This window comes from Python bivittatus, unplaced genomic scaffold, assembly GCF_059951505.1.
Source record: "Python bivittatus isolate LINGU-HERP-01145 unplaced genomic scaffold, Pbiv_v1 ctg000480_np1212, whole genome shotgun sequence".
NCBI classification, from domain to species: Eukaryota; Metazoa; Chordata; class Lepidosauria; order Squamata; family Pythonidae; genus Python; species Python bivittatus.
Window position 1 is genome coordinate 10,208,482 of NW_028277075.1, and position 144,179 is coordinate 10,352,660.

Here is a 144,179-nt window from a genome sequence, read left to right on the forward strand (position 1 = left end):
GTATAGAAGTGGTTTGCCACTACCTTCTTCTGAGATGTGGTATTTATTTATTTCCCAATCTAGCCTACAGTCTTCTGATTTCCCACTGTTCTCCCATCACAGTACTCTCATCCAAATCTGAGCTTTTTTTCAAGATCAGCCAAGATTGGTTAGATGATACTATATTTTGGGGAAACTTCCAGAACTTTGTCCACAGTATAGTTTTCACAGAGGCAGGCCTATTTCCTCTGGCTTATGCATTCCTGATTTAGTTGTATGAAGCCTCTCCATACTGAGCCAGCACAACAAAACCCACAAGCTGAAGTCCTTCTTTAGTCTTGAAATCTGCTTAAATTAATTGCGAATCTGTGAGTTCAGATATTTTCTTGTTATTAGGATATATGTGACAGCCGGCCAGTTATGTTTGATTGTTAGCATTTGATTCCCTAATTGATATTTTGCACTATTTTACACTATTTTAATATATACATATATCTGTAATATACAGATACTATATTTTTCAGGTTTAATAATTAACATGCAATGATATATCAGAAGGGATACTTCATGTTCCAGCTTTTCATATTTACCAGTCCATCTTTCTGTAGAGGCCTGGTGTTACAGAACCAGTGCATCACTGCCACCAAACCTATCCTTACAGCAAAAACTTCTGGGCTATATTCCTGGATGTACATTAAATTTATATCGGCCAGTGTTGGGCATAACCATAACCCATGCCAAACAGAAATACTGAACGCTCCGCTAGGAAAATTATTGGTGCAGCCAAATGTCTTTCAGCTGTTCTTCTACCTGGAAAACAATTTGCAAGTTACTGATATCCAAATCTGTCAAGACATGCTAATTCACATTTAATCTTATAATGAATTATAGATAATAGTTACAATAGTTGACATGCAACATAGGAGGAATTGGTGGGGGAATATCTGGGACACATTCCATCTAATTCCCTTGGTCCTCCACCTCTCCAATTTTTAACTGGTACATTGTGATAGCTACTTCCAGGATCAAAACATTCTGCTAGTACACACTTGAAACTTTGCTTTTAAGCTGTACACCTTCTAAGTAGAGGACTGGAGTTCCATAAGGCATTCTCAGGGCTTCTCTCCTCTGCAGCCTTAAGCTGCCAGACATTAAACCAGTTTGAAGAAGTCCAATTTTCATCCTCTTCCTCTGCTTTGACCACAATGATGGCCTAGTGCTCTGTACAGACCTTGTTTACCACAGCCCTTGATTGGTGGATTCCCCTGCTTCTTAATTCCTCCTGCACCTTGAAGTCTCAGAAATGTTAGAACATTTAATCTTAGCATCGAGATTCTGGCACTTGTTGGGGGCATCATATTCTTAATTATATGCCCCACACATTAACCATGAAGTTGATTCACTCAGTGTACTGTATAACACATGATCTGAGAATAATAATAATTGAGGATGAGATGGAGGATTTATCAGCCCCTGTATATATGAGGGTTGTTAGCTCAACCATTTAAAACAGTACAAATATGACATATGCATGGCTGCACAGAAGTCAGTATGCACATACCATAGCCAACAAGAGTTCCTTTACTGTGATGCAATATATATCTGAACCGGTTCCTATACAACCATGCAGGGTCTACCTGAAATATATCCTGGGCAGTCATGCAGTAGGTATGTGAATTGGCTTCTATACAATCTTTGAGTATTTCTTTCATTCATTCATTCGCATATTCCAACATGTCTTAGCAGTTTACAATATACAAAATAAAATCAATAAAACACATACATAACACTAGTAAAACTACTAAAATAATCCACCCACTCAGGGTTTATTATCTGGTAGATATTGGAACTGATTTCTATATAGTGCCATGCCATTCTAAATTGAATATCATGCGCTCATGCAGTATATATCTGCATAGGCTCCTATACAGTCATCTATTCTAGATCTGGATTAAATATCAGGCCCCATACGTCTTTCATGTGTGTCCATTTTTCAGTAGTTGACTTGACTGCGTCCTTTCCTCCCAGGGACTGGCTAAATAATGGGGCCTGGAGGAGGTAACAAAGTGCTTTGGGGATTCAGAGGAGCTGCCTTAATAAAGAGACTGCCTGATAGTGACTGTGGATATCTGTAAAGTATACAATATGCATTTTATAAAGTGAGGGACCTGCTTCAGGGATATGCCTTGATCAGGTATGCAGACTTATTATTTCAGTGCCAAGCAAATGCTCTTCACTGCACTCAGATCAATGTGATATTTCCTTCCTTCGGAAGAACCTGATTCATCATTAGACCTTTCTATCATTGCACCTGTTCAATCCTTTAATAAGGACAGCTGTTAAGTTAAGCCTTAATAGAAGTTTCCACATTTTTCGTAAAACAATGCTTTCTCTCAAGGCCTGTTTTTGAATACAAGATACACATGTGTCCCTGCCATGCAAGGATCAAATGCGTTTTGTAGAAAATATCAATAGCAAATAGTTGCCTATTTATGAGAGTTCATATCTGAAACATATTTGAACTGAAACATTCAAGAAATACTGAGTTTTCAAATATGTGTCTATGATGTGAATTTGAACTTCATTTCAAGAAGCTACTGACAAAAACTAACGGATCTTCTAACACAGTTATTAATATTAATTTCAGCTTTTATCTTCTAGCCACACTGGCATTTCTGGAATGAGACAATCTGTTAGAGAGATTTCAATCAATCTCCCCTATCAAAGCCAGAAAGGAACATATATTGGATATAATGCATGGAAGGCTAGTCACATGTCTGTACATGTGACTATGTTGAGTACAAAATTCAACTCACTAAGCCAACCTGCTCTGAAGTAGCTCTAACATTGGACACCTGTAAATATGCGCAAATATCTAATGACATAAATTGTACCTATTCTTTCAATTTTTAAGAAAAGGAATCAAAGGTGATTTTTTTTTTTAATATATAAACCCTATTTTGAACTAGCAGGGAAAAAAAAAACTATTTTCCCTGGCATTCAAAGATCCTAGTATTTGAATGATAATTTATTTATTGCACCTGCCAGGCCTCTACACATCCCTGCTTTCCATATGTGGCTACCTCCAGGAGAAGTATTCTGGAGCATCATTTGATTTTGTTTTAAATATCTCACTGCAGTTTCCATTTTTAAATGGTGAGGTGATTATTCACTTCCCACAACCCAACCGAAAAGAAGTTGTACAACAGTTGAAAATGCTGATGGCTTAACTTTTCAATATTTTTCCACGGCAGCCCTGAGGGGGTTTAACTCTTTCCACTGTGCTGAGATCTTTCTTTTGGAGTTCAATGTTTAACTCAGGCTGGGAGACTCATAAATATTCGGAGTCACTCTCTCCCTCTCTGTTTGATTAGGAAATGAGCATTTAACTCAATGTAATCCCCAAGCCATTAACAAAAAAGCCCTCAACAGCTCCACTATTAGAATTTCACTTCTAACCCACTGAGGATTGAATTAGATTAACATAACTACCAGCAATCTGAGTTTATTTTCTGTGCCAGAAAGAAATGTATTTTCCAGAAAAAAAAAAATGTGCACAGCAGGGGAAGAGAAGCGATAGAAAGAATAAGCATAATGAAATGTAAAACTGAGATATGATAAAAAGACAGGCCGAGGTATAAGTGAAGAGATAGTAGAAGAAAGTGAAATAGATGGCTGCATAATCTTTTTAAAATGTGTGACTCTCAAGTCCTCCTATTTTTTAAAAGATAGAGGCCTTCATGATTTATAACTAAGCAGTTCTGTAGATGATCTTTCTTACGTTCCAGATGTCCATTTTATCATCTCAAGCTCACAAACAGAGAGGTAACCAACAGGTACATTTCACACACCTGTATGAGGTTCAGCTTTGCATGCAAGTATTGTAGAATATTCATGATTGGAAATTCAATAGAAAGAAGGTTACTAAAACAAGTCAAGTACCGTAACTCCTTATTCATGACTTTATAGACATAAAATGATAGAAAAGGGAATGTTTTCTTCTCAGAATCATGAACAGGCTCATTAAAAAAACTGTATTTGAGAAGAAAATTAAAATGTAATAGTGCTGGGGCAGGATTTGAGCCTGAAAACCATTGTTATAGAAGTGGCAATCAAATAATATCACTCTGCCAGGTACCCAACGAATATTTCAGAATGTTCTTAGCATTTATCTAAGTATCCACAAAGGCAAAGAGGAATGCCCTATATTCCCTTGAAGGACCTGATGTTTTTCAATGGCAAGGAAAGAATCTACTCACTGAACAGAAGGTGAAATGAGTAGCAGAGCACACATACATCCAGGGAGCTGAAATCCAAACGTACCCTTATGCCTGCCAAAAGATGTGCCAAAAATGCCCAAAGAAAATAGTTTAAAATGGTCCCCTCAATTATCTGAAGGCCAACATTTTTATTAATTGTGCATACTGAAATGCACGTCAGTAGGGATTTCTCCCTGTTTTGCCTATGTTTGCTAGTAAAGAAATGGGGGTTCCAATCCTGAACCTGCAAAGGGCATGGTATTCAGTTTTTAAAAGTAGTAAATGCAGTGGGGCCAAGCCTAAAGAAAGGGGTTCTTGAGCATAGTCTGTGTTTTTAAACTCATTGCAAAAACCTTCCTTTTAGCTACTAGGTAAGATTACATTTCTGCATTTGTTTTCATGGAAAAATTCAGGCCACTGCTCCTGAAAGTAAAGAACGAAACAGGAAAAAAGTATATGGCCGACTTAATGTAAAACCAATATACAGTGGCTTGACACAGAGTAATTAAATGCATTTAATTTTGAATTTAAATAGCAACAAGTACAAAGGAAACTTGACTAAATTGCTAGCTTTTTCAGGGTTCCAGATTAGCTTACTTTCTAATAGAAAGTGAGTTTCTACAGAAATATGAAGCATTCTCAATTATGTTAAATTACATTAAACCGAAACTTACTGTCCCTGTTTATATTATGCCAACACAGAGATTTATACTGGTTCCCATAAATTTTCTGAGAATAAATATGGCACAATAAAGTAAACTATAAAGTAAATGTGAAGGATATAACATATTATTAACTGTAAAATTTCAGTGCAACACAAATGAAGAATTGCTTACTGCAAACATTTGTTTATTTAAGAGATTTCTCAACTAGTCACATGTTAACTATCTCAGCTATTTCATAACATTTTCTTTAAATCTACTCTGTCCATAACATAAAAATATTTTTGTCAAACTTATGCAAAGGCTTTGTTTATTGTTGTTCCACTAAGTTCAATCACACACCTCTTCAGAAAGTGGATATATCAGATTAATTCTGAGATTACTTTAAAGCAAATGGAAAAGAATTTGAATATGAGAATTAAGAGGAAAGAAAGATTAACATTAGCAACTTTAAAAATGCATCCAATAAGAATTTATTTCCTATTCAATAAAATGTACTAAAAGCACATCCAATTAGAAAGTTACAAAGCTCTGAGCGACAGCTATTGAATTAAAATAAATTAGTCTCACTGGTTTGTCAAAAGAAAAAATATACACCACATATAAAATAAGCATTGATTACTGATTTTCTTTCCATTTACAGTTAGCAATTATCTGCAATTTTGCTTGTACAAGAGGCATATCACAAAATGGTATTTTTGTATATTCATTTTCTTAAAAAAAGCTACTACATCAACATAGATATCTCTAAACAGTTTCCATTCACAAGACTAATCAGGTGCATATACATACAGAGTTCAAAGTATTAAAAATATCCCCTTTTCACATGATTTCAGTACAGTATATTTGTACAACATTTGCAGTGATTAAAGTTGAGATGTGCATTTCTTGCAAGAGAAAGTCTGTATTGCTAAAGTTTTTTCCATTCTTAGACTTCACAGGGGTGCTGGAAAATTGATCACCTGTCCTTGATAAGCCCTTAAGCCTTTCCTTGTTGCCATGTGGAATGCTGGCAATCTAGTTGCATTTCCCAAACAATAGTGTGTGGCACAAACTTTCACTGGCTTAATTCAAGATAAAAAGAAACATAAAACTATTTTATAAACCGTCAAAAGTTCTGAAATGCCTGTCTGGGAGCTTCCTTTTAAAAGGAAAGGGGAGGGGGGGGATCACATCCTATCTCCTTCTTCAGTTCAGCATTTTAAAGTGTATGCACCCATAATTTCAAATCTAGATAAAAGGTCTGATACAGCTGGGGAAAAGTAGCTAGTTCCCCAAGGTACTTACATGCTTTGGGCTGAGAGATGAACCTCAGGATAGGGGAGACTTTCCTTTTCTCTCAGGTGTTGCTAAGTAAATCTCTTTCGGTTCTGCTTGCACGAGCCAAGAGTCCCTTCTGCGTCTCTGGCTCTCTTTGTAACTGAGGACACAGCACTCTGAGTCCCAACCTATAAATAGATCCCAGCTCCGTGATTGATATAACAGGCAGCTGACAAAGAAAAAAAAATAATAAGCGGGTCTTAGGCAAAGCAGCAAACGCTGAGTTTTTTGACTCCACGCTGCATCCAGGGAGGAGCCCCCCCCCCCATAGTCCTGGGTGGGCTCAGCAAAGGAAAAAGTGCAAAGCAATTACTTCCCTAGCAGCATAGCAGGGAACTTGAAGCAAAGAAAGCAAAATGAACAATATCTGATTCATAAAAAATGCAAACTGCTAGCCAGTCTCAGGCTGGTCTATGTCTTAAAGATCTGACTTGCCAAGGCCTCTGATATACTTGTCGTCCCAAAGCAGAACAGAAATTAATGCCTTGGTTGGCCCTGGCAGCTTTCTTTGACATAGGCTTGAAAGAAAAACAGCTAAGTTGTCTCTTATTAATGTACCTGTTGATCACTCCATGTCAGAGGTTTCTCCCAAAAAATATTGTCCTAACTCAAGGCATTTTCCAACAACTATTAACAGTTCCACAGCCTTTGCTTCTGGATATGGCAAATCTGTACACATTCAGCAATGTGTAGCAAATTTGGAAGGATGCAGATCTTTTTTTTTTTAAAGAATCTTCAAAGGTCTTTTAAACCCCCAAGAGGGGACCTCTTGCAACTAAAGGGCCATAGAATAGCGCCCAGGGTCATTTGGCATTACAGATAAGGTGAACTATATCCAAAGTCTGTAACTCTTGGTAATTTTGGAGTCAAGACAAAGTTCAATGAACTTTTGTCATTCCTGATTTTATTGATTGTATACAAGTTGGTTGCACACATAATGCAAAGAGGAAAAAAAGTTTAAAAATTTTAATGTATACATGTTCAACAATAACATGAGATCTCTGGATAATGTGTTGTGGACACACCCATATTATTGGCTTAAACTGATTTTAATTTGGGGTTTAATACTCAAACCTTCACTCATAAAACCAAAGTAAGTGTACCTTAGAAGGGCGCAAGGAATTCATGGCCATCCTGGCTAGAAATTCTAAGGTTTTCAGACCCAGCATATCTGGAGGATACCAAAGTACAGAAAGTTATAATAATGTAATGCTAAAAATTGGAAAGATATACAAAATGTAAGATATTTGTTCTTCCAGACTTCTAACTATGGCTGCGATGAAAGACTTGGTCATAGCCTTTCCCATGGGAGTCGGGGGAAGGGGGCAAGGAAAGGCAAATGATGAAACAACCATTGCAACATTGCAATAGAAGCTTTGCCCATTGTACACAAGTGTTGTGACGTTGCATAGGTACCTGGCTCCTCCCCATTCTATCATGGACACTGCATTTTTTCTTTAATGGATCTGCATCAGGACTAATAAAAGATGAAGGAATTCTTTTATATAAGATCTTGGGGAATTACAAATGGCATAGCTTGAAGTACATTTGGGAGAAGGAACAGAATACTGATAATTTCTTCTGTGGGAGGGAAAGTGTGTATTTATGGCAGAGATCCACTGACTAAACCCTTGGGACAATGTGCAGTCTGTGAAACTTTGGGATGAGTCCCCCAGAGCTTGTCCAGAACTTGTCCCCAAAGGGCAAAAATATTGACTGTATGGGGAGTTATTTTATGAATGTTATTAATTTTAATTTTAATTAAATTTGAATGTAAATGAAATGAAATTTTGTTTTTGTCCTGACCATGACTTTCCTTTCCCTGATCCTGATCTTTTTGTTGTAGAATCCTTGGCACACTACTCAAAGGCCACCTATAACCATTGACCCAGAAAAACTTGCACACTCCAGATTTAGGCTGCAAACATTGGGGGCTCTGCATCATATGGAAATTAAAATAGCAGTGGCAACCAATCAAACCATATGGGGCCTGTAGTCCTTTCAGCACTGCTGCAATCTGATAAACTTCACATCTGAGCAGACTGGCTATCATATTCCTCAGTCTCTACAATTTAATATATGGTCATGTGTGCTTGTACATGTGTGTGGGTAGGTCAGAATCTGATGCCCTCCAGATTTTTCCACTTTGGTTGTGAAATTCAGTGAAGCTTTGCACCTGTCAGAATAGTTTCTACCAGCAGAATTGGCAGGGAAGCTCAGGGAAAGAAGCTTCTGCTATCAATCCTTGTGAATTTGGCTTCACAGGCATGCCTCAAAACTACTTCTTCCTGAGAAACCTCTTTCCCTAAACCCCCAAAAATCCAGCTCCTTTATCATGAAAAACTGTCTTACTGTTCTGTTCCCTAAAATTCCAGCATTGAAACCATTAGTACTTTGCAAGGCATCTCAATATTCCCCTAGCAAAACAGCTTCTATTTAGACCAGTGTCTTAAAAGATCTCATTAAGCAAGGAAACAAAGCCAGCCATCAAAGGAAACCAAAACCCTACTTAATTTTCAGACACCAACTGCTGGGGGAGGGAGCTACATCCAAGCCTGCTTTGTCTGGCTTCCAGACCCCTGCCCTACTTGGAGCTCTCCAAGGTGCTAGTCATCGACTTGTCTAATTTCATCACGGTCTGGCTTTGTCAACAGAACCTGGATCTAGTGGTGCTCCAGCAATGCCTAATATTTTCTTTCAGGGCCTCATAATATAGAAAAAGCATTCCTCTTCAACCTACCATACACTCTCAAAATCTGCTGTGGAGAACTTGGAAACTGCTGGGGATTTAGGCTGAGATGGAAAACTGGTGGCAAGGAGAAGAGAAGAGGAGAAAATCTAATCTAAGTTCTGTGATGCTGCATTTCGTTTTTTAAAAAATCATTTTAGGTTGAGCCACAATTACCATGAGGAAAGAAGAACCAACGGTTGCATTTCCACACTCACTCACCTGTAAATTTGGGGAATTCTTGTAGTATTGAACAATGAACCAGTTTATCTGGTCTAAAAAAGGGTGGTGAGAGATAGTATGAACAATAAATTTTCATTAGCCTTTTCAAGGTAAATTGTAGAAAAATATGTAGTACCACCAACAAGAAATAGTTTTAATGGCAACCAGAAGTTAAATTAATGTTATTATTAAGATCATATTTTAACCTGAAAATGTTAATGAAATATGGAAACTTATTTCATGCCACATAACAGAATATCTTTTCTTCACAATGTTCCTCTTAAATATTTATGTATTTATATTTATTTTACAGCAAAGAAAAAAACACCTCAGAGACTTCTCAGGTATTAAAACATAAAATAAGAACAATAACGTTACTGAGTTGCAATGCAAACAGCTTATGACTTCTAATTATCATACAATAATGTAATTTCATGCAAGTTACGCTTGCACTCACCTTCAGTGAGGAAGATAATTTCCTAGCAAAGTATATGCAGGAGGATAGTAGATGTGGGAAAAGTGAGTTGGGATCATATCTAAGTTGTCATAATAGGACATTCTTTCATTATAAGACCACTGAAACCTGCAATAAAATTTGCATTGTGAACTGCTGCTGTTCAACATTCTAGCCATGCTTTTCCACCAACAAAATGTGTATCCTCCTTTTTTATCAAGAAAAGAAAGAAAGGAATGTAGTTAAATCTAGTTTATACCAACAGATTCACTATACCTCTCCACGCCTTTCTATTCTTGCAAACCACCCTTGTTTCTACCATGCCCATACACCGCTTCATATATTGCCTTCTGTTCTTTCTTTCTGAGGCTCTTATCAATCTCATTCAAGACTCAGTCTTCCCCCTCCCTCTTTATCCATTCACTTTTACTTCATATATTTGTTTTTTATTTGATATTCAGTAATTCTCTCTTATGTGATCAAACTACCTTCAATGCAATTCTTTCATACTGATTTCTCATTTTTGTATTCTACCCACATTGATTCCGCACCCATTGATTCTTGGCCCTACCTCTTTCTGCTTAATCACAAACACTCCTTACGTATGTCTTCTCATTTTGTTCAACTTAATTTTATATTTCTTCCAACATACCCAACTCTCACTCCCATCTAATAAAGTGGACAAACTTATACACAACTCTTATACACAGTTAGTTTCACTTTTCAACAAACGTAATTCCTCACAACAGTCTTCATATTATCCATTATTAGCATTACAAATCTTAAAATGTCCTCATCCGTTTACCCACATTCTATCAAGGTGCACTAAGCGATTTGCTCTAGTTTTTCACCACTTATGTACTGTATAACATGCAGTCACTCATTCCCTTTTTCCCATTACACACAACTACCTTAATCTTTGATTCATTAATTTTCAAATCCATACTCTTTGTTGCATCATGCAATCTAATATTTGCTACAAATCATTCTGATTCTCAGACAACAACATGGCATTGTCTGCATACAAAAGTACATTGACGTTCACATCCCCAACCAACACACCTCTGCTGTCACCACAAGCATTCCTTAAGATTTGTCCATAAATAAATACATTAAATAACCAAAGGGACATCATGTATCCTTGTCTTACTCCTAAATACATGTTCCACCATTTATTTCCCAAATTTTGCTCATTGTCACCTCTCATACAGTTTGATCAGAATTCTGCCAATCCCCCTCCAGGCATAATTAACAAGCTAACACCTCCCCCCTGCAGTTTTTGCATAGACCACTGCTACTTTTCCCTTTGTTTCGTGGAACAAAAACCACATCTTTCCAGGCACAGAGGCAGTGTTTACCCAAATGTTAAATAAGTCACATAGCTACTCTTTAAGCAAACCATATCCTTATTTGAAGATTTCTTCAGTTATATCATCTACACCTGCAGCATTACCTTTTGTCAACATTCTTACAGTATTTATGATTTCCATTAAATCCTTTTTTCTTGGTCATTAAAATCATACCATCTGTTTCAATTCCACAACTCAATAGGTCACTATCATTTATACACAGATCTCTAAAATAAACTCCAAGGATTCCCTCATTCCAGTTTCATCCCAAATCATTGCATCACTTTTATTTTAATGCCATTCAGTTGGCTGCTTATTTAGTCTTCTTCATCAGTTCCAAAACATTTTATTTATTTCCATCAAAATTGCTCTGCATTTTCTCTGCCTTTTTTAATCTTAACCATTCCTTGTTATGATAGCAGCTCAGTCTGTATTTCATTATTATTAAGATTGCTGTTGTTGGATGTTATTGTTAAATGTTATTGTTTTACTATTTTTACAGTAAGCATTGGAAGAGACCTTGAAGATCATCTGGTCTGACCCTTTGCCAAGTGCAGGAATCTATTACTAATCTACTACAACAGCCGCCCTGATAAATGGCAATCCAGCCTGTTTAAACAGCTCCAGTGAAGGAGGATCTACTACCCCCAAAGTATATTGTTTTGATACATAAATATTTTTATACATAAATATTTAATCAACATAGGAGGCTGGCAGTTCCAGTTTCATTCCATCACCCAGCTCTGCAGATTTTCTAATTCACAGCACTTCAGATTTGTCCAGAAATGTTTCCACTTCTTCACCCATCTCCAGTTCCAGTGTTATTGTGCGTTGTGGGGAACCTCCAGTATCACAGTAGATCTGAGAGTTGCCCATGCATATGGCCAAAAAAGAGGAAATGCATCATTGAAAAGTAAGCACAGATTTACATGTATATGTACCAATTTTACGATATACATTTTCAAATAAATACTGTAATAGAAATGGAAATTCAGTACCTTTTAGTCAGCAATGAACCCTGCAAGTAATAACCGATTTGCTTTCTGAGTTAAGTCTGCAGGTACTGAATACTGATGAGCAACTTCAACTTACCATCCTCCTTTAATTCTCTTTGGATTGGATTTGGATTGCACAGCCTTTCAGACAGGACCTCTTGTAGTCCAGAACTATCCCTTGCAAAGGATGGTATCAAACCATCCTAGTTCTGTCATAGACAAGCCATTTCTCTTAAAGCTTGCTATTATTTAACTTTCCAAAGCATATTCTGTTTCTGAGAGGAAGTTCAGTAATAACAAAATCTTATTTTGCATTTTGCCACTCTGCCCAAATGATCAACCTATAATCCAAGTTAGAAGAGAATGGCTTGGTCCTTTGGAAGGAGAAAGCATTTTTATCTTCATGAGTGAGATTTCATTTTACTTAAAACTATTCATCAGTTTCTATATTTATTTATGTGGTTATTTTATTGGATTATCAAACTATTCAAGGTGGGATACAAGATAAAACCACAATATAGAAGAAGAACCAAATAGTGAACATCTATCCAGGCAATACAAAATTAAAACAGTCATAGCATACTAGTGGGTTCACAAAACCCAATGTCCCTGGGCCTGCTAAGAGAGCTAGGGCTTTATTAAATATTAAAGAATGAAAAAAAAATCACTGTCGAGTATGCAGAACCAAGCAGAAAGATACTCAAAGTGCATGTATACCTGGAAGGAAAAGCTGAAACTTTCTTTTTAAGCAAGCTAAGGGAAATCAAGCCAGAAGCATTAGGAGGATTAATGCTCTCACTTTGCACCATTAAAATATTCAGGTCATAATTAGGGGCCTTCAAACATTCTCAATTTGAAATTTTCAGAATTTAAAACTACACCTTCATATTGGAAACAGGCTACTCTGACTCACTGGGAACATTCTACTATGGTTCTGACCATTCTGGAAGCATCTGAAAGGGATCGGGGTTTGCTTGCACAAGCAAAGCCAAAGGCCTGGCTTGACTGTGTTGTAGGCGTTCCAGACAGCCAACTTGTCCAGGCAGAGTGGGGGGAAATGTGAAGTGTAGATCTTAAGTGTATGGAAAATACAGGGGACTTAAATATCTAAAGAAGAATATAACTTCTGCTGATACCTGTAATGAATGGGCAGGCAAGCTCCCACTCCACATTCACTGACAGTCAATGGCATCCAAGTTTCAACATACATTCAGAATGTCTAAGGAATGAGTGAGGCATGGCTGGACATCACATACATGGGGGATAACTAGCAATTCCTCCCTTTCTGCTAGGGAGAAAAATAAGCTCATTAATGGTTTGTTTTATGCAACTGAGAACCTCTTTATTACCTCTAAATTAGGAGCAGACCAAGTATCATCCTATGGCCTGCCCAGAGCTTTATCTTTTCCTTCATATTTTTTCTATGGGAGAGCCTTTTATGCTGCAATCTATTATTTGTACAGCTATATATTTTTATCTCCTTTGCCTTTGAAAGTATTACTTGTGACTACATAAAGCCAGCAAAAGGATTTTACATTCTCTCTTTTCCTTTTTTTTTTTAAGTATTATTTTATTTATCTCTTGTGAGATTGGTCTATCTCCCAAAAGTGAAGTTGGCAAAGGGGCTGATTTCCCTAGCCACATTCCTCAAGTGCTACAGGGACAGAGATTGCATTGTAGATTTATTTTCTCTCTCTCTCTCTCTTTTTTTTTCTTCTACTTTGCAAGAAAATAACATAAAGTGTGGGAACCCTGTCTCTCCCACATACTGGAACTGTCAAGGAGGATGATATTCTAGAAGTGCTCTCTGAAGATAGATGGTGGCAGTAAGAACAAAGCATATGAAAGCAGCTAGGCGGAAGAAGGGTGTGTGGAGGAATTTGAGAAAGTTTGAACTTTACGTGGTCAGCCTTGCCAGCACTATTCCATTTTATATATAATTTGTATTAAGAATTTTGATTATAATAGTAAAATATAATACAAACTAAACTGAAAGAAAGAAAAGAGAGTAGAAAGAAAGGAGTAAAAGGTGGAAGGGAAAAAGAAAAAAGAAGAAAGACAAAAGTAAGAATATAACAAAGGCAAAAGAAATATATAAAGAAGTGACTTCCAACCTTCATCATAACAAGTATAAACAAATTTAGTGACTCTCACCTCCTCTAAGGTTAAAAACATTTATCTCTTCATCCCATATCCCATCTCTCATCTACAGACAAATTCATAAAACATCATATTTTCAGTCCTGGTGTCAGCGGAAAGTCCATAATTAGTTGCCAGGAGTAACAACATGTTTTGTTTTAATCTTGATCAAATAAACCAACTTTATATTCCTCTCTTTTACTTCTAATTCATTAATAAGCAACCGGAAACTCACATTCATATTCCCTTCTACATGGGAACCCCAATTATCGTGGCCCCAGGGCCCAAGGAAAAAGCCAAGTTTTTACTGCCTTTCTAAAGGCAAACAGGGTCAGAGTCAACCATATATCAAATACAACCCTAATTATAAAGTAGTAAACCAAAGTACATGACAACAACTGTAAATAATAAAATACACAGACAAATAATAAAACCCCATACATACATACATACAAGGGGAAAATGTTCTTACTGCTAGAAGGAAGGAAGGAAGGAAGGAAGGAAGGAAGGAAGGAAGGAAGGAAGGAAGGAAGGAAGGAAGGAAGGAAGGAAGGAGGGAGGGAGGGAGGGAGAGAAGGAAGGAAGGATTTACAATTTTATTTGGCATCTAAAAGTGCTGAGAGCCAACCCTACATAAAAGAGCTATCATCAAATCAGTCTTGAATACTGTTCTTTCTCTACTTCCACTTTATTTGCCTCTTTATCAGTCAAGAAGCCAACTACAGTGTAGGAAATAGCCAGAATCTCTGCTGTTGATTGCTTTCTTTCAGAGGATGCCAGCTCTGCAACTAACAAGCTACTAAAGTAGATAGTATCAATAACAGCATGGAAATCTTAGACATAAAAAGTGAAGAGTTTGCATCTCAGCCCATTAGCTTGATGACACTCTTGCAGACTTGCAGCAAATTACAACTGAAGAATCTAACTACAGAATTTGGTACAAGACGAATTTTGTCATAATCACTAATTAACTGTTAGCTAAAGATTTATTAACATAGTTTAACTTATAGCTGGTGAAGCCTGAAACATAATCTATTTTGATGGTGATGCCTACTGTACATTAAAAATCCAAGCCAGATTTCAGATTAGGAATTATAATTCAACTATAATTCTCATATGTGGGGTTTACATTTTACTCACTATTGAATATCAAGAATGTTATTTTCCAAGAATGAGTAACAGAAATGTTAATAATGAAGTCATTATTCTTTCTAAATACAACAGAAAGTTGATTATCAAGTTATGGCAATAACTAATAGCACATTTTTTGTTTACTGTGTACAAACTTCAGAGATTCAAGAGACAAGCCTCTGGCTCTGTACTTACCATAAATGCAACTAAACTGAATACAGGGCCCATATACCCACTGAATATTGTGTATATTCAGGGCTTTGAGAATATAGGCCTGATATACACAAAATACATCTGTGCCTTATGTCTGAAATTTTAATACGGTTCCCACACTTTGATGCATTCTCTAAATTCAGTATAGTGGCCCCATGTAAAAAGTCTACCTTTCACAGGAGACCTCGATATAAACACCTGCTGGAAAATGAAGGTGGAGAACATAGAGCTGTATAAGAATCAGTGATGAGACGAGAAACATTAGTAATCTTAGGCAAATGGCATTGCATTTGTATAATGTATTCTTCAACATACAACTCTTACATGCACTTTGGTTCTTCTTAGAATAAGAAGAAAAGGTATGTTGGTGGAGAAGTCCAGCACAGCATAATCAGTTAATACACTGACATGTAGCTCATAGTAGCTTGTGATGTAATTGTAATGGTATGTGGGAATGACTTTGGGAAACAGGAGGAAAAGCTGCAGACTGGACAAATGTCATATAAAAGATATCTCAGGCCACAGAAGGAGGGGATGTGGGAAGCATTCAGAAGGGGTTTTCCCTTGTTTTCCAGACAGTAAAAGGAAAGGAAGGGAGAAATGCTTTTAGACTTGCAAGATTCTGTTAATGTAACCTTATAATAAAGATGGAGCTGGTATTCATTGTTGTGCTTCTTGTCTGAACTATCCCTGAAGGGCTAACAATAATACTTGATGAGCAGATGGCCTAAAAAGACCTACCAAAATGGAAGAATTTTATCATACTTCTACAATCATATCAGAAATCTGGGGAACCAGAAGAATAAAAAATGTTCTCTTTGCTAGAGGATAAAATGCTGCCCACAACATCTTTCCAGGCATATGTCCAATAGACATGCTGGTATTAAGTGATCACTTGATAAACAGTCACCTCTTTTCACCTAGCATCAGATGGGTTCAGACATAAGCTTGCCCTTTTGCTCCAGCTGGACCTCTCCTTCTGCTTTCAGGTATAAGTTCAATCCTTCTCCTTTTGGAGGTGACTGTATTTTCAATCAGCCTTCTTCAACCTGATAAGAAACTCTGATGGGTGCAATCCGAAGCATTTGGAGGGCATCAGGTTGGGAAGATTGATTCATTCCATTCCATCTGAAGTTTTGGACAAGAAGAGGGTTCAATGGCTTCAGTAGACTATGACTCCAAGTATCACTGGAATTTTCCTATCTTCTGCCTGAATAAGTCCAGATGACTCATCTGGCAGCTTTTTTTCCCTGGCTCCTAACCAAATGAAACAGCCAGCTGCAAGAGGGGTGTGGCTTATGAGACCTTTCACAAAGGCAGAAAAAACTGCAGTAAGAGTGCAAAGTCGTTCAATGAAGTACATCTTTCTCTTCCTCCTAAAAAAATATAAGCTTCATCTATATGGATCAGAGTACATCACTTGTACTCTGGCCCCAGGGGCTGGGTGTGGCTCTTGAAGCCCCTTTCAGAGTAGCCAACAAATTGTACTTTTTAATGTGCTAGAATGGAAAAAAGATTAAATGCATGGAAAACATTTGAAATAAGCTGAAAGGCAAATTAAATCAAATTTAGTTTTAGGCTTGGTGCCTAAACTAAATCCACATCTTTCTCATAACTCCATATTTGTTTTGCAGGGCAGCATCTCATTTGAGTGAGGGTATGCCACTCAAAAGTCAACTGCCACTTTCAACCTAAAAATTGTTCTGAGCTTGATCTAATAAAATGGAAATAAAAGATTTCATGGACGTTGACCCACATTTCACTGGAATTCCTTAAAATGATTTCCCATAGCCACAACATATTTGAGGGGTGGCAGGCTGGGGAAGATTGCCCTGTGTTTACTTTCCAAAATGTATGTGTCACCCAAGAACTTTTCAAATTCAAATATGGTGCCATTCAAATTCCCACTGTGGTCAACAGTTACCTGCAATAATTAAAAACCCTAAGAACCACTATCTTTGGTCATCCTCAGTTTATTGTACTTTACAATAATTCATTCTGCAACCATCTTACTTGAACACATTCACTGTCTCTTGCTATTCCACACCAAAAGCATTCCAGCAGCAATTTTCCAACTAGTATGCCTAAGATGCATTTAAGGTCCGGCTCCAAATGGGGATCTGGCTTCATGTTCTTAAAGTCCTTAGAGATGTGGGGAAGGAGAAAAAGAGTATACCTCGGACAGCTTTTCTCTTTTTAACCAAAATTTATAACAGTGTGGTGCATGCAAACTCTACTAACACAAGAAAAGGCAGAAGAGATAAAGAAACCAAAGGGTAAACTAGACAACAACAAAAAAACGGACCTGCCAGCAACATTTTCCTGACAGATTTCCTAAATTCCATGTGGAAAAAAAATGAAACATTGAACATGGATTCAGCCAGAATATGGAACCACTTTATATCAAAAACCCAGATTTAACCCTAAAATGTCCTATTTTATTTTCTTCCCAAGTCATTTAAAGAAGTCCAGGGAATTACTGAAGCTAAATGGAGCTAGCTGACCCTGAAAGATCCTTGGATGGTCAACTGCTTAAGAAACACCCCAGAGAGAGACTGGAATGGTGCCATTACAGGTAGTTCTTGACTTACGGCCACAAAAGGGACTGGAAAATTTGTCATTAAGCAGTTCGGTCATTAAGCAAGGCATCACATGACTGCACCCGATTTTACGACCTTTTTTGCCACAGTTGTTAAGCAAATCATGTGGTCATAAGTGAATCATGCAGTTGTTAAGTAAATCACATGATTCCCCATTGATTTTGCTTGTCAGAAGCCAGCTGGGAAGATTGCAAATGGTGATTATATGACCCCGAGATATTGCAAACCATCATAAATACATGCTGGTTGCCAAGCACCTGAATTTTGATCATGTGACTATGGGGATGCTGCAACAGTCATAAGTGCGAGGATCAGCTGTAAGTCACTTTTTTCAGTGCCATCATAACTTCAAATGGTTGCTAAACAAATGGTCATAAATCGAGGACTGCCTATACAATATCCTGCATAGGACAAATCAAGGTGTATCAATTGACCAATAAATAGAAAAGGCAAGTATCCCAAGCTGGATTTAGCCCAGTTCCTCTTTTTTTCCATCCTTAAGCTCAGCTAATTGGATTTATGTGGTATTTTTAAAAGGTGTGTACAAATATTCATATTACTTTAATGGCTAGTTAATTTGTATTATTTGCAATAAAACAATTTTGCACACTTTTCCATAATCTAATCATTTTTGCAACCATTTCCCTGTAATGCAGTGTGATTTCTGTGCATGTTGTTCTAACACAGACATTTTTTACACAACTTGTGAACTGCTTAGTTAAATTTGAAAACCTGTGGACACTGGCTTAGAACTGTATTCTGGTTTGTATATAACTTTGGAAGTACAACTGATTTCCTCCTCATCCCTACTGAAATGTGAGATCTGTAATTGGAAAGCCATGGTCCCCCTTGCTTGTTGCAACATTCATAGCTGAATTTTGAGGAATATATTTCTTCCACACAAATGTCAGCAATGATCAAAAAGACATTATCCCCCTTTAACATATTTGTTCCAAAAATGAAAGTTCTATGCAATATGTTAAAATATTTCAAGAAACCAGATCTACGTAACTGGGCCACACTGAATATACTTGCTTCCTTTGGGAAATTCTGCATTAATATTTTTAGGTAACCCACTTGTTAAGTTGTTGCCTCTTTTCTGAAATTATTTCTGATTTAGACACACTTATTTTAAAAAAATATATTTTCCCCCTTTCTTCCTCTCTTTCATCAAGAATGTATAGATTACTAGTATTGGTATAAAACCCCATAGCCTTAGCTGTGTTCTCTGGTAATCCTTTTGTGCTGTTGACTCCAATGAAATGGAGAGGAGGCTCTCCACCAGGACCTCTGCCTCCTGCCAACTTCATCCATGATCTTCCTGACTCCTACATAGAGCTGGGGGAGGGGGGGTGACGGGCTGGAACTGGGAGGTTGTCAGTACCTCTCTTTGGGACAGGGTATCAGCTAGCGTGCTTGAAGGATGTTGTGGTATTCCCCCTTCTTATGAGGTTCTCCATGGAGCTGGCTAATTTTGACAATTATCCAGTCTCAGTGTTAAGCGAGTAATGGTTTTGCAGCTACAGAGAATCCTAGAAGAACAAGATTATATGGACCCTGTTCAATCAGGGTTCAGGTCTAGGCATGGGCTCCAAAAGGCACTGGGCACTTTGGTCAATGAACCAGAATGTGAGTTATACACCCCTCTGGATACGGTTTGATCTCTTGATAACCTGCTACCAATGAGGATTGAGGATGGAAGGAACAGGTTGGCAGTGGTTCCTCAGCAGGCAGGCAGTGGCAGTGGCAGTGGGGGGAAAGCAACTGGCCCTGAGGCTATTCCCATGTGGGGTGCCACAGGGTTCAGTTTTCTTTCTTCTGCTTTTAACATCATTTGTTCCTTTGGGAAAAGCTGCTAAATGACTAGCAGCCACTTACCACCAAGAAAGCTAAATTTCACAGTGTCTTATGAACCAGATTATTGAAAGGGAAAAAGGGATTAAGTTACAGAAATCTTGGCAACTGAATATTTGGCAACCCATTTATCTTTATGCTTGTTGTAGTGGAGATTCCTTGATCCTCTTACTAACCACTCATTGATGCAGTAAAAAGGTGGGCTACCCATTTTCCTGATAAGGGAAGAATATGCAGATGTGCCAAACCAGTCAAGTTTCACAAACTCATCCTTTTTCCCAGCTCTGAGAAGTTCATTACTTGAAGTATCATCAATATGCTGATGATACCCAGTTTTATATTAACACCCAAGGCCTGGCCAGGTTTTGCCCCAGTGACCCAGTGCCTGGAGGCTTGAAAGATTTTGTTATTACAGCCTGTCTCAATAATTCTGTTCTTCCAGTGGAGTCTGTTTCCTGATCTCAATCTTGCAAGCCTGCTTGTGTTTACCTCCCCTCCCTTCTCTATCCTGCTGCCTGAGTCTCTTCTCTATAATACTAACTGGTTGCCCAGGACTGAAGGAATGTTTCAGTCCTCCTTACTTATATAACAGTTCTTGCCTATTTCCCTCAAGGTCATCTCCAGGATTCTCGACACACAGCGACAAGGCTTCATAAAAAATCTTCCCTTGTCACACTTTTGGAGACTTCACAAAGAAAAAAAAAAGTGCAGCGTGGAGTACAGAGGGGCAAGCTCAGGTTGGCTGAAGCATTCCCAAAAGATGGCCTGAAGATTTGCCATCTCTGAATTGAAGAACACAAGCAAGACGGGGTCAAACTGAGCCTAAGCTGCACTGACTGGGACATCTGGGGATTGAAGTATAGAATATTTTTTTGTAAATCCAGGTAATTGTAGGGTTATCAGATTTAAGTTGCAAAAATCAAGATGGCAACGCAGAGATATAGAAAACTCTTTGCTGTCCTCCAGTGGCTGTTTGTATTTTACAGCCCAAATCTGGCAGCCTGCATTTGGAATGCAAAAAGAAAATTAAAAAATGTAGTTCCAAGAACAGATTCATTCTTGTTTATTCCCCCTCTATAAAGTACTTAGTTTTACTTCGAACATTAATATGTTCATGATCACATTAAAAAAAAAAGAGGTGAAAAAGCAGTGTATGTAGCTGATGCTGAATGTTATAATAACAGTTATATTTCTTTTATCCCTTGTGTGACTGGGAATGGCTGGGACTGCTTACATATAGTAAGGCAGGAACCAAGAATAGATTATTATTAGGGGTTTTTTTCCCCAGTCAAATCAATTTGTATGTCAAGATGTTAGTAATGTAGTCCTTAGGAACAGAAGTCAAAATAAACAACTATATTATTGAAATTAGCTATGAGTGTAGGGAAGTGCTCTGATGGATACTATTGTTAGTTCTACATGAGATTCATATTTCTAGATGGGTTTCCAGCTTCTTTCATCCCAAAATTCCCTGAGTTCTCATTAATGAGCGCAGATATATTTTCCTGACTGCAGGGCCAGACGCTGAATTGCTGGTGGGTCATCAAGGGACATCAAGGCTGGGAAGCTTATCAACTGATTATTAATTAGGTTATTTCCTTCTCTCTTCAACACACCAGTAGATTTGCTTATGGGTCAGAAGGACAGGAAGACAATAACAAGGAATAAAGAACAAGTGGGTGGATGATGGGAAGAAAGGAATGGGAGAAAAAAAGTGATGAACACTGATCTAGGAAATAAATGTTAGTCTATAAAGCAGATAAGCTGAAATAAAGTTTTCTCACTTCTTTTTGTGTTGAAACGCTTAATATGAGGAAAAGACAGATATCGGGAATGACTAAGGTTCACATTTCAAGAAAATAAGTTTTTTTTTAAGAATTCAAAGTGATTTAGGCTTAGAGCAGAAGTGATTTGCCTTCCATGATATCTACATATCAAATAGAATTCTGAAGGCTTTATAAAAAGAAATGCAAAACTTGGCAAATTTTATTACCAAAGGCAAACTAGGATGGGAAGGTATGCATCAGCCAAGGGAGGTCAAAATCCAAGCCCACACAATGATAATTGAGTGCCCAAATTTCACAAGATGTACCCCCAGCCTTTACACATGGAACCAATATTATTTTAATTAATTTGTTTTGATTGTCAAAAGCAGTGTTTGTTGAGATTGTTTAGATGTGATTTTTAACTAGTAAAATTCCTTTATCCTGATTTTGACCTAGGAATTCTATTCAGAAGATATTTGGCTCCTCATGGTATTTCCAGTTGATTAGGTTGTAGTGAGTGAGAAATTTACATGTAAGGCATCAGAATTCACTTGTTTTAACACTGCATGTGACATTCTTCTGTAACTGACCTCTATTTTTTTCTTTATACTTGCATTTCCTAGGATTTGGTAAAATCATGGGTTTACAGCAGCGTTCCTCAACCTTGGCCGCTTTAAGCTGTGTGGACTTCAACTCCTAGAGTTCCCCAGCCAGCCATGCTGGCTGCGGAATTCTGGGAGTTGAAGTCCACACAGCTTAAAGCGGCCAAGGTTGAGGAATGTTGGCTTACAGGATGCTTCTAGGAATAGAAGAGCAGAAAGAGATTAGATGCCACAACAATATCCAGGACCAGGTTAGAAACTGTACACTGCTACTGAGACAGCTAACTCACTGTCTGTATAAATGAACTGTAGAAGAACCATTTTGAACTCTACCAAGAAACACTGCTAGACAATTTCTGCCTTGAAGGAGGCAGGTTAATCTCCCAGATGATTAGAATCATTTAATGATTAGAATTATCTAATCGTCTGGGGAAAAAAGAATAAGCTTTGGTGGGAATAGATTTTGCTTTCCTTTGCTAGGGGAAACCTTGGACCATGAATGGAGGAGAACATTCCCATTTAACTAACCCTTCTCAAGGTTTTGGATTCTTCCTCTCTTTTCTGTCTTCCCTTTTGGGTCTCTTTCTTCTCTTTTCCATGAGGTCCATGTCATTTCAGCAGCCTTCTCTGTTCTTTCCATACCAGATATGCTCTGGAGCAGCTCCTAAGCATTTTTCCCTCCCTGCCTTATCAGCTATCTTCCTGATCTGCTTTCTCCTGCTCAGTTGCTGCTTCTCTCTTCCACTTCTTTGGAAATAGTTCTGGCAGGGAAACAGAGCTTCAGAACTGAGCTCCAGCATAGTCTAGCATGGCAAAAACACAATTGTAATGTTTTTGTTTTTCAGAGGAATGGCAAACCAAAATATTAAAAGTATTTAAAGCATGCCAAGTGTTATAAATAATACAGGAAAAACCATTCACCTTTATTACTACTTTTTGGGGGGAGGGGGAAGTGTTTGTAATGGGAGGGTGCCTTCAAATCAGTCTTGACTCCTGGTAACTGCCTGGACAAGTCCCTGCAGTTTTCTTGGCAAGATTTTCAGAAGTAGTTTACCTTTGCCACTTTCCTAGGGCTGAGAAAGAGAGTGATTGGTCCAAAGTCACCCAGCTGGCTTTGTGCCTGAGGCAGGACTAGAACTCAGAGTCTCCTGTTTCTAGCCTGATGCCTTAACCACTATACCAAACCGCCTTTTGTTTGTAATTTGGCACAATAGAATTAATGATTATTAAATATTGTGTTACAGATGGTTTAACCATTGTTATGGATATGGACTGCATCCTGCTTAGCAGCTTAGAAGTCTGACTAACAAATAAATAAGCAGACTTAGTTTTGGGGGTCAAACTGAAATTGAAACTGCAGTGACAGCAATCTCTGCAAAATTTCAAGTGTATGGGGAAGGCATTGCATACAAAGAAAGAGTATTCATTAGAAACTAAGATGCACCTTCGTGAATGGAATGGAGCTGAATGTTGGGGGTTGGGACAGAGCTTACTGGTCCTTTCTATAAAATATATTGGATGTTCAACCACACTAGCTAGCTAATAGTGCTTACAAAATATTGTCATGCAACCACGTAGAGTGAGAGAGAAGTCAACGATGAAATGGAACAAATGATAAACTTTAGAATCTCCCCACTGAGTGTAGTTTACTCAGTTAAACAAGTCTGAGTATGCAAGAGACACTGAAACATTGAACTAACATGACCTTATTACACCTGCTGGCTTTGCACAACATGTTAAACTAAATGTTGTAGGGGTCTGTGGTTCAGCATGTTGTGTGAATATGGCCATTGTGTCAGCCCTTCGAGGTAGTCCAGACAGGAAACCAAAACCATGAGTACTAATACTACCTTTACTGTAAGGTTACAGTAACAGAATCTTGCAAGTCTGAAAGCACTTTCCAGAGAACTAGGGAGGGTCCCTTTTGAGACACTTTCTCCACCCCCTTCCCTTCTTTGGACTCAGATTTCAATTATCATACCATTGCCTAGGCTGTGGCTCTTCCTCTTGTCTCCCAAGACTATTCTCACAGCCTTGTGAGAATCACACATCACAATCACACATTGTGATCAGAGTAACCACTGATATCCCAAACAGCAAGGATCATTGGGTTCAAGAGCAAACTCTGATTTGTCCACTGAATCTAATACTTCCTTTTTCTTCCCTCACCGCTATGAAGTTTAATCTAAACAATTATATTAGTTTTCTTTTTGGCATGGCTCCTATAATCTCACCCTTCAAAATACCATGGGAGGTAGGAGAAACAAATCAGTAGGGAAGCTTTAGTAGAAGACTGGAATTGGAATGGAGCTGGATCAGACTTGTATATTGCATCCCAATAAATCAAGCACTGTTGCAAGATAGCCCACTCTGTCTCATTAGCCAATACCAACGCACCTAAAGTAAGCAAATATTGCTACAACTCTAGGCACTGGGAACTGAGATCTTCTAAAGCCAGGTTATTTGAAAGCAGCACAAGTATACTGTTCCTTAGTTAATATCAGTACAGCTCTGGATCTAAATGCTCAAACATTTAGGTTTTGTATTTAAAAAATGTTGGCTTCTTTTTCTAAGTCAGAGAAAAGGCCCTCTCTCTCATTTCATCAGCATCTGCATCCCTAGTGCTCAAGAGCTCTGGTTCGGCATCATTCTTAGCCAGCTTGTCATCTGGAACTTCGGGCAAGGACCATTTCAGGAGAGACTTTAGAGCAGTGTTTCTCAACCTTGGGAATTTTAAGATGTGTGGACTTCAGCTCCCAGAATTCCCCAGCCAGCCATGCTGGCTGGGGAATTCTGGGAGCTGAAGTCCACACATCTTAAAATTCCCAAGGTTGAGAAACGCTGCTTTAGAGCATGTTACCTACAAAATACAGACAGACATAGAGACCCTTGATTCCCCCTTCCATCCATCTACTCACTCACATGTATACACACCATGATCCCATTTCATTGTCCATCAAACTTGGTCCTTTACTTTCTGGGCTCCCTTTTAGCACCTCCTTGCTTTCTTTTTCTTCTCTCATTGTCCTAGTTCCCTTTACCCACTACCCTGCTTTCTCCTCTCTCTTCTTTTTCCCATCCACCTGCCATGTTGTACCTCATCTCAGTACACAATGTATTTATCATAGGATGAAGTCTTTCATCTACCACATAAGGAATTCTCCACAATGAATAGAGAAAAGGCCAAGGAAAGGAATTAAGGGGGAATTTAAAGGAAGGTAAGAGAAAGATGGAGACAGAGGAGTAGGTAAAAGAAGGGGAGAGAGAGGGGCCATAAATTCCCTTCTAATTCCAAATAATTCCGATTACACGGATGAGTAGTTTTCAATCAGAAAGATAATCTCAAAGATAGATGGCAGGATAATTGCTCGTCGGCGCGACGTAAATATTGTGTCGTTTCTATTAATCTCAGCGAATCAGGTGTCAGAGTTGTCACTCATTCATCAAAACAAATTAAAAAAAAACATATTAAAAAGAGAGAGATGCCAGGAAGAGGGGGGGTTGTGTATCCAACCAACAGTGAGAGGGCCTAGTGCACAGTAATAAATGTTGCTTACATGCTATTTGTATTTTTTTTTTATTTTTAGAAAAGCCTGAGATAAACAGGCTGTAGGTCTTTATTAACCTTCTGGTTGGAATAGAAACAGCCCCTGCTACAGGCAGGAGAGAGGAAGAAGCCACCGCACAGGCACACAGAGACTGCCACAACTGGACAAAGAACAAGATGAGAACAAAACATAAGCAGACACAGCCAACAGCTTCCAGATCTGGTGGCAAGGGCTTTTGTGGGCCTTAGGAAAAATACTCTGAGCAGGAGATAGTGAAATACATTAAAGGTTAACAAGAATTCAGAAGCAAGGACAATCCATATTCCAACATGAAACAATCACTCTGAGCTACATTTTCCTGGGTGTGGTGTTTTCTCACTTTTTCCAACATCTGTCTCTCTACATTTTATGCAAATGAGTTCCAGTCCAAAGTAGGGATGGGTGTCCCAATAATTTGGGATTATTTTAAAATGAAAAATGGCCCAAAAATTAATGGATTCATAAAAGCAATATTGTGCCAAGCGCAAAATTGTCTAGGGAAGACCAACACAGAGGAAAAAGTACATATAAAGAGGAAAACAGAAGAATTATTTCATTTTTCCTTATAAATAGCATTTAAGAATGGATGTTGGATGTTGAGCTTGGAGATGTCCCATATGCAAGTAGAAATGGCCACAATGCTTTACTATCTGGAATAATTATGTTGCATGCATATTGATTCCTCATTGAAAAAGTAAAAGAAGAAGCCACGGCTTAGGAGAGGAAAAGAACGCTTAGAAAAATGGCAGCAGAAGTCTACTGGGACTTTGGAATATTGGAAATTCTAACTTTGAAGCCAGCCAAGGGGAATGATTTGTCTGAAGGGGAAATTGTAGCAAATATACATACTTGCACTGTTATCTAAGAGGTGATTAAGGCAGCAATCCTATACTTAAAAGTAAATCAGATTAAATTCATTAAGCTTTGTTTTTCAGTAGGCATGCCTAGGATTATGCCTACAATGGCTTATGGCTGCAATATCGCATACACATAGCATGGTAGTAAGACCACATGGGACTTGCTTAGCTGAGTAAACATGTAAAAGAATCAGTATAGTGTGTGGTTTAGGTATTAGACTAGGACAAGATAAACTCAAACTCAAGTTCAACTGCCACCATGGGGTTTGCTGGGTGACTTTGGGCCAATTTCTCTCTCTGTCTCTGTCTCTCACTCTGTCCAGCCCATCTCACAAGGCTGTGGATGTGGAGAAAAATTGGAAGAGGGGAAGCTATATAACTTGCTTTGGACTTCTAGACAAGAGGCAAGATACATATCTAACAAATAAATAAGTATAATGAATGTGATTGTGGTCTGTGACAATTATTCAGCATTAGCATAGGAATCACAAGATTTATTTGAAGTGACATCTATTTAATGTTGAAGACAGTGTCCTATCTAGTTAAACATCATGTTTAGTTTCTAAAGTATTTGGGATCAAGAGTGCAGAAAATTGAAGGGAGTATTTCATAGCATTTGTCACCATTCACATAAGAGATGCTAACTGTGTTTCTGAGTTCTGGTAGGTAGTAAAGTAAAGTAATTACTACAATTTTCTAAGTAAAAAAATGAACACTGTTCTGAATATTCAAAATGACAACTGACTCCCCCTCCCCCCACGCACAAATGTACTCAAAAATATTTCACTCCCTTTTTACTGGCAAATTGAAACAGGAAGTCAGTGACTCTGAGATGTTCCTGACATCGGCTTGGCTGATACAACTTCAAAACCCCAGTTGAGCCTTCACCAGTCTTCTGGGGATGTTGGATTCTAGCTCCCATTATCTCCATCCATTCTGGACAGCAGCCCTAGCTGAAGACAGCATGCATAGTTGAAGCTAAAGCTTGTCCCCTCACCCAAGTTCTGCCATCTGAATTCTCACTGCAAACTTTCTGGAAGGAATGAAACCTGTCTCAGATGTACTTCCAACTTATCAACCCTAAACAATGCAATATCCGCTGGGAGATTTCAGCTGTCACTGGGCCTTGGTCTTATCTCACAATCTGCTAGTAGGCCCACTGCTTGGTGAAATGCCATTTCTTTTTCCCTTTCTTTTCAGATGGAAGTGAACTTATGTACCTGGCATGGGGGGCTGACAGACATGAACTGAAGGGCTGTCAAGGATCTTCTGAAAAATAGCTAGGCTTCCCTGGGTCAGATTTCGGGGTCTAACACTGAGGCTTTCAGTCTGCTGAGCAGCCAGTCTATGGGGCCTTTGATGAGGAGCCAGGGAGCTGTCAGCAAAGGGTTGGCCTCCAAGGCTAAACTTTGTAGGCATAAACACCTGGAAAGGACGTACCAAGCAGCAGAGAATAGCAAGAGTACTGTAAAGCGAGATGCAGCACAAGACCCCTCCTTTACATCCAAAGGGTAATCAGAACATAAGTGCTGATAAATGAGGAGGAAGAAGTCTTTGGCACCCACATCTTCCTAAAATTCAAGTAAGGGAAGCAACCTCATGGGGGGAAAAAGCATGGATAATTCCAAAGAGGTGTGTAAAACACCCCAGAGAACTGTAGCCAAATCAATAGCAGACCAGTGCTGAATAAAGGGGATAAATACTAAAGGGTATGTGTGTCATTGTCTGACTATGTATGTGTGTATAAGAGACAGAGAGTGTGAGAGAGAGAGAACTCCCCAATTTTTATAAATATAAAATTCATGTTTTACTAGAACCTTCTACAACCAGCTCCAGCTGATATAAAATCTTCCTCTTCCAGTGTAACATTTTTCTGTGGAGCAACTCAATTCCAAGTTCAGCACTGGTATTTTATACCAGCTGGAGAGGATTTTACATTACCTGAAGAGCTGGGACTTTATTTTCTTAGGCTGGATTTTTTAAATAGAGAAAGTAATATCCAGAGGAGGTATGGGAACCTGTATTGTGTGCTGTGTACTGAGGCAGCTGAGTCAGTACTGACATACAGAATCTATGTTGATCCATTCTGGGTTAAATCCCTTCAGGCTGTAGCATGTTTGTTTAAAATGCAAACCTATCAACTTTAATGGTTTTCTTTAAACCAAGCATGCCACCTAAAATTATTGGTAGCTTTGTCAGTATAAACATTGTTTTATTTCTATTTCAGCTTCCTGCCTATTAAAAACTGTATTTTTGTCAAACATGGAGGCAGGACTTTATGTTTTCAAAAATGTGGGCACCCAAAAATTGATCTAATGTTAGCAGCTGCTAAAAAAAAATCTCCCCAGCCAGCAGAAATATTAAATCCTTGGTTCATTTGTATGTTCAAAGTATTGCTACAGAAAAATAGTAATATATCACTGATTTGGAAATGAGAAATAATACAAATTTATGTCCAGTCCAATGTTTACGTTTCTTCCACATTTTTAGCAGATGCATCATGGAGATTGGTCACTTATTTCAGCATCCACCAGGTCATAGGTCCCCAAATCATGCTAAACCAAAATATTGGGGAAGAGTTATTTTAATATAACCCACTGTGTGAACCCAGCCACTGTGGTTTGTGAAGCATGCTTTACAGCTTAGCATTATGTGTGAATCAGGCCACTATCACTTATTCAACAAATCATGGTTAAAATGATATAAGCAAATGAGTGAATCAGTCACAGAGTGTTATATAACCTTGGAGCCAGGTCCCATATCCATGTGGCTACACTGCACTATTGTACTAAAAATATGCTCTTAATATTTGATTCAAGTTGAAAGTGTCAGGCTAGAATTTTTTTTTCTCTGAATGGAGAATTTTGTGATTTTTTTTCCCAGGAAGGATCAGCTTAAATGTTATATTCCAGTAGTGAATCAACTGCCTCAGTCACAAAATACACAATGTATATTTCAATTCTTCCTTTGGACTGGATTTTCTCTTTTTGATATGACAGATCTCTTAGATAATTACAGGATTCATAAATCACCATGTATTATGTGCTTTGAAGTTGCTAATCTATCAGGTTTATTGGTGGGATTCTGGTATGTGAAGATAGGTTCAGTTGATTTGTACAGGGAAAATCAGGCCAGGCAGTCTTTGACCCGCATTGTGAAACTTTGTATAAAGGATTAAGATCAGGTTTGTTGATAAAATCAGTATATGGAAATTACCAAAGAGGAAGTTATTCTTCAAGGGTAGGGAAGGAGTGAGGAGAATGCCCTTGTTTCTGCTTCTCCTAAGGCATTAAGGATCAGGAAGGCATTGATTTCTTAAAAAAAAACAAAAAAAACTATATACAGAGAAGAAGGAAGATAATTTGAATCTGAAGGTGTCCGCAGAGAGAAAATTGGGAAGAAATGAAACATGCACAACAGCAACTGGACTTTGGAGGTGTGCTGCTACTGGTTGCTCAAAACAGAGTAAGGAACTCTCTAGCACCTCCTTCTCCAGAGGTTGCAAGATATGCGTCTCATATAGATGCTATAAATGCAGCCGATATTAAGAAATGTCCATCATGTGACATAATCCTGCATTAATTCTACCCTAAGGTCCTAATCCTTCACTTTACAGCCTCCTCCACTTCGTGATTGTATCAGATCTTTGCCATTTACATCCATCTTGGATTACTGCAATCAGAATAATGGTAATTTGGCCAGTTTACATAAAGATAGTCACTGAGTACAGTTTATTCAAAGAAGGTTGGATGTTTGACAAAAACACATAAACCTCTGTGACTGTTGGGTATGCTGTTGATTAGATCATCTTATGAGTTCTGCTGAAGTATCTGACTTGTGGTTGTTTCTCCCCCCAGCTAACCATTCTGAATACCTTTTCAATCTGTATTTCTTCCCTCCACTTCTCTTCATTAAACATGTTGGTTTGACAACAATGTTTACATTTTTTCTCCCCCATGGATTGTTGTTGTTTTGTCCAAACACAGTGCAATTTTATTTCTTCCTCATTTTTAATCTGCTCAAGGCCGTCTGCATTATTACTATTTCCTCACTCACTTGTGTTTGGAACACTCCCAATTAAGTATGTCTGCAGATTTAATTAATGGACTGTTTACCTCCTCTTCTAGAGCACTAATGAAGAGGATTAATCACACTAGACCTAACATGGCTGCCTTCTCCATCTTACTGGATCACACCCCCCCCCCCCCCAGCAGTCTCAATTATTATTTTATAACTAAGAGGACATCAGGAATCTTGCAAATATCCTTTCCATTACTTGTTTGAAGAATTATTTTTCAAGATTTGCTATCTTGGGCAAGTTTTCTATCTTCATAGCAATCCTTTCATTGAGAAACAACTTAATTCTTATGAAAACCAAACTTCCAAATACAGCACAGAAAAATATGACAGTGTTTCTTTCTGCTACTTCACATACACATTTAAAGGAATATTTTGATTTACTGTTTACACAAGAGTGTAGCATTTATACTGTGTGGTAGTGTCAAGTGTCCCTACTAATGACCATGACTTTTAGAGATTGAAAATATGTTCTTGATCAATATTATGGTAAATCACATGCTTTTTCTTCCCCCGAGTGATAGGGAAGGTATTATCTAAGACAACAGAGTTATGCATAGAAATCTGTAGTGCAAGCTTCTTGATGAAAATAAATCAATCATGTTTTTTAAAGTAATTTTTTATTAATAGATTTTACACATTCAAAGAAAGAAAAAAGAAAGAAAAAATATAGCAAGATAAGTGTGAAAAAAGAAAAAAGAAAAGAAAAAGAAAAGTAGAAAAAAGAAAAGACAGAAAGCATGAAAAAAATATTTCCCCTTTTTTTCATGCTTTCTGTCTTTTATTTTCGTCTTTTTTCTATCTCCTTTTCTCTCTGACAAAAATAAATAAACCATGGTTTATAGATGTTTGTTCTCTTTATTTTCTATCTTCTCAACAATCACTTTTACTGATTCCTAAGATTGTTTCTATTCCATAGTTCAGCAGCCTCTTGAGGCATAGCAAGAAATTTAACCCAAGTTTGTCCGTAATTTGTGAATTTCTGCAAAACATTGGTTTATGTTGGATTTTCAAGTCCTGGATTGTCAACAAACTCCAGGCATTAAACCAAACTTATTCATGTGTGTTTGCTGGGAGCAGATGACACAAAAGTGTCATACATGCAATAACACTGTAGTGCAAAAGCGATTCCATCTTTGCCTCCCAACTTCTGATGCAAATATATAAGCCACAGCATTTGCACAATGACCTTATTATGCACGTGTCCACATTAGGCTTCCATTGGCTGAAAGAGAAAAGTCTGTCCTGCATTTGAAGCTGGCTAAAAATGTTGCCAATATGTTTCTGAATAGAGAAGCAGTTCTTAAGATTTTGCAGGGCTGGACTGAAGCTGTTTTTGAAACACAGCCGCCTGCAGGCATGATCCTTGCTTCCCAAGAATAGTTCCAGAGTCAACAAATAAGGTGTGGTTCTGTCCCCCTTCTACAAGAGAGCTCCCCTGCTGCAATTGCAATGGTGATGTCTGTTTCTGGCACAAGATGGTTAAAAACAGACAAAACAAAAACAGTCCAGCATAACACTTATAGCAGCTGCCATGCTTTTTCAGGCAGCAGCCATGCTCGTGTTTTAGCTACGATGTGGAATTTCTAGCACTTGGAAGCTTCCATCTTTATTTTCATAAAAGACAATCACAGCTGCAAAACAGATCAGAAAAGGGGCTGATATAATAATGGACTTGTTACAGGTGTCACCAAGAGTATGGGTCCCACCATTTGCTGGGCCACCTATTCTTATTTACTCAGTCTATATAAGTATACATAATACATAATTCAAATACCACTCTTTTATACCAAGCCTTAACAAAGGAATGACCTTATAGGTTTGTCCCTACAATTCCTACTAAAATTGTGGCAACTGCATCGTAACCAATCCACAGATAAAGCCCCCCTTCCAAAGAAGCATGTCATTATGATATAAGCGCATATGTGCAATGCAAAACTCTCCATTGGTGCATACAACAGAGAATGCCCAAGACTGCTACTCAGACCAGCCACGCTTGAGGCCAGAGCACTTGGGTGTTGACAACTGAACTGACAAAACGAAGCAACATCTGACACCCACATGAAACCTACCTGACTTTACCCTCAGGCTAGTCCCAGAACAAAGAACTCTCCCATTAGCCCATTCTTCCTCCTGTCTCATCCTTATCAGGCCAATGATAGAATTCTCTCTCTGCACTTCTTACAAGAGGAAGTACCCTCAGATTGCTCTCAACATCCAGAGGAATCTGCAGCTTTGGTTGCAATTATTCTGCTTAAGCACCCGGTTGGTTGTAAAGCACAGTGCTAACATGTTCAGCAACAGAGCTGTGGGACTCATTGATGCCTGTGAGAGATCTAAGTTGTTGTTTTAGTCCAAGTGTGTTTCAAGGCACTTTCATACCATTCTGAAGTATAAAGATGACTGTGATCATCTTCACTTCTGCCACTGAGAACATGTGGGGCACACCATGAGCCAATCATTGCTCACCTCCAGCTGAACAATAGGAGTGTGCAAAAAAAAAAATCTAATAAGCATATAAAAAAATCTAATAAACATTCTAATAAAGTGCCTTGAAACACACTTGGCTCATGAGCTACTGTAGGGCAAACAAAACTAGGAGAAAGAACTAATTCCCTGTCTCATGAAAACTTTTCCAACAAGCTCATAGTTGTGTTATGAAAGTATTTGACAGTGGCTTCAGTAGCTAATCTTAGGCAATGCACTTGATGGTGTCGATGGATTTGTACTTCCTCCTAAAATGCAATTGCTGGCCCTGTTTGTTTTCCTGTAGTTTCATCTATAAACTATGTATAGTCTATGTATATAGTCAGCTACAGATGAAGACAATCTGTCTCAATCCTACTAAGACCGAGTGGCTGTGGATATTAGGATGACCCAGGTGTCCATTCAAGGGCAGTGTGCAATCTGGGCCTCTTGAACTCACAATTCCTACTTGATGAGCAGGTGGCAGGTGTGAACAGGAGGGCCTTAGCCCAACTCCAGCTGGTTGGATTGAACTGAATTGGACTGAATCTCACTACTCGTGTTTGGAAAGTGTCCAAAACCAAATAATGTATTTTAATTTTTACAGATTTTAACTTATTTGTGCAGCATTGTACAGAGGATATAGCACTCCAAGCTGCCTGCTTCTACTATCTGATTACAATGTGATCCCCCCTCCCTTTTCTCTCTGTCTCACCTCCAAATCCTAGAGGTTAAAGGTCACTACCTGATCTACAGAGCTACACTTGGCTGTAGATCGCAACGTTAACAAATCGCCATTTATCTTTGTTAGTATAGCAAGTGTTCTAGGGAAAATGTGCCCCAAAGATCACATCTGTTGGGATAACCTATTGATTTCTATCATATTCCACCCAATTCCTATTTTATTCTTGTTCAAGCAAGGGTCAAGAAGGGTTAAAAATAACTTTCATGGTCTGAGATGTCAGGATGGAGGAATGTTGAAGCCCGCCTAGTTTTTTTTCTTGATGGAGACTATACAACAGAGTCAATAGATGACTTGTATAAAAACACAAACCACCTGTTAAGAAGTACCACAACTCAGAATAACATAAGAAACGCTGGAGTGAGCGTTGTTGTATTTCTTATAATGTTTTACAATTATAGCACAATCCACAGAAAATATTTGTGTATATAAAGAGGCTCAGATTTTGCTACATGAATTGTTACCCTCTATCTATAAATCTTATTTATAATATTGTATCACTAATTACCTGAATGTTGTATCTTTATAGACTTTCAAGATAAATGAGACAGTAAAATCCTATACATGGGACTGCTCTTGAACATTATTCAGAAACCGCAGTTGTCCCTTATGTAGTGATGTGGGTCAATTGGCAAGAAATACAATAACTTATTTTCTGAAATAGTTCTGTTGATTATTAGCCCCTTTCCAGGTGCATGGTGTTCATGGTGTTGCTTTTGATTTTGTTACTTAATGTTAATTAAACATAAACCAACTAAGCCTATCTCTTTAGCTACATGATTTCTATGTTAATTTGCAATTTCCAAAGCAGCTTAAGCAAAGGGGCAAGTCACTTAAAAGGGCTTCTTGGACTTTGTGAGTAGACACACACCCCTTCCTCACAACCTGTTTTATTAGCAGGAAATCCAGTTCAAACCACCTTGGCTCCATACACTTGCTAAGCAATGTCACTGGGCCTGCATCTTGATGACCTCTCTTTTGCTATTGTTAAGGCTGTTAGGATTAATAAACCCATAATCTGCTCTTTGTTGGAACGCTGCCATTACAAAACATAACAAAAGAAATACAGGTAGTCCTCATTTAGCAACTGCCTCGGACAGTGACTGTTCGCAATTATGATGGACCAATGCCTGCATTTAGAACAACAAAAGCCTTCAGTGTGAACCTGACTAAGGTCTCATCAGTTTCAGGCAGCCTCTGCAAGCTGGCAGGAGGGTTCTAATCAACTAATTGCGTCACAGAGCTGAGCTTATTAATTTGTCTTAGCACTTTTTAGGGACCCACTGTGATGCAGAGAATTGCAGCTCAGGAACAGATAGCTTGTTTAAGCAATCTCTCCACCCTGCAAGGGGGCAAAAAAAAGGAAAACAAAACGGGTCAGACACAGGACACTGGACAAGAGAACTTTATCTGAATGAGACAGCAGCAACCAGTGATCTTTGCAGCATCTCTCTCTCTCTCTCTCAGCCATGTGGTTCGCTTTGTAACGGTGTTGCTTAGCGACCATTTTACTGGAACCAGTTGCAGTCACTGAATGAGGACTACCTGTATTCTTTTAGGTCCGCTTTTTTTCACAGGGACAGCAATGGCTTTTTTAGTAGCATGTCGACCTGGTGGGCCACTGCAGCCACAGTTAACTGACTTTATGGAAATGGCCATTTCCCATACAGCAGTGATCCCAGTATATCCTCCCATCCTGAAAACACAAAGTAATCAGATCCTCATCCAAGCATCTTTGGTAAAAATCAGTGATGTGGTCCCTTGCCATCTTGAGATAGGAAATGTACAACAATTGTCATGAAAGTCCTAAAAAAGAGTATCATTTCAGAAACAAAGATTCCTCCCACCTCTCTCAAAATGAGAGAAAGAAAAACAAATACAGACAACCTTGCCTCCAATTCCTGCATGAATACAACACACATCATCCACCCTTCCCCTTGCCATCCTAAAAGTGTTAAAGGCAGCTTCTGACCTTGCCACAGAGTAATTAAATACCGTTCCCAAGTATTTGTAAGAGTTTTTTTCAACCAGCATATCACTGTGGGTCTGCAATCTGAGCGTCAATTGTTTCTGTACTGCATTATTAATCACTATTTTAGTTCTGCATTTTTTAATTTATTATTTTAGAGTGTTATATACCCACTTGGGAAAACTCTATTTGAAGGGCAACACCCAAATATTTACACTAGACCAGTGTTTTTCAAACGTGGCAACTTTAAGATGTGTGAACTTCAACTCCCAGAATTCCCCAGCCAGCATGCCAAGTTGCCAAGTCTGAAAAACATTGTACTAGACAAATACAAAGAAACTGTGCTCTGCCCATGGTCTAGCTATGCTATGTCCTGAATTTCCCATTGTTCAACTTCATTGAATGATCCCAGTTTTGTATGTTGGAGGACAATTTGCAACCCACAATCTTTTTTTTTGTATACAGTCCCAGAACTCTTTGACTGCATTAACATTTGATAGTGCAGTTGATGGAAACTGGCAACATGGTCTTTACATTTTGAGGTAGGCATCCCATGGAATTATAATGTAAGCCTTAAGAGATATATTAAAAAGTTCATTTCTTATAAAATATGAAAAAAGAGAAGACCTCAGTCCTGCCCACATGTGTGATATGATCCTGCCTATTTTGCTTCCTCACTAGTACCACCACCACCACTCCAAACAAACATTGGGTTACTCTTGGTCAACAGTTATTGCTTATCACTATCCTAATATCAAGGGAGAGAAAGAAAAAATGTTTCTTATTCACTTCTTTTATAGCTTTCATCATTCTATCATGTCCTTCCCTCCCTTCCTTGCCTTTATTCTAAACTAAACGGTTCCTAATCCTTTCCTCCCAAAGGAGAAACTCCACACCCTTGAGAATACTGTTTGCTCATCTTTGCATTGCTTCCAAGTCTACAGCAACATTTTTAAGGCTTGCCATAAGTGTAGACCCAGTCGAGATGCATGTAGAAGCATCTGAAAGAAAAACGTAGTGCTGGAGCTCTTCCCAAACTTTCCTCTTTTCTTATGATTGAGAATCAGGAGACTTCAAATGGTGAAGATGGTGCCAAGAGTTAACTGGAGGCAGCTTCCAATGCTTATTTACAGGTGAGGAGAAAATGCTGAGAATATGCAGGAGGAAGGGTAGCTCTTTGGAGGAGGAGGCCGAGACCAATCACAGTGGAGGTGAAGTGCTTTAATTCTGCACTCCCTCCCCAACTCCCCTCCAGTGGTTCTGCGGGCGATTACTCTGAAGCACCCAGCCGTACCAAAATCAATAAACAATTTCAACGCAGCCCAGGGAACTTTGCCACACTTAATAAAAGTCTCCAGTCACAGTTATGGCTTCATTTCACCTTAACGTCTTCTTTAACTGTCCCTTCTTTTCAAGATCAATTAGAGACATGTGCAAAGAGAATTAAACAAAAACAAAGCGCAAGGTCAAATCAGCTTCTGGGATGCACTCTCTCCTCCCACAACAAAATACGTTGAAGAAGAAGTATGAAAATCCAACACCCCAGCGCCTAGCGCACATTTGCACTAAATACACCTTCAGTAAATGTACTGGTAGTAGATATGCAGTGATGAATAGATGTAAAGATTGCTACAGTGACTAGATACAAACATGGATGAGATCCTGGACGTTTGTTGTATAAAACCAGCTTGCCGGGTAGCTGTGTTGCAGCTTGGAAGTGCTGAGACATGGCAAACTCCACAAATCAAAATTCCCTTCTCAGTACACTCCAGTAAAAAGGAATAAGGTGCTTTTCTCCTTTGCTCCTGGTTGTCTTTAAAATCATTGTTTACAGATAAGGGGTTTGTCATGCAATCATCCTGCACCATTCATAGAATTTTATGGCAAAGTTTAAATGCTGATTTTTCCATTTATAACCCTCCAAAATTTTCCCACCACTTCATCTATCTTTCCCCCCACCCCCAAAAAAATCCATCAAAAATGGGGAAAGTGGAATTGCCACACAAATCCTTTTCAACTGTTAGGGCAGGAGTTCTCCCCTCCCAGAAGCAGAAACTTCAGAATGAAACTTATCCATGGTCAAACTAGTCCAGAGTTTTCTGAATAATTAAGCTAAGACAAATTCATTCGGGCTACATCATATTGATTTTTTAGTTTTTGAGATTGAGTTTTTCTCTGCTGTCCCCCTGAAGTTAACATCTTTTGTAATGAACTCACCCAGTCTGGTGTGTGGGGACCACAGTCCTGGGAATTCCCTCCCAGGTTTTAAAGTTGGGAGAGAGGTGACAGCCTTAAACTTTACACCTGGATGACTACTGACTTTTGATGTTCTGGGCATTGCAAGAGTCTCCAGCCAGCATGATAATCGTTGAGAATTGTAGAAGTGAATTTCTGCATATCCACTTCTGTTGTAGAAAGTTGGACTATGCATACTCCTATTCTCAATCCACATACATGTTGTAAGGTTTTGAAGTTGGTGAAGCAGGAATCTCTGATTGTCTCAGCAGAGAAAGACATTGTTTAAACAAGGGACAGAGAAGAGAAATCTTCAAGACCAGGAAACAAACATTTAAATGGCTTTTGACTTTAAAGATAGAAGGGCTGACATATACATAAGGCAGGCTTCTCAACTGCTGTTGGAACCAGTATGCCTCATCACAAGTCTTTGGCAAGAAAAAGGATGTTGACTTGTGGAGGCAAAGAATCTCACCAAAATGGAGGCCACCCACCTGTAATTTCTACTATAGCCCATCAAATTTGAGAAAAAAATGTGATTAAGAGTTGCAGATATTTCCCCAACTCCTACATAACTGCACACTGAGGCAATACATGGCTTAATGTATAAACACATAGAGTTCATACCTGTAGACAACTAGCTTTTCTAGATGGATTTTCAAGGTAGCTATTCACAGAGTCAGTGTGGTGGGGTGAACACAGCCAGAGAAACAGGGAGTCAAATGCACACACAAAAATGAGCAGCAGCCACTTTTTGACCAAAGAAACCCAACAGCAGTAAACTGAATGAGAGAATGTTGCATGTTGACTTGAGAAAATCCGTAAGAGTGGAATTAAAGTGCGATTAATAATTCTGATGGTGGAAAAATACCAATGTTTTATTATTATTTTCACCCTTTTTTAGGATGAAATTAAGCAAAGAACATGCAGTTCTCAACTTTATTTCACAACCCTTCTTCATCCATCTCCTGGCAAGAATGATCCCTCTTCTTCTGCCAGTGACACAGAAGAAGGCAGCAAGGAAAAGAGAAAGAAATAGTGGGTAACCCTGCCCACTGGCTCCATCTCCACTGGCATCAGTCCTCTGATGTTCCAAGAATATAGCCTGTGATGTAAAACAGTTTCTCGTCCTTGCTGTAATACAGTGTTTCTCACCCTCAGCAACTTTAAGGAGTCAGGACTTCAACTCCCAGAATTCTCCAGCCAGCATCCTGGCTGGGGAATTCTGTGAATTGAAATCCACACACCTTGCTGAGGGTGAGAAACACTGCTGTAATATGCTATATATATATAGGTCAACTAGATGTTGCCATCTGCTCTGACTTCTGATGGTTGAAAGAGTCCTTATTTTATTCAATGAGCTTGGTCATCATTATTTACATTTATTATTTTTAATGACACTTTTGTCTCACTTCTCTTCCCAGTAGCTGAGAACAACTTATACTGTAGGTCATTCATGGTATCCACACAAATTTGTAAGATAGGCTAGTTTAAGGAGAAGACTGGACATAGCATTAATGGGACATGGAATCTGAGACACAAAAGGCAAGGAGGGGGCATTTAATTCTTTCTTTTCCCCCACTACCAATGATCTCCTTCCCCAAAGCTGCTTTTTGCATTGAAGAAAAGCTGTTTGCGCATGTACTCGATTCTCCCTTCATTATTACTTACATTTTTAATATACATGTTAATTGCAAATATTTACTTACTTACTTACTTATTTACTTACCTACAGTCAGTAACTAAGGTTCTTTGGGTGCTTTATGGTAAAATGTAAAATAATTTAAAAAGAATAGTGAAATAAACATGGAATCAAAGGCACAGTGCACACAACATTGCTAAGCCATATAGGCTAGCTGGTAAAAATACATACATCACCATCTTACCTACAGTAACATGCAGCTCTTTAACCAGGATTGGAGGTTTCCTGATGTCATCCAAATCTAGAATGGCAACTGCTGCATACTGGGATTTGAAAGATTGTCTTCTCATTCCATGTAGTAAATGAACATGGTGGGCATTCCAGATTCAGAGAATAGAGTACCCATAAAGAACCTCTAAACTTGATTAAGAGCTGTATGGAACCAGGGCTAAGATGTTCCCACACATGTTCCCACTACTTTTCTGCATAGTTTAACATCAATCCACAGTTATATGAAGGATTAGGATGGGAGCCCAATCATTTGCCCTGAAGTTGGCTTATGCATATATTGCAGTGCACCTTCTCAGTGGCACTAATGAACTTCTGAGACAGAAGTGAGCTCAGTAATTATTCAGGCAGGTCCACAGTTCACTTCTACATCATCATAATAGAAGTATATCAGAGCAGGTTTTTACAAACTTCCGCCGCTGGTGAACTCCTCAACAGGTGGGCATAGTTCCTGGGATCATCAATATATTCCAGAAATGATCAGAGGTTAATAAAATATGAGGTATTTCCTTAAGGATAAATTTTTTAATTGTTCATAACTTTGCTTTACAAAGGAAAATTCAAGAGCAAAACCAAGAAAAACTTTACAAAAATGCATATTTTAATAAAGAACAGCTTTCTGAAATAAAGGACTGTGTTTTATAATAAGGAACACATGCCCACTGTAACCATATGCTGAAATCCCCTGGCAAAAGATCTTTTTTTTCCCAAATAACTTTATTAGACTTTAAAATAAGAACAATAAAAACTAACAAAAAGTAATATTAATGATAAAGAGTAAAGAAGGAAGAAAAGAATGAAAAAGAAGAGAGCGAACAAAGTCAAAAGTGCAAAAAGAAGGAAAAAGAAGAAAAAATACAAAAAAAGAATAACTTCCTTACAACAGATATATATATCAATTTACACTAACTCTTACTCTAAGTTTACAACATAACTTTCATTTTTTCTATTGTCTGCTATTATTTCTTGTCATCAAATCCATACATCATAATTTCATTTTTTTTGTTTCATGCAAAAAGTCCAAAAAGGCTTCCAGTTAGTATTACAATTACTCAGTGTCTTTTCTCTATCAAAGCCATCAGTTTCGCCATCTCGGCCAACTCCATCAACTTCACCATCCATTCTTCCATTGTAGGTAATGTCAAATCTTTCCATCTTTGTGCATATAAAAGCCTCATTACTGTTATCATATATAGAAACAAAGTTCCATGAGTTTTTTCCAGCTGTTTGTCCATCAATCCCAGAAAAAAAGTCTCTGGTTTCAGTTGTATATTAATCTTTAAAATCTTCTGAATTAAAACATGTATTTGATTCCAAAATTTTTTAGCTTTTCTACATGTCCACCAAACATGATAGAAAGTCCCCTCTTGTTCACATTTCCAGCATACATTCAAAGTACCTTTATACATTTTAGATAATTTTTATGATGACAAGTACCAACAATACAACATTTTATAAAAATTCTCATTAAGATTATACAGTGTAAATTTCAGTCCTTTTCACCCACATATTCTCCCATTGTTCCATTGGTATGTTATACCCAACATTTTTAGCCCATTTTATCATACATTCTTTGACTTGTTCATCTTCTGTTTCTAATTTCAATAACAGTTTGTAAATCCTAGCAATAGCATGTTCATCATTAGTACATAATTCTACTTCAAATTTAGTCTTACCATGTTCGAAACCAAAATATGAAGTATTTCCAACTGAAAAGAGCTGGCACAATTGAAAGAAGTTGGTACTTTCAGCAAAAGCAATGATTTTCTCATGTGTATTATTTTACAGACTGTTGAAAACATGGAAGAGGAAGAAAGAGAATTCAAGCTTTATTATTTCAGTAAAAATATTTTCAAGGCTAAATTCTACAATGCCTCTATACTTTTATGTGACCCAGTCTGATTTCTAGCAAGCTTATATGAATAAGAGTATAGAAAAAAGAAAGGCCCAAATATATTTTACACTTCAGCTAAATGCAAAGATTAAAACAAAACTCTTAATTTTTAAAAGTATTATTCTGTTGTGCTGGCTGCCAAATGATCTTTTTAAAGAGAAAACAGCATTGTTATTACTCCTGGAAAAGATTGTATAGATTTTCTTGAAAAAGCCATTTATATTGTTAATGTCCATTACCTTTTTTAAAACGATTAGATAAAACTGCTTTAAATTATATGTCTTCACATGATTTTTTAAAAATTCTAGGCTGCAAAATCATTTAAAAATATATAATGAAGATAAATTGCATACCCTATACTGGCTGAATTCACATGCAATGCTAAGCCATAATGAAGCTTGTATAGCTTTGGTTTAACATATTAACAAATCCTTAGTCAATAAACCACATTTAAGTATAACAGGCCTTAACAGGATGCATGAAGCAGTCACAGCAGCTCTATTTGCAGAATATGTTAAACCAAAAAAGTTTTATAAGTTAACAAATATGCTGACTGTGCTAGCTACCCACATCACACTTTAATCAAGGTTTGAGATGAATTATGACATACACAGCCAGAGAAGCCACTGTTTTGGGATCTACAAACTGGGCATTGTAATCTACAATAATCCCAGTTTACACAGACCCACAATGGCAGTCATCTGAGGCTAGATAATATAAGCATACAGCACATCTTGGTATAGGCATCCAATAGAAGCCACAATGATGTCATATGTATGATGATATCATGACCGACATAATGTTACTCCCTTCTCCCCCCCGCCCCCCCCCCGTACATTGGTAAATTAGATGACAGAGTGCAGATTCATTAATTAAGTCTTTCTTGGCTATATGTATTGAGTGATCCCAGTCAGTATAAATCTTCCTCTTACAGAACTAGGAAACAAGATATTCTGCATTTGATTTATTGGCCTTACCTTTCATCTCCTTAGTGTTCAACTTGACCTGTCAAAAGACATGCACAGCAGGAATAATTGTAAGCCATTTTAAAGAGTTTTTAGGTAAAGAAACTCTGAGAATGAGATTTTGGAAGAAATAAGGATTTGCAAAGTGCTCTTCCACTAGCGAGGGTGCACCTTTGCCTCTGGAAAAGCCCTGTTGTACCCACAGACAGCTCCAAGTATATACCTGCTGGATATTTTAATGCCAGGAGGTCCTAAAATACAGTGGGTCACAGAGGCTGTGAATCCTTTGGATCCAAAACCCTATGAATCTCTACATCCCTCATTAAATCACCTTGAAATGAGATAACTAGTTTCCTGAATCACTAACCCAAAAATCAAAGAATCATAGAATGAGTTGGAAGGTACCTGATAGGTGTTCTCCTAATCCAGTGTTTCTTAAAGTGTGGTCCTAGGACCCCTGGGGGTCCCCTAAGACCCTCTCAGGGGTCCTCAAAATCACAATTATTTACCTATGTTGAAAATAATACAACATTAAAATCCCATCAAACAATCATGAGAAGCGGTAGCAGCAGCAAATGTGTCAATTTTAATTTTTAATATGGTAGATATCAATAAATATAACTCATACAAATGTTTTTTTGGAGTCCTCCATAATTTTTTTAAGTGGGTAGGGATTTAGTTCAGCCTAAGTCAGGGCACAAGTCTACTAGCTAAACTTTTCACATTCAGCCCCATTTGAAAACTTCCAATGAGTCAGAGTCCATCACCATTCTAGGCAAATTATTCTATTGGTTAATAGGTATTACTGTCAGGAAGTTCTTCCTAATATTTAGCCTGACTGTCCTTTCTTTTCATTTCAACCTTAGTCCTTGTCCTACACTCAGTTTCAATAGAGAGCTAGCCTACCCTTTTTTGCATGTTACAACCTTTTAGATATTTGTAGATCAGTAACATTCAACTCCTTAATCTGCTCTTCTGCAAGCAAACTCATAGCTCTTTAAAGAGCTTGATTTTCAGATCCCCTTATCATCCACGTAGTTTTCTCCTAGACTCGTCCTAATTTGCCCATGTCCCTTTTATTTATTAAATTTATTTATTACATTTATAGCCATCCAACTCCAACCTAATTCTGGGTGGCATACAGAATAAGACAGTTAAAAATAAACTAATACAAATATCCTACAAAACAAATGTCTGGAAAAAGAATACTAACACCAGCAAAACAAGTGTGGTGTCTGGAACTGAACACTATTTCAAGAGTAATCTAACCAGCACAGAGTACAATGAAGCTGTCAACTCTTATATTCTGGATGCAATCCTTCTGTTAATGAAGCCCAAACTTGTGTTGGCCTTTTTAGCTGCCAAATGCTGTTCATGTTCAGCTGGTGATCCATTAGTACTTCTACATCTTTCTCACATGTTCTGCTGCTAGGTTTCTTTAGTTCTCTAACTGTGCTTTTTTTCCTACCCAGATGCAGGAACTCATGCTTATCACAGTTGAACATCAACTTGTTGGGCATGTACCAATATTCAAGCCTGTAGAGGTTATTTTGAATTGTGATTTTAGGCAATTCTCCTAGCTTGATGCCATATGGAAATTTGGTAAGATCCCCTTCAAAAGACTTCAAATCTGTTGGCAGTGCTACCAGTGAATGTTCTGGACCATTGATGGTATCAATTGTATGCAGTAGATGGCATCAATCAAAAGTGCCTCTGATTTCTTCTATACATAACATTTATCACCCTTAACCTCAAAAGTATGTGGGACAAGTTGCCTTGTTATTACTTCATTACTCCAACTTGTGTCATTAAACATCTCATTTTGTCACTGACACTCAGTTGTGGCAAAAGTGTTATTCATCTGTCATAACACATTTATTCTTACATGCCACTTCATATTTTTCCTTGTTCATTTTAACATGAGGTATAACATCACTAACTATAGATGATCTAGTATAAAATGTTCTGTTGAAAGATAGTTCTGCAGGAGGGCAACCTTGCTCCAAAAGTGATGTCCTCTTTCTGAGCTCTCTGGTAGTGCACTGTGTTTATCTGGTTGAATCCATTCTTAATTTTTGACACAAGATAGGGGAGACTGTTGACAACAGGTGAATGCTATATTTCAGGAAGGAAGGAATATATTGCAGGAAGGGAGAAATATACTGAAGGAAGGAGAGGGAGAAGTGCATTTTTCAAGAAATTAATGGACTTGTCCAACTTAGTCTGTGATGTCAGTCTGTCCTTCCTGCATATTTTCCACGTGGTTTTCCTGTAATTATTTTATCCTGTTATTTTAAATAAATTTCGTACATGTTTATTCAGTCATGTCTGAGGTCCAATGTGGCGATTTTTGAAGAGGAGATGTGAGAGAGAACAGGAGGATTCTAGAATGGACAATACCAATAAGTTTAATGATGATAGTGAATAATTTAAATCTTCTCAGGCATTTCCCTGCACTGGCACATCAACAGACTAAAAAAAGTCTGCCTTTACAATGAAAGCTATTTATCAATGGGTTTTACATGGACTGGTGATCCAAGTTGTCCTATTCTGTTGTGCCTCATCTGTGGCAAACTACTTACAAATGCAGCAATGGCTCCAGCAAAATTTTAAAAAAAACACTTAACTACAAATCACAGCCATATGACAAGTAAAAGTTCTCATTATTTTAAACGGCTATTGGAATCACAGAACAGAGTAAAGCTTTTATTAATAAAATGACAGTCAGTAAAAAAGCCCAAGAAAAAGTTATTTAGTAGCAGAATTTATTACACAGCAAAGGAAACGACACACTTTTGGTGAGAAAGTAATCATTAGTATTATTTTTTTAGGTAATTTAATATGGATATTTATTTTTACTGCCTTTAATGTTTGATTTTAATTGTGAGCTGCCCAGAGTCACCCTCTGGTGGAGATGGTGGCATATAAATTTAATAAATAAATAAATAATGTCGCCCTGTAAAATAATAGTGGGAAAAATGCTAGGACCAGATGCAGTACAAGAAATGAAAAGGTCCCATTGTCAAACAGTACAATAAGTCGGCGTAGTGATGACATGTCATGTGATGCTGAAGAGGTTTTGTGTGATAAACTGAAGAACAGCAGCTTTTCTATCCAAGTTGATGAGTCAACAGATTTCACCAATAAATGTCATGTTATGGCATTTGTAAGATTTGTAAATGATGGTGAAATTCAACAAAACTTTTTCTGCTGCAAAGGACTACATGAAACATGCAAAGACCAAGATGTATTTAATGTTTTGTCTTTATATCTGGAAACAAAAAGTCTGTCTTGGAAGAACTGTGTCAGCAACGGTATTGACGGTGCTCCATCAATGGTTGGCTCCATGAGAGGTTTTGTTTCTCTTGTAAGAAAATAAAATCCTGATGTTGTCACCACACATTGCTTTTTTCACAGAGAGGTGTTGGTGTCAAAAACTTGGTTCTGGATGATGGTACAAAAATGGTTAACTTTATTAAATAAAGACCAGTTCACTCAAGAATGTTTTAAAAACTGTGTGAAAACCTGGACAAAGAGCACGTAAGTCTCCTGTTACACACAGAAATACAGTGGCTCAGCTGAGGAAGAGTTCTCAACAAGGTGTTTGAGCTGAAGGCAGAATTGCAAGAGTATTTTTGAGAAAATAGTATTCCACATTTTGCTGAGTGCTTTGAAGATGGAGAATGGTTACAGAAACTAGAATACTTAGCAGACATCTTTCATCACATGAACCAGCTGAACAAGTCTCTGCAAGGGAGTGGAGAAAATGTTTTGACCACAAGTGATAAGATTCTTGGATTTAAAAGAAAACTGAATGTTTGGAAAAATCATGTTGCAAAAGGAAATATTGAAATGTACCAATAGAGGTGTTTCCACTACTGCTTAGGCTTGAGAGTGAGGAAGGATACCAAAAAGTCTCAAATCTAATTGAAAACCACCTGGAATATATTGCAGAACAAAATTGATCAGTACTTTCCCTCCCTTTCAACACAAGTGTACGACTGGTTCTGGGATCCTTTCTCTGCATCTTCTGCTCAGCCTGAGAACTTCATTCTGAAGAAAGAGGAAGAACTTTGTGAGCTGCAGTCTGATCGTACACTCAAGATGAGATTCACTGATCCGCCCATGGACAAGTTCTCGATTTCTGTGAAAGTAGAGTATTCTGCCATTCATAGGAAGACACTGAACTTTTTGTTGCAGTTTTCAACTTCTTACATATGTGAGGAACCTTTTCCTTATTTAACAAGCATCAAAAGCAAAGACGGAAATAATCTTATTTCAGTTGAAGATGAAATCTGTGTGTGTTTATCTCAAGTTCAGCCCAGAATTGAGTATTTGTGCAGCAAAAAACAAGCACAGATTTCACATTATAGAGGTAAATTTCATTCTTTATTTTCAGTTTAAGAACACTGTTAATTCACATATACAAGCCTACACATGAGACAAATATAATAAATTTGTAACTTCTGGGCTATATTTGAGCCTGAATGTGTAGAGGTTCCCCAAGGCCTGAAAAATATTTCAAGGGTTCCTCCAGGGCCAAAAGGTTCTGTGGAAGTTGTAGTCCAAAAGAATGTCTAGAAGGCACCAGATTGCTTACTTCTGCCATGGCAGAATGGACTATGCAAGTCCCAATGCTCTCTCATATATTCCCCTAGATGTTCATCAGGCTTCCTCCCCATCTGACTTTAAAAAAATATTATTAAAAAAGCTTTTAGCATCAAATTAGTTTCTAGCAACTTCTTTGGGAGACAGCATTCTGGTGTAACATTCACTTGAGAATGGTCAGGTCCACTATGACAGCCTTTTGTGAATAGGCAATTCTCCCATAGCAGCCATTTTTGTGAATATACCCATCAAATGTGCCCATTGAATTTCCAAATACATTCCTAGTACTTTCTATCCATACTCTAAAGCAACCTTCATCAATCTGCTGCCCTCCAGGTCTGTGGCACTTCAATTTTTAACACTCTTATTGTGCTTCTAGTCTAAGTCATGCACAAGCAGCAAGTTGGGGAAGCCATTCTAAGTATCCCATACATAAAGAAAAGTTGCCAGAGAAGAACAAAGCATGCACAGAAAATTCCAATCCAATATGCAGCTTTGTCATAAGTGAAGGGGCAACCTTGACCAGTCACTTCAGAGCCTAGTTATATCCATAATGATACTGTCTCCACCTTTCCCTTCTCCTTCAGCATGAAAGATGAGTGGTTGCATGGAACGAGTCTCTGAGCTGTGATGGGAATCAGTCTCGCTTGGCTGCAAAAAATATATATATCCTGGTATGCCTGTGATGAATCCTTTCATTATTCATCTGCAATTGCCTTGCTGTTGCCATTGCTTCCTGCTTTCTCTGCCATTCTCTTTTTTATATAAATAAAAATGAAAAAAAGGGTAATGATAAATGCTGACAATGATTGCCTTTAAAGAACCTGACCAGAACATAAGAAGATCACGGAAGGGAATGGGAACTGAAGACAGGAAGAATGAGAAAAAGAAAAAGCAAATTTATGAAAGGAGATACTTGATTCCCCCTAAGATACACAGGGGGAGATGGGTGCACGGAGAGGAAAAGGATATTTATCATGGAACCAGGATTTAGCTCACAGTCAATTGTGGATTTCCCTTCAAAGGCTGATACACTTGAACACCTAACTTTGGGTTGGTCACTCTCTCTCTGGGTTTTGGTTGTAGAGAATAATGGGGAGGGGGGCAGTGCTATGTATACTGCCTTGAGCTCCTGAACAAAGAAATCAGAGAAATCAAATAAAGAAATGTTTATCTCACATGCCTCTTCTGGGAGCTCAAAGCAACATATATGGGAGTCTTCCCTCATTTTGCCCTCACAATAACAATCCTGTGAAATAGGCCACAGTGAGAAAGTGATTGGCCCAAAGTCACAGAATGAGGTTTGGTTGGATGGAAACTTCCTTGGCCCCTGTCTAGTATCTTCATTGCAGTATCACACGGACTTTTCTCCTCTCCAATAGTTTCTTTAATCTCCACTGCTTTGGCTTCCTGTCTGCCTGTGAGCCCTGAAGAAGCTTTGCCTTAAACTTCTCCCTGGAATGGCTTATCCCTCTGCCTACCAGCCAGCTCTCTTATATCCCAGCCACTAGTTTTGCTAAGCTATATACACCCCCTGCAGCCATCCAAATCTCTTCTGCTTTCTGTTACAACTCTGCCTTTTACCCTTGTTGCTTCTTTTAACTGGCATTATCTCAGTTGCTTGCTACTGCTTCCATGATGTTCTTCAAATACCTCCTCAAATCTTTTTGGAAATTCCTGCAGAATCCAAGTACACTTCCCAGTCCAAACATCATGCCACTGAAATAATCGCATAATTTTTTGTTTATCCCTGTTCCATTCTCCTGCCCTTTCTGTTTTCTTGACGTTAATTTTTTAGACTAAGATTTTTAGGTTGGAAGCAGTTCTCCATAAACATTACATTCATGAAGAATGCTGATAATAATGCTGCCTCTTTCTGAATAAATAGAGTGACTGCTAAGTTTTATCAAACCTGTTTTTGCTTCATGTTGTGCTGAACTATTACCACCACAGCATGTTTTATTATTGTGTGGATCTGCAGCTTCTGAGTTCAGAATATGATTTCACTGCAAGACCTCCAAGTATCATGGGCAGATTGACAAGTTGGCCAACCATATTGCTGTTGTTTAGAAGAAGTGTAAAAGGCCCTTACATGTGAATAAATCTGCTTTTTATGTGTTACCTGGGAAGAAGACCAAAGAATGTTTCTAGGACACATGTTCAAGAAACTGTTTTAGGATCTTAGCATTCGTAGCAGCACTAATTCCTCTCAGCAGCTTTATTCCTGTATTCCAGAACTTGAAAAATTGGTGTGCTGATAGAATGTGACCAATCAGCCTGCAGAACACATTTTGTAAGTTGGAACATCCATCTGTAAGGGGACCAAGCCTAGCCTCCTGATACCAAGCCCCCATCTGTTCCACTAAATAAAGAAACATGACAGGCTTTTAACTCAAAGGGCTCTCCAGGAAGTTACATTGATTATTCCAAGTTAATGCTTCCCCAATTCATAACAGGAAAACGGGGAAAGGGAATAACAAGAGCAGTATCAGGCACCAGAGGAGGAAAACCCATTTGCTTTTGGCTCTTGTTTTGTCAAAATCATCTCTTCTCAGGATAAGCCCTCCCTCTAACTGTAAGCCAAACTTCTCCTATTTTTCAGTTGGAGGCCTGACTAAGGTGACAGTTATCAACTTTGAATATAACTGTAAATGTTGCAAGCCATTTCAATCACTATATATATTTCAGTACACATTTGTAAATGGGTTGTCTGAAACATCTTTTTGGGTTGGCCGAAACAAGGAAGTGATATGCATGTTAACATGAAAGGAAGGCTGCTTTGAAAACAGCTATGGTCCAAGCTGTGGAGTATTTTACTGCATTATTTGCAGTAATTGTGCTGATAACCTGCATCATCAGCTACTAGAAAATGAAGTTCTCTCCTGGTAAAGCACAGTCCATCTCATGGGCATGTTAGAAGGAGTTGCAAATACAGAAGGAAAAACAGGAGAAAGAGGCAGGTGGGTTTCAGTCAAATGTGGGATCCCCGAAGACAAGCTGTGTTTCAGCACCCCGGACAGAGCCCAAGCAATAACAAACAGTTTATACCAGCAACAGCTAAGTCACAAGGCTTTTATGTTCCCTGAAATGAAGGTAAGAAGGTAAGAAGTAACGACCTTAAAAGAGGAGACCTCATCCAAACACACTGCCATCTCTCCCTCTTGAATCTATGTAAGGTTTACTAATACAGTAGCCTTCCTGCTGGAGCTTGAAGATGCATAACAGGAATGCCTGGGTAGTTCCAAAGTAAATAACATTTCTAGACAGAGCAGCCTTTGTTTTCTGAGCATCTCCCTTCTTGTCTCGAGCCTTTGTTTCCCCATCAACAACAGAACAAATATTAAAATCCTTTCCCCTCCTCCTTTTTCCCCAGACAGCTGTCCCTGGCTGTCTACAGAGACAACCGCGTTATTGAGCAGTCAGAAGCAACAAGTTTTTCAGAGGACACGGTTGCTTTAAGGCTTTGAGGAAAGATGCTTTGCTCATGCTAAGATACTTATGTCACTTAGTTTTCACTTAGTAAAAACATTTTTTTCAAATGCTTTGCACAACCCTACATTTTTAAGAGTATACTTTTTTAAAAAAAATACAGAACAGAGATGGCTTTGGAGAAAATACGCAGTGACCATTGTAAAACCTGAGCTCAGTCCAGGAAAACAAGAAAGTGCAAGAAAGAAACTAAAGATTGTCTCACCTTGACTCTCTTTACTGGGAGAAAAGAGGAAACACTGTCAGGCTTTCAAGATGGTTATTACAGACTGTGTCAATAGAGTTATAATATTTCTTGGTGCGGTCTGTTTCCTAACCTGGCCTACCTTGAAAGGATGACAGCTAATGAGGTGGATTTTAACTAGATGGCTTCTATTTCTTTTTATTTGTATATTTGTGGTTTAATTGCTGTGTTTAATTTGTGTATTTTTAATTTTTCCATTATTGTCTTCATGCATCCATTTAGTGAGTAAACATGACATGAAGTTCTATCAAAGGATATATCTCTCATTTGCATATTATTCCATTGCCATATTACCACACATGAATCAAAATAATCTCAAGGGGAAAAATTAGCAATAATTAATTATCTGTACTAGAGTATTACTATGGAGCAGAAGCTATATAAACCTTCCTGTCTTTTTATGTCTATCATATATGAGAATGCTCTCAAATGATTAACATATACCATTTTAGGAAATAGGAGTGTGCAAATTTTTAAAGTGCGATCAGGAACTCAATTCACACATAATGAGCCATTTTCTACCAATATACACTTCCTTTCCCAATATACACTTTAATCCAAAGGTTTGCTATTTGCTAATCAAATTAATATCCAGATTATGTAACTGCATTGTAACATAATATTTTAATGTGTTATTTTCCCAATTCGTGCATTGTAGGAAACTGCAGTGTAACAATCCAGGAAACATCAACAACAGGGAGCATGTACAGAACTTGCTAGTTCTAATATAGTTGGAATTATAGTGTCTGAACTGTAAATTTACAGAGGAAGGACTGTTTCACCTTAGTTGATTGCTAAGGAATCAAAAATGTTGTGAGCAGTGTATTATTTTAATCTAAAGTTGACAGATATTGGTTTATTGCATTTTTATAAGCTCCTGGAATACAAACAGACTCTTGGTGGTTATTTGAACACTTGAGGACTGATATAAGCATAATTCATTTTTTCCATTCCATCTGTCAGAAGCTTACTAATTTCACTTCTTGACAGACCAATCATGTACCCTTATATCAAAACATAAATTATTGCCTCATATTAAAAAGTTATGTCTAGAACCAGGAATGTTGAAAAAAGCATTCAAGATAGTTAAGCAGGGATTATGAAAATGCACACACCTGTACAAGAGAGGCCAGCTCCACACAGTTCAATGTACACCCACTGTCTTGATCCCTGCTCACTCTGAATGCTTGAACAGGACAACACCTACTGATTGCTTCATACATAACATTAAGCCATACATTTTTAATTAGTTTGTTGAACTAGCTTCAAGTTGCCTGATACACACAGTGCTAAATTACAACAGATGGGATCTGCGCATCAATTTTTTTGTACCAATCCTACTTTTAAGAGATCTAAGTCTGAAATGCCTCTTTTAATAAAATGTATTTCACCCTGCTCAAATTTAATACTACAGTTGGGAGGGGAAGCTGAAACCCAAGTATAGTAATAAATGAAATAAACCCTTGTCACGGTTAGCAGGAAACTTTTATTCAACATACTAAGCACACTGCTATTTAAAAAAGTATTTTCTAAAATAAAATTCCAGAACCACAACATAGCATATTTTTACAGCATTTGTCCTAAACAAAGCTTGTAAAGGCCTTAAGAATCCAGGACCTGCTCAAAACAAAATGCACATGCAAGCAATTTCTATGTAGAATATAAGTAGAAGCTTAGCAAAGATTACAGTGAACGACCAAACTCCTATGGAAGTATCTATTTCATTAATGAACTGGGCAAGAATCTCCACTCATTTAAATCCACAAAGTCCCTGCTCAAAATAAATGTGTTACCAAGCTTCCACAGAAATTACTCACGAGTAGTTCCATGGATTCTTAGTTCTCATCAAGGGGGTAAGCTATCTCTAGGCTTCAGACAGACTTAAAAAGGAGCCTAAATATCTGCTCAGTGGAAAAAAAAAATCCCTCTATGCTTACAATTAACATACCAGTGGGTTTAGTTTCCTACCTCCATGATGCTAGTTTTCTATATGAAAATATAGAAATAGGGGATAGACTAGATAAATAGATCTGATAGACAAAGTGAGCCCTCCATTTTGTAGTTTGAAGTGCTAGCAGGGAAGACACAGATTTGCTCCTTTTGTGCATAGATCTTCGTTTGAGGGTTTAATCCCATTCTCTCTGAACCTCACATAATGACTAACTTGATGCATAGCACTGCGTATCACCAACTCCAACAGGATTTCAAAAATAATTGGATAATTACAAAGTAAACATTGGTGGATAAAATACTTCCATAAATCATGTAAAAATCACAAAGCTTGACCATAGTACCTGCAGAAGAGTGTTCCCATGAGAAAAGGTATTTTGGCACCATGAATCCATTTGTCTGAGCAAAATAGATGGAAGTATCATTAGTATTCTGCTGGGAGAGGCAGATGAGAAAAATCAGATGGGCAGCAAATTAAACTGGTCATCTTCTTTAAAAAGTAATGAATCAAGAAAGGGCTCCCTCTGTCTTCTACACACATACTTCTCTATCCAATAAATGTTGCTCACTGAGTGTCTCTCCTGGGTAGGTTGCTATTTACAAAACATTTGACAGCATTATACATGCAGAGGATGGGACAAAAGCAAGAAGCAAGCCTCAACTGAGATTTGTATGGAGATTATTAGGATAATCAGCACAAACATTCAGTGCATCTAATCCTAATGCTCTGAACACTCCAGAGATATCCAGCACAGGCTAGTCCCTCAGTGACTCATATATGGAGGCAACAAGCATCAACAGCCTGCATGGCAAAAATCTAAACATTCCTCCAGAAGAAAAGTGTCTGTCTGTTCCATTTCCTTTTTAAGATTAAAAAGCCAAAACCAGGAGCCAGACAATTGCAATTGGAAATAATCTGTGTACATTTAACTGGTAGATCTCCAATACCAAGCTGCATCCTTCGGGGGTAGAAAACACTAGAAACAGCTTCTGAGCTATTTCCTTTAATGGTGACTCACTTTCAATCATGTCCACATGGCTCTGCCCAGGGAACAAGGTATTTCATAGGTGTTGATTTTCCATGTGGGCTTGTTCATATGCCATCAGCATATAATTAGGCAACTAAAATAGGCCATACAGTGAAAGCCAGCGCCTTAGCAAGCATATACAGTACTTCTTCCCTCATATACCAGCTACCACATGCAGTTTTGAGCAGTTTTTAATGTGACAGTTTTATGACGGCCTACTAAGAACCAATCTGATTTTCAGAATTTTCCTCAGATTTTTTTTTTGTTTAGCATATAGTAGATAGGACCACTGTAGCAAGGTACCTGTAGAATCAGGTACCTCGTTCGTCATGCCCTAGACTAATGGAGTGACAAAAAGAAACAAGCCAAATTTAAAAACTAACAAAAGCTCTGCTGGATCTAACAATTTCTCCATTCCACACAATGGCCAGTTTGGTGTCTTTACAAGCAAGACATGAAGAAAATGGCTTTCTCTTATAGTTGCTCCCCAATAAGAAGCATTCAGTGCATCTTGCTAAAGCTGAAGGCTCCATAGAGCACATTTGGGTACAAATAATACCCAGTAACCGATTTTTGCCTAGCTGGTTTGTCTAATTGAAGCCATTTAAGTTAATGGTCGGCACTGTATCTTCTGGCAGCACATCCCATAAATTGTGCATTATGTTAAGTACTTCCACTGTTTCTTGGGATGACCTTGTGTTCTAGTATTACATGAAAGTGAAAAAAATATCCATTTTTTCCACACCATGCATAATTTTGTAAATCTCCATCATGAAATATATCATGTGTGTTTAAATTCCTATATCTTAATCTAGAAAGAGACATCTGTGTACAGTACCAGATTTGCACATGCAACTCTGGAGAGATTCCTCCATTCATTATCTGTTTCCAGACCTCATTTAAGTTGTTATATACAACTATTAATGGAAGTCCTCTTATATTGTAATTACTAATAATTAGAATTGGCACAAGATCTAGTTTAAAACTCATTTATTCCACCACTGAAGTGTCACATTGTTATTATTATTTAATTACATTTGTATCCCACCCAATTCCCAACAACCTAACAAGCAGCTATGCTCTACTGATAATAGGATTTTTGGATCACAATAGTTGTTATAAAATTTAAAATAAAAAACACTGAAATAGGTATAGAAACTCTAACTTGGAAGATCAGTGAATATGACATCTGAATGCAGCCACAGCATAATACAGAAAATCTAAAGTTTGCAAGTTTCAAGGTCCTGTGGGCTGTGCAATTGTATGATAGTGGGGAGTTTCAAGCCCCACTGCTTTCTCTTTGTTGTACTGTATACCATTTTATGTATTATAAAGAATGCCATAATACTGTAATCAGAAGTAAAGCTGACAGTTTGTTTTTATTCCAGTTACAGAACTGTAACTTTCTCTTGTTAAAAGGATGTGTGTTTTTTTCTTATCCAATATTTGAAATATATTCTGCATGGAATTCATAGGACCCTATTTACATAGTACATGCTAAATAATTATCTGACTACAAATATAATAGCAACTATGAATGACAGTAAGTATCAAACATCCTTAGGAAAAACTGTTTTTCCAAAGGCAAATGGAAATAATACTTTCAGAAAAATTGTTAAGTTAATTAAAGCATAATATAGACACAAATCAACAGATTTAGGCTTCTTTCTATATTCCTTGACTTACTCAGCTATAAGTGTTTTGTCATTTTTTACAACTATTACATGCAGAAGGAAGTTCTTTTAAAAGAACAGGGCAATCATAATAAGAAACTAATGAAACAGCAAACAGTACCATTTTATCACACTGCATTGGAATATTTAATATAAATCCCATTCTAACCTTGTTTAAGAAATATAGGCTCTAGATCTGGGAACACAGAAAAACTAGGAAGAGTTTTACAAGATCTTCAGCATGTCTAAATGTGTAATGTATATTATGCAGCATAGGATCTGAGGCACAGTAGAGCTTCCATTCAGCATAAATGAGAATTTATGCTGGAGACAATAAAATGACTAATCTGGAAACAACAGTTATGATAGTGATTTCCCCAAGGCCTCTCAAATCTTCACAAAGCATTCAAATAAATTGACTTGTGCATCCTTTATACACGATTAAAAGGGGCTTTACTTGACAATCAATTTCCGAGTGTATTAAGAGAATATAAGGAGTCTACTAATGAAGATCTGAGTCTGTGCCTGGGTTACATGGTTAGCATTAATGGCTTAGACACAGGCACAGCATCACTAACTATCTTAGTAAGGCATGCATGAGCTGCACTATGTTACCTGATAAACCCATATCACCACACCTGGCAAAATCTATCAACAAAACCAGTGCTAGTTTGCATTTAAATATTTGTATAGAATTAGTACTCATTCTTATGTCTGTATGGTATTCCTCAATTTTATCAGTTAAACAAAGAGACTGAAGCATTATAAAAGCACATGAAACATACTAATCCTTTCTCTGTTCCTAAGCATCATTTCAACTGCTAGACGAGTACACTAAATGCTACAAGGGAGAACTGCTGCCTACTTGCATTTCAAGATCTACCCAACCTGCAGCCCCATTCACTCTGACTTTGTACCCTAATATACAACATGGCCAAATCAAATATATAACTGTTGTGTCCTAATCAACACTCAGTCATTTTCAACTTGTCAACATTAAATCCAGCATAAGATTTCAAACCAAGAAGGGGGGGGGGATGGTTAAAAAAAACACAAAAAGGCATAATGTATAGCAAACTGTGCTAGAATGATTACATGGGTACCCAGTTGTCAGGCTCCTAAATCTGAATGGTGGTACCTAAAAATGTGGACTATTTTGCAGTCCTGCTCACAATCTTTAGCAAGATATGAGTAACAGGGAAAAATATATGAAAGAAAAAAATGTAAACAGTCAAACAATGCTTCCAAAAAAAAAAAAAAAAATTAGCCACTCACATACGTACTCTACATACACATAGAGTGATTATCAAGATAGATAACAATTAAAAGCAAAATATTGACTTCTCCCATATTCAACTGATCTGAAAAATACTACAATTCTACTGCATTCTAGTTCAGAAAAGCTGAATAATGGGAAACCATAATGCTTTCCTTTTAAACTTTTATATCCATGCTATTAATTGCACTAATAGATATCTAGTTTAAATGAACAAGTGCATCCTTCTGAGATCTACAACGAAGATGACCAAAATACTGAACACTTTAAAAATGGGGGAACTCTCAATGCAGGCTGCTTTTGCTATGGTTGATTATGTTAGTTTTACATTTGAGTTCCTGGAAGCAAAGCAGTATTCAGCTGTGATTAGGAGTATGTCAAGAGAAGTGGACTGTTTTTTATATTCTATGCTGGACAGAGATTGTAGAAGATGAAAAGCCATGGTCATCAAGATAAGCTCTAAGTGAAGAGCATGAAGGAGCAAGGAGTCAGAGGGGTAGAAATCACACAGATGGAACAGGAAAAGGAGATCTATGGAGCAATGACTGAGCCTCTGTGAAAAGATTCTGGAGATTTTCACTGCACCTCTGGAACAGAATAGCTTTGTAAAACCCCTTCTGTGGAATTGCCACTGGGCTACTATGGAACCAATTTTGTTAGTGGGCTTCTGGCTTAACCCTGACCCCAACCTTTTGGAGCAGCTGGAGTGGAATGGGAGTATCACCAGACTCACTTACAATGGGCTCCCATAGCTGATTTCTGAGGAACAAAGTAGCATGAAAGATGAGAAAAAATAAAAAGTAGAGAAAAGGACAAGGTCATAGGAGCCTTGGTGACTGCACTAAGGGCAATATTCTTTGCTGAGACAGGTACTGGGCACATCTAAATTTGCAAATATGTAGCATCTTTCCTGCCTTGAACAGGGTTTAAGGGAAGGCAACTGCTTTTCTTGCTGCTTGGGAACTTCTTAGTGGCTTCCTTACCAATCATGGAGTTAAGAAATTTGCCTACACTTCCTATAGCTTCACCCCTCAGCCACAGCCAGGTTATCTCCTGCTCTACTTCTGCTATGCTGCTCAGACATTTGTTGCAGATTAGAGTACTGTGGTACGACTGGAGAAGGGCAAGGAACTGGCCACAAAATACAAGAGGCTAAGGGGTTGAGGGCAAAGACTGGGCTTGAAATAAAGATAGAAGTTGGTTAGCTGGCAGTGAGGTTTAGGGCAAACATAGCTACTATGTTCCACAATGACCCAAATGCATCCAGCTACTTTTTATTTAAAAACAAACATGTGCACGGGGTCCCAAAAATGGAAGACTCCAAACTGCATTATCTAAAAGGCTGTAATACAGCAACATATAGACATCAGGGTAATATAGCAGATGTCTTTTAAAATAATTTACAGAGTATATCTGCTGGTTGCCCATTTCGCTGTCAATCATTTTAAAAGATTATATATTGCAAAGCTTCCTGACATAACAATTCAGTCCATACATTATCATTCTGTTGGTTGTTCATGGGGGATACAGGAAAGTGAGCTCAAAGGGGAAATGCATCTAATTTAAATCAACTTTAGGATATTCCAGTGAAACTGGAAGAAAAATCAGAAAGGATAAAGAATATATATAGAGCAACCTAAAGGGGATGCAACCAACTTACAGGTAGTCTTTGGGTAATGATGGCAATTGGGACTGGGATTGCCGTCACTAAGCGACGCAGTCATAAAGCGTGACATCATGTAATCATATTGCTTAGTGACAGCATTCCTGGGCAGTCCTGGTTGCTTTTGTAACCCCAAGACGTGCGGATCATTAAGCAGGAAGAGGTGGGATTCCCATGTAAGGAGTGTGGGGGTGCCGTGGGGAGGAGACCAGGGGAGGGCCTAGGAGGGCCGGAGGAGACTGAGCATAGGCAGGGGGTGCTGCGGGCAAAAGAAAAAGCGAAAGCAACTTACCAGAGCGACTTGCAACCTTCTCTGCTGCTTCCCCATTGCTTTTCCTTGTGGGAAGCTGGCAGGGAAGGTCACAAATGGTGATCATGTGACTGCAGTTCCCTGCAATGTCATAATCATGAACTGGGCACCCAAGAGTCCAGATCACGATCATGTGACGAGGATGCTGTGATGGCCAGAACTTTGAAGACCGGTTGTACAACCATTTTTTCAGCACTGCTGGAACTCTGAACAGTCACTGAACAAATGGATGTAAGTCAAGGATTACCTGTATTATGCTCAAATCTTTTCTAACAAGTAACTGTTGGGAAAATGTTCCTTCTACAGCAGTCAAGTTGCCCAGTCCATACAAAACATCCATCGTCTGTTAATCTCCATTCAAATCATCCATGCTGGAGAGACAGAGTTTGCTTCTTCAAAGTACTGCAATTAAAATGTTTCCCTGTTTAATACAGAAATTCTACTATAATTGATACTTCCAACTATGAAGAGGTTGGTAACAAAAGTAAGCATTTTCAATAAACAATAACATTTTGCACATATCCACAGTATTTGTTGGCTTTGAAAGCAAGAGTGTGCAATAACACACCAATAGGAACATTACTAGTATAGAAATCTCAACACTGATTACATTTGTATTTTTATATAAACATGATTTGCAGGATACGTTGAATAACCAGATAATATTGACATGTCACATACTAATACTGAGAGACATTTATTGCCAGTCAAGGCATCTGATAAAAATTGTGATATACTCTGAAGTCCAACAGATAAAAAACAGAACCAGTTGCTAACAGAAGAATTGCCTGCTTTTAGTACCGTGGTATGGCATTTTTTAAAAAGCTGTTGGGAGTGGTAGTGATGATGCTTTCTGACGATGGATGGATTCTGCCTCCACAGTCAGTTCTGGTGGGTCACAGGCGGATCAGGGTCTGATGCATCTATGTGGATAGATAAAGCTGCTAGAACACAACAATAAAGATGGAAGAAAATACAATGAAAAGTAAGGCCAAACCAGATTGAAAACTACCATTTTTAATACCAAGATTTATATGCCAAACCCCACCATATATCCATTCCTGTTGTTACTAATTAATTTCCTTTCAACCATTAATTTGCTTTCAACCAGTCTGGGGTGGGAGTGGAGGTAAAATACTAAAATAGTTGAAGTTTCTAGAATAGTATTTCATTGTTTGCTTGATTTTTTTCAAATGTGAACTTGCAAGCCATCCTTTGCTGATAGATGTTCTGTTCTCTGACCAATATATTTTGTCCAGTCAGACTACACAAACATCATTAAAACATCATTTTGACAGACCACAAAGTGCAAGAAGAAGAAAAAAAATCAAATCAGTCCCAGTGTATATGAATTAGCTCATTCTAAACAGTGTTTCTCAATCTCTGCATGCTGGCTGGGGAATTCTGGGAGTTGAAGTCCATACATCTTAAACTTGCAGAGGTTGAGAAACACTGCTCTAGAGCTTTTGAAAATCACTTCTGATCTCAGCACTAATGAGCTCTGGTAGTTACAGCAAGTCTTCCTGTCATTGTACATTGTGGAAGTGAAACACACTAGTCAATCTGTTATTTCTGCTTTATGTATTAATATATCCAGGGTTGTGTTTGTTTTGTGCCAAGTTGGAAAAACATAATGTTGTACCCAGAGAGGAACTATCTATAGTTTTCTCTGCTCCAAAGGTCAATCAAAAAACATCTAATTCATGTAAAGAAACAGGGTAAGTTCCTTGTTGAATCTACTTTAAGAATAGTAATAGGATTCAGTTTAAAACACCATAAGTATCTTCTAGACAGTGCAGAGGAATTTGCCTGCCAAGAGAATGAGACAAGATGGAATAAACTCTCCAGGCTGTTAGTGGGACAGCTTAAACTTCAGTGCCTATCTAATATTACAGGAAAGGGATCAAGGAAAGAACTAGCAATGTATTTTTTAATCTTCTGAGAAGGTAGTTGAAGAAAACTGAACAGGTCAAAAGCATACAGATAGAGGTAAGGGACCACTTATGAGTTCAGTTCCTTCAAAATCACATCACTGAACAATGAACAAATACAAGCTCAACTGCAACAGGGGTCTAATGTTGCCAAGCACTTAGATAAAAAGAACCATTCCTAGTATAAAGAAAATACATAAGCTGATTTTCAGGAAGATTGGGCATGGCAGGTCTGGCCCAGTATCAAATTCTTTACATATTTCTGATTCTTTCAACACAGGATTATGAATAGGAATCATAAGACATCCCAATGTGCTTCAGAAACATGTGGAATTGGTCAGGAAGCACATTTCTCAATCAATGCCTTCCTGACATCAATCAGGTAGTTTAGAAAAGCAGATGCTGGGAGACAGCATGGTTGGGCTGCGCTGGAGACCAGGCTGCTGAGGCACTGCCAACCAAGCTGCAATCTCCTCTGGATCTGGTCCTATCTGTGACTCTGTGGATTTTTGTGGACTTGGACAGAAGGACTAGTGATTTTCCTATGGTATTTTTGCCTCTCACCAACCAACAGAAGGCAGTGTAGGACATCCTTCATTCTTGTTGGAACTCATCAGATACACATCGCCAAATTCCACCCTGCCCCTCCCTCCAGGATAAGGGAGGGGAAGAATCATAGATTCTAGCCTGAGGGCATGACATGAAATATCTCTCTGATTGCTTAAAAACAAGAAAGCCATGCATTCATTGTTTAGTTCATACCTCTCTTCCTACAAGCTTGCTGACAGCCAGGCCACTATAGCTCAAAAATAGTCAACAAAGTGCCACGGCTTGAGAGTTCACTTCCCAGTAAAGGAAGTTTGATATATAAGATCTAACTTTAATACAATGGCTACTTGTATCGAATGAATTCCAGCAAGAATGAAACTAGACATACACTACCTCCTGTTGATCAGTAAGTAGCAAAAATACCACAGGAATATATTTATACTATAAAATCCTCCCCCTACCCCCCACCAGATTACTGCCAATAAAGGAGTGGGGGGTGGAGGCCACTGGCACCAACCCGCCTGGCTGGGAGTTTCAGGAACTTTAAAGTCCACACTATCAGAATTGGTAAGGCTGTGTTAATAGTACCCCCACCCCCTGCCCAGAGTGCACCAGCTCAAATCACTTCTGCCATTGATTGCTGGGGTTTTCCTGGGTGAGAGACAAGGCAGGGGATCAGGGAACTCTGTCAGTGGTGAGAAGCAGACTAGGAGTGAACTACAGCCCACCTGACATTATTGAGAGTATCTGAGGAACAGGGGCTCTAGTTTTATGACATACAAAGGATATATAAGTTGTATACGTATGTGGTTATGTAGTACTGGATGGACAGGGCCTAGTGGAATGGCATTTTAATGGTGGGCCTATATGACTGGTTGGGGGTATGGGGTTGGGGGCTCCCTTCTGCCTGGGGGAAGGCTGATCAACCCTGGCAGAGGGAGGCAGGGATAGTCATATCCCTGTAGTACTGGGCCAAGGGAGATTTGGGGGGGGGGGCATGGGTTAGGTTACAGGGGAAAGGAGACCTCCAATGTACAAACAGCACTGTATCTTGTTTGGGTTTTTATTTATTTATTTATTTATTTATTTATTTATTTATTTAATGTATTTAATTTATTTATTTAATGTAGCTGCCCATCCCGCTTTTACGTGACTCTGGGTGGCTTAAAATAAAACAAATAAAATACATAAAACATACAATATAAAAAAGAAATCAAAATAAAACACATAGCAGCTGGGCATAATCTAACTCATCATCCACACAACCAGGAGGTGGGCTCTAACCCACTCCTAGGGCCCCAGACTTGGGCACAAAACCAAGTTTTCAAGGCCTTCAAAAGGGCAACAGAAACAGGGTCAATCTAATTTCAGGGCAGGGGGGATGATTCAAAGGCCAGGTGCCACGGTAGAAAAAGCTATCATTCTGGGCCCCACCTGCTGACACTCCCTAGCTGATGGTATCCAGAGCATGCCCTTCCTGCTCCATCAGGTAGGATGGGTAGAAAAAATTGGGGAGAGACAGTCCCATAAATAAACTGCTCCTAAGCTTAGCCTGTCTCTCCTGTCCAGATCCTTACAGCCCTTCCAACCTGATGGCTCCATTCTAGGGTCTCAGTAGCTGGATTTCTGGGGATCTTGGCCTCAAGGTGCTGATGGTTAAATCAGGTCTGTTTGCAATAAATCCACCTTCATCCACAACTTGATGGTGGATGAAACAGCAGGCCTTTAGGGCATACACCTTATCTGAAATCTGTTCAGCTGGGTAACAGATCCTTTAGCAGGTTTGAAGTCAAAATCGGGGGAGTGGGGGATACCATTGATTATCTGTAGCCAAAGATTCTGCTCCTGAGATACTGAGTACCTATCTGTTAGGCTGGGGTGCAGAGACAAGCTCAGGATCCTACTGATTATCCTGCTGTCCAGTAAGTTCCCTCTCCAGACTGCTGGAATTGGTCTCTGGGCTGGTGTGGAGAAGCCCTATTTTCTACTGAGGGACTTCAGTGTCCTGCCCTGGAAACTGGGTCCAGTAAGGTCTGGGAGTTCATGGCCTCCATGGCAATCATGAGGTTCTCTCAAGTAACCTCAGAGCCAACACAGATGGGCAGTCATACATTAGACCTCATCTTTGTCTCAGAGCAGATGTTGTGTGATCTGGAGATGGAGGAGTTTTCTACCTCCCTGTTGCTATAGCCAGATCATGTTCCATTTACAACTAAGATCCATGTGGGGCCCCAGTGGGGTGGTGGGACCAATTTGGATAGTCTACCCCTAATGAATCCCACTGGTTTCCAGAGGGTACCTGGGGAGTTTTCCAGCTCTCTGGCAAGTGATTTGATTCAGTGCTTGGTAACGTACTGGCAAAAGGAGGCGTGCTCCTTGAACAGCAGGTATAAGCCATGGCTAAAGTGGCCTTTGCCCAGCTGCAGCTGGTCTGCCATCTACAACTTTATTGGGTGCAGGAGGGCCTGGCATTGTAACTCATAACCTCATCACCACCCAGACAGACTACTGCAATGCACTTTACATGGGGCTGCTTTTTAAGGCTACTCTAAAATTACAACTGGTCTAGCACAAGTGGCCTGTGTGTTAAAGGACTCCCAACATTGGGTGCATGTAACACTGATACTGCAGGTCCTGTACTAATTACCGATTCAATTCCAGATACAATTTAAATTGCTGGTTTTAACCTATAAAGTCCTTTATGGCTTGACAGTTGGATATCTCTACCCTGTATAGGCCACCCTACTAGAGCATCAAGGGCAAAACTCTTTGGGGTCCCACATTTCTGGGAGATGAGGATAGCCAATGTTTTTCATTGGCAGTGCTGGCGCTGTGGAATGGTCTCCTCAAGGAGATTAGGCTAGCTCCCTGATAATGGCCTTTAGACAGTTGTTAAAAACTAAATTTTTTTGGAGAACATTCCAGGGATGCTCATCTATTGGGCCATCCTTTATGTTATGTTAACCATGATTGTTAACTCTGTGATATTTAATTTTGTTTTCTTTTAAACATACCAAGGATGTTTTATTTAATTTTTTGCATGTTTTATAAACCAAGAGTTGTGAGATTACAGCAGGGCATCAATTCAATAAACAAACAAATAAATAAAATGCATTGATTTATTACTTGATCAGATTAAGCTATCTGGTTTGATTTGAACGATAAAAATAGGTATTTAACAAATGTGCAGATCTCTTTGTCTGAATCAGACTTTTAATTCAGCCAGCCCAAATCATACATTTGAATCATTCAGATATTAAATCTGATGATGCAGACTTACCCAAGACATTAAAAAAAAAACCAGACAAGCCCTGTATAAATGGTATACTATTACATTTAGTTAATGTTTTAAAAGAGAGAGAACTGTAGATTGAGGCTCCCCTTTCCACCACAGAATGAGGGCAGCATCTTCAGTGGCCAGACTATCACTATCTAAATTCAGCCAAAATTCAGCAAAACTTTCTGCAGTTGGGGGAGGGAAAGGTCTATGACAGAGGAAGATTTGTTGCTGCATGTTTAAGAAAGAAGCTAAATTCATCACAATGACAGGGGAGAGTGTTGGCAGAGATTTGAGCTATTTATTCTTTTAGGAAAATCCCATAAAGAATGACATGAGGAAGCCTCTATCTGCAGTCTTGTTCATCACGTTGGTGAGGAGTCTGATAACAGATGTATGCAGGAGCATGATTTAGTGCCGGGAGCTGGCCCCTGATGTGTATTAATACAGCAGCAAAGCGGAACGAGCTTCTCTTCATCACTCATCTCTATAAAAGAGGTGGAATCCGAGATGGCCTGATGTTAGGCAGAGCAAGCCCATTTGTTCTGCTGACTGATGGAGCCAGCTCAGGCTGTGTCCTTCACCTCTGTGGGGCACTCGGGTTGCATAAAGGAGTTCACTGAAGCAGGACCTGGCCAACAAGTGAGTTGAGAGCAATCGGGCTCAACCAGAGATCTATTCTGAAGGAACAGCTTTGTCTATATAGCCTCCCAAACTGAAACCTGGGCCTGAATTCTGATTCATGACAATCTTTTACTGAAGACACAAGAATTCATCAAAAGAAAACTATATCTACAGTGAAAGAAAGTTGCTGTTCACAAGCTAGTCAGAGAACAGCTATCCAAGGAATGATGATTGAAACCAAGCTGTGTAGAGGGAAAAAAAGAAAAGAAAAGGAAGTCCAATGACCAGGGATGCTCATCCCACAAAATACAGAAAAATATTTTGCTTTCTTGGAATAGCAAAGCATTCAGTTACACTTTTTTTTAAAGAGAGAGGAATCACTTATGACCATAGAAAATGCCCCAACAGACCCAGAAACCAAAAGAGATCCACAAGTTGGTTTTCCAGGCAGAGTTTATACATTCTGTCTTGGCTGCTTTCTTCACTTGTACTCTGTTCCAATGATCTGTAACCATGACCCTTTGCAGAGATTTAATACTGGTTGCATCTTGTCCCAGAAGACATGCTTTTGGTGGACTAAGCTAAATGTGAGGATGATAGCCCTATTTACTGTCCATCCGTCTCTCTTGCTCATACACGCTACTAACAAAATATAGCGGTTATCAGTAAAAACAAAACAAAAAAGCAGAGTTTGCTGGTAGAAGTCTATATGGAGATCAAAGGGATTCACTACATGTGAGGGGAAAAAAACTTTAGTAAAATTTACAAACAATATACTTTTTAGCCAAATGTGGATTTCCTAAAGAATGTATAAAGTGACTCCAGATTCTCTATGAGGCCCCTACATTCCAAGTGAAAATGGTTTTTTTAAATCTACTTTTACACTCTATAAAAGCACTATACAAGGATCTCCACTTTCCCCTTTGAACTTTGTCTAGAACCCCTAGCTTCTGCTACTAGACTAAGATTATAATGGTCATGGATTTTTCCATAATTCAGTTAGTATTACTGATATTTTATTATTTATCTCTGAACCTCATACTTCTATTCCAGCTTTGATGCATCTGATTAATGTCTTTAGCCAAATTGTGGAATATACTGTTAACAGGGCTACACTGGAATTGATGCCAGTAGGTAAAGACTTTTTTGATATGTTAATTGATTATCATTTTTCGTATACGTACTGAATTTATAAATAATTTAGGTATTCTTATTCCAAGCAATATTTCTCAAATAATTATACTGAATATGAGTACGATACCTAAAAAGGTTTCTCTGGACATTGATAGATGAGAGTCATTAAACCTGGTCCTCTAGGGTAGGATATATACTCTTAAAATGAATGTAATTCCCAGGATACTTTATATCTTGTGCGGAATTTCTTATACACATATTCAGAAAATATTTTCACAAACTCAGTAGAATGTTTTGTAAATTTCTATGGGATTCCATAATTCTGAAAACAACTTTGAAAAAGACGCAATTGTCAGGTGAATGTGGAAGTTTAATTTTAGAGCCTATTTCAGAATATTCCAATATCACACTTTTAGTCCATTCCAGTTATATTGTTGTATAACCCAGCCCATACTGTTGGGTTATACAACAATATAAAAGATTGCTGTAACTCCTGTCAGTATATTGATTTGAAAACTGTGACATATTATTTCTGGAAAAATATGTTTTGATCATATTTCTTCTGCTAAATTGACTATGAGGTAATCCATATCTCAAAATTGATTATGGTTTTATGGACGACCTGGATGGATGCTGGGATCTTTTTATTTGATCAGATAGTGAATGATAACGATGAGCTTTTATAATTTCCTATGTTAAAAGATAAACACCATCTGTCAGTTGACACTGGCTAGCATTACTTACAACATTTACTGACAACTTGATTTGTACCAGCAGAATTTTTAGCCTCAGAGACACCTTAGTTAGTAGATGGGATCATTAAATCCTATGACACCAAAAAGCCCAAAATCTGTATAAATATCTATTATCAATAAGTCAGTTTGATATACAAACTTTAAAGACTGAATGGAATAAGAAACTAGGGACCCCATTTTACCTAAACAATGAGAAATAGTTTTTACCCCAATACCAAAAACCTCATTAGATCTTAGAGTATAGCTTATACAACCTCCCAAAATATTTTGCTCATTGGAACCTATTACACTTGTAGAGAAAAGGAATGAGTACATCATCTTGTTGTTAGAGATGCAATCTGAACTAAAGTTACTATGTTCTGAGAAGTAATTACCTATAATAATTTAATTTCAAATCAAGTTTAGTATTTTCAGATACATGCATCCTTTTGAACTATATACCTAGCTGGAACTTAACAGCCAGACAATGGAAATGGATTCTCTGTACCCTTACTATTGCTAAGAGATTAGTTCTTCAACATTGGAAGGACAAATTTATGAATTGAAGATCTAATGTTACTTGCATCGTATGAAAAAGTTGCCTATATAGATTATGCATGGAATAAAATATTGCACTAAAATATGTTTATCTTTTATTGAAATTATGTAAAATAATTCCTAGATATACATCTATATACACATAAGAAGCCCTTATATATACACTTCATCTTGTAATTACATTTTCTCTTTTTCCTTTTCTTGCTATTTAAAATTTTATTAAATAAAGCAAAAAACAAAACAAACAAACAAAACCCAAGATCTTGCTCATCCCAAGGGGGTACTTAGAATCCCCATCTTATAGGAACTCAACTGTATAGGTGCTGGTAGTGACCTCAACACTGTAGAATAAATTACCACCTTTGGTTATTTGCCCCCCTCCCGTTGGTACTTCAGAAAGTTGTAAAAAAGGGACCATTTTGATAGGCATTTGGGCGCTAGGGATAGTGACAGATTGCTTTTTTTATTGAGGAGGGTTTTCATTGTGGTTGGGGTAGATTTAATTTATAAGGTGTTGGTTTTATGGGGAGTGACAGGATGTTTGGATTTTATGTTATGCATGATACAGTAAGCCATCTAGAGTAATTGTGATTGAATGATATATAAATCTAAGTAATATATGAATCAAATAAATTGCAGCAGGAAGGGTTTTAGTTCATCTTACCACAAACGTCTTCCTTTTATGTAAGCTATACCCTTCAGATGTAGTTTGACATGATCAAAATATAATACCCTCTGTATCATCAATTTTTGCCTTTAAAAGAAGAAATCTTCAATTTACACGTTAGACGTCTGTACTTCTCTTGGACTCCTTCTGACTCTCTTCCCTTCTCCACTCCCTAGCTGTTTTTGATGGTGATCTGAATTTCACCAGCAGAATGACAAAATTGGATACAACAGAGATACAAGTTCAAATCTATCCTTAGCCATTCAAACTCTTGGGCCAATCACTCTTTCTCAGCTCATCGTCCAATTTCAGTACTATTACATGTGGAAGCTGTTTCCATTCTTTCTATTACTCCAGTGGGTTTGTGAAGATGCCTCCAAGACTTATCACTCTACTGTTTCAAAGAATTCCTCAAAACTAATTACTGTACTCAAAAACAAAGGTTCTAGTGGTCTTGAGGAAATCTTTTAATGTGGAACATTAATGGGAAATCTATACAGCAGGTCAAAACCTTTAAATATCTGGATATCATTTGAATCATCCACTCACTGGGTTAACCAAATGTGAGAGCTTAATAAAAAAAAATCTCATAGAGCATTCCTTGCTATCATTAAGTATGCACATTCTAATGCTCATAACTACATTCCAACAGCAATCAAACTTTATAAGGCCAAAGTTCTGAGTCAGTTATTATATAGCGTGCAGTTGTCTACATAAAAAGGTATCTTGCCTGGAGACAATTCAAACAAAATCCTTGAAATTCCTGATAAGGGTCCCACATGCCTTGATATGGTTGGAACTAAGCTGCATTTCCTTAGAGGCTCACTTGAGTATATGCTACTTCAGATTCTGACTAAAGCAAACCATGTGGGAATCCTCCCTGGTCCACCTTGCATGCCTGATGGGTACAACTCATCTTTGAGGAGTCAAATCAGTAAGGACCTTGCGTGTTGTGGCTTTCCATCCCAGAATTACCTACCTTCAGTCTTGATAAACCCTTAGCTGAATGTAAACTGAAGATTGGGGATCAAGACATATATACAGATACAAGTAGTTCCCAGGTTAAGAATGCCCAGTTTAAGGATGACTCATAGTTAAGAACAGAGCCTATTTGAGTTAAATACACAATGATTCAAAATTTGAGTTAAATACACAATGATTCAAGTTAAATATACAATGGTTTGAGTTAAATACACAATACTACTTATACAGTATTATACAATAATACAGTTCCGGCTTACATATAAATTCAACTTAAGGACAGAACTTGGGAACGGAACTCATTCTTAAACTGGGGACTACCTATAGCTAGCATCTCCCATCTCTGTTATAGCACCATTGTTCATCCTCCTTATGGAATCCCAGATAATTTTATAATATTTTGTACGATCCACAGTGGTGCAGATCAATATGCTACATATCAGGATGGCAACAGGCAGATATTCCAAGCTCCCACATGAATGTCATATCAACTTATGTTCAGACTTGGAAATCAAATCTGTCTTACACATACAACTTCACTATAAATTATATATCCAATGGCGTATGCAATTAATAGCAGTCATCATTAGACCCTTTATCTGGTTGCAGGACCAAGAAGTCATGGCTATATTGCTTAATGAACAATCCACTAATGCCTCTAAGACAGTGGCAAAATGTTTGTAATTTGCAATGGCTTAGAAGCCATCTAGTTCACACTTAATGTAAATTATTATTTGGCTTAGTTCTATAGCACATTTTTTAAGTTTGTGAATTGTAGTTTGGTCTTGGATCATAAGGATAATAATAAACTATAAGCTCTTTTTCAGCCAACCTACTTCACCAGGTTCTTGTTATGGGAAATAATGGAGAAAGGAGTGAAAGGCAGGGGAAATATCTAATAGATAAATAAACTCAAAGTATTTATGGCCGCTGAAAATACTTTTTTTTTCTTAAAAAATTTGTCAGACTCAAATCCCTATCTGGATTAGAAACCCACATCAAAGTATACTACCAAATGCTGATTTGATACCTCAGTTACTGACAAACATTCTACTACACCATTGCAAAACAAAGTGAACCTCACACATACAGTGCTATGCAAAAGTTTTAGGCAGATGTGAAAAAATGCTGTGAAGTAAGAATGCTTTCAAAAATATATATTGTAATTGTTTATGTTTATCAATTTACAAAATGCAAAGTGAGCGAACAGAAGAAAAATCTAAAACAAATCAATATTTGGTGTGACTACCCTTTGGCTTCAAAACAGCATCAATTCTTACACTTGCACACTTTGTACACTTGCACAAAGTCAGGGATCTTGTAGGATTAGAGTCAGGTGTATGATTAACCAATTATACCAAGCAGGTGCTCATGATCTTCAGTTTCACATGTAGGTTGAAACACAGTCATTAACTGAAACACAAACAGCTGTGTAGGAGGCTTAAAACTGGGTGAGGAACAGCCAAACTCTACTACTAAGGTGAGGTTGTGGAAGAGAGTTTTGTTTTGTTTTGTTTTGTTTTGTTTTGTTTCGTTTCAGGTCATACACCATGGAAAAACTGAGCACAGCAACAAGACACCAGGTAGTTATACTGCATCAGCAAGATCTCTCCCAGGTAAAAATTTCAAAGCAGACTGGGGTTTCAAGATGTGCTGTTCAAGCAATTTTGAAGAAGCACAAAGAAACAGGCAGCATTGAGGACTGTAGATGCAGTGGTCGGCCAAGGAAACTTAATGCAGCAGATAGAAGACACATCATGCTTACTTCTCTTTGACATCGGAAGATGTCCAGCAGTGCCATCAGTACAGAACTGGTGGAAACCAGTGTGACTGAGGTACACCCATCTACTGTCCAGAGAAGTCTGGCCAGAAGTTGTCTTCATGGAAGAATTGTGGCCAAAAAGCCATACCTCCAATGTGGAAACAAGGCTAAGCCACTCAACTATGCATGAAAACATAGGAAACTGGGGTGCAGAAAAATGGCAGCAGGTGCTCTGGACTGATGAGTCAAAATTTGAAATATTTGGCTGTAGCAGGAGGCAGTTTGTTCGCCGAAGGGCTGAAGAGTGGTACAATAATGAGTGTCTGCAGGCAACAGTGAAGCATGGTGGAGATTCCTTGCAAGTTTGGGGCTGCATTTCTGCAAATGGAGTTGGAGATTTGGTCAGGATCAATGGTGTCCTCAATGCTGAGAAATACAGGCAGATACCTATCCATCATGCCATGCCATCAGGGAGGTGTGTGATTGGCCCCAAATTTATTCTGCAGCAGTACAACAACCCCAAACATACAGCCAATGTCATTAAGAACTATCTTCAGCATAAAGAAGAACCCACAGAGCCCTGATCTCAACATCATCAAGTCTGTCTGGGATTACATGAAGAGGCAGAAGGATTTGAGGCAGCCTACATCCACAGGAGATCTGTGGTTAGTTCTTCAAGATATTTGGAACAACCTACCTGCCGAGTTCTTTCAAAAACTGTGTGCAAGTGTATCTAGAAGAATTGATGCTGTTTTGAAGCCAAAGGGTGGTCACATCAAATATTGATTTGATTTGGGTTTTTCTTCTGTTCACTCACTTTGCATTTTGTAAACTGAAAATATAAATAGTTACAATATATATTTTTGAAAGCATTCTTACTTTACAACATTTTTTCACACCTTCCTAAAACATTTGCACAGTACTGTACACTGATCTAGTGTCAGTCTCCTGACCTAGTGTCTGGAGTTTGTGCAGGTCTGGATGAGGAGGAAGTGACTGGGAACTGGCCTAGACTCAATCCTGAGAAGACCAAGTGGCTGTGGTTGTCTGCCCTCCCCAGGATCTGGAGACTTGGTCCTAGATGGGCTTGCAGTGTTCCATTCAAGACCTGTGAGCAATCTGGAGGTTGTCCTGGACTCATAGGTTCTGCTTGAAGAGCAGGGGGCAGCTGTGACCAGGAGGGCCTTTGCACAGGTCCATCTAGTGCTCCGGCTACACCCTTTGTAGAGCAGGAGGCCCTTCAGACAGTCACCCATGCCTTAGTGATTTCATGAATGCTCTACTGCAATGCACTGTACATGGGGCTGCCCTAGAAGCCACTCAGAAGCTACAGCTGGTCCAGAATGCAATGGCACGGGCAATGATGGGAGTGCCACCATATGCCCATGTGTCACCACTGCTTAGTGAGTTGCCCTGGTTGCAATTCATGATGCTGATTATCACCTATACAGTCCTACATGGCTTAAGGCATGGTTATTTGAGAGACTGTTTATCTCCTAGCAATTACCATTTCAAGGTATAACATTCTTCCAGTCTGCCAAAACAGCTAGCAACGTGATGGATGTTTTTCCTTTGCTATAGCAAAAAAGATATCTGTCCTTTTCCACTGAAGCAGAAAGAGACTATGCAAACCAGGATCAAGCTAACTAGCACTGGTTATCATTCCAATACAAAGGGCATACATCTATCTGATCTCAGCAGACAGGGATGAGAGATTAAGTCACCAATTCTTTTATGCTGAGATGTGGGTGGATGCAAATAAGAATAGTGCCTGCATATGCACACATATATTAATTTATTTAGCAAATATATATGTTATCTCAATCTGATTACTATGTCTATATGGCACCCAGTGCATCTATCACTGCTATCAATGGATGCATCCATCCAGAACAAAAAGATCACCCTCTTCTAATGCATAAGGTTATAGAAAAACTCCCTCCAAACATTTCCCTACTGCAGTATATTTTGCTTGTTTGCAATAATTATCAGAAGTTATTTAGTTCTAATAGATAAGACTAAGGCAACATCCTGGGGGTACTTGTAAATAATTGCTAATTATTTGATTAATATGTGAGTAATTGTAAATAATTGTACTGTAGTTGATTAACAAGGAAAAATATGCATAATAGTGACATTATTTGAGCAGATTCCCACAAATCCACTCCAATTGTTTCCAACAATTTTGGCTGTTTCCAATTGCTTTATTATGATTGGGTATAATTTATATTTTAAGTCAATGTGTATTTTCTTGAAACAAAAAAACACTATGAAATTTAATCCAATCCACTTCCCTGGGAACATGTACTTGGCCTTTGCACCTGCCTAGCAAAATATGGCATGAAAGCCACCACTTAGCCCTGATGCTGGAGAGAGAAAAAAAGAGCTCTCACTGAATTGAGTTTTGGAGCAGGCAAAAGCAGCAGGGACTTCTTGGACCTGCTTCAAAGCTCAGCAGTGTAAGATGCATAGGCTGAAATCACATCATACAATAAGCACAGTCCATGACTGACAAACTACAAAGGCTGGTATTATACAGTGCAATTAACCAAAGTGAAATAGATCGCATAACTGTGTACAATGTGTGAACCCAGTCACAGATTTCTTGGCATGAACAGTATATTTTGTGAGCAGAAAAGCAGTAAAATCTAGCCAAAGTTTAAGAACCCCTATATTAAACTAGTTCTCAAAAAGTGCATCTTCACTGGGAACAGATCTCTGCATTATATAAATGTTTATTAATTTTTTATTGCTATCCAAGTCATAGGGGTGGCTCTGCTGTCTGCAAATGTATTTAATGAACAAAATCTAAGCTTGCCCTAAGCACAGGAAGGACATTAACAAATATTATGGCTGGCAATGCAGACTCCTTGGTACTGTCACACAAAGGAACTTTGGCACCATCTTTCTTATAAATGTATTAATTTCTACCTCAGTTCTTTCCAAATATTTGCTCATGGATAGCAATATATTTCATAATTTGTGCTTAAACAAGAAATGCTTTTTATTATTAATTTTTTTTAATGGGCATCTTCCAAAATAAATTACAGAAGTCTAAAATATCTGGAGGATACCAGATTGGGAAAGGCTTGCCTAGATTCCCTTGGGATATTACCATACTTCTGCCTGTCCCAAGCACGTAAGAACTAGTACTGTACTCTCAAACCTAATATAATTTTTCCTACTCAGTGAGATGCCCTTCAGCCAAAATGCCCAGATACTGACACAAAAAAGGCATAAATATCCTACTTTTCTTTATCAAAAGCTTTCTAAGGAGCCCACAACTGGTAGCTGGACAGGTTAATAATGCAATTTTAAAATAAAATAAATTTTGTAAGAAGCAGGGCCACATTGTGCAGTCTGGCTGAATTATGTAAAAGGAGTCAGGTTTGCATATATACAACATACGCATCTTTTAGCATACAAAATAGTCTGCTTCTGTGAGCTACAAAACACAACATGCTGTGAAGGCTCCAATTGCTGCTGACTTCTGCTTTTTCATCAGGCACTGCTCAAACATTTGCAGACCAACAGTTACTACCAAAAGGGCAGTAACTTCAATATCCAGTATTAAATTTGGCATTTGTGTACAGCAAATGAAAAATTCATATAATGCTGCCATAAGATGCCTGCTTTTTAGTATCTTCAAAAACAGTTGAAAGGGTAGATCTCTTAAACTGCGGATCTTCTCATGAATCTCAAATAACTTCTCCTCCAAACTGCCGCATTCCATATCATTAACTGCTGAAGCACAGTTTTAGCCATTTACCTGAGGTGGGGCTGGAAAGTGAGGCTGTTGCCACGATTGGTTTGCGTTTTCTCTTGATGTCCCTTGAGCACGGCGGTCCCAGATGTATATTAGTCTGCCTAAAGAATGAATAAACTATACTGATTAGAAAAAAAAGCCAACAGGTATCACACTAATGGTCCTTTAACAGGAAATAAATCAGCCAAGTAATTTTTAATTAGCACTTACCATGCACTATTTTTAGAATATAAGAACAATACTTTTTATTGATTGATTAAATTTATACCCTGGTTCTCTACTCTGCTGAGCAATGAAGGCAACTAACAAAATTTAAAAAGATAAAAGATAAAATGTCAAAAACCTAGATGAAAATTAACAATATAATACATTCTAAAATTATATAGTAAAACCCTGCAAAAGGAAGGGGACTTGATAAATATTCTGTTGAGGAGGGACCAATATTCTACTGGGTGAACGGGAACCAAAAGCAACCCCAGAGGGAATGTGTTCCATAGCATTCCTCCAAAGAGAAGAGATGTTGTACATTTCATATCCTATCTAGAAACCATTAATGAATATCGTGAGAGAAGAAAAACAGAAATTATCTGGCTTGGAAAACATTCTTCAACATTTATGGACAACTTTACTTAGGAGGACAAGGTACTTAGGAGGAAAATGCATATAATCAAAGAATACAGAAGAGTCACATGTGTTTAACCATAGATAACGGGCTGGAGTGAGGGCTTCAGAAAGGAAAGATGATGAAATTACTAATCTATCTGTTATGATCAAACAATAAGTAAATGATTGGCAGAATTACAAAGTAGTTAGACCACTTATGTCCCTCTCCTGATGTAGTTGCCTGACACACAGCAGCTGCTATAGGGAAAACTCATAGACCAGTCCACAGCAACACACAGATTTTAAAAATGTTTAGGGCACAATAAAGCAGCACACTCACGCCCTTTCACTTCAACACGCCGAAGTACCTATTACCTGGTGTTACAGCTGTGCCCTCCTCTTTAAGTGCATTGTACTTAATGTACTTGAGGGTTCAATGAAACAGCCAGATAGAAATCAATTTGTTTCACAAGTGGCTCCCTTACTCCCAAACAGATATTAAGTTCTGTGATGCAAAAGGCAATGTTGCTGAAGTTTTTAATTGTGCTACTTCATGGTAGTATAGAGGCATCTGGCCTATATATTTTCATTGTTAGACCAAATAATTATTATTCATGCCTGGCTTAGTCCTGGCATGAAAAAATACACAGTACTTCTGTGAGTGATAGACATATATATCCCTCTTAAACAAGACATTGATTTTGATCGAACTTATAGATTTATAGTAGACCTATTAAAAGCAATGAAAAAATAGTCATAAGGTTAGTACATCTACTTTGAATATGGTCATTCCATGCACAGTATTTTGCCTCCATTTTTAGGTGGCAAAACGATGATACTTAGGAAATCCTGAGAATATTAACAAATAGTTATAACAATTATCAACAAGGGAGAGAGAAGTATAAATGTGGTAAGATGAGACAGTGCTAAAAATACTTTGCTGAAAAGAAAGAGAGGTATCTAGTGAAGTAAAAGATTTCCACCAGTTCACACACAGGTACAGCAGCTCATAAATTTTTGTAGCACACAATAAAGTTTATCCTTTATTGATTGTCTTCCTTCTGGTTAATAAATCAGGAGTCTATTGATCTCTCACTGTCTTGGACCAACAAGGTGTTAAGTGTCTTTTCAAGCCCTCATTGCACTACTAATTCCATATATATTGGGGTGGGGGGGTTCAAACACCCATGGAAAAGTTGGAGGCAGGAAATACATATATCCCTACCAAGTACATCATTCAAGCACAGAAGTCAAAATAGAGGGTATCCTTCTGTTAAGATCTCACCACCACATAGTAATAAAAAACAGCACACATTAAGAGATATTAAGAGATCTGCAACATAAGTTTGCAAAAAGATATACATACAGGTTTGAATTGTTTAAATATATACAGGTGAAACTCGAAAAATTAGAATATCGTGCAGATGTTCATTTATGTCAGTACGGCAACTCAAAAGGTGAAACCAATATATGAGATAGACGCATTACATGCAAAGCGAGATATGTCAAGCCTTACTTTGGTATAATTGTGATGTTTATGGCGTACAGCTTATGAAAACCCCAAATTCACAATCTCAGAAAATTAGAATAGTGTGAAAAGGTTCAATATTCTAGGCTCAAAGTGTCCCACTCTAATCAGCTAATGAATCCAGAACACCTGCAAAGGGTTCCTGAGCCTTTAAATGGTCTCTCAGGCTGGTTCAGTAGGAATCACAAGCATGGGAAAGACTGCTGACCTGACAGTTGTGCAGAAAACCATCACTGACACCCTCCATAAGGAGGGAAAGCCCCCAAAGGTAATTGCAAAGGAAGTTGGATGTTCCCAAAGTGCTGTATCAAAGCACATCAATAGAAGGTTGTGTGGAAGGGAAAAGTGTGGTAGAAAAAGGTGCACAAGCAGCAGGGATGACCGCAGCCTGGAGAGGATGGTCAGGAAAAGGCCATTCAAAAGTGTTGGGGACTTTCACAAGGAGTGGACTGAGGCTGGAGTCAGTGCATCAAGAGCCACCACACACAGACGGATCCTGGACACGGGCTTCAAATGTTGTATTCCTCTTGTCAAGCCGCTCCTGAACAACAAACAACGTCAGAAGCGTCTTACCTGGGCTACAGACAAAAAGAACTGGTCTGTTGCTCAGTGGTCCAAAGTCCTCTTTTCGGATGAGAGCAACTTTTGCATCTCATTTGGGAACCAAGGACCCAGAGTCTGGAGGAAGAATGGAGAGGCACACAATGCACAATGCTTGAAGTCCAGTGTGAAGTTTCCACAGTCTGTGTTGATTTGGGGAGCCATGTCATCTGCTGGTGTTGGTCCACTGTGCTTCATTAAGTCCAGGGTCAACACAGCCGTCTACCAGGAGGTTTTGGAGCACTTCATGCTTCCTTCCGCAGACGAGCTTTATGGGGACGCTGGCTTCATTTTCCAGCAGGACTTGGCACCTGCCCACACTGCCAAAAGTACCAAAACCTGGTTCAGTGACCATGGGATGACTGCTTGATTGGCCAGCAAACTCGCCTGACCTGAACCCCATAGAGAATCGATGGGGCATTGCCAAGAGAAAGATGAGGGACATGAGACCGAACAATGCAGCGGAGCTGAAGGCCGCTATTGAAGCATCCTGGTCTTCCATAACACCTCAGCAGTGCCACAGGCTGATAGCATCCATGCCACGCCGCATTGCGGCAGTCATTGCTGCAAAAGGGGCCCAAACCAAGTACTGAGTACATATGCATGCTTATACTTTGCAGAGGTCCGATATTGTTCTATTTCCAATCCTTGTGTTATTGATGTCATGTAATATTCTAATTTTCTGAGATTGTGAATTTGGGGTTTTCATAAGCTGTACACCATAATCATCCCAATTATACCAAAGTAAGGCTTGACATATCTCGCTTTGCATGTAATGCGTCTATCTCATATATTGGTTTCACCTTTTGAGTTGCCTTACTGACATAAATGAACATTTGCACGATATTCTAATTTTTCGAGTTTCACCTGTACACAGTAGTCTGAACTTGAAACTATATAAAATGTCTATTTCTATTGCTTCTGCAAAAGCACAATAATAGTTTTATTTATTTTGTACTTATACCAAAGTAATCCACATTGTCTCTCATGTGCAATATAAAATTATTCCTGAAAATAACAATTCTATAACCAAATTTAATTCCGTATCTAAAATCCAACTGGAACATAAACTTTTGTTGGTTGTTAGATCTTATTTGTATATGTATTATATGGTATCTAATTCATATACAAATAAAAAATAACCAATAAAATACAGAAAAGGTTATTTGAGGTGACAGGAACAAAATGACAGTAAAACATTTTTCTTTGTTCATATACTATCTATCCTGCCAAGTTTCCAAGAAACACTGTGATGCAATGAGTAATCACTTAGAATTCAGCACTGTACACTCAAGATGACCAACTTACAGCCAGTTGTCAACAACCCCCATTCTAAGCATCTCGTATGTCTCCAAATGCAATAAATAGGTTATGCTGGCAGGTTCTTTTCTCATGTAAAATAAGAGCATATCCCAGACATCAATGCATTGGGGCCCTGTGCTATTTTATGAGGTGTGCCAGCCAGGCTAGACACAGAACACAAGGCTTATACCACTTCTGGCCTGCATCCCACGTGGTCCTCAGTATGACAGATTGCATCTCAAGCTTACACTGTGTGAAAAATTAATGCACAGCCTCCAGCCTACACTCTCTCACCTACTTCTGCTATCCACAAAGTAACAACAGCAGCAATGGCTGTTGACTACAAGCTTTATTCTTAATTCAGATGTCCTGCTTTTAACTGTAAAGAAGGAACCTGATTGTTTAGCATAGTAAGAATTGGACATTCCTATAATAAAGTACTTCTATTAAATTTAAGCATATTTGGTATATCAATGGATAGGTTAAAGAGCAATGGAAATATGCAAGGGGGAGTTTATTTACTTTTCTGATAATTAATTAGCATTCTTACACTATTGTAGAGAACTAGCACACTTGTAGAGAACTAGCACACTTGTAGAGAACTAGCACACTGCCAACTGTAAGGTAGAACAATGCTCCAGCATTGGGCCAGAACATCAACAACATCTCTGAACAATGAGTAAGAGTCCCTTTCTTAGAAGTTATGTTTAGTTGCAACTAACACTCAGAATAATAATCATACAAGTATTCCATTGGAAGTGAGAAATAAGTCCTTTCTTAATGTAATACTGAACCTGAGCTACAACAATAACATTTTTCAAAAGATCCAAGATATACATCTTTTAAATCTACATACAAATGCAGTTGAAGGGTCTTTAATTATCTCACAATCAGAAAGCAGAATGACAGACATTACAAAAATAATTCTATCTTAATTTTTTACCAGAAAGCACCAATTGAAATATTTTAAAGAACATGAACAAATTATATGAACTATACTAATGGAATTGCACTACAAAAGGGTGTAATAGAGGATAACTAGTTGTCTTTTAAACAAATCATTCAGCTATCTTCATGGGAAGGGACCATTAAGAAGAAATTCTTCCTATCAAGGGTATTGGACTGACACTGAGACAGTATTCAGCTCAGCTATTGCTGTTGTACACACTGCATCCACAGCAGGCAGCATAAAAGATACCTTTTCTAAGCCTTGAGGTACCACCTGGGGCTATTTCTGATGCCTTCAAAGGTCAAAGTTAATAGTGAGAACAGAGATCTTCTACCTCTTTGAAATGACACCAGGTAGCTGAGCAACCATGTCTGATCTGCACACTGCAGATAGAAACCAGTGCAAGTTCTTCATCCAATCAATTCAATAATCACATATTTGTATAGAAGAAATAGCTCATTATACAGCATGGACAAGTGCCCAGGTATAAAATTACATGCAATTCAAAAGCTTGTCTACTCCTGAATGGCAAATCAAATGGTCTAGTGAAACAAAAATGCTACCTTTTTCTCCCTGCCCTTTAACTCAGCCATACAAAGCTAATAATCAAAATGTATGGGTAATTAACCAACAATTACCCATGTGATTAATTCCCTCCAACTTTGCAGCATGTATTACAGTACCAGTATCTAACAGACCCATCTGCAGGGACAAGTAAAGATTTTTTTTCTCTGAGTGGCTAAACAATTAATATCTTCCTTAAGATCGGAAGCATTTTCTAGGGGTACTGAAAAATACTTAACACCTGACTCAGTACAACAGTATCTGTCCAACGGATTCATTTCATTATCTCTGACAGAGCCAAATGCTCATATTACCTTCACCTATCTTGGATCCAACTGATCATCCAGTGAGCCCAAATTCTTACTTTTCTCTGTTCTTTGTGTTAAGGGTCTCAACAGACACTGACTCTGCTTGGGAAACTTACCAACTATTAAGCACTATATAAGCCAAAGCTTAAGCTATGGCTCACCAGTTATGTAAAGGAAAGTCGGAATCATCCTAGCAAAAGGGGGCATTATATTATGAGATAATACTCATATCATGGGGGAAAAAATAAAGTCTGCTATTGCAATGCAGTTCATATACTTGAAACTGAAAAATAATGCAGAGTAGAGTTCTCAGTGCCAACTTCTTCATCTTTTCCACTACAGAGCACAGTCAAAACAGAAGCTATGATAGGCAAGCATGATTAGTAAATGCTTTATGCCCTTAAAGAGCAGCAATTACAGGCATGTGAAGAGAAGGAAAAGAAGCCCCTGAGATGCTCTTCATCACATGCCTCCCGAGAGGCAGCAGGCCATTAAAATTCCATGATGTAGAATCAAAAACAGCCTGGGAACAGCCAGGAGGCAATACAGCAAATTAATATACCAACCATCTCCAGGGAAGGAAACAAAAAATGCAGAAAACTCTCTTCACTTTGCAAAATAAAATTATACTACTAATGATAACAGTCACCAAACACACAGACACAGACTACTTCTAATGATGGGTGTGGAATTCCCAGTGCTGCTTCTGATGCTTTGAGAGAAGTCTCAACACATCACAGACAGAAATCTAGAAAAGAAATCTTGCTATAGTACAATTTATACAGTCTTTTAACTGCATCTTCCAAGGAAACCTCAACACAGCCATCTCCTTGACACTAAAGAGCTCCTCCTTGCACACTCGTAACTCCACACTCAACAATCTGGCTGGCGGCTCTGTTTAAATGAAGCAGTGGGCTACCAGTTAGTCACTATACTACCAAAATGAACTGAATCATAAACCATTTGAGAGGCAAAGAAAATATGGGCCATGATACATAGCTCCCGCCCTCCAGAATCTGCTTGACAGTAGTATTTCCAGCAGCATAACACATCTGCAAAGGCAGAAACAGAACTAGGAAAAAAATGGCAGTCTGAAGAAATAGGGAAATAATTTGGTAATTACTAATTGCAGTTTCTGAACGTTGTCTGTTCATGTTTCTTTCACTTAGTGAAAGTAGAAAATCATTTATTTATTTAACTGAGAAAGGCTATGCTAACTATAAAGAGAGTTCTTTGGGGGGAAAAGTGATTTTATCTAAAATTGAATAATCTGCACTTTGAATTGAAAATTCAGATTCTTACAGAAGAGATTAATGGAAATAAAATATGGTAGATGAACAACTATGGGTAAGATGCAACAAATTTGGAGACTGAAATTTGGTTAACAGAAGAGGATTAGTGCTACATATAAGCAGCAAGTATAACAAAGTGACAAATACATAAAGATGTATCTGTCTCCAATTCTTTGAAGGCAAGTGCAAGGCTATCTAGAGTAGGTTGTTTACCCAATTTCCAGTATGGAAATCAGGACTTCACCGAAGCGAGGGATGTGCATGATTTATCAATTGGAAAAGGAGAGCTCTGGAATGTTCAAACCATCCTGAACCTCCTCTGGACCATACAGTTCTCTTTTGGGAGGAAATTATATTATGGCTGCTTATGGGTCAGACCCTCAGTTGCCTGTAAAGCAATATATAAAATCCAATTTCTCTAACAGATTTTAGTGGAAGTCCAAATGGTTTGCCCTCTCTATCAGCTAAATGCTGGATATCATCCAGAAAAGAGGGAAAGATGATGCAGACTGCTATCCAAGCTTGGGAAACCATGTCTTGTCCTTGACTACCATGCCACGAAATTGTTATTCTTCATAGACTCACAGAGTTGAAAGGGTCCATTTGGATTATCAAGTCCAATCCCTCCTTGATGCAGGAATCCAAATTAAAGCATCCCTTACAGATGGTTGTCTAGTTTCTTTTTTTTTAATAGTAATGTTATTAAAAATTATAATTAAAAAGATAAAAACTAATCCAAACTAAAAAAAATAAAAGAATAAAAAGAAAAAATAGAAAGAAAAATAGAAAAGAAAAAATAAGAATATAGCAAAGAAAAAGAAAATATACAAAGAAATGACTTTCCCCTTCATCACAACAAGTATAAACAATTTTAGTAACTTATCACCTTCTCTTAAAATACAACATGATCTCTTTTTCCCCTTTCCCAACTTTTATCTATAAGCAAATCCTTAAAGCCTCATCATTCAGTCCTGGTCAGCAAAAGTCCATTAAGGCTTACCAGAGATAACAGATAGATAGATAATATCTATTTTAACCTTGATCAAATAAACCAACTTTGTATTCCTTCCTTTTACTTTTAACAATCTTGATCTTTAATCCCTTCAAATAATGTCCTAGAACTTGATTTCTTTTCATTTTTTATTTGTGCCTTCTCACAAAATTCTTCAAAGCTCTAACAAGTCTCTTCTGTAAATCCAAGATAGGAAAGTTATCCAGGTCACTCTCTTGGTTTGTTATTTGTATATCCCTTTTAATTATTAATACATCAGCTGATTTCATTTGTATGTCCAGTATAGCACATTTTTCCATATTATTCTTGTAGCATGTCACTTTTAAATTCACTTTCAGATCAGTCTCAGTCTTGTCCAGTAAAACTTGTTCCTATTCTATAACATCTTTTAAACACAGTCTATTTATAGAGGCAGACACTCTTAAAATTAACTTCTGAGTCCATTGTTCAAAAATATCCTTCAATATATCCAATGTTAAAATATTTTGCTCCATTCTGTTATTAATAAGTCAAATTTAAGTGTTCTCCTTTAATTGTGATCTTTAGTTTCTTCTAGTTCCCTCTAGTGTCCAATTTTTAAAGTCTTATTATGTTTTTTTAAAAAGAATTCAAAACAACAGCATTTTCCCACGGGAAGAATTCTTATAATTAATTCCAAAATCTTATTTCAAATTTATCTGGACCCAGATGAACATTCTAAAATCAAAATTTCAATCACCCTTTTGCTGTTATTCCCAACGTTTTTAAAGTCCTTAAACTTGTATTTAAAACTTTGTTTGCTAAGGATTAAAGGAAACTCACTCAGTACCATAAAACTTGTTGATCCAAAGGTCCATAATAGCTGAAAAGCAGTTAATAAGCAATTTCTGAAAGTGATTAGAAAAGGAAGTATGCGAATATAGTGTCCTTTTAAAGGCGCCGACTGTTGTTTGAGCAAGATGGTTATTCCCATGTCTCCCAGAGCTCTAAGCCCACCTTGTGGTCTCCTTGCAAGGAGCAACTGTCTTGTGGTCTCCTTGTGGTCTCCTTGCAAGGAGCAACTGTCTGGAGCAGTTGTGAGCAATCTCAAGTCCTCTTCTTGCCCAGAGAGGAATTAGGAAAAGCTAGTCCACTAGCCAGGTCTTCATTCCACCGCAGTCGTTGGCTCCACTTTTCATGGAGCCATCTTCAGTCCACCGTTTCTTCCTCAGAAGTCGTACTGTGGGCTTATAGATTAAAACATCTAACCTCATTCTTGGATGTTATTGCTTCTTCCCTATCCCTTGGTTTTTGTAACATCTTGTCAGCTGAACAGTTCTTTAAAATTGTATGCTTTTTGGTCAAATAGTCATTATGAATATTTGATTGGTCCCAATAAAGGTATTCCCCAGGTAGACTTTTCTCCCCATGGAGTAACGGCCGTAAGTATGATTGTGTTTCATTATAGTGGGTACTTTTAATGCTTTCTTATACAATGCTTTCACTTTTGTAGCTGTTGTTAATCATGTATTTACTTTCATGATTATTGTCCATCTTGGATATCCATCTAAGACTCTCTTTAGAGATGGTAGAAATGAAATGTTTTGGACAAATATATGTTTTCAAACATATACAGTATATCCCAAAGCCAACAAAGAAAAATATCATTCCCTATGACGCAAAAGCAGAACATGTGATTACCTGGCTGAGCAGCGTGCCGGTGAGCACCTTCGGTGCGAAGCATCAGCAAGAACATCCAAGGAATACAGTGGAGATAATGGATTGAACTATAAATTTAAAAGAGAATCAGTTAACAGCATGCCAAGTTATAATCTGAATAAAGATGCTTGAATTACCTTAATACAATCCTACACAGTATATGACCATTTATGGTATCATCCAGCAGCAGGGCAACTCTGAACCCATCCCGTATCCACCAACTGTACTTCTAACATGCCATCCCATGTTGAGAGGGAAATATTTTTCTCCTGTTTTAAGATAAGGAATAATACATCTAGAATTGGAATATATCTTCACCAACCCAGATTTCCAAGACATTTGTTTGGATATTAAGCATATTTTCATTTGTACATAGTTTCTTACATATCAGTTGACAACCTTATCATGAACCCTGACAGCTTGAAAACCAATTGCATAAATGCCGTTTTAATATTACAGACAGGACACTGACATAACATAACAACAGAAACTGTTATTAAGAATGACATAAGGAACTAGATGTATTAGCTTTACCAGCAGAATAAATTATTTATAAAAAAAACAATTTAAAAGGCATACTCCTTTAATTATTTATTTACATGAACTACTGGAATACCAAAACTAATTCACAGATAGATTTCCTCCTAGAATACAATAGGGCAGGAACTGAAATTCTTTTAAAAGCTGTGAGCTGTTCAAACCTTAAGCAAAGCATGTGGCACAGCCCTCCTGGATTGGAGTCCACAGAATGGCACATTCTTGTACATTAAAAACTACTTCTGCATGCATATATTAGAAGCAATTTATCTTAGATATTTCTATCTGATAAATCAACTTTGTATATTTATATGAAGATTTCATGATAGGAAATCATTCAAATACGCAATTCCTAACTGCCTTGCTTAATTTTTGGATCAACTCAATCTTCAGAAATGTTTTTTGACAAAAGACAATGATGAAAAACATAAACTGCAATAAAACAAGAACGTATTATGAAGTCTCTCTTCATTAATGTCTGCAAAATTTAATGTTAAAGCCTCTTACTATCTCCTTCCAAATTAACTTTGTAAACATTTTTCAAGTTTCCTTCAAAAAAATCCTTGCTTTAACTTTGAATACAACATTCTTCAATTGCTACAGGATCTTTCTGTAAAAGCCAAAGAACTGAAAATAGTAACACAAACAACTAGTAAACAAAATGTTCAGGATTATTGTAATTAAATAATTCCATTAAATTAGATTATTTGCTGACAGATTCTAATATCTAAACATATGGTAAAGAGGATGTTTCCCTCAGATTCACAAAGGAACTCTCCTTTCATTTGCATCCGTCTATCTCTCTGTCTAAAAAGTACAAATTCACCAAAAAAAAAAGGGCCGATAGTAGTAGCTGAGTTTCAACAGTTCTAGACTGGTAAAACAAAAATAAGTCCTGAAAAAGAGTGGTTGGTGAAATTTCAACATTATTCAGAGTGAAACAAAACAAGGGATTGGTATTGAACAAAGACAAGCACTGCTGATTTAAAGTTGAAAAGGAGAGTTGCTTTTCCATTAAAAGAGGAAATATGATTTCATTTTACTAACATCAATGGTCAGTGAACTAAACTATTCTGCACACTCAGAAGTTAATTAACACTTACACAGGTATAATTTAGTTGAGATTTCAAAACTGGTGGGTAGTACTCTAATGTAAATACTCTGTCTATAAAACAATATCTGAACTAAAATTCAAGTCCTCTGTTTCCCTGCTTTACAATTGCGTATAAGAAGGTACTAGCATGACTGAAGATGTAGCTATAAAATATGGTAAGAGAAAGAAAAAATAGAAGATTGCACAGAGGCTGAAAAGTCATAAATACAGGAGAACTGACAGAAACATGCAAATAACATTTGCAGCTAAAAAGAAAATTGCAGAAAGCTAACATTTTGGGGTACTATTTGGTACAAGGAGCCATAGAGGTCTGCTGGACCAAAAAATGGGGCTGCCTTACCTCTTGCACCCAGGCTGCAATGTGGAAGAAATTGGAAGCCAGCACTTTGTTCTTTCTAGAGAGATAGAAATCAAATGAGAGAATATACAAAGTAGAGCCAGCTTACCTGGTTGCGATCTCTCATTCCCATTGATGGCAACCAGAAACTAGAGAGAGATGGTAGGAGAGATGAAGTTGAAGAGAGCAGGAGAATAGAGTTGGAAGAAAAGAAGAAACAAAGAAAAATTGATGCATAAAGAAGAAAAGAAGAAGATTAAACATCCATGTAAGATAGATTTGCCAATGTTAATTATAAGACAATAGGAATTAATCTAGATATTAATGGATGACAGGAAATTCAATCCAATGAAGCACATCCAAGGGAAGCCACATTATCTTTAACACTCACCCTAAATTACAAATATGCTTTCTTTTAGAAAGAGAAATTTCAGTATTTCACACATTAGTCAACCCAGATCTGTGATTAGGATGATCTAATGCCAGGAAAAATTTTATTTCAGAAATGTTGAACATCTGCTAGCAAAATAAAATTGTTACTACTAGAGTATCCTTTCTATTGTAACTAAGTGGCTATGCTCTTTATTCAAGCATTGACATTTCTTTTATTAGTTTGTGTTGGACTTTTGCGCATTTAATAAATGCACATTACAAAAGACTACGGTATATGATTCAATTAATGGAGAGCAATCCAACAGCCATTTTTAAAGGGAGTGGAAAAAGGAGAGCACATGCAGTATCAATACTGAAGGGCAAACACATTATTGCTTCTTCAGGTGGCAGCTCCCTATTATTTATTCATTTAAATTTCAAGGTTGCCCAATTCCACAATGACTCTGGGTGGCTTACACTCAAAACGAAAACAACATAGATCAAAGAAAAAGAATACAACTGACTAGAAGACAGAATCAAAAACCATAGGGGCTCAACCACCATCCAAACCCAAGGCCTGGGAGGACAATCAGATTTTTAACAATTTGCAGAAAATCAAAAGGATTGGAGCAATATGGATGTCCAGAGGGATGTTATTCTACAGGGCAGGAGCTGTCACCAAGAAGGCATGCTTCCTAGGTCCTGCAAGGTGACACCCCTTAATTGATAGGACCCAGAGTGTGCCCTCTCTAGCTGACCTCACTGCATGGGCAGAAACACAGGGAGACAAGTGGTCCCTCAAGTATCCAGTCTCTATGACCTGAAGAGGTGATAACCAGCACCCTGAATTGTCAACTGACAGCCAGTGCAGCTCAAAAGCAGCAGGGACAGGTGTGTGGACTGGAACACACATATCACTGCCCACACCACTGCATTCTACACCATTGTAGCTTCTGAGTGGTTTTCAAGGGCAGTCCCATGTACCACACATTACAGTAGCCCAATCTAGAGGTAACCAAAGTATGAGCGACTGTCTGAAGGACCTCCCGGTCCAAGAACAGGCACAGCTGGTGCACCAGGTGAACCTGCGTAAAGGCCATCTTGGCTACAGCTGCCACCTTCTTTTTGAGCAGAAGTGGGTCCAAAAAGAACCCAGATTGCACACTAGTCTTGCACAGAAGTGCAACCCCATTAAAAACTAAAGATGGAATGTCCCCGGAATTGGGGTGGGTGGGTAGTCAAACAAACAGAGCCATTATTTGCTGAAATATGCTGAAAGGATTCCCTTCCAGCAATCCTATAAAATGAAGAACAAATCTTATTCTATATTATGAGAAGCATCCACAGGATCTGATGCTTTCATATATGCAGGCAATGCTATGATACAGAAACAAAAGGGCTGGAGCTTGCATTGTGATACTGCTTTCATCATTTGCCCCCCTTCCCCAAAACTCCCTATGGATGCCTCCGTAGATGAACTCTTATATTTAATCTATGACCATATATCATAATAAACTTATGAACATTTGCTTCCTGCCCATCCCCGAAGTTCTAGACCTTTATCTACTGTGCCCAGATGCTTACTCTTTTTGGCAGGAATCACCAATGATGTGGCTAATCCTCTCAGTACCCATTGCACTCATGATGGTCTCCTGAAACACAAAGTAAGAGGGGGAAAGACTAAGGCTGAAACTACACTGACTCATTTACTGAAGCCTAAGTCAGCCTCAACTAAATATAAGTAGACTGGGGTAGAAGAACTGTTTTAACCCAAAAAGAGCATGTAAGAAGGCATGGGGGGTGGAGGGAGAGAAGGATGGAGGGAGGACAAGTGTGCTTTAAGCTCTATAGTCTTTTGTGGGGCAGGAAATCATTTTCAGCTTTTTCAGTATCAGAGCACAGTTTCAAAATGGCTGCCATAAAAATGGGGTTAGTCATATAAAACAGTTCCCATAAAAATGTGGACATTTTAAAAATGAATTAAATTGACACAACATCATTGTTTTCCTCCAATTCATTCCCACATATACATACAAAAAAATAACTGTACACACATAGCAAAACTAAGCTTCTGTGATTCCTTTCTGGGAGGAAAGCGAAGGCCAAAACACTTGCTTCAGCACTGCCCACCCACCTCCAAGGAGGAATAGCAAAATTGCCCCATAGTGAAACTAGGCAACTGCAGTAGCAAGAATGAGAGTGTGAGAGTAGAAGAGCTAAAAGAGAGTAGAAGAGCTGAACCTTCCTTTGTCAAACCCTGAGAGGCTGGCAAACTCAAGAAACAAGAACCACTTGGATTTCTGGAAAAATCAGTACTGCTAGTAGGCTAGTATAACAGAACCATGAAAGCCTATCAGAGAAATTCTCCTGCTCAATTTATGCCTAGCATAACTAAAGCAGAGTTGCTTTGAATCTCTTTCTCAAACTTCTCCACTCCCCAGATTTGAGGTGTCTCTTTTGCAACGGTCCTGTTTCCTCCTTCACTTCCCCAGGGTCTGTTGGACATTCCATCACATTCTCCTCCAAACAAATGTGCTAAATTGGCCAGCAGATTGAGGCTGCAGCCATAATGCACAGTTTTAAGCTATAGTTTACTTCCTGAACCAACCAAGGCATGGTAGATTAGGGAAGTAAAATCTAGTTTAAAATAATATTCAGCCACAGCAATTTTTTAGAGTTTTAGTTTGTCGTAGGGAGGTACTTCAGAACAAAACTGCTAGCACCACATTGACTGGGTATATTCAAGCAAGATCTAATACAAAACTGAGTCTAACAAGAAGGGGGGTTCAAAATGCAAACTGCATTCATCCATGTGTCCTCTTTTGCATATAACATGGACCTCAACCCCCACATTAAATATGATTGTGGCTGACTCAATTTTATCCTCTCTAGGATGCTTTCACTTGAATTCTGCTTTGAGAATGAAATCAGAATTGATGGTAAAACAGCCTCTTCCTACTCTATGATTCCGTGTAGTCTGAACCTCAGACAGTCCTACTCCCCAAGTCACAGTCTTCCTTTACAAACCTGTTCTAAGTTCATGCTTACATGGTGTGAAATTAACCTGATAAATTAAAGAATACAGGTGCAACAGCCTTACAAATTAACTTTCATCCTCATTGGAACACAACTTTCATTCTACCTATAGCATACAGAGACAGCCAGTTTGATATAGCAATTAGGGTACCAGGCTAGAAACCAGGAGAACAGGAATTCTAGTCCTGCCTTAGGCCTGAAGCCAGCTGGGTAACTTTGGGCCGGTCACTCTCTTTCAGCCTTAGAAAGAAGGTGGCAATGGCAAACTACTTCAGAAAATCTTGCCAAGAAAATTGCAGACAGTAAAACAGCAAAAAACAACAACAACAACAACAACAACAACAACAACAGCAACAACACAATCACTGCTTTGTTCCCTTTGACAGAGTTATTCAGTAGACTGTATACTCTTTAAGTAGGAGTAAGTAGCAACATCTTGATGATATCAAAAAACTAAGGACACTGGATCCTGGCTAGTATTAAACCATAGCAAATCCCAGGACTGAAGGCTAGCCTGGGAAGATGGGGAAAAAACCAGAAGTCAGGAGAAAACCACTTCTATATTTCTGCCAAGAAAATTACATAGACATATCCATATAGTCATCAAGATTCAAGCTCAACTCAATGGTGTCTTTGTTACTATTACTCTGCTTATAGCTAACAATCCCAAGATAATAATAAGGCCTCAGCTTGAATTTGATTCACTTTCTTTGAGTGCTCTAAGAAAAGGCAGTCTTACTGCTATACAAAAGCTCAACCATAAGTATGAACATGGTTGAAAAACGTAGCCTATGAACTTTCTCCTGGAAGTCTGAACCGCTGAACTCAATGGAACTTACTTTCAAACAGACATGTATAGGATTGTACTACAACATTGTACAAATTATCTAGATTGCAAGGAAGATATTACTCCATACATGGACTTAGTCTCCGACTTTGATAAAAAACAGAATGAGGCAGCAAGCATCTTAGAATATCTGAACTGTAATTTACTTCTACTGAGGTTGGTATAAGCTATATTATTCTATGTATTTCATATAAGATGAGCCAAATTCTGCCATGTTTGTCTGGCTGCTTGTCCTGTGTTCCAAGCTAAAATTAAATCTCACTATCAAATCAAATGTGTTAGATTTAACTATAACTGAAATATTCTGACAGACTGTAAATCATATGTTTTTTCATATTCCACCTTGAAACTCAGCCTTTCTGTTCTATGAAGAGGCATGCCTCTAGCTATCTTTGACCCTCAGTCTTACACATATATCAAAATCCTTGTAGAGTAAAATAAACATGTTATGCTGTCTGACAAAATAAAGCATCCTTAAAATACTTAAAGTGTTGTTTTTTTACTGATATCCAAGAACCTAAGTTCTATTCATTAGTTTTCAACAGATAACTGATATACGATATGTGAGTGGCAATTTCATTTCCTTCATTGGCTTATATTACAGGTAGTCCTCATTTAGTGACGACAATGGGGACCAGCACCTCTTTTGTTAAGCGAAAAAGTCACTAAGTGGGAAATCACATGACCATGACTGTGCTTTCCTTTTCCCCACCCTCCTGACATTTGGAATGCTCACCCCTGTGCTGGGATAATTAGCAAGAGGGGAATTATTTGTATTTACATTCATTGGAGAGGAAGGGATTACAGATAGTCCTCAACCTACGGCCATTCATTCAGTGACTGTTCAAAGTTATGATGGCACTGAATGAATGGTAGTTACAACCAGTTCCCAGAGTTCTGGCCATCCCAGCACCCCCGCAGACATATGATCACAAACTGGGCACTTGGCAACTGGTTTGCATTTACAACCAGTTGCAACACGTGATCACCATTTGCAACCTTCCCCGTCAATGGGGAATCCAGCAGGGAAGGTTGCAAGTCACTGGGGTAAGTCTCCCCCAGCCCCTCTGAGCTCGAGCTGCATCAGGCACTCGCACATCTCTACATGCCCTTCCCAACCTGTGCCATACCCTCATGTACCCTCCCCTGCATCCTCCCCGCGCCATGCCTCTCACACACCTCCCTGCACCCTCATGTACTCTCCCCAACCCATACCCTGCCTCTCACACACCTCCTTACTCCCTCCCCCACCCAGCAGCTGCCACTTGCCTGCCGCCCTTCCCGCAAGCAGGAAGTTACCTCACCTAACGATTGTGGGATTTGATTGTGGGATTTGGTTAATGACGGCAACTGGGACTACAGGGATTGCTGTCACTAAGCAATGCAGTCCCCTTTATGACTGCATTGCTTAGCGACAGAAATTCTGGTCCCAATTGCTGTTGTAAGTTGAGGACTATCTGTACAAGAGAGTAAGCAGGCACACCACAGGGAATACACATGGAAAGGAATGTGGTGGCACTGAGAGCCCCAAGCGCACCACACAAACAGCCTGGTTTATTCCCCATGGTGTGCCTGTTTACTCTCTTGTAATCCCTTCCTCTCCAATCTCTACACTTGTTTTTCTGTAAGCAGTCTCTCCTGTGCCTGACCCATTTTTTTCTCTTTCACTCTCACAGAGAGATTGTAGAGGAAGAGATTACAAGAGAGTAAGAAGGCACACCATGAGGAATACACCGGGCTGTTTGTGTAGTGCACTTGCAGCTCCCAGCCCTGAGCATGCTCGAGGCTACTGGCACCACTGCATTCCTTTCAATGTGTATTCCCCATCATATGCCTGTTTACTTTCTTGTAATCACTTCCTCTCCAATCTCTCGGCTCTGCAAAGAGAGACAAAAAGAAAAACAACAGGTCAGGCACAAGACAACGCGTACTGACTGTAATGGTGATCACGTGACTGAGGAACATTGCAAAGGTCATAAATGTAGGTATTGGTTGTAAAGTTATTTTTTCAGCACCTTTGTAACTTTGAATGGTCACTGAACGAGGCAGTCAGTAAGTGAGGAATTCCTGTGTTTTCTATCCCATTCAAGAAATCAAGAAAGGAACATTTATGATAATTATTGGGCTATGAAAGTTAGGGGGAGGAGGTTACCATCAATTATATACCTTTAGTTTCTACTCATCGTACAGCTAAAGTACACATAAATTGAATACATCATTTAAAATGGTATTATCTGCCCTCTAATTTTATATGTAGTATTAGAAACGAATTGAACCCTTCCTTCTTTAGTCATGCTCCAATAAAAATTACCCCTCCATATGTATTAGCCTTAGAAAATGTTCTCATTGGCACATGTTATCAAATTAAGAACTGACGTTGATTCTAATGATTTTTTTTTTCTTCCTAGCATTTTTCCCGCAGGTACAAGGTCTACTTTTTTTTCGGATCAACCAAATGTTGATCCATTGGTTGCGACGGGAACTGGCTGACCAGCTTGTCACCCAAGCCTCACGTCATGAGCTGAGAGTGAGTGACTGGCCCAAAGTCACCCAGTCAGCTTTCAGACCTAAGGCAGGACTAGAACTCACAGTCTCCTGGTTTCTCATTCTAATGACATATTTAGCATCACATTAATTCACTAAGGAAATGATGAAAACTGAAAAGCTCGAGTCACATTTGTTTTTTAAAAGAAGGTGCATATACATGGCTATTCATATTCTACCCTTGTTATTTACAATCCATTAAGTACCTTGAGTTAACTGCAGAACCCTCATGTGAAAGCTGATTAGTTTATTCTTATTTGTACGTATTAAATAACATTATCAAAGACTAGGTCCAAGTCTAAGAAACAAAGTCTGTCACCCATCCAAATATGCCTCTTTAATTGTAACACAATCCCTAAACAATTAATTATCAGCCATTTCTGTTGCAAGGCTATTCTACTTTGAGCAATTTCTTACAACCCAACAGTTCCACAAAAGTTATTCTTTCATATGAATCAGTCTTAGAAGAAAAGGTATGTAATATGGTGTGCTCCTACAGCAGTGGTCCTTAAACTGGGGTTAATTATTCCCAAGGTGGTAGTTTGGGCATATCCTGGGAATAATGGAGCAATTTGTAATTGCTTGTTTGTGAGTCAAGAATCTAGTTTGGGACTGCCACTGCCAAGACACTCATGTAAAACTATGGATTCTGTTTTTTTGTGTGGGTAATGACATTATTCAAGACCAGGAAAAGGGGTAATTGGGTCAAACAGTTTAAGAACCATTGCCCTAGGAAATAAAGTCACATTTAGAAATTCACATTCATATACTGTAGTGTGTATTACTGGGTTCTATATAGAGAAACTGCCAGAAAACTAGGATTAGGATTTCATTATCAATAAAAATATAAGTGAGTTGGCGTCCAGAGAACACCATAGAACACCATCAAATGCAAGGCTTGTGAGAAAGCACAGCAGGGGTGAAAGATGAGCTATTTGTTACAGCAGAGAAATTATTAACCTAAAGTGCCGTAATGTTTAAATTTACAGTTTATTACTGTGTAAATTACAAGCCATACTTTGGGTAATTAGCAGCTTGCTGGCAGGGAGCTCTGAATGAAACTCATTATTTATTATTACAATTTAGAAGAGAAGAGAGGAGGGGAAGCAGTGACCTCCACTGCGAATGACATAGATCCCTTTAAGGTGATGAAGATGAATTAAACAAGTAAATATTATTTTTCTCATTAGAGGAACCTTTAAAAAGCTTAGGACCCTAGGCCTTTACCAGTGGCCTAATAGTCCTTGCCCAAGACATAATATTCACCATCACTGAAGACATATTTCAACTCTTTAACTTGATAAGATAAGTAGAGAGAAAGGGCTTGAAGAATTGGTTGAAGATGGAAGGGGCACATTAAAGTAAAGAAGTAGCTGTTCTCCTATACATCAGGCTAATTAAGTGATGAGACAAACCTTTTTCACACACAGGATTCTTCTTTCTAGACTCAAATGAAATTCCTAAAATAAAAACAAACTGCATAGAGTCTAACTACTCGTTATACATGCTTGCAAATTAAACTTCCCCACAACTTTTCTGCTTAATATGTGGGAGACTGAGATTGCAGAATTCCAGCTTCACAAAAGGATTCCAAGGGTGGCAAGAAATGCTTGGATGTATAGCTCTAAAGAATGAAATACCTTGCAGATGCCAGGCATAACTCTCAGCATTTAAATATAATACAAGCACCACACTAATATGTCAATCTATATTTATTTCCTCCATCCCAGCTGTTAAAATAGCTTTCCTCATCTCAGGAGGCCTTTCCTTTCTGCTTTGCACCAATAGTCCTGCTTCTGTTTGCAGATTTTCTATACTGCACACATTCAAATTCAGTCAGCCTCCTTTCCATAACAACTGATTGTTTTCCAACAGAATCTTATTGCCATTAAAAAAAAATGACCAAGATAGCTTATACATAACTAGAGTTTTTATATGAATACGCATTTGAAACTGCTAGAATGAACTACACAGAACATTTCATCAACAGGTATATTTCTTGACATTATGAGCTAAACAAATTATCATCCCCTGTAAAGCAATACCTTGCTAACCAGCCTTCTACGGCCCTTCCTAAGACAGCGGGTAGCAACACTGGGAAGACGGTTCAAGCGGGGGTGAAATCCTGAAAAGAAAGAAGAGTATAATGAAGAAACCATGAAAAACACAAACAGAATCAGTTAGAAGAAAGAACAAGAATCTAGATCAACTCCTGATTTCCAGGTTCTATTTCATGGAGCTTAGGCATATTTTCCAGTATATTTACACAGCTAGACCAAAGAACTAGGGTAACCGCAAGACAGGAATGCACTGTATATTGCAGCACCTTCTTTTGACAAGAGTGTGCTGTAGATTATAGGGTCTATTTTATAAATGTTAAGCAAGCAGTTTCCTTACAGTAAAAGAATTGAAATTAATTCATGTGCACAGGACAAAATTAGCATGTTAGAATATATCTCTATTATATCAATGAGAATGTATGCAAACAAATTCATATTGCTTTCTCAGGTATATACTGTGACCTCTAGTTTCTACATTACACTATAATCCAAACTACTATTTTATACTCACCAATATATACTCTGAAAGTTGCACGTGCCCATTACAAATGTGATTACAGTATATTCACAATCCACAAGGATTCTGTAAGAATCTCACCTCTTGTAACAGGCCGAGAGGGCAGAAGGAATGTTGGCTCTGAGATTTTTTCAAGGCTCGAGTCCATTCGTTCCATATCAGACTGGCGGTCAGGTCCCCACTTGGGCAAAAGGTTGGGGACTGTGAATCCTGAGACACATTCGCCCTCATAGAACCAATCACTCTGCTCATCATCACCTATGAAGGAAACAAAAAGCTATTCAAATATCCCAATATATTCATACTGTGAATCCCCTTATACACTAAAAATGAGAACCACTGAACAGGCAGAAGTTCTCAAACTGTGGGTAGGGGACAATTTAGAACAGGTCACAACTTAAAAAAAATCTTAATCAGGCTTGCACAGGCAAAGTGGGACTATGGTCAAAACTCACTCAGGGATTTACCAGCTGCAGTTTGCCCAGACAATCTGGGAGCATGTTTTGACAGTGCTTCTTTTAATGTAAACAGGCAAAGCCTCAGTGCTGCCAAAACTTACCCTGGGCTTTGCTGCTCATTTTGCCTGAAGTTATATTCCACAAATCTTGAGAATTTTTGTGATATATCAATTAAAATGTAATTCTTAAAAACCGTATATTTATTTCTCACCCAGACCTAACACCAATGAAATCATTAGATTTATTCATGAAGGGTTCACACAAATTCATTTATCATTTTAGGGGGCCTGGCTTATCACAAAGTTTGACAACCACTCTTCTAAGATAAATTTGTCCCTTATGCCTAAATTTACAGTATATATGACCATTAAATCTTAAATTATGATAACAGGTACCATACCATGATGTCTCTATAATTATCTGTGGACACCTCCATCTGCCACCGAAATGAACCCTTAGGTATCCTTACACAACTCATTGCCATCTTTAGAAGAGACAATCATGTTTAATTATGTGTCACTGCCTTTTTAGGTCATTTTAAATCTATTTACATTATTACAGGGATAGTAAAACTACAACGCCCCAGATATTACTGAACTGGAACTCCCAGCAACCCTCCCATTTTAGTTGGGCTGCTGAGACTTAAAGTTCAGCAAAACATGAATGGCCACAGCACTTTCACCTTTGCTTTAATAAATGGCATGGAATGAAAAATGATCACTGTAATCCAGATTATTTTTTAAGGTATAATGCTAAAGAGCCACGACACAGGCTAAAAAGCAAAGTGTCATATCATCTGGCCCTTAAAGAACAGCAAAAAACGAAACCAAAAAACCCCCCAAACCCTACAGAGCAATCAGGAATCAAAGACTTTTTTAAAGATGAGGGGAGAATCAGAGCCCAGACTCCAAACAATACTTTAAACTTTCCTTCTTTTTTTTTTCTGCTATAGTGATTGATTACAATTACCTGTGCCTGATTTATAATTCAAAGCACTAAATTAAAGAAGAAATAGGGACATGGCCTATTCTTACCTTGGCGACCTTCGTCATTGGTAAAAAGGCCAGTGTCACTGCTGCTGCAGACACTGCTGGTTTCACTAGAAAGAGAATACAGAGAATTAAATATACATGCATTTCATATATACCTTTTTTCCTAAGAATAAATCCTTCACCACAAGGAAGATTCTCACAAACTTTCAATATAACATATAATACTGGTATTACTTTATTCATCTCTACAGTTTGATTAATCCTGACATGAGATTAATCAATGAGCAGTACTAAAGTGCCCAAACAAGCCAGGTGAATATAAAATATATGGAATGAAAAATAGGTTATGAAAATATGCAATAATCTGAAACAGGGATTAGGGAGAAAATACAGGAGTTAATGTCGATGCAGATACCATTTCCCCTAGGAACAAAAAAAAGCAATAAACAAATATGTTTTGTCTGAGTTAAATAAATATGGAAGTTAAATATGTATATATAGTGAGGAACCCACTATTTCTTTTCTGCCCCAGTCATGATTAAAAGCAACGTATATTGGGCAATTCTTTACTCTGTGACTGACAAGGCAGCGCCCACAGGCGTAACAGTATCCTTAGTTACCTCTTGCCCCTTCAGGTTTTTATACACCTTACATGGTTGGAAAGCAGAAATACACTGGTTTCCAGGCTTTTTCTCCTCTCCCAGCATACCAGTACAATTTTCTGGAAAATGAAATGTTGGAAGCTCTGCAATATGTCACTCGAGTCTGCCCTCTCTCCCATACTAAAAGAGATCCCCCAAATAAGTTAAGATGCTGGTAAAGTAATTTTGCAGGGAAAAAGGACACCCTACAGATTAGCAGGGGAAAATCCAGCAAGCAGGAGTGAAGTGGGTGGGGAGAGCAAGCATTTGGAGACATCAAGGGAGAGCAACATTAACAGCTACTTTTCATGATGCTATGTGCTTATATGACATCTGATATAATATTTATATACTGGCCTCTTCCCCTCAAAGGGCAGTTCACATAAAATGAAGCATTAAAAATATAAGGAACAACATATTAAAAGGAGAATCAATATAACATAGAATGATGCCATGCTGGGAAGCCTGGGTGAGGAAAGATTGCCTGACTATAGAAGAACACAGCTGGTCCCAAGACAGCCTTCAAGTGAGCATTCTAGAGACACAGCAAAGCCGCTGAACATCCTGCCTCTCACTGCTGCTCACCTAACATTAGTGTTTATGAGGAGCAGAGGAGTGATAAAGAATATAAGGTTTGGGCAGTCATGTGGGAGGATAAAGAAACAGAGAGATCTAAGCTATTTAAATACACTAAAACTTTGGCGCTGCCTTTCAGAACATGTGAAACAAACAACCTTTAGTGATTTTGGGGTGTGTACATATGCCTCCGAGTCAGTCGACTCGTGGCCACTGCCTGGACAAATCCCTGCAGTTTTCTTGGCGAGATTTTTGAAGTGGCTTGCCATTGCTTTCTTCCAAGGGCTGAGAGAGTGGGACTGGCCCAGTCACCCAGCTGACTTTGTGCCTAAGGCAGAACTAGAATCACAGAATCACAGCCTCCCAGTTTCTAACATGGTATCTTAACCACTACGTCAAACTGTCTCTCTTTAGTAAATTATGCCCAGTTAATAACTATAGCTTCCATGAAATCTCCAAGACAGTTCCAGTTATAGTAAGTTACAACAAGGAGTAAGCAACAACTCTTTAAGTTGCTCAGCATTGTACAATTAACACATAGAGAATGTGTCTAAAGAAAAATAATTGTAGAGAATAAAACATATTCTCAGTAGAAAATGACAGAGATCTATTAGTGGATAATGAGAGAAAATGAGCACAGCTGATTGGGCATCTCAAACATTATAGATTTTCTCAACCTCACAGCTATTTTGTCACTCTTACTGATTAAACATTGGCAACTTTAAGATGTGTGGACTTCAACTCCCAGAATTCCCCAGCCAGTTGAAGCCCACACATCCTAAAGTTGCCAAGGTTGAGAAACACTGCTTTATCTAACAGCTAGACATCAGACTGTTAACTAGAATAAAGGGTCACAAATATTATACACTTACGAACAGATATTTTGAAAAATATTCTTTTATTTGGAAGGATAGAAAACAAAACTATTTGCAGGATAACAGTGTGTTTATATTACATGTAAATGTCTTCTCTATTACTTTCACAGAAAGGAAGCTAAATTTTGTTTCTGCATAAAATGATAGATCTCCCTGGATACCTCATATACCGCAAGTCAACTGCCAGCATTCCAAATACTTAGGTAACCATTTCTTTACTAACTATTCTATGTGGTCATCTTCATATTTTATAAATTAAAAACTAAGCAAGAATAATTAGGTGCCCTTGTATTTCTTTAAACAAAAGAACACACTACAGTGTTCCTTCTGTTTACATGCTGTAGTTACAAATGCTAAGTATATGTTGTAATTACCTGAAAATCAGGTAAGTATGATAGGATATGTGATTTATATTAACTTCTGTGGGGTATCTTTGTCAGTGTCATTAAAAAGGCACTAAAAAGTCCCATAATAATCAGCTCTTGCAACCATCTATATCTGAGTTTTAAATGGTTATGTTAAAAAATAAAAAGCATAGGATATCCCTTTTGTATTAACTTGAAAAATACACATATTAATATTAATAAGGATGGGAGACTTAATGCTTATCATTTGCTCAATACTACTCTCTTGTTAAAGAAACATTTAGTGCAGTTTTAGAAAGTAAAATCACAGAATACATTATATGGCAGCAGACACCAGTAGCTGCTGTAAATCTGGCAAAGGCCTTCTTGCTTCAAATGGCAATCATACTTTTCTCTTTTGTTTATATCAAGGTTGTGCAACTTGGGGTGCAGTTGGAGTTACGAGGATCACCTCCATCTTTAAATGGCATGCCAGGCACAGCACTACAAAGGGGAATAAAGCTATATAAAAATGTCTGAAAAATGACTGAAGGACAACAACCAAACAATAATATTATAGTATATAATTTGTGCAATTATTTAACTGTTAAATGTAAACTCACAGTGATTCTTGTTCTCATTTCTTAATGCTAACATATACAAAGATGTGAGCAAAACAAAATGGCAACCTATTCTCTTATACTAAATTCTACCATACATCTACTTACAAGTCTTAAGTACAGTGGAACCTCGGTTTACGAACTGAATTCGTTCCGTGACTCTGGCCGCAATCCGAATTGGTCGCAACCCGAAGCAAATTTCCCCATAAGGTTCAATGTAATTACTGTTAATCCGTTCTGGCGTGGAGGACAGGGAGGCGGCTATTGCTTGGAGGGAGAGTCCCCCTCCCTACGACCATGTGTCAGGGGTGGAAAATGGCCGCGGACCACGTGTCAGGGGCGGAAAAATGGCCGCGGACCACGTGTCAGGGGCGGAAAATGGCTGCGGACCACGTGTCAGGGGTGGAAAAATGGCCATGGACCATGTGTCAGGGGCGGAAAAATGGCCACAGACCACGTGTCAGGGGTGGAAAATGGCCGCAGACCACGTGTCAGGGGCGGAAAAATGGCCACGGACCGTGTCACGGGAGGGAAAATGGCCGCGTATCCTGTTCGTACCCCAAGGCGGAGTTCGCAAACCGAGGTAAATTTTTGTGGCCGGAGCTGGTCGTAACCCAAAAAGTTCGTTAACAGAGGCGTTCGTAACCTGAGGTACCACTGTACATAGGAGGTAGGAGGACAAGACGGTGGTGTAGGGATTTGTTGGTAATTCGCAACAGAATCTGGGGATATAAGGGTCTGCAGTTTTGACATGTATGGTTTATATAGATTAGTTTTGGAAGTACTTCAAATCCTCAAATAGGATGAAACAAAAATAACAGAAAGTCACTAAGTCTCACTTCTCCCACCCAAAGGATCACAACCCAGGCTCTGGATTTTCTTTACATTAGATACTTACTGGAAAGTTCACAGTCCCTTAGTCCAGGCCATACAGTCCAGTAAACACTGATTAATGACCTCCAGTTACAAAGGAGGCCACTTGCCTTAACCAGGAAATAATGAATGCTATTGATCCAACAAGCTACTGCTATAGAGTGTTATTGATCACACAATCTTTGGTTAAAATGGTCCTCATTTAGCAATTGCACCGTTGCCAACACCTGGAGCAAAGCATGCCTATAATTAAATAGTTCAGAAGAGTTAAAGTGAGAGGTGATGGACAGATCTCAGCTCTCTCCCATTTAGTTCTGCTTCTGAGCTATTGTTTGTGTCAAGAACAGTATTGATTTTCTATAAAAATAAGAAAACAAGAGGCACAGAGGGGGTGCAGAAGGTCAGGCTGGGCTGAAGAAGGAGGGGGAAGCTAAACACTCCATCTCTGTCACTTGCTCTGTCACCAAACAGGCACGCACTCATTCCTCTTTACCCAAGTTCTCAACTGCCTTCACTTCAGGCTATCGGCTTCAGGCTATCGGCTAATACTCTCTATATCAGAGGGAAAAGAAAATACGCTTAAAAACCCAAGAAACAAAAAGATGGTTTATGGTTCTGACATCCTACAAAACACATAAACAAATAAGGACACTCAGCATTACATTTTACTTGCAATCAAGCACCACAGAATAAAGCAAATTAATTGTGCTAAAGGAAGTTTTATTTGATCAGTAACTTCCTAAAATCTGAAAAAGCTACACCAATTTGGTCAACCCACAGGAATAAAATTAATATGTAATAAAATATTATTCATATGAACTAATCTTGAATATACTTTTCCTATTGGTCCCTCCAAAGTATAACTGACAACTTTATAAACTTTATAAGTACAAATGTTTTAGACACCATGTCTGCATTGCTAAAGTACTATAGAGTGAGTCCTCTTGAATGCTGTGGACTTACTCATTTTGATCAAGGGTGCAGAGGAATCAAGATGGATATTGCTGCTCATCTAAGAGAATTCATAAAAAGCCATGCTTCAACTAATCTCTTCCTAGCTGCATGGAAGATACTATGCTAAAATGGAAGGTTATTTAGAATGCTAAATCTAGCATTCTTCTGAATATAGAAAATACTAACATGTAATTCACGACTGAATCAGTAGGTATGCTGCCCACCCAGTGCTCTCCACCTTATTTGACCTCTCACTGTTAGAACTGAAAGCTTCTGTCTTCCTGACAGTTCCCTGAACAGGAAAAAGAAAAGAAACAATATACTATAGTCCATACAGGACAGAGAAAAATGAAAAGGACATAAGAAGGGAGAAGATGGATAAATGGAATGGACTTACATTACAGTTAAGATGATGAAGGAAAATATAAACCAATCCTTGGACTGTTTATTTGTATAAAGGATTAAAAGTGAATTTAAGTTCCTTTACAGGATGTAATGAGTAGATTATTTTCTTCACTCAGAAGCTGTTTAAACATGGTACTGGTATGTGTATCCTGAACTATTTCTAACACAAGGTGCATATTGAAATCAATCATTTAAAAAATTCAATTCAAAGATCAAGTTCGAGGATATACAACCCATTTTGTAGAGTTTGTAGAGTTCTGTCAAATAATTAAAAAATACAATATGTTCTGTAAACCATGGAAAACACTTCTACTTCATCAGTATCCTAATGACCAGCCTTGTTTTAGTTCTATCAAAAATTCTTCCACTATTTAAATATTAAATATATAGATTATTCATAAGGAACGGTATTTTACTCATCATCATATCTGACATACAACTCCATACCATTAACATATTCAATCAAAATGCAATAAAATATTTTTGAAATAGATCAGCATTCATCTATATCTGAAGTCCCAATAAAATTAAAGCCAAATAAATTTTCTTGAGCATGAATCTACACTCAGATGCCACTACCAAGATGGCTCCAGAATCTACAATATCTTCCAACATCTTAGGCAGTAAGGACATAACAGAGGAACCAATGGAGGGACCTCTTCTTCTAAACAGCTTTGCTTAGAAAGCAAAGACACAGTCAATTGCTCACATCTTTTACAACTGATGATAGAAAACTCTTTGGTTAAAAATAGCATGTTCTTGGAGGTAAATGGTTGCAGGGAGTGCATGCAGGACAATTTCTTCTCTCAATCTCCCTGCAAGTGAATCTATATTGATCACCTGCAATGGTTTTTGAAATGGGCCAATAATTACATGAACCTTGACTTAATATTACAGGTTGCTAAACTCCATCTAGAGCATATTATTCAGAAACAAATGCAATTCATCTTAAATGAAGGTGAAAGTTATATGTCTATAGAATTACCAGCAATGGAAAGCATGATGTACTCTCATTCAACATCCTTTATTGCACCTGGGATGCTTAAAATTCTACCCAACCATCAGCATGAATTATACAGCTATAACTGACCCTTTTTTCACAGAAATCAAAATAGTAGCATTCTTCTTGGAATATCTCCATTTCAACATCAGCAAATCAGTTTCAAACATCTAGAATTCTTCTAGATGATCATTTTAAAACACACAATAAAAACATATTTGCTTATTTTTGGTTAAGAACAAAATGGCAATAATGTTGACTAAAGACTAAACAATCACACTTTATTTTCTTCTAGCAAACGCTGGAAATTAGTCTCACACAAAATACTGGTCTATACAAATATATCCTGCAAAACAAGTTTTCAGCAAATTATCAGAAAAGACTGGATCAAGTTAATCTAGTTAAAAAGGGAACTACCTAAAGGAAAGAGCCACTACTTGCAAAGAAATAAAGTAAAATATTAGAGCCTCAGGTAAGAGAAGAAAGGCCTAGACATCTCACCATTCTGACATGTTTTCATCAGAACCCTGTTTCTGTTCATCTGCTTCACACTCCATCCTTTCATTCCTTCCCCCCTTGCTGAGGAAGGCCCTGGTCTCTGCTGACTCACAGAGTCCCCGGCCAGTTGATGTCCAGGGAGCGTTCTCCTTCCAACGGGACAGCCGTTGCTTTTTAGCAGATTTGAATCTGCAACCCTTCTCATAAGTCCATTCTGATACTCTGAGTTTCTGCTGAAGACTAGCTGCCACCTCTGACGTCACACGCTTAACTTTTCGACGGCGCCTCAGGGGTCGGCAAGGTGCATTCTCAGTGAAGGAGTCTGATTCATGCCATGAGTGCTGTTTATTCTTGAGAGCTGTGCTGAGAGTTGGATGATGTTTGGCTACTGCCATGTCATCAGAGTCACTAAAGTAAGCAGTTAGCACTTCCCGGCAGTCTTCCACAACTTCTTCCAGGCTGGATTCTGAGGCCCCACTATAACAGCAAGCATGTTCCGCTTGATGTGTGAGGTCGGAGCGCCGTTTGCGTCCCCGTCTCTTACGAAGCTGCCGCCGCTGGTGTCTTGGGCTCAGAGTCATTTCTTCCCATAATTCATCCAGTTTGTTCTGTTCAGAAGTCTGCTCAAGGGCTGAGGCCAAATCATGTACTAGCTCATCCATCAGCAATGTCTACCAACATAAAAGTAAGCAATTAAATCAGCCATTTTGCTAGGTAATCACAGTGATATAATTTATATTCAAGTGACATATTTTCAAAAAATTACTTTTGGTTAACTTTACTTTTTAAAGAAGGAAAGAATAAAAGGAAGGAGATATAGTTCGCTTTGTCAGGTAAGTGCTAATATGGCCTCTGTACCATATACCTCAATGACTTCTTTTTATAGAGAAAAGAAACCTAAAGAAAAACAAGTGTTGAACCTGAAGATAACTCTTAAGAAAGTCTTCTGCTTAGTCCTTCCAAGGTGATGGAGAAGTGTGAGAATGACTATGATCTAATGTAGCCTAATAACTCAAACACTGTGTTCCATTTCTGCAGGAAGTCACTTAGATATATAACATTATACAACAATAATACCTACTTGTTTATAAGCATCTCTCAGGCTAAACTATTTTACAGAGTTGAAGAAGGAGACCCAATGCACCATCCTGAAATCCATGGTATAATCATGGGAAGATAACAACAGTACAGTAATGTAAGGGACCACGTATAAAACAGGCCATGCAGATAAAGGGAAGAAGATTGGCAAAATCATTGCAAGGGGTGGTGCAAGAATACAATAGCATCTACCTTCTCTAAGAACAAGCATCTTCCTGTTCTACATCCATCCTAGTCAACTGACACTTTGCCTTACCAAATGGAGAGAGAGTAGTTATAGGGTGGTAGGGTATTCTATTCCCTTTCTATAACCTAATTCTTATCACAACTGGTGTTTGAACTAGCTACCTTATTAAAAGGTCGTGGCTCTGTGATAAAAGCTATTCTCCAAATTCTATTTACATCACCAGAGAATGCTGGAAAACAGGCAACCTTGCCCGAAATTGTGGGAAACTGGTGCTAGTTAGTACAGACAGCACCGAGAGAATAAACAAATGCGGATCTAGTCTACCCACCCACCCTCGCTCTCCTCCCCTCTCCAAACACACTGGCGGAGGCTCTAGCCGTCACCTGCTGCTGGAGAGCAACAGTCAAAAGCATCGAGCTGTCTTCTGGAACTGGACAAGGATCTTTCAGCGGGGCGCCTGTTCTATTCCGCCCCCGACTCTCTTGCCCAAATCTCTCCCCGTCCCCGCGCCACCGCTGTTTTCCTGAGCTGCCGACCCTCCCAAAACATCGGTCCCTCCACTCCCCGCTTCCCTGGAGTGCGAAAGGCCTCTTCGACCCACCCTGGCAGCCCCCCTCCGCTTCCGCGGCTAGGCCACCGACGCTCGACCCGGGCGCTCCCCCTTCCCCACTCACCCGACTCCCGCAACAACCTTCCCAACTCCCTCACCACAGCCACCTCTCTAGGCCTTCCCGGCTCGGCACAGAGTCAGCTCCAAAAAACCGCTTCCGGTCCTCGAGGGGGGCATTTCCTCCTCTTCCGGAAACATCGACGTCACGCCTCGCCTTGATACCAATGGCCGGCGGGTCTCGTGGGCTCTATCGTGCAGGCGCTCGGAACGAGGCGAGGCGAGGCGAGGCTTGGCGGGCAGAGGCTGCCGCTCTGGCGTCTTTTTCCCGTCATGTGGGGACTCTCGCTCGGTCGTTCCCTCTCCGCTTCTCCGATTTAAGCAGCTCTGAATGCGGCAGCAGCGGCTCGTGCCTCCTGCGGAAGCAAAGGAACCCTGCTTTGGGAAAGAAAAGTCTATATGAATCCAGCGGGATTTACATTTGAGAAACGCTGGGCAGGATGGTACGGCGAGTCTTAATAAGTGAGGCCAAGACTCGGGCAGTCCTCGTGGAAGCCAAGCACGGGAAGCCTGGCAGTCGTGTCCGGAGAGAGGGACTTTCTCTTCTCCAGAAAGGCGTCTTCGTGATCTCCAAGGACGGCGTCCGCGTAAGCGGCTCGCGCGCCAGTCTTTTCTGAAGAACAGCCGTAGCCCGGCGTTTGCCCCTGACAAATACGGCGTGTGAGCACACACGAGCGCCCCTTTCACAGTTAGTAAAGTTACGCGTGTATTTGTGCAGAGGTGGCCATGCCTCAGCGAGAAGGGAGTTGCAGTCACAAAAGCCGTTCTTCTCGTTTCGTTTCTGCCGCTGCAGACTCACGCCAGCCCCTCTCGAGATACGGAGCAATCGCTGGTTTAGGCACTAAGTAACCAGACCAACTTGGCTTCAGTAGGGCTGTATCTCCCCCTCCCCGCATTATGTGATGATGGCTGCTTACTCCTGAGTTGTTTTGTTGTATTCCACTTTAAACATGCGACTAAGTAGACAATAGCAAACCACTTCTCTATGACTGCCAAAAAAACCATGTTGGATGTGTCTGTCCTTGAAGCCTTCAGGTGTTCAATTATTCCTGAAGCGTTTATTTTGTTATCTGGCACAGAATGATTATTCTCCAGTGGAATATATTCATACATAATGCTGTTTTTCAGTTAGGACTTACGTGTACAGTGCACCTAAGTCTTACCTATCAGCACTGGGGTTTTTTTTTAAGTAACTGCACATTTCATTTACTATGTACACATTTCATTTGTATTTTTTCTCCAGTCAGAGAAAAGGGGATTTCAGATTGATTCCTGCCTCCTGCTGTCTCCTTGATTCATAAATGAAGCTTGAGCCATAAATGAAGCTAGCAGGATACTGTAATTAAATGACTAGATTAGAAGCAATTCAGATCCCTTCATGAAATTTACTGGATACCATAGACTAGTTCTCAGTCTGTTTGCCACTCCTCCTTGATAAGTTGAAATTTGAAATGTTGATTTTAGATCACACTGATAAATCCTAGGAGACTCTGAATTAATCCAGAATACAACATAGGACTACTAGGAGTACTCCTCTGAACATGGCTTTGGAAAAATAAGGGATTTATGTACGCATATCCCCAGTACACCATTTTTTAAAATGTTAAAGTCAAGATGTCACAAAATCACAAGATTTTAATGTTCTCGTATGAGTTCTGAGATTGCAGTTGAAAATGCCTGAATTCTTGCAAAATCTTGGCAATGCATGATCTTGGCATTATGGTGTGAGAACATGAGAATGTTGAGGGCAAGAATATGAAAACGACAAATGTTGCAGTGCCTTAGCTATTATTGTTATTGTTGCCTGATGTCTGAAAGAGTTACCATGTCCTGTCCTAGCCATTTAGCCAGCACATTTTTAGATTTCTACAGGCTTATTTAACAAAGTTGCATTAATATTTTTGTCCGTAATTAAGTGTTCAGTCTCCCTAAACTACTGGCCATGTTCACATGGAATATTCATCCAGTTATTTTTACTATGATTACTCAGTCTGGGTCTAAGCTTGCACAAAACAATGAATCATAAACTGACTATACTGGCTAGGGCCACACAACATCCTAAAATAAAATGTGGTTGGATAGTCTGTGATTCAGTCTGTCATTCATATACAGCCACTATAAAATAGGACATAGTTTGATACTTTTAATTCTTTAACAAGATTTAAAATCAACCCATTATTTCCTAGGGCATCATTCAGATTTCCGTATGGGCAATTAATCTGATGTCACACTTCTTAGGAGTAGATATTCAGTAGACAGTTATTTGCTGACATCTAAATGAATGTAATATATTTTCCTGAAGATTAAGCTCATAAGATGGCCATGGAAAAATAATACCAATTCAGTGGCCATACCTGAAGAGTCCAAGTCATTGGATAAAGGGAATGTACACAACAGAGTACCTGAAGAGTCCAAGTCATTGGATAAAAGAGATAAAGATTTGCAGTGGTGGTAAAAGGCAGCACAACCCTATCATTGGTATGAAGAGTAACCATTCCCATTTTTGTACTAATTACAGGAGCCAGTCTGTGTCTCCATGGCTTTTTTATGAAATTCCAATTTGCCCCTTTGGATCAACAGAATCACACCTACATTTGTAGGGCATAACTGAAATGTTCTAAAATGCTGTTTATAGTGCTATGGGGGCAATCATACCACAGATTTAATTTTTTCCACATTAGAGTATTCCTGTATAAATCCATTCAGAAATAGGTGTGTACAAAATAGTTACACATGGTGTGAGTGTGAAACAAGCACTTTGAACTCAAAATATTTCCAGATGATCAGAACACTTCATTTCAAACCTAATACAATTGTTTGAGTTTGAAACATTTCACATTTGAAATTTTTGCACATCTTTATTTAGAAATACCAGATCTCAACCATCTTGTATTTAGAAATCATATCAAGTGACTATGCCCCTAAACTAAAGATCACCTACCTAATTTACTGTTGTGTACATTCCCTTGCTGCAGGATATGAAGTTCTTATTTATAAAATTACCAGTGAGAGGTTCACTGACCTCCAGCCTTTGTATAAATTAAGTAACATTTCTCCATATTGAAGTTATGCCATTCTTGTATTGATTCACTTAAAATTTATGCTTTCTATTGGAATTTCCCTTTTGTTCTTGGCAAGTTAGTCATGAAAGTTGTTGCCTTCATTATTATGACTAACATTCTTGTGATTTATACATATGTGTTTTTGTTTTGATTTGCTACTGTGTGTGTATATGTGTTTGTGTTTATCTTGCACACACAGGTTTTGAAAGAATTCTCTTTTACATCAATGGGGCTAATTTTTGCTTAGAGTGTTTATGAGACTACCAGGAAGGAAATAGTGTTAATGAAAAAAAAAATGTTCAGAAAATGTCCATTTAGGTATATGTGTTATAGATCCGGGGTTGCACATATTGTTCCTTATTTATTTATTTATTTATTTATTTATTTATTTAATGTTTTTATATGCTGTTAGCCATTCAGAGTCTCATACAAATCCACTAAATAAGTAAATATAAGTAAAGTCAATGGCTTTCAGAAAATCCAGTTATATACAGTAGTGGAAATGACAGATGTGCATACAAGGAAAATAAATGCTCATTTAGCCATCAATCTTTCCTCCGGCTTCAGGCTGTTTGCCTAATTTTAATTGCTTGAAGTGTCACATGAAATCATGCATTTATCATTAATGAATCAAATTAATTGTAAAATAGGGTATTTGTAAAAGTGTAAAAATGCTCCTAAATAAAGATTCTTAGTTGTATCTTTTGGCTATGGAGCACCAGCTTCTACTTGAAATTTGAGATTTTTTTCAAAGCTCATTTTTCAGCACATTAAGTATATTTGATTGAATACAGTGATAGCACTTCCATCCCACTGCTAAGATTTCATGATTAATTTTTCACTCAGTGCCACAGCTTCTCCATAAACTTCTGTTTCTGTTATAAAATAATTATATATGTATCTTTTTCTGCTCATATGCCTAGGTATGCTTTCTCCTTGTGCAACAATACTTGCAACTTCCTCTTCCAATTCCTCCCTTATTAGTAAACTTACTTAATCTAATCCATTCAGATCATCTGAAATAAATATTGAATAAAAATGAGTTTTGTGTCCTCTTCTGCTTTATTCATTACAGTTCAACATTCTAGTCACCCAGAGTCATGACAGTGTGATGGGCGGCCATACAAATTTAAATAAATAAAAAAAAATCTGCCTTAGCATTCTCCTTTATTATCCTTTTATTATCCTTTTGTTTGTTATAATCCACGTAACAGTGACAACCAATATCAATTCAGTTTAGGGGTGGAGGGTGGTTAGGAACATATATGAGGCACTGTATCAACCTTTTTTTAGATGCTAAATATTAATACACAACATTTCATTCATCTGCTAATTTGGGGGGTTTAGTCAGAGAAAGTAATCAGGTTGGCCTGACATGATTTTTTTTGTAAGTCCATACTAAGGTTCCAGGCCTGTATTTCTGTTACCCCCTTTCATTCTCAATACATACATTCTATTGGTCTCCTGGCTTGGCTTCAGACATTAATATACATGTGCTCAGTTTTACATCAATAAAGATAGCTTGTGTCATAGGAACAGAAATTTACATAGGAGTAAATACTGGTTTAGTGCAGAGCAGCAAATGCCTAGAGATTTTTTTTTAATGGTTGCATAACATTTCATTCAGAGATGTTGTTTCAATCTTTGATATTCTTCAGCAATGTATCAGATAAATATGAAATGATACGTTATTAAACTTCCCACAAAAGTAATATATTTGAAAATGAAGTTTGGATTCAGGATAAATCCAAATAGTAGCATTGTTCTTTGCATTTAGAAAATGTTTAATTTTCATTACTAATATTTCATTGTTAAAACATAATTCAAGATAGCTACTCACACACACAATTGTTGTGGTGATGGTTGGTTGTTTTTAGTTATATCCCACCTTTCTGCAAAATGGGCACTCGTGGGTAACAATGAAAAAGAAAAATCAGAACAGTTAAAATCTTTTAAAAACAGTTAAAATCACCATTAACTAATTCAAAATCAAAATGCCTGGATATCAGAAAGTCCTTAATAAAACTAGCATTAAATATATATTTAGTATTCATAACTCAAGTTTTAATACTTGTTATATCAACTAGTGGAATGTACTAATGACAACCTCAGCTTATTATAAAAGGTAGTGTTACCTAGAGATAGTACCCTAATATCACAGACATTTAGGAGTCGTGGCTGAGCTCACACTTTACATTAATTCAAAATTTATTTTAACTGTGGTTTGTGGAATATTCCACAGTGGCAGGTTTCATTCACCTTGCTAATTAGAAAATAAGCCACATTGTGGCTTAGCATGAAGAATATACGAAACTGAGTGTCTAGGAAGATATATGTTTAAATTAACAAATCCATTTAGATCGCTGGGGGATTCCTACTTTTAATACAAATAGATTATGTTAACAGACTTGTCACATCTAAAAATACCCCAATATATGTTGACTTCTCATTTTTTCAATTAACGTTAAATTTTAGAACTGCATATTTGTCACTGCTATTAAACATAGTTCTTCAGATACTACAAGAAAAGTAGATATTACATGTGTGGGTTCCTCCAACATCTTCTGATATTAATTATTTTCCCATAATTCCCTGTCTTTCCTCTTTTACATCTTTCTTATCTAATAGCCTTCTTTACCCTGTTGATTTCTGGTACCTCATATATTTAACTTATATTCTGAACCACAGAATTTGAGGCATACTCTGACCAATGCAGAATATACTGTAACTATTATTCCATTGATTTGAAAACATGACTTCTTGTTCCTTCCTTGGATACTCAGAGTCTGTTTCATGCTCAAGGGCTATTTCTGAGTACCGGTGCTATAGAATATCTTTTACAATAGACTGTGAAAATACAATCCATCTTGGATAGAATTGCAATCCCCCGAAAAATCCAGACAAAGCATTTGGGATTGATCCTAAACCAGCCATTGCTGCTCTATATCCAGGGTATACAGTGGCTATTAGAAGGAGTGCATTTCCATAGTACTGATACTGGCATATCATAGTTCTTCCTTGAAGGAGATAAATCAAAATTAAAGTTAGTTCGCGTTAACTTTGAAGAGTGTTTGCAAACTGCATCTGGTGCAAAATGCTTTTCAGATTGTATAAAGCCTTTCCCAACTTACTAGATTTCTGATGTGTTGGACTGGACTGGGGGAAGCTAGGTCTAAGATAAGTTAATAAAACCATAATTCCGTAAGAGTCTCTGGACCTGGCACCTCTATCCAGAGTCCCCATACCTCTCTTTTCCCAGGCATTGTGCCTGGACGTAGCTATGAAAGATCCTACTTAGATTCAGAAGAGCTATAGATTCTGTTTGATGATATAGTTTGTGGGCCTCCTAGTAGACCACAGATTATGCATGAGCCAGCAGTGTTCTGCAGCAGCCCAAGAGTTAATGCAATCTTGGGTTACGTTAAGTGAGGTATAGTGTTGTTATTGTGTGAAATTATAATTCCGCTCTGTGCTGTGCTGGTCAGACTGCATCCTGAATATTATGTCCAATTCTGGTGGCTACAATACAAGAAGAGTGCTGAGGAACCAGAAAAAATGCAAAGAGCAATGGTGAGGGGATTGGAGGCTAAATCCTATTAGGAACAGTTAAAGTAACTGGGTAGGGTTAACCTAAAGAATAGAAGGCTAAAGGGAGACATAATAGCTGTCTTCAAATATTTGAAGGGCTGTCACAGTGAAGAGTGGAGATAGGGAATTATTCTCCATAGTTCCTGAGAGTAGGACAAGAATCTACAGGTAGAAGCTTTACAGAGGGAGATCCAAACTGGAAATAAATAGGAATTTCTTGACCATGAGAGCTATTAAGCAGCAGAATAGCCTGCCTCCTGGGGTTGTGGGTGCTCCATCACTGGAAGTTTTCAAACAAAGGTTGGACAGCCATTTGTCTGGGATGGTCTGAAGACTCCTGCCCTTGGCAGAATGTTGGAGCAGAAGACCTTCAAAGTCCCTTCTAACCCTGTGATTCTATGATTCTGTCCTCTCTATCTTTTAATTTTCTATCTATTCAATTTCCCCCAAAGTAGAAATTTAGCTTGAAACTCTACGTTTTTCTATCACATACTCAAAGCCTTCTAAATGAAAATTTCTTGCTCAGTTTTCATGCTTAAATATTATTCCTTGTCTTTTTGAAATATCGAACTACTTGATTGTCAACTGAATGTCAGTTGAATATGCTTGCTTCCCTTCCCTGTATCTCAATAAATTGTAAGTTAGATAAAGTATCACCTCAATGCCTTTTAGTTTTATACTTCCCACTTGCATAGATGTGCACCAAGACTACATCACAAATATCTCTTCACAAGGTAACAGTGTGTACTACTAATTTTACATAGAGAAGTTCTTGTTCTATTTCTGCTTTGCACTAGATTTGCAAGGAGGAGGAGGCGGAGGTTGAATTATTTCCTTGATATTCCCTGATTAGCATTTTGCCTTTTATTTAAAGAGGTATAAACATTCTCACAGGTTAACTGAGCCTTATCTTAGGGTTACCTTTTTCATAAATCTAATGAAATTATCTATAAATGAAAAGTGTAGATATGTTTTAAGACTGCACAACCACATTTCATGATGATGTTAGATGCACCTTTCCTCCAGAAACTTCAGGTAGTGTGCATAGCGCTCCTTCTTCCAGTTTTTCCCTACAGCAACCCAGTGAGGTAGGCTGGGCTGTGGGAGAAGGAGTCACAGCTCAAAGTCACCCAGGGAACTTCCATGATTGAGGGCAGGCATCAGCTTGGACACCCCCAGTCCTAATCCAATCTTTTAACCACTATTCCACTCTGGCTCTCATTTATTTCAATATTCTACCTTCCCTTATTAGATTCTTTGAATATTTTATATTTAATCTGATTTTACTCAATAATCATTGAAGCTTATAGGATTAGGGTTTGAATAGGTAACATTTACAATTATGAACCATTGCTCTTGAAGAAAAAAAGAGCGGCGAGAAGGATGAGGAAATGTATAGGAGAAAGAAGGGAAAAGGGCAGGTCCTATGTTTCCTCAAAGTCAATTACAAAACTGCATAAGTATCTTGTTTAGGAATATCCTCATATTTGGAAAGATTTCCTCTTGTGAACTAGACAAATAACTTGTACTCAACCCTAGTAACTAAGCCTATGTCCCTGATTTAGTCTGTAGAAAAAATATTTAGCTTCTCCTTCAACTGTACTTATTGTACTGATTGACCTGTATACATAGTTGTGAAACATGAGAATGTTACGTTTCAACAACAACAACAACAACAATTTGTGTTTGTGCTAAGATGGAAGCCATTTTACTTGCATTTGGTGTACGCAAGTTACAGCATATTAGTAAAATGAAGGAGATAATTTCCAGGAAAATACCAGGACCATCCTCAACTACGGCCCAACTTTTATTAGGGATGTTTTGCTCTCCCTCAGCTGATGCTCTGGAAGGACGCCTGATGCTTCTCTGCTAACCCTTTCAGGGGTTAAAGAACAAGATAGACGGGACAAGAGACAAAGAGAGGAATAAAGTCAAAAAATGTGCCGTGAAGCTTCTCCCAGCAAAATGCAGAGAAAGTCATTTCCAACTTCTTTCATCTCAGAGATGAAGCCACTAAATAAAAGGGCAGTGCAGAACACAAGGGCTTTTAATCTGTCTCATCTCCTTCATAATAACTGCAAATTTTCGCTGGGCTCCTGGGAGTGAGCCTCTTTCCTCTGTCTTTGCCTTATCTCCCCCCTCCATATTTCACAACCGGCTCAGCTCCCCTCTCTCGGCTGCCCCCGGCCTGCTCTCTGCAAGGCCTGTGGGAGCCGCCAGCTCCTCGGGCCTCATTGTTCCCGGCTTGGGAGGAAGCTCCGAGAGGGAATTGAAGGCAAGTCAAAGGGAAACGGCATCATTGCTGCTTCATTAATAGGAGCCTTTCAGCAGCAAACATATCAGAGCGAGGTCTTTTCAGAGGCAGTAATTAGCAATTTGGAGCCTTCCCCCCTCAGGAGATGCAGCTGGGATCTAAGGAGCAGCAAGCGGGAGCAGCACTCGCCTCCTTTTACACTCCATATTTATTGTTTTTCATTTTCTCCATCTTCCTCCCATTGTCCAGACTCCTCCTCGTTACCAGATAAGGCCCTTTTATTAATCACTCTCTTTTAATTCTTCATTAATGATAATAACTTTCTCTGGTACAGGAGAGGAGTTAATCTTTCCTTGGTATTGAGAAGGACAGAGAGGAAGGGGGGAAGGAAGGAAGGAAGGAAGGAAGGAAGGAAGGAAGGAAGGAAGGAAGGAAGGAAGGAAGGAAGGAAGGAAGGAAGGAGCAAACATTGGGCAAAGTAACAATTGCACCCCTTTCTCACCTCCCTGAAGAAGTTTCAGGGTGAAACTTTGGAACCCTCAGAGGCAGAAACTCTTAAGGTGGCTCTGGAGCTAAGTGTTAGATTTATTGACTCCAGGCTCTTCAGCCATGGGTGGCACCTAAGATGAAAGGTGTCATGTGAAGAAAAAGGAGGAGAAGGCATTTGAGAGAACTCATAAGAATGCTGTGATTCAACCAGCGCCAGCAAAGCTCTGGCAGATTCCCCAGGTAGATTGAAACTGACCCCTGAAGCACAATCTGAGCAAAGCCAGCTGTTATTCTCCACATTAAAGCCAGCTGCTATTCTCTCTCATTAAAGAGCTTTGCAACACCACCACAAGCATGGTAAACATAGGTGGCTTCTCCTTCCTTCCCTGGCTGATTGAGCGCTGAAGTCCAGAGTAGCTGCCCTGCTACCTTTGAGACCAGACCACATGGAATGCGACCAAGAGCCAGGGTTCCTCTGGCCACCTACTTCTGATGGAACCATATTCCCAGACTCAGTTTCTCAAAAGTGACTCTCCTCAACCCTGATGCCACTTCTGTTTCAAGGACCACCCCCAGAGAAACCCCTTCCAGCTCCACTGTGAAGCAATCTGGCTAGCTTCTTCCTCAGCTTATCATGATCAGCAAGCAGAAAGGTATTGAGTTCCCTCTGTGCCCTTTTCATGCCCTGGGCATATGCCAGTCATCCTTCCAGTCCAGGGTAGGTCAAAAGGAAAGGGACGTATTTATTGGCCACTGCCACTGTCAAGCTCCATGAAGGCTAGAGAAAGCTGGAGCAAAGAGGAAGAAGGAGCTGAGCCATGGCAGGACAGAGCAGCTGCTGGGAGGGGACGAGAGGAATTTGACAATCTCTTCCGAATTATAAACATATCCTCTTTAAATACATTTCTAAGGATAACATTTGTATTACGGTGTCCTGTGGTTGCTGATAGGGCCTCACTTATCGCCTTGGTCTCTCCTCTTTTCTCTAGACTCTGCTGGGAAAGGTTCCTATCTGGATCAGCGCTGGCAATCCTCCACTAGGCAATTGTTTCAGTCCCAGGGAAAAATTAATTTCTGCCTATCGTTAATTGAGAGAATTGTGTGAAAAACGGGGAGGGGGGTAGAGAAGGAGGGAGATCGTGTTATTAACAGTGTCCCTTTCATAACCAAATACCCTGATTTCCATCAGCAAGATGAGAGACTCATTACAGCAGGAAGGTGATTAAAGAACTTGAAGGAGCTATCAGGCTGAGCAGCAGAATGCTGAGGAATCTGGGGAGGACCACGATTTCACCTCATAGCTGATTTCTCCCATCCTTATTCCAGCTGACCACCAAGGTTTTAGGATTGCTTGGAAGTCATAGCTCATCTCTGGTTTTGGAAACCTCATATGACTATGATTATTATTATTATTATTATGGGCATATATAGTGTTTCTGAAAGAGAGCCCAGAGTACAGGAGAAAATATTTTATTTATTTATTTATTTATTTATTTATTTATTTATTTATTTATTTATTCATTCATTCATTCATTCATTCATTCATTCATTCATTCATTCAATCAATTTATATAGTACAGAGCATTTGGTATAACTGCTTCTACTTCATGTTTCAAAAAAATCAACTTATCCAGCTGGATCACATTTGGATCACAAGATTATCTGTAATCCAAACTTCTGTAGGAGTTCCCAAGATTACAAACACCATACTCCTACCCACTACTTCAATCCAAAGGGTTGAATGTGCCAGTATCAAACCTGTTCCTCTTCTTCACATGTACCACTTAAAACCCTAATGAACCTTTGTCCTAAGATAGGCATCTCTATGTAAAATATTGGAATATATTTTATATCTTGCTTGTGTTAGGTTCTAGAACCTAAAGCATGCCATATGGGAAGGTGGATTTAGCATTGCATTTCAACCTTTCTCTCTATATTCGTGTTCCTTGTGAATCAATGCATTATAGCTGAAGTGCATTTTGAATCCTCTAGCTTTTCACATTTTAACTTTTCAGTTATGCAAGGAAGTCTGTAATTCATCACTATAGCAGTTATGGCTTTCTTTTCAAATTCTTCTTTCTTTTCCATGATCTTGGGCATGGGTATTAGGATTATTTTGTTTATAAGTATGAAAATGGCAAGTGGTGAATTTCCCCAGCACTATGTTTATTTTTTATTAAAAAGTATTTCTGTAGCATAAAAGTATAATAAAAATAAATTTTGAAATTGACAGGGTTTTCTTCAAATTTCCAGATCATTGGTGAAACTGATGGGGCTTTTCCCAACTACCTCAGACTCATTGGAGGCCAAAGGGGTGAAGCTAATATCAAAAAAGGAAAAGAATACATACATAGGAGTCAACAGCCACATCAAAAGGAGATTTGTAATCTTCAAAAGGATATTTGTAATCTTCTAATTGCAGACCAGTTTCAGCTATTGGCACAGACGGGTAATGGGGGGAAGGGGGGCTTTATTTCTGCTAACTGAAGGAATTGTGGTGGTGACACTTGCTTTTTAAAAATTGAACAGTAATAATGTGAGATTGAAAATGGGGAAGATTCCCAAGTGACCATTCAGTTAGAAAAATGCTTGAACGATCTGTTTCTGAATCAATGAAGTCACATTTTTGTTAACTGATGGTTCCTGTTCTATAACACCATCAGGAATCTCCAGTCCTGTTGGTTGGCACATTCAGGAAAGTGGCAGAGGGTAACGGGGAGTCTCCATACTTTCTGACACCCAGCTGAATGCCGTAGTGGTATCTGGAAGATAGGGTGATACAGAGCTCTGAGCCAATGGCATAACGACATACCCTAAACCATGGCTAATATTTAACACAATGTCTATTTCTTTTTTACTTCTATGTAATAAAATAAAACTCTTAGACCATTTAATATGAATGTGTATGCATGTATGCATTTCAGTTCTGTAAATTCTAGAAGTTTCATGAATATTGTGAGTTGTTGTTCATTCTTTAAAGGATGTCCAGAAAAACTCATCAGCCAATACAACTTATTTACTGGAAAACTTTGGCCTTCTAGATACTATTACCCTATCATCCCTGCTTACTACATCCGCAGGTGGAAATGAAGGATGTAAGACTGAAGTTGATGTTACCTATCTTGTTTAGTGGCAAAGAATATGAATGTTTCTGTGTCACATTTCATAGAATATTAGATTGAACACTTCTAATATTCATAGAAAACTCAAGAAATGCTGTGCCTTCAATAAATTTATGCAATTTCACCTTCACTGCCATCATTTGCCACTTACTGACTTATGAGTCCCTCTATGCAGGGAAAAAAAAGAATTAAACAAGCAAGGCCAGGTGAGAAATAGAATATTCTCTAGAAGTAACATACTGTATATAGAAAAGGCAACAACTGACACATAAAAGAAAAAATCCCCAATCTTTGTTATGTTGTATAGCACAGAGCTCAACATCACCTTTAGGACTTTGGTGAGTCACAAATAGCCACACTTTAAAACTGGGTGACTCAGAGAAACAGAACAGTGACAATCTTTGGGTTGAGAGTACCACAAGGAAAGTTCAAAACATTTGCTAGAGCTACTCTATTTTGTGCTGTAAGATACATGCAACCACCCCATTTCTAGTCTAATTACATTTCACCAAGAAATTCTCAGGAAGCCAGAATTAATTATTATTAAAAAATGGCCATGACTTAAGTCTGCCACCTTAACGGCATGCAAAGTTCATTTTCTCACCTTTCATTTCCAAACAAACATTAGGCTTTGTATACCTTGAGCCAGTGGTTTAATAGCAGTGTAGGCAAGTTTTTTGTTTTTTGTTTTTTGTTTTGCTTTCTGAATCGTTCAACTGGGCACATACTTACCTTTTCCATACAGAAGCACATGGACTAATGCTTGAGTCTTCTTCACCAGTGGCCATGAAAATGTAACACCTGAGGCAGCAAGCGAGTGCATGTGGCTCCAGAGAGATTGTGTAGCATGCACAGCTCTGTCGCACAATACAAAGAACAGGCAGAAAATATCTGTATATCTGTGCATCTTCCACTAATCACTCTGCCTAAGGGATGTCCTGACTCAAATATAAAAACAAATTCTATCTAAGAGTGAACCCAACAAACCCAGGCATTTTTACAACTTATGCAGCCATGCTGCAAGTTTACCTTTGTCTAAAACACAGAAAAATGAGGTAAATGTTTAACCACAATTGAGGTTAAGAAAAGTTATAGGTGAAAATGAAGTGACCCAGAATCAGGAGAAGGCAGGTAAAAATAATATTTGGGCAGCTGAAAGCCCAAACCTCAGTCCAGTGATAATAATGTTTTTGGTATAATTTTCTTGAGTGAAACGAAATTGGCTAAATTGTTATGCTTGTTGCACTCAAAGTTGGGAAGGAAACAAAATGGAGTAGCTGTACTGATCAAGGAGCTGAAGCAGTTAGGTAAAAATATTTGGGACTTTGGAAAATAGGAGAGAAAGTGAAAACTTGATAGGACTTATGAAATAAATATGGTGTGACAAAAATAGGAGACATATCCCAAAGCTGAATGGTTGGAGACACAGAACAAAAAACAACATAGTTCTTCACAAAACACTTTTACCTCTTTCTCTAAAGTTAAATCATGACTCTCTTCTTTCTATAATCTATCCTATCTAATCATCAAAACTATAAATCATAAGTTCATTTTTTTCTGTTTTACACAAAAAGCCCATAAGGGGTTTCCAGTCAGCAATAAACACAGATATTGTCTTTACTGTAATCAAACAAGTCAATCTGGCCATCTCAGCAAGTTCTATCATCTTCACCAACCATTCTTCCATTGTAGGTATTGCCAAATCTTTCCATCTTCCTGCATACAATAATCTCGCCGCGGTTATCATATATAAAAACAAAGTTCCATGGCTTTTTTCCAGCTGTTTGTTCATCAGCCTCAAGAGGAAGACTTCTGGTCTCAACTGTATATTAATCTTCAAAATCCTCTGAATCAGTGTATGTATTTGAATCCAAAATTTTCTAGCTTTTTTACACATCCGCCCAGCATGATAAAATGTCCCTTCTTGTTGTTCACATTTCCAACATAAATTTGAAGTGCCTTTATACATTCTAGACAATTTCTCTGGTCACATACATATGCCATAGTACATCAGTTTATAAAAATTCTCTTTAAGATTATAATGTAAAGTAAATTTCAATCCTTTCAACCACATATTTTCCCATTGTTCAATCTGTATAACCGACATTTTTAGCCCACTTTATCATACATTCTTTCACTTGTTCTTCTTCTGTTTCAAATTTCAGTACAAGTTTATACATTTTAGCAATCACATGTTCATCATTTGTACACAATTCTATTTCAAAATTGGTCTTACAATGTTCAATACCATAAACTCTTTTGACTACTTTAAATCTTTCTGATAACTGGAAGAAAACCATTAGCAACTATGTCCCTCTGCCACCAGTTCTTCTCTCGATTTTATTCTGTATTCCCCTTTGCAAAATTCTAGTGTCTCACAATAAGTTAGCCATTTGTGTTTGCCTATTATTTCTCATTGATAAAATGCTTCTTGTGCTGAGAGCCACAAAGGTGTTTTTGGACACAATCTGGACTTGTATCTATTCCATGTTCTCAATGTGGCACATCTAATATACTGATTGTTAAAATCCACATTAACCTTGATTTTATCATACCACAAATATCCATGCCACCCAAATCTCAGGTCATGTCCTTGTAACTTCAGAAACCTTCTATTTCTCAGCAGCATCCACTCTTTCATCCAACTTTCCTTTATGTTTTTGCAAGCAAACTAAACAAAAAAAATCAGTTAAAGCCTTATAGAAGCATTGAGAAAACTGTAGGAAATAACGAAGAGAACAATCATAAGTTAATTTGGAGGGAGCAAAGGAACAAAACAATAACTTGCATGCTATTCCAAAACCCAGCCAGCCCAAGCTGGCCAGGTAAGGGTGATGGCGGCTTAGCTGTGCTTTTGAGTTTCATTTTTTTAGGGAATTCTTCCTCCAATAAATGAAGAATAAAGAACAATAATTTGCAGTACTAGCACAAGCCTGGTACAGATGAGGATTCCCACTGAAATCTCTCTTTAAGGAATGGAGACTCAGGGTCCAGTAGATTTTGCCTCAAGCCAGACTATCTTGTTCAAGTGCCTATCATGGGCAGAGATATTGCAGGCCATTGTTTTACACCAACACAGCTTTTTATAACAAGGGCTTTACACGAGCCTGAGACTAGTCTCATAAAGAATTGCTTGAGACCTGAGGAAGTGACTTAGAAGAAAAAAAAAATGAAAAAAATATTACTGGGGAAGCAACCAAGAAAAGAAACATCATTTTCCATTTTGAACAGTGAAATCCTTTTAACCCAGTCAAATATAAAGGATTGAATTGAACTATGGGGTGGACCTGATGGCCCAAATGGCTCCATCAACTCAATTATTCACTTTAATTTCTACAGCAAAACCACTGGCTTTTATTGTCAAAGCTAAAGCAGCATCTTAATCCCAGTTCTCTGTAAGGAAAGCTCCCTACTGAGGGCCTTTCCCCGGTCCTGAGTTGAAATGCGATCTGCCCATTCTTGAGCTGGCTGAAAATTAAGCCAGCGCGTGCTATCCCCATTGCCAATCTCTACCCTGCCTCTATTGCCTCTATTTCAAGTCACTTGATTTCCTTCCAAGGTAATGATTGACAAAACCTACCAGCTTTTATACTTCTCAAGGTTGCCCTTGAGCTGGATTGGAATAAGGAGGGCGACTTAGCCTATCTCACTCATGGTTTGGGGACAAAATGAAAGCAAGGTCGTGAGGACACAGCAGAAAATATATGTTGCTAGGGTGTTTTTCTATTGTGGCTAGATGCATCTGCCATTAAAAGACTGCTTGCAACCTTCTTTTCATTTCATCCTTCCACCATTCAGGTGTTATTCTAACACAGCTAAGGCTGACGGCTACTATTGGGATTCTTACTGAGATACAGGTCCTAGATCTGGCTGTGTAGCAGCAATCTCATGAGTTCCAACGTTCAGTAGATCTGATTAATGCATCCGTTACAAAGTTATTTCAGTTTCAACTGTGTATTTACAGAATGCATGTTTGTTTCCTCTGGACAGATTTTCATTGCAATAAACTATTGCTGGTTGCACAGTCAGCCAGGTGTTTAGACTGGATTTGGCATTTTTATCCACCTATCGAGTTCTTCCCAAGGACCTGGGATAGGCAGATGTTGTTTGATGGTGTTAAAGGCATCATCGCAGGATATAAGCTGTTCCAAGTAAAGCTGCTTTTTGCAATTGACTGATGGAGATTTCGTCAATGCTGATGGTGTTCAAGTGGTGCTCCAGATGTTTTGGGATTGCACCCAAGGCACCTATTACTATTGGTACTATCTTTGCTTTCTTCTGCCACAGTCGTTCTACTTCTATTTGCAGGTCTTTGTATTCTGTGATTTTCTCCAGTTCTTTCTCTTCTATTCTGTCTCCAAGTATTGCAGACTTTTTTTTCTTTCTTATCAACAGTTGTTAAGGCTGGGGTGTTGTGTGGCAGCTGCTTGTCTGTTTGAATTCTAAAGTCCTGGTGCACTTTAGCTTCTTCATTTTCTATTATTTTGTCTGTTTTGTGGTCCCACCACTTCCTGCTGCAGGCAAATGGTATTTCTTGCAGATATTCCAATGCACCATAGTTGCTGTTTTGTAATGCTGTTGTTTGTAGTCAGTCTCTGTGATCTTCTTGCAGCAGTTAACTATGTAGTCCACTGATTCTTCAGTTTCTTTGCAGAAGTGGCATTGCTGTCTGTTGCTGGCTTTTCAATTCTGGCTTTGTATGCATTTGTTCTTAAGGCTTGGTCTTGTGCAGCCAGAATCAGCCCCTCTGTCTCTTTCTTCAACTTTCCTGCTCTTAGCCATTGCCAGGTCTTGTTGTTATCTGCTTTGCCTGCTAGGGTTGTTTTTTTTGGGGGGGGGGGGTTGTATGTGTACTGGCCATGTAATATTTTTTCTATTCTTCATTTGGTCTTTCTTGTAGGCTAGTTTGGTCTCTTCAATATTTAGTAAGCCTTCATGGTATACTAGCTTCAGTGCATCTTTTTCACTATCCTTCAGATATTCAGATATGGCAACAAACTATATTATTATGATGATGATAAAGATGTATGTGCATAAGCTGACATTGTACATACTCCTTCCTAATAGTTAGAACTTAACAGTGAAGAATATACAGTCTCATCTTTAACAGAGTTTAAGTCAAAAGCACTTACTTCCTGTTAAATGTATGTACAATTATGGCATGATGCATTTAATTTGATTCTTGATGTCACCCAGCCTGTGAAACTTCCTTCCCTGAGAAATCAACTAACTAAAGCTAAGTTTGTTGCCTTTTCAGGGTCAGGTTAACTGACCTCTCTCTATTCTCTGTTTTCTTTCAACCACTTTTCCCTAGCTTGGCTCACTTCTGGTGTCCACCAGAAAAGATATTGTTAGATAGCCTATAAGGAGTGTATGGAGAAATAAAATATTTACACAGTAGTTAAGAGCTATCAGTTATGCTGTGAAGAAGTCACAAAGCAAAGTCACAAAAACAGGCCTTTTTTATGATAGCCCTGAAAATACCATTTTCTCCATTTTGTGTGCCTTCAGGCCGTTGGTAAAATCTGTTTTATTCTCTGCTTTGTAGTACTGAACACCTTTGCATTTCAGCAATGCTAGTTCTTTGATCTTTTAATCTAATTATTGATCATTTGATAGTTTTAAGATGGGAAACCTGTGATTTTTCAGACTTGCAGACAATTCACAAAATCTTTCAGTGCTGCTGCCCTAGCTGAGGCTACTGGGAATTGTAGTTAGTAACATCTGAAGACTCACAGGTTCCCTTTGTATGTTATTTGTTTTAATTTTGCTCTTTTAATTCTATGAAATTGTGTATAAATTATTTTGGGCACTTGGCATTATCAGATCACTTTGATTCTAATCTCTGCAAAAGCATGTGATAGAAATTAAACTACACCAAAACTATGGAAATCGTTTGACCCAGGCGGCAACTGCAGTCCTCAGCCCAGCACAGTTAACTCGGCAGAATTTACTTCTGTGTAAAGGCGCAGGCATCCACTTGGATCGGGATTGCTGGACAGGAACGAGCCCGCGAGCTTCACCCTTCAGGTGCCTTCGTGAATTCTCCGCAGAAGAAACCGCGAGGGAGGCGCCTGAAAACAAGGAACGCCAAAAGAAAGTGCAGAAACACACAAATTGCGCGGAGACGAAGACTCAGGCAGGGCGAGGAAGCCGGGTGATCGGAACGGGGGTGATGGGCGGGACGCGGGAGGGGGGCAAAGTCCGAGGCACTTGGTTAGCGGGCTCCGAGCAATCTCCATTCTCCGCAGCACTTTCGCTGGAAAAAATAAAAAAGGAATGATGGAGAAGGGGAGAGAGTCAGACAAGTTTAATGATGTGTGTTCAAAGCTCAGATTGGAAAAATGACAGAGAAAAGCAGCCTGTTTCAGCTCTAATAAATTGTTCTTTGCTGTAAGAGGCGCCTGTCGCGGCATTAATACAGGGCCCTAATACACGGGTCAGGGTTAAGTAATTTTCTCCGGCAACTTAAGCGAATAATGAAGCTGGCAGCGGCTGGTGGTGCGGTGGGCGAGATGGCCCCGACCGCGCTGGCACTTTGTCTTCATTTATTATGCCAGCTCTCATGATTTGGGTACCGGCTGCGGCGACGGGAAGCCTCCACCGAGGAGATATCGCTTCATTTCGGCAAGGTAATGAAAGCCGAGATGGGGGGAGGATAAACCAATTTGCTGGCTGACACGGGAAGGAGTGATTTGCGGACCTGCGAGGGGGAGGAGGCTGGAGTCCAAAGGAGCGGCGAAGCCCAAGGCTAAACCGAGGGCGGGGGCTGCGCTACTAGCCCGGGCGGAGACAATGGCACCCCGGGCACCGCGAGGGACGAGCGCCCGAAGCCATCCGAGGCCCGCGGGGGCCGAAGGCGCTCACGCCACGACTCGTAGTTGGGGCCTGAAAGGCACGTGACGCGGCTGTCCTGCTAGACCTGCTGGGCGGGCGGAGGCAGGTGGTTGTAGTGGGACGGGAAGGGCATTCCTAGCTGTGAAAAAGATGGGAGGCTGTCTCTGAGCACGTGCAGAATTTGTTTTGCTCACAGCCTGGAGAGCTTAGGTAGCAGCACCCAGCAGACTTTGTTTGATCTCGAAAAGCGAGCCTGGCCGGGCACGGCTAGTACTGGCATGGGAGGCCATCGGGGGATTCTAGGGCTGCAGAATAAGTATGAGAGTCGAAAAAACATTTCCCAGAAGGAAGCTGTGGCAAACCAGTTCCTTTTCCATGGCCAAGAAAATTGTGCAGCAGTGTGTCCACATGCCCTGCAAGAGTTGACCTTGACTTGAGAGGGTCACCTGTTGCCCTGCCTTTCTGTAACCCCTTGCTCTTGGATCAAGAAACAAGGCCCGGGTATCAGTAGAAGGAGATACTGGGTACATTTTCTTGGGGGTGGGGAGAGCCAGGACATGTGGCTTAGGCTGTGACAGACAGCACACTTGAGTTTGAGTGTGCATTTGAGCGAGAACTTGTAGTTGCAAAGACAGATTTGTGCTTCCATGTGTGTTCCACTACTCTCACAATACATTTCTTCATGGGCACTGGGAACTCTGTGGTTTGTAGTTAAACCCAGGGGCGTTTTAGGACCCAGAGGTCCATGGGCAAAAAGTTCCTTTGCAACCCATACCTTTTCCATTACGTATTATCTCAATGTATTTTTTCCCAATGTTTTTTGTGCTTTTGAAATCTGTGCCTCAATAAATGACAATGGTGGTAATCTAAATCACTGAAATAATTCTTGGGATTATTTTACTTTGCCTTGAATGAAAAATGGTGATCCATCTGTTCATTTCAAATACCGATTATACTTGGGATAGGGATCCTTCCATCTGTGCCTCTTGGAACAGTTCACACAGACATATACAGAGTGCCCTGCTGGTATACTTGGATAACAACAGGTTGAAACAGGCTATGTTGTTCAGTCTCAGATAGTACCAACCTCAGAGTTCCTTATGAATAAAGAAGGGAGGACATTTGATTGTGAGACAAGACATTATAATAATCAAGAACACAAAGTCAAGATGAATTTAAAATGAACTGGTGTGTTTATAAAGCACTTAACCAATTGATACATTAGGACAAAAACTCAAAATACTATATTTAGTATATACTTAGATAGCAATCTAAGCTATCCAGCTTGGAGAATGAAGTAAGGGGTGTAGAAGGGTCAAACTATCTTTTTGTTCAGCTATTGTATATTAGAGATGCACATCCTTCAAATATGATACAGAAGAAATCCTTCAGACTTTGTAAAAACACAAGTCCACTCTACCATTCATTAAAGCAGTCTGGCTTTTTTCAGACTACTGGTTGAGTCTGAAGAGAAAAGGGATACCCTTTTAAGACTTGCAAGTCAGGCTACTTGAATGAATAGCAAATAGGGACTACGCTCACGTGAGGTCCAACGCACTTCCTCCAGTTCATTCAAAGTGTTCACCTATCTGCAACAGGGAGGAGGCATTGTGTCCTTCGCACCAAGTAGCAAAATGTCTTGACACAATCTTGCAAAGACTCAAATGTACATCTTCAAAGTATAAAGCCACATTTCTAAAGTTTGTTGTTGTTATCTGGTTTTGTCCACGTAGTTAAAATGTATTGCAATTTTCTTAAGTCAGCGGAAAGAATAAATCTGCATAGCACTCAATATAACCAGACTGGATATTGTATCAGAAGGCTTTTAATTAAGGTTGTAGTTGTGCTGAAAACAGAGATTTCCCAGTCTTTACTGGACAAGCTGACACAGAGTACATTTTAATGTCCTCACCCCTCTTCACCAAATTAACACAAATCATATCTGATCAAATAAAAACAGTATAGAAATGCTGGAGCACAGTGATTTTGCAAAATGCCCTCTGGATACTCAGCAAAGAGTGAATGAAAAATCAAGGTAATACCAGGGGAAAAGTTAATATAAAAATGCTTATGGTCAACATCTACACACTTAATGTTGCTGAAGATATGTGCTTTTAAATATTTGTGTTTCATATTAATATACATGCCTTTTGGATTGCTTCATGAAACTATGGAATCTTATTTACAAAATGTGAAAGTTTTGCAGCATCATTGCATCCAGTTTCTTCTGTGAAGCACTTCCCCAAAGAGCCTGAAATCTAAATGCAAGAGCCAGTCCCTCACCTGTCCCACTAACTGCTCACTTTGGTTAAAGAATTGGAGGTTTAACACTACAGTCTCTGGAGAAGCAGACCAATTTCACACTAATCTTCCCCATGAAGGGAAAGAGCTTCGGAAGCGAGAATCACTTCAAAGAGAAGTTAATGCCGAGAAACAGAGACATAAAAAAGAGCTGCTTTGGGTTTCAAATGAATGAACACAGCTGGATTAAGAGATCAGGCTGTTCAAAGCTTGTAACGCTAGCTTTGGTACCTAGGATTTAGCCAGCAGGGAGCACCCTGATCTGGGGGTGGCTTTAACAAAAGGGAGAGGATTTGTAACTGTGAGGAATTTGGGAAAGTAGTGCCTCTTTCCCACTTTTGATTTTTCTCTTCTAATAAATTCCAACAACCCCAGGCAGCACTGTGCTGATACAAAAACATAGTACAGGCTTACACACTCTGTTTAGAAGCACTGGTCTTTTCCATTAACAATGTCACTTAGCTTTCCCCAACATGGTGCTATCTAGTGGTGTGGGTCCTACAATTCCCAGAATTTCCAAGCCACATGCTAGCTGAGAATTCTGAAAGCTGTGGTTCCAAAACATCTGGAAGAAATTGAGTTGCAAAAGGTTGATTGATATATATACAGTAAGAACACCATCAAGTTCTCATCTTAATAGATTGGAACTGAGGAAATTTCCTTTAGGAAATGCTTAATTGATCCTTCCTTCCTTCCTTCCTTCCTTCCTTCCTTCCTTCCTTCCTTCCTTCCTTCCTTCCTTCCTTCCTTCCTTCCAGTATATATTGTCTCTGAGAAAAAGAGAATATCCATAACTTTATCTAAGAAAGCAAAAACTGTGTATGAAGATAACATTTCAGAGCTGGTATAATAGAAACAATCATTGTTTGCATTTCTTTCTGTTTTATTCATTTGACCATAATTTCTAATCAACAAGCCTTAGAGGTTTGTTTAGTGCCTAAAAACTAACCAGAAGAATTAAAACACAGGCATAAACATGGCCACAGAGCACTGTTTCTGAAGAGTGAAGGATGAAATCCAGTGGGTGGAGGCAGGAAAACAGGGTAATGAAGGGTTGACTGGTTGTAAAACTGAAAAAAGAGCATTCCCCAAAGCTGTATGTTTTTGGAAGTGAAACTCCATCTGCAAATCAAGTAACTGACAGTGCATTGCAGCGTTTCCATTTTGTAAGAATCTAACAAAATATAAATAAGATAGTGCCCCTCCTTGCCTAAATCTGCTGCTTGAGGCAGGCAGCCTGCAGGATAGACATCTTTTCAGGATATAAAGCATGAACATGGTGGGAAAAGGGCAAATGCATAAACAGGCCCAGGGCATGTTGCTGTTGTCTCCCCATTAAGTGGTGCTGGAATGAGTGCTGTCACGCCCCCTTTCAGGGGAACTGACAGGTGTAAATCCCAGGATGAATGAATGTGCTGAGCCCTATAAAGCTGGTGTCTCTCCACGCATCTCCGCTCTGATTGACTTCTCGTCTTGCTGGGGCTGACTATTGGTTCCTCGCTGCGTCCAATTCCAAGTGTGATTTAGTTTAGAGATGAGAGGTGACAGTTAACATTGGTACTCGTCAGTGTAGATCAGACACAGTCACGCTGCCTTCCCTTCACCTGGAGTCTTACACCTCTATCCTTTGAAACCTTATTCCCTCCCCTCCCCACTTTTCTCAGTAGCTCCCATTTCCTTTCCATAGGTCTCTTCTCTGCCTATTCTTAGACAATCCTTATCCAATCCCTTTCTTGATTTGCCATCTCAATTTCCCTTCCCCCCTTCTGCATTCCATCCATGATCCACATTTTCTGGTTAAGTGGTCAGTCCAGTTACTAAAAATCTTCACCCAGCCAGGATTAAGAATAATTATTTTTGATCATTTTCTCTCCCAGATTTAAACCAAACATCCATTTAAAAAATCTGTTACATCATAATTTTGGCCTGCAGTTGTTCTAGAGGAATGTATCAGTAATTTAGTTCATGTGTTGTCCATCTTTTATAATGAATTTTTCCAGTTATTTCAATCAGTTGAAGCTTATGTGCAATTCAGACACTCCCCAGTGAATGTGAAGACTGGAGATGCATCATATTAATGGTCTTGCATCAGTTACATGACATTGTATATTTTGCCTTTAATTGGGTATATAATGAGCAATTCAGTACAAATATCAAAAATAATTTCTGCAGGTACAACTACTTATTATAAAGGGTTTTTTTAAATTACATCATTTTTTACTAATATTCTTACCAATAATAGCCCATTAATCCATTGATGTAACTTTACACATCAGAACTTTATCTCTGGGTCCAATCTGTTCTTTACCTATGTTTTATATTTTCTCTGTTTTTAATCTATTAAAGTGCAACTCCTAAAGCAAAGTCCATGCTTATGTGTTTCCCTAACCCCATTTAGGAATGCCCATGGCAATATCATACAAGATTCATTCTCATCTCATGGGACTTGAAGTTGATTTACTTATTATTCCTCCCCCCCCCAAAAAAATTATATTGCTCAATCCCAAAATTCTGGTCAATGTACAAGAAAAAGGAAACATTAAAACCAAATACAGTAAAAATACATGATGGGTCATCAGTACAGCTTAAGCTCCACAAGCCTGTTTGGAAGAAAAAGGAGGGATTGGCAGCTTCTTAAATGCCAGAAGAGTGGGGGCAGAATGTTTTTCAGCCTGGGAGCTTTCACAGAGAAGGCCTGCTTTCAAGTTCATGCCTCATTCACAATGGTATATTAAGCAGGCCTTCTCTGGATGTCCTCATAGAATAGGCAGATTCACTTTGAATCAGGCAGTCTCTTAACTATCCTGGTCAGCATTCTGAATAGAGCTTCAAAACTTCCTGGTAACTAGTGCAAGGTAAATAGGTGTTGCTCTGCAACAGCAGGTTTCCCTGCTAGCAAATGTTGTGATCTTCTCAGAATCTGAGAAAGAAGAGAATAATGGTTTGGGAAACCAAGCAAGCTCTGAACATCTGCATGTTCCTCCTTTATAAGGGAATGGAGAGCCAGCTCTCCTGTCCATCAAAGTACGACTAGCAAGCGAATTAAGAAAGCTGCACCCTAGCAACATAAATTGGTTTCTAAACATGAAAGTATCTAGCTCTTGAGATTTCTAATACTGTGGTTATACACATTTGATAAATAAATAAAATAAACTCAGTCTTACAAGGATTGAGTCTGAGTTTGTTTCTCCCCATCCAGTTCCTGACAGTCTCTAGGCAGCAGTTCAGGACTTCCCCAGTATCGCAGCTTGATCTACAGCAGTGATTTGTAATTGAGCATCATTCTTATAGTGATGACACCTCATCCCAAATTGACCTGTGGCCTCTCCCAGCAATTTCATATAGATGTTAAATATCATGGGTGAGAGGATCAAGCCCCATGCAACCCCATATCAGAGTAACCATGGATTCAACCAAACGTCCCCCACAATTACTGACTGGAATTATCCATTCAGGTTAGAGTGGAGCCTTGAAAGAACAGGATCCCCAACCCCAGATGCTTGCAAGTGGCACAGAAGGATGCCATGGTCAATGGCATCCAATGCTGCTGAGAGGGCTAAAAGAAATAGCAGAGGAGAAATCCACCCATTCAGGTCTCAACTAAAGTCATCCACCAGAGCAACTAATGCTGTTTTATGTTCCATACCCAGGTATGAAACCCAGCTGAAAGTGACTCAGATAATTCATGTCTTCTAGAATCCTCTATAGCTGACTTGCAACTACTTTCTCAATTATCTACCCCTGAAAGGGGAGAATGGAGACTAGTCTGAAGTTATTCCAATATGACAGGACTGAGAGATTCCCTCTTCAAGAGTACAGTGGTACCTCAGGATACGAACTTAATCCGTTCCGTGACTCTGGACGTATCCCGAGTTGGTCATAACCCGACACAAATTTCCCCATAGGGTTCAATGTAAATCCGGTTAATCCGTTCCGCCCTCCGAATTTGGTCGCACCCCGAAGCAAATTTTCCCATAAGGTTCAATGTAATTACCGTTAATCCGTTCTGGCATCCGCGGACCATGCGTCAGGGGCGGGAAGACGGCCGGGTGCCGTGCGGCGGGGCAGGAAAATGGCTGGGCGCCGCACGGCGCGGTGGGAAAATGGCCGCAGACCACGTGTCAGGGGCGGAAAAATGGCCACGGACCACGTGTCAGGGGCGGAAAAATGGCCGTGGACCACGTGTCAGGGCAGAAAAATGACCGTACCCCGAGGTGGAGTTCACACATCGAGGTAAATTTTTGCGGCTGGAGCTGGTCGTAACCCGAAAAGTTCGTTAGTAGAGGCGTTCGTATCCCGAGGTACCACTGAATAGGTATTCCTCGCTTAACAACCACAACTGGGACTGGAATTTAGATCGCTAAGCGATGTGGTCATTAAGCGAGACATCACATGACTGCTTCACTTAGCAGTGGGAATCCTGGCAATTCCCCTTGCCATTGTTAAGCAAATTTTACTGGTCATTAGCCAAGTACCCACTCCAATCCAAGCCATTCCAGACTTGGTCCCTCCCAGCCCTGAGCCTCAGTAAGGTAAGGGACTGCCTCCAACTTCCCCCACCTGCCTATCTTGCCCCCCCAATCTCTGCCCTTTTGGCCTCCCTGCACCCTGCCTTGAGGGGCAGCAACCAGCCCCAGAACCGCACAGCTCTGGGGCTGCTTACCAGACCCAGAAAAGCCCCAGCCACCCCAGCCCAGCCCAGTCCCACCCACCTATCTCCCCCCCATCTATGACTTTTTGGCCCCCTGCCGCCCTGTGCTCCACTGCCCCAGCTGACTTTGCCATCTTCTTGCTCCTGCTGCTGACGAGGCATGCCCAGCTGGGCTGCTGTGGAACAAGAAAAAAAATGCTAAAGCCATCCCTCAATGGCAGCATCCTAAACTCCCCTTTTCGCCACGCTCCTGGGCAGGGCTGGAGCTGGCTTCGGCTGCAGAAGAAGGGAAAAAACCCAAAGCAGTCCCTTTGCAAAGAGCTCTTGGGCAGGGCTGAGCTAGCCTGAATTCACATATGAATCTCATCACTTGATGTTATAGTTCCAATAGAAGAGAATAGCTGTAGCTCAGGGTTGAACTGTAGAGTCCCTGGTGCTCTCTGATCTTGGTTGTTTGCTTGCAGACATTTCATTACCCAACTAGGTAATATCATCAGTGCAAGTGAGTGTGGGGTTTACAGCCTGTTTATATACAGTACCTGCCAGTGTTGGTGGGGTGTGAATCTCTCCTTTGAAGTTCCTTGATTAAGATATTGTTTTCTGCTTGATTGTTTGGTGCTGATCTTTGCTTATTTGAATGTGGGCTGCTGAAGGACATGTGTTGTAGTCTTTTGTTTCCTTCCTAGGGTTTTTTATTGTCTCTTTTGAATTGTGGATAAATGTGGTTTATCACTATGTGTCTATTGATGGCTGATTTGTCTGAATGCCAAGCTTCCAGGAATTCTCTAACCCTAACCCTAACCCTTGGATTTATCGTTTGCTTATCAGATTCCTGGTCTCGACCCATGCCAAGCCTTGACTGCATTATAGTTGCTGTCTTTAGCTCTAGGTAAAGAGCACTCTTTGCTCCTAAAAATTCTGCCTGAGTTTATCTACCTCTGGACTGTGGCAAGTAGCCAGCTTGCTATCTTGTTGGCTGGCTGCCAGTGGTGCTAGCACAGAAAACCAAAGGAAATTCTGTTGGCTGACCTGCCATAAATAGTTCACGCTGTTGGTCCTGGTCTCCTCCAATCCTTTCTGGCAAACTCTCATGAGGATGCAGAAATACCAGTTGCATTGCATTCTGTCCCAACTCTTTCAGATTTGCCCTCTTTTCAGGTTTGTCCTTTATTTTTTCCAAGAAAATATGGTCCCCATACTTATGGCCCAATCTCACTTAGAAGCTCTTGCATCCAGCTGTTTCCAGAACAGTGCTCTGGTCCCTGCCAAAGTCTCCTGAAGAATTGCAGCAGTCCTCCCCCAACCTTGCTGTTGTTGCTTCTGCAGGTCCTGAAACTCAGGTGACAGATCTCAGACAGGATGATGTTCCTGTTGCTATCCAGCCAGATCTCAGTGGTATATACCAAATCTGCATGCTCATCTATTGATTGTAATCAGGTGTGGTTTTATTCCATATATAGCTGGTATTTAGCTGACAGCTTGGCCTCTCCACGGGCAAAAATGAGACACCTGACCGAGAAGAGGGGACCTGAAGAATATGCAGGTCCCCTCCTAATGGTCTATGAAGCACCCCTGCCATACCAATCTCTGCCTGTGATGACCCCTCATCTATGCCCCACACCATGTTGCTCAGCTCCTCCCCCCCCCCCACATCCTCTCTAATCCCCTGTATTCATTCATCGTGCCAGTTCTCAGAGTACAGTGTGCTAAATACCTCTGCAAACCCCACAAACATGTCTGGTGGTGACCCAGAGTATTTGGGAGGCATACAAAGTTAATAAATCAATAAATACATATCACTGCAAGGAGAAAGGAATTCACACATAAAGATTATTTTTGGAAGCAAGGCTTCTTTCCCAGATGGACATTTGGGCTACCCCTTGTTCCAAAGGAAATCCTAGGGAAGAGAAGTTAGGGCTTTCTGTGTGAAATTTCATGGATTCCCATCTATTTTATTCCTTAAAAAAAAAAAAAAAAAAAAGCATGAATAAGCATTTATTCCTGAAAATATCAGTCTTGGAAAAAAGGACTCATTTCACTTCCCATAATTGCTTTTGTTCTTATATTAAAAAGTAACTTAATCATGTAGAATTGTGTGCGTATGTGGACGTGGCGGAAGGGGGGAAGGTAAGACCTGTTACTCAGAAGAAATGTTTGAAGTCATACTGAATCTGATAGCATGTAGAAAATTTAACTCTGGAAAACAGCCACTAATTGCTGAGCAAAAGTTAGAGATTGGTATAAAAAATATACCCTGTCTTCTGTATCATGATGCAGAGTATTTCCCAGTTCAGGAATTTAGCCTTGTCTTTCCTCCAATGCCACATTATCAGTGGCGATATACTTGTTGCCATGTTATGTTGAGAAGCCCTAGTTAGAACAACAAACCCTGTTGGGGGTGAAGATAGTAGGGCGATAGAATGGAGACGTTGCCCATAGTCTCTATCCTGTCACCTGACCTCCCAGACATATAGACTGTACTTGCAGCTGATAACCTGGGGATGGAAAAGAGCTGGGAGAAACTGATCAGGGTTTGTTTTTTTGTTTGTTTCTTCACACAGACAGTCTCTCATTAGAGGTGGGAGGAGAAGAGTTTGAAATGTGCTAAGGAACTGACAGGAAGAGAGTTACTGTCAGACTCAGAGAAGGGAAAAGAAGCAAACATGGGATTAGATAATGTCAGACTGCTACAGAGCTGCAGGTTCCTGGGTGATTGAGGGTCACTAAAGATGAGTCAGCATAGAGGTCACTGCAGAGAGGAAGATGGCAGAGTGTAAGACAGTGTTGTCCAAACTTGGCCACTTTAAGATGAGTGGACTTCAACTCCTGCTGGCTGGGGAATTCTGGGAGTTGAAGTCCATTCATCTTAAAGTGGCCAAGTTTGGACAACACTGGTGTAAGATCAGCCCACCCAACACAGATTCCGGAGGGGGAGAAGAGGATCAAAGTTCTGCTGGCCATGAAAAGTTGCCAGCTAAGTTTTAACTAAAGACCTTAATTAACTCTTTGGGTAATTTACTAATAACTACACACTTAGCAATAGGTTAAAATAAACACATTGACATAGTAGCAGAAGTATTATTATTACTGGCAGGGAGATAGTTAACCTCTGCAGAGTAAAGCAATTAGGCTATAAATCAATTTGTCACATTCCACTCTGTTCTGATGCCAGAAGCAGGACAGAGGGGAGATCAGTTTGTATGCTTTAGCTGAATGCTTCTTGCATTGTTAGCCTTGCATGGCAGAAAGAGAAATTAAACCTTTTCTAGCTTTGAAATTTACAAATAGGAGAAATTCTGAACTGATTCACAAGGTCCTTATATACGATGCTTTGTATGTGTAAAGAACCCCCTCACAAGGACACATGTAAATTTGGTTTAAATGATATTTTAATTATTTTATAGTTTAATTAAGAATATCAGTAGTTAACCTTCAACAAAAGTGCTGCCCGTGAATCAATCTGATTGAAGCTATCACACAATTATGGGCAGCATTTCTGACCTGGTACCACAAGATGGGTTGAACTGCAACTCCCCAAGTTAAGATAATTTTACTTGAACTTTCCAAAAAGGCAACAATCTGGACAGGAGGTTATATATATATCAGTATCTACTAATTTATGCCACATTAATGTGTTACTATTATATATACACACAGTAATACAATGTGAGCCAATAGTAGGAGTAGTAGTGAGAATATACTACTGTATAAGATTTTGTGAGCTACATATTATCTGTACTGAGTATCTATAAACAAGAAATAGGGAGTAACAAGCAATATTGCAAAATAATTTCTCCTTTAGATTAGAAAAGCCCTACCCTGGAGTAATAAGTAGTGTTTCAAAATTAGGGATGGCCAGTCTGGAAAAAAGAAGAGTGAGGGGAGACATGGTATCAGTGTTCAGGTATATAATAGGATGGGGCTGAAACTTCAGCCAAGAAAGCTACCAGTCTCAATCCTTAGAATGTTATATGCTGAAGCTGTTATCAGCAGCATCACAGTTTCCCTTGCAATCAAAAGAGGACCTGAAGATGTGCAAAGTGAAAGTGGTCAAGCACCAGATTGAAAGGGTGGTCCCACAGGAAACCAGCGGAATCAGTTGGAGCCACAAGACTGCCAACATGGAACATGTCATTTCAAGCCACCTCGCCAATGTATATCAGTGCCCTACATTGGCTGCACAGGGTCCTGAGGTAGAATAAGAGGGAAACCACCCCTCCCAGAGCACCACACCTCAAGCCATCCGGCTTTGGGAGGGTAATGAGATACAGGCCACAGCGGATAGATATGTACTGGGGAAATGATTACTAGACCACCCATGTGGATTTGTCCACAACTGCAAACGAAACACTGGGTTACACTGCACAGCATTTTTATTTTCTAAGAAAGCCTATGGGGCCTATATAGAGTAGTAGACAACACTATGGCTTTTAAAAATTAACTTATATTCTGTTTTCAAAAGATTGTGTAGTGCAGTGAGGCTGTCAGGCACGAAGGGAGGTACCTGAGGGCAATACATTGATTCTTATGAGCACCACCTTTAAGTTTCCCAGTTATAAAGCCTGATGGAACATCTGGACTGAAGCTGCAATTATGTACACTAGCCAAAAGAAAGACACCTCCTCCCAGAAAATAGCCCCCCCCCCATCTCTGCCCTGTTAGCATGACCATAGCACGGCTTTAGATTTGGTCATTCTACCCTAGGTAGGTCCTCTCTCTTCCTTCAAAGGATTGCTCTGCTCTGCATTTTCTTTAATATGTTTCTCCATAAAGCATGATCTGCTTTCTACAGTCTGATATCCTTCAAATGTATTAGACAAACTCCACCAGCATTCCCAGTTTGTCACAGACACACAACATGGTATGTCAACTCACGAAGGGCATTAGTCACCAGAAACCTGCTTATAACAATTGAGTATATTCTCTGTGGGGGAAAAGTGACAATATTTTATTTCCTGAATAGAATTCCTTGGTTTATATTCCATTTCTTGAATTATACCAGTATGTATATGTAGGATAATATTTTATAATCCCATTGCTTCCCACTTTTGCGGTTATCCAAGATAGATCCTTTAGAAATCCCCTCAAAATTCCTGTGGTCATATGTCTTCAATGTTTGAGCTTTGCATTTGGAATGCCCACCCCAGGACAAACCCGAGCTGTGCTTGTGAATATTTAAGGTACCAAATGCATCATTTCAATAGAAATGTAGATTTTTATGGCTATATATCATTGCACTGTGTGCTCAGGTGCTGCTTTTCTGTTCCAAACTGCTTATTTCATCTAACAGCGTGTTTGGATGTTTCAGTACTTCATCAAAGCCGAAGTGTGAATTTCTCAGCAGCTGTTACCAGGTTAGTTATAGTGAATATATGTGGGTTCAAAATTCTGGATCTTGTAGTCCCAATATAGTCAGAAAACCTGCTTAGATTAACTGTTCAGCCTAGGGAGGCCACTTCTTACAGACGTAGTGTATAGAAGACTACAGAGCACTATAGTATGAAGCATTACAAACATCATACAACACTAACATTTCGACCCCATTTTCTAACAACATTGAAGCTTCATTCATGTCATTAGTGGCCGATTCCTGGAAAAATCCCCCTTTTTTCTGTCTTCTTTGCACAAGTTGAAAAGATTGTGGTGACAGATGATGGAACTTTCAACAACAAGGCTACTGTGAGAAATACAATCATTATACAAAAGGCAGTGATCACTTGATTTCAAGCTAGATCAGTTTAAAAATGAGCTTTGGGCTACCGGGGCAAGGATGATCCAATGCAATAGAAAACTTCCTAAATGTTGCAGCTTTGACCTTGATGGAGCCTTCTATGGGCACTGAAAGAAACAAACACTTGCACAACACTTAAAAAAAAACATTTTATAGCTCTTATACAACACAGAGAGGACAAGTGTACACTTTAGAGTATCTTCTGTCAACCACTATGCTTGCTAATTGGAAGTGGGGGAACCAAACATTTCCTTCCCCTATTTCCTCCATCCGTCCGTTCTTTAGAACCTCCTTCCCCACCCCCAGCCAATGTGTGTTGATCCATTAAAGCCCCAGCAGTATGTCACAGGGCTGATAATTACATTCCACACTCCCATCATGCCGTCTGCTGCTGACCTCTCACCCCTCTTCTCTTTTAATCACTCCTTGGCATCACTCACTCTGACAGAGCAGCAGCACAGCCCATGTGACCTGTCAGACTGGGGACATGACTTATAGGGCTCGGCCAGTGGACAAAGGGAAGGGAGATAGGCAGCATAAATCTTGGGGGCAAATAAAAGAGAGTGAAAGGGTGCTGTGGCGGGGCCTGCGTTAGCAGATTCTCAGCTTCTTGTTATTCCCTTTAGAGTTATGATGATGAGGAAGTGGCCTAGAGTGACGTGCACTGGTCCCCATCAACCTTGCACATCCTACAAAGACGTGGCTTAATATCATGCATGGCTGCCAAGGGCCCCAGGAAGGAGGGTTGGAGCCAGTAGAAGAACCACAGTAGTTTTTAGCCAAAAAAAAACAAAAAAAACCAGGTCCTGTAAGATTTTTCTATCAAGAGGTCTGAGCAGAGGGAGAATATAAACATGGCAAGAAGCTCAGGCCTGTGGGTCCCAGTTTTCAGCTTTTTACCACATAAGAGAAAAGTAACATATTTGAGAGTCAGGGAAATGCAGTGGTTAAAATATAAGATCAGGAATGGGGAACCATGAGGATCATAGGGTGACTTTGAAGCTGTCCTTTTTCTTGGCCTACCTCACTTCATGGGGTTGTGGCTGTACTGTAGAGGCAAAATGACAGGGAAGATCCTCCCCATCTATTCCACCTTGACCCTGAGAGCAAAGGTGGGAGGTATATGCAATAAACAAACATGTCCTTTCAATTAATACTGAAAATGTTTTCTGATCTTAAAAAGAGATAACTCTGGGTCCAAAAAGGCAACCAAACTAAGTTCTCTCACTCCAGATGAACTGTCTGAACTGTTGTGCAATATGACAAGAATATGATATTCTGTACCAGCTGTAACTTCTGTGTCATCTTGAAAGATGGCCCCACTATTCCATACATTTATGTATGGTTATTTGAGGGACTGCCTCTCCCTGATTATAACTACCCATCCCACCAGATCCAGCAGAGAGGGCATGCTGCGGGTTCCTTTGGCTAGGAAGTTTCATTTGTTAAGTCCTAGGTGGCAGGCCTTCTCTGCTGTGGCCCCCACTTTATGGAACATCATTCCCCACAAAGTGAGGCTGGCCACATCCCTTTTAGCTTTCCGGAGGTCTCTCAAGACTGGTTGTGTCAGCAGGCCTGGGGACTCCAAGGGACTGGTGAAATATTGAGATGGCTCCTGTGTAATTAATACCTACTCTTCACCTAATCTCTTTTTTATTCTGTTTTAGTTTTGTGCTTTTTATAATTTTAAAGCTCTTAACATTAATAATATTAACATTAATTCTATATATTGTTTTTAACTTTACTGTACATTACCCATAGTCACTTGATTATGAGATGAGCAACTATATAAATATGACAAACAAACAAATAAACAAATAAATAAGAATGGCATGAATTAACATCACCAAGTCTTCTTGATCCAGCTAGGGATGTAACTGGTGCTGGTTCACCAGGTCCCACAAAGGTTATCAACCAGAGCCATGCATGCTGTTTCTACCCCTGAAACCTGACAGAAAAAAAAACAACTGATCCACTTTTTTAAAGATCCTCTGTAGTTGATTCCCCACCACCTACTCAACAACCTTCCCCAGAAAGGGAAACTTGAAGCCTGGACAGATGAGGTGGCCTCTTCAAGGGAGGTACACAACTTCCTTTTTCAAGACAAGTGGCAACTCCCTCTCTCCTGGAGAGGCATTAAACACCTCCTGGATCCAGTCATACATACCCATGTGAGCTGCCTGAAGAAACCAGCTGGGACATGAGTTCAACCCACAGAGCACCCTATCATCTTCCTTGGATTCCACAAGCTCAAAAGAATTCCAGGTAACATTGCAAGAGTTCACCCTACTCAACTAATATGTCTCTATCCAATTTGTGTCCATCCTTAAGTAAATATGAGTGACTTTATCTGCAAAAACCATGTAAAAACAGTGAAGCAGCCTGCTGCTTTTTGTCCCTTCTGTCATTCCCCAGAGGGGTTTGTATTACCCTGAAAGGATTACTTGGCAGGAATCCGTGAATGCAATAAGAGCAGAGAAGTCACATCTCATTCACTGAAATAAAAAACAGATTCAGCATTTGCCTACCTTCATAAGTTAAGACCATGATTATTTGAGACACCCCAGGGTTGCTGTGGAGGGCGTAAAATCTTAAGCCATTTTGAACCCCATTCCCAAGGCATGGAGAATGAAGACCCTCAGAACCAAAAGCTTTGAGACAGGAAATAAGGTCCAGGAGTTCTTGGAGAATTAGTTCTGGGGTAATCATTTCACCAGGAGGAGCCCTAGCTTGTTTCTACAGCACAACTTCACATACAGGCACTTGCATCAAAGTACCTCTGGGTTTGTGCTGCTAGTCACTGCTAAGATCTCATGAATAATTACATCAACCCATCTTCACCAGCCTTGGTGTTGTGGCTGTACAGAACCTGAATCCCAGGAGGGGAATCTCCAGCAATATCCCTATTGCTATCCAACCAGGTCTCTGTAATAAATATCAGCCCTACATGTTCATCCACCATCACAGCATGAATTGAATCTTATTTTTATTTTATTAGACCAAAGGGCCTAACAGTTGGCTATCTGGGCCCAGTGTCAAAGCTACTGGGTTAGAAGAAGGGATCTGCAGCAATGTGTGGACCTTCCTTCTCCTGTAACAACCTCCCTGGTTGTTCATACCTTTCTCTGCCCATCACTACCTTTCTCTGCCCATCACTATCTCAATATGGTCCTTAATTTCTTTGCCCCAACAACATTGTCCAAGAACACCCCCCACAAAAAAATTGGCATTCCAATTAGTATCTGCCACCTTCTCATTCTACTTGCTCTAAAAGGCTGCAATGCAAGAGGCACTTCTGCAGGCTCACTGAACTCAATCACCCAGTTCAGCTAATGCTGTTCTCCCAATCCACAGTCTTCCAAGCTCCCTATTTCCATCCAAGCCCAATTACCATAACCTTCTTCCTACAAAAAACCTACCAACAAGGCCTCTGTAAGGCCTCCCATGGACCCCTGCTATCAGTGCACTACAGTGGGGTAGAGGCCTCTCCCCCATTCTTTCACTCAAGAGGGAGACCCCCTGCCTCCTTGTTCCCTGGCTTTCACTTTACAAATCCATTTTTCTGACTAGATCCCCAGGGTGAGAAATCCAGTGCTCTGTGCGTGGCCTCCAAGCACCACTGCAGGGTCAACCTCCAGGAACCTTTTCAGGAACCACTTCCAGTTATATGACTTCCACTGCTGCTGCTTCAGTCCAGGGATGTCCACACCATCTTCCCTTCAATCTTTGCTGCAGCTTCCACCCCTTCACCCACCAGTTCCTGCTGGGGCATCATCCATAACCTGACTTACATGCTGGGCTAACTGTGTGGTCACTTTTATGGCTACCCAATCTACTGCAGCAGATGCAACACTGTTTCTTCATCTCCCAATAGTTGCTGTTCCATAGGGAACTGTTGCCTCTCCCTTCATTTCCTCTTCATCTCATCGGCTGCTATCCAGGGATGAATAAACACCAGCTGGAACTAACCAGGTTCTGGATCTGGTCAGTTACCTATTCCTTTCCTTTCTGTCCTCTCTTGAATTCCAGTACCCCATCAACCACTTTGCATCCATCAAATCCAACCTCTTCTTAGTCCTTCTTTCTTTTACCCCAAACTCAACTCTACCTCCTAAATCCTAAACCAAACCTATCTTATACAATCCACCTTGCATTACTGCCTCCCCCTGCAAAACAGACAAAACCAAAGACAATCTGTTTGGAGATCTTCTTGGATAGACAGACTGTCCTTTAATTTCCTTTCCCCTCTTTTACTCTGCACACCTATCTCTCTACTTTCTTACCCTAAATCTCTCCATGTTTTCATAGTTGCTTGTCAGCCTGCCTTATAAAGAAATGTCTTCAGTATAAATACTTAACTCTTTGCTTGTTTTAGAATAAAAGTAATGTCTTTCCATCACATAGTCCCTTTCACCTTCAGACTTAGCACTGCTGTCTTCCCAAGATACAAAGTCTAAGTAGAAAAGTTTCTTCTGCCTTAATCTTTTATAAAGCATTTACAATCACATTATTCTTTCCATGTCTGCACTATTTTTATATACCACTTAGATCCAGTTCTGGTTTAGTTTTCTTGTACCCACTCTGGAATTGTTCTTCTCATTTCCTCTTTTGCACAATATGATAGGAAATGTCTATAGTTCAGAGCTTCTGGTGAGGTCTGTGGTGGACTAGATATCTTTGAAGGAGCAAAGATGGCATTGTGGCAGAGATTGATGCCCAGAGGGCCAATAGTGGATGCTGAAATCTCTCCAGATAAAGGAGAGATTGCAAAATAACCCACTTGTTCTCCAGACAGCTGCTCCTTATAGGTAAATGGCAGGAATGGAAGTTTTTGTGGTTTGCTTGTGAGTTGAGCAGGTGGGAGGTGCAGGATACCATCTACGCTCACAGCCGCGATGTAGCCTATACGTATAATAAGCCCAGCCAACCTCATTTCTTATTCACTTTTGGATTTAACTATTTTACAGATTAAAAGAGATTTTCTTTTGCGGCAGAATAAGATTCCTCTGGGTGAGTTTCATTTTTTTTTCTGGATTACAAAACTAAAAGAAGCTTTAAGGATTTAAAGAATAAAGAATATCTGGCAAAAAGCTTAACAAAGAGATGATTTAAGAAAGTTTAAAATGGACAAAGGGGACAGTTATTTTTAAAAGATTATTTTTTAATGAAAATGCATTGGAATAAACTGTAATTAACTTAGGCAGGTGAATTGGACCTCCATGGAAATGCTTTTTGCTTATTACTAAAGACTGCAAACAATTGGTGGATTTTACAAAACAAAGATAAGTGTAATATGAGTAGATTGTTTGCCTGACTGTAACTATGGAGATGCAGATGTCATGTTTGACTGCAATTACAGCATTAAAGGTACAGCAACATAAAAGAGGGAAAAAAGCGGGGGGGGGGAGTTTGCCTTTCCCTTTTCCCTTGTTGGAGATATCTTTACTTTTGGATTACAATATGACGGCAACCACTCAAAAAGCAGCATGAATGGAGGGAAGGAGAGGATCATTAGAACAGCCGGCAAAGAAAGGAATG

At 39.0% G+C, this 144,179-nt stretch overlaps 1 protein-coding gene across 8 annotated transcripts; it reads right to left on the reverse strand.

The window, feature by feature from the left end:
* Positions 1 to 40,681: 40,681 nt before the first annotated feature.
* Positions 40,682 to 106,716, reverse strand: GPATCH2L (G-patch domain containing 2 like). Of its 8 annotated transcripts, none has more exons than XR_015796950.1 (11): positions 106,614 to 106,716; positions 104,658 to 105,325; positions 97,911 to 97,975; positions 96,500 to 96,676; positions 95,887 to 95,966; positions 88,999 to 89,066; positions 87,046 to 87,100; positions 85,037 to 85,122; positions 75,223 to 75,320; positions 43,008 to 60,180; positions 40,682 to 41,925 (listed from the first exon to the last, which is right to left on the reverse strand). XR_015796950.1 is itself a non-coding variant. In XM_088145297.1 (11 exons), exons 2-10 carry the CDS (start codon positions 105,314 to 105,316, stop codon positions 43,019 to 43,021), a joined length of 1,305 nt encoding a protein of 434 aa, XP_088001423.1. In that variant the 5' UTR covers positions 105,317 to 105,325; positions 106,614 to 106,716; the 3' UTR covers positions 40,682 to 41,925; positions 43,008 to 43,018. The 8 variants fall into 8 exon arrangements, 7 of the variants coding, with proteins under 7 accessions (XP_088001423.1, XP_088001422.1, XP_007424879.2 ...); XM_088145297.1 differs by having other exon boundaries at positions 43,008 to 43,035; XM_088145296.1 differs by having other exon boundaries at positions 40,682 to 43,035.
* Between the last annotated feature and the right edge of the window lie 37,463 nt (positions 106,717 to 144,179).

Excerpts from the sequence above, each read along its gene's own strand:
- GPATCH2L (XM_007424815.3), bottom strand. The coding sequence starts at position 105,316 with ATGGATGAGCTAGTACATGATTTGGCCTCAGCCCTTGAGCAGACTTCT. Across the intron at positions 95,967-96,499 it reads CTCTCGGCCTGTTACAAGAG|GATTTCACCCCCGCTTGAAC; the intron begins GTGAGATTCTTA and ends CTTTCTTTTCAG. Across the intron at positions 85,123-87,045 it reads TTGCAGCCTGGGTGCAAGAG|TTCAATCCATTATCTCCACT; the intron begins GTAAGGCAGCCC and ends TTAAATTTATAG.